The sequence below is a fragment of the Haliotis rufescens genome, unplaced genomic scaffold, assembly GCF_023055435.1.
Source record: "Haliotis rufescens isolate VD_foot unplaced genomic scaffold, xgHalRufe1.0.p SCAF_13, whole genome shotgun sequence".
Taxonomy (NCBI): Eukaryota; Metazoa; Mollusca; class Gastropoda; order Lepetellida; family Haliotidae; genus Haliotis; species Haliotis rufescens.
This window is the reverse complement of record NW_025963813.1, coordinates 19,885,428-20,029,606: the sequence shown is the minus strand read 5'-3', so window position 1 is coordinate 20,029,606 and position 144,179 is coordinate 19,885,428. Positions and strand designations below refer to the sequence as shown.

At 40.1% G+C, this 144,179-nt stretch overlaps 1 protein-coding gene across 4 annotated transcripts; it reads left to right on the top strand.

Moving 5' to 3' along the window:
• Positions 1 to 47,690: 47,690 nt before the first annotated feature.
• LOC124132271 (G-protein coupled receptor dmsr-1-like) lies at positions 47,691 to 111,761 on the top strand. 4 transcript variants are annotated; one of them, XM_048394305.1, is made up of 4 exons: positions 47,691 to 47,878; positions 87,426 to 87,490; positions 91,922 to 92,032; positions 107,344 to 111,761. In XM_048394305.1, exon 4 carries the CDS (start codon positions 107,448 to 107,450, stop codon positions 108,549 to 108,551), a length of 1,104 nt encoding a protein of 367 aa, XP_048250262.1. In that variant the 5' UTR covers positions 47,691 to 47,878; positions 87,426 to 87,490; positions 91,922 to 92,032; positions 107,344 to 107,447; the 3' UTR covers positions 108,552 to 111,761. The 4 variants fall into 4 exon arrangements, with proteins under 4 accessions (XP_048250262.1, XP_046352074.1, XP_048250263.1 ...); XM_046496118.2 differs by lacking the exon at positions 91,922 to 92,032; XM_048394306.1 differs by lacking the exons at positions 87,426 to 87,490; positions 91,922 to 92,032.
• Positions 111,762 to 144,179: the final 32,418 nt, after the last annotated feature.

Sequence of the window (144,179 nt, the reverse complement as noted above, 5' to 3'; positions counted from 1 at the left end):
GAACCCATCGGTGTCTTCGACGTCGGTTTTCCGTTGACAGCGTTATGCCTCGAAGTGGTCTGTAAGCTCTGGTATTGTACAGACACAGTCTTCTGGACACTGAACAGCGACGGACAGAATGGCCAACGTCAGTGGCTGCTGATGACGTCACCGTAAGTAACCGATTCCTCAGATTGAGGATACAGAAGTAGCGGTCTCTTTGGTGGTGTTGACAGGAACTCTGTACCCCCTAGGCCTGATTCCCGTCCACTCAGTCTGTCTGTGACGGGCCATGAGCCCGGTGACTGTCGTTCGGCTGAAGCCTATATTCCTTGCGATGTGATAATGCGTTGCTCCTTGATGTGTGGTAGCGTTAATCGTGGCATGTTTTTGTCACTGTTCTACGGTTTGGGTGTGAATGAACATTCCGTTCTACCCGTATCTTTGTTGGTTGGCATGCTGCACGTGCAGAAGCATTTTCATTTCAAATCCAATTTCCACTGACATGTCTTGAATGTAACATTTCCATTACTTGGCATATTGTTTTGGTTGTGTTTGGTAACGTTTGATTAGTTCATCAGTTTACATCACAAGTAATGATATGTATGACCGTCATCCACAATCTTAGTAAGTGACAAGTACGTTCCTCCAGCAGTTATAAGGACAAACGGTAACCTGTTCTTTTTGTCAAAAAGAAGAAAAGGAATACTGGACTTGCGACACATGGTGTTGTAATGAATTGTCTCTCAGTATATAAACATGATCTAGTAACTTCATATTTTCATTGTTCCGTTGTAAATCATCTACATCCTTACAATTATTATGTGTCAGTGACTAGTGAGAAATTGGAACATTCTTCCCATAGGTTGAATTTGAAACGTGACGTGTTAAGAAAATCTCAGCTCGCTTTTATAAAAAAAACCAACTGGAAACAACTCTGTCTTTATGAAGGAAAGAAAACATGACACTCCCACCCCCTCTCTGTCACACACACACGCACGCGAGCAGGCACGCGCGCACACCTGAAATCAAATGGTCCACCGGAGGTTAAAATATGTACAATGTTCGTGGTCTTGGTAAATCTAAATGAAACTTTGAAACTCCATAGATTTGAAAAAAAACGAGATTTGTTTAGTGTCTCTTCGAATGATGTCTTAAGTGATGCTGGCTGTTTTGTGAGTGCCGCCACCAGTTTTGACAGGTAGCATCATCCCATTGCAGACAGGCCTAGTCTGCATCATGACATTGATTTCTGTCCTGCTCAAGGTGTCAGCACTGTCTCCCCTTCCCGTCCATCTCCGCTCTTACTTTCGTCACCCAACCACGTCCCTTGCATACAGGAAATTCCATTGAGGAAAAGTTTGCAGTTAACGCAAAGCTTAAGATAAGCATGGCAAGGACATACCGATAATGGGCTGCAACACCGAACAAATGCGTCATCAGGGATTTAGGCTGTACCGTCAATGACTTAAGTAGAGCGCCAGACTTCTACCCTAAGATTCACTAATGGTGTGGTGAGAGTTGGTCTCCAAACTGGTTCTGTACCTGTGAAACCATGCTCTTAGCCTTATAACATGACCTCCTTCTCACGGCAAGACGCGCCATGTTGTCGCTTGTGTTATGGTAGGTCTTAAAGAGTATAGATTTTCTGGCGCTTGGAGACTGCGTGCTTCAGTATTTCTAAATACAACTTTTATTCTAATTTCAAATTTAACCTCGTTCACTTTGTACATATTTTAGACAAACAACCGCTCTTAATAACAATACATTTAAGTTGTATTATAGAAGATGTCACTGTCACTGTCACTGTGATTTTCTCATGTTGAATCGGACGATTTTTCGACGCTTTAGGGACACTTTCTAAGCATCGATTTTGCGCCAAATTTCATTTTTTTGACTTACTGATACTTAAAGAAAGAAACGATTGGTATGTATTGTTTGGCTTAATAAAGGTGAATATAACTGAAATATGTAAGGGGAGTCGTATATTCCCTGATTGTAGGCCTTCGGTGTCATCGTGATGTCTTTAGGTCTTTAGGTTACGGATCTGCCGGCCACAGTAAAAACTACAGCTGGGATAATTGATCATTGTCCATTCTCCGTTAAATATTAATTGATCCTGTATAGCATTCGAAATATATATTCAGCTTTTAGAGTACAGTTATCATTCATTACAGCCAGGAAAGGAGTGATGTTACATGTGGATATTTGTCCTTTAATCTAGAATGTCACAAAGTGTTTAATTCCCAGGTCGGACTGTTTTTGAATGGACTTCACTGATACTTGTTTGTGATTATTTTGACTAATATGATGTATGTTAGACTGACAGAAATTGTCCTTTAGCTGTTGTGTGATCTCTCTTTGTTATGGATGGAGACTGTAATGGATCCACGTGTAAAAATATATTATTTTATCATGTTTACCTGTAGACGACGCCCATATTCATAACTACATAATTCAACCAAACCGATTTCTCGATTGAAATTAACATCTCCCCTATATAATGTCATCATAACCGTTTAATTTTCCTAATCATAGGTTTCTCTTTGAAACTGGTGTAATGCAATGCACACAACCTTGTTGTCAGTATTAATCAGTATGAGAGATGCATTGACATAGGTCAGTTGTTGTCGGTTTACCTATGTAAGTATACTCCTCTACCAAATTAATGTTAGTTTCTTAGTTTCTATATAGTAACATTTATATTATTGTTGAATTTATTAAATCCTCAATTACACACGTCGTACTTTGCTTTTGGATGTTATTATCACCACCAAAAGCCAAACTTATATATCGTCGAGCACCATATTTTCGAACAAATAATGATTTGTCACGTTAAAATTTGACAGCGCACACGTCTGATGTGTCAACACTGGCTTCATGTGAAGTATTGTAACCTGTCAGAACATACCGTCGTCATTCAGAATGTGAATGCACGTGTCAGATTGAAAAGGAAGAATTCTGTTGTGGAAGACATCACCTACTGGTATTGTAACCTGTCAGAACATATCGTCGTCATTCAGAATGTTAATGCACGTGTCAGGTTGAAAAGGAAGAATTCTGTTGTGGAAGACATCACCTACTGGTATTGTAACCTGTCAGAACATACCGTCGTCATTAAGAATGTTAATGCACGTGTCAGGTTGAAAAGGAAGAATTCTGTTGTGGAAGACATCACCTACTGGTATTGTAACCTGTCAGAACATACCGTCGTCATTCAGAATGTTAATGCACGTGTAAGGTTGAAAAGGAAGAATTCTGTTGTGGAAGACATCACCTACTGGTATTGTAACCTGTCAGAACATACCGTCGTCATTCAGAATGTTAATGCACGTGTCAGGTTGAAAAGGAAGAATTCTGTTGTGGAAGACATCACCTACTGGTATTGTAACCTGTCAGAACATACCGTCGTCATTCAGAATGTTAATGCACGTGTAAGGTTGAAAAGGAAGAATTCTGTTATGGAAGACATCACCTACTGGTATTGTAACCTGTCAGAACATACCGTCGTCATTCAGAATGTTAATGCACGTGTAAGGTTGAAAAGGAAGAATTCTGTTATGGAAGACATCACCTACTGGTATTGTAACCTGTCAGAACATACCGTCGTCATTCAGAATGTGAATGCACGTGTAAGGTTGAAAAGGAAGAATTCTGTTATGGAAGACATCACCTACTGGTATTGTAACCTGTCAGAACATACCGTCGTCATTCAGAATGTTAATGCACGTGTAAGGTTGAAAAGGAAGAATTCTGTTATGGAAGACATCACCTACTGGTATTGTAACCTGTCAGAACATACCGTCGTCATTCAGAATGTTAATGCACGTGTAAGGTTGAAAAGGAAGAATTCTGTTATGGAAGACATCACCTACTGGTATTGTAACCTGTCAGAACATACCGTCGTCATTCAGAATGTTAATGCACGTGTAAGGTTGAAAAGGAAGAATTCTGTTATGGAAGACATCACCTACTGGTATGAAGCGGAGTCTGAGTTTTGATTCACTCATCCCTCGAAATATCAGCTATGACATCTTAACTGTTCGAAAATAGGGAACGCCAGGGTACAGTTCTATAACGATTACATACCGGCTAGATTCCCTGATCATGATTGTAGTATTTACGGTACCTCTTGAATGTTTTCTTCCTCGGATACACGGAGTCCATAAGAAAGATTCCGATTATATCATGTAAATGTATTTATGAATCACTGTCAAATAACGATGATATCGGGTGTTCGCGACACCTGTCCCACATTGCAAAATGTTAAAACGTAAGATGCAAGATGCTTGTGTTTCTCATTTTTCGAAACAGACCCGTAATGAACCGGCTTACAATAGGTCTTCAGCTGCCCATGTGTACTCATGCTTGTCGTAAAAGGCGACTAACGGGATCGGGTGGTCAGGCTCACTGACTTGATTTGATGCATGTCATCGTATCCCAATGGCGTGGATCGATGGGCATGACATCAATCACTGGGTCGTCTGGTCCAGACAATATAATTTACCGACCGCTAATTAAGATTATATCATATGCGGTGTTGTTGTGAAATAATACGTTTATATTTTTTAGTTTACAGAAAAAACAGTCAATACAACATAAAAAAGAAGAGTCCACGGACTCTCTTCATTTCCTGAAACGGCAGTAATCTAGACTTGCCAAATATTATAGACTTGCATAGGCCGTATTAGTTATATTTGTGGCAGGGTCTGTTTGACAGACTAATGTAACACCAAGCCGGAGATAAGCGGTAACTGGTGTTTTAGTTCGTCAACTTAGAGTTTTCAGACGTCAGAGGGACATTCGCGTATTTTTTAGCGAAAAGAGAACGAATGCTCTCACTGCTCAAACAATCGAAGACTTAATATCACAAGACTTAAAGTCCAGTTGAATACCAAGTGTTATCCAATGTCGTAGAACAATTACAGGGTCTATATGCGTGACATACATGTATATTTTGCGTGGTTCGATTTTACGTTTGATTAAAATCAGTATTAAAGTTGCTGAGGTCAAAGTTATCAAATTGATTTGCCTGAGGTGTGACAACATATGCAACACAATGTGCAACGGACAATGTGTGATCATGATGACTTGACGTGAACAAAGACTAGACTTGCGACCTACACTGCAACAAAGGATATGGCATTATCACGTGAACTTGAATCGTCGATACTTGACGAACAGTCGAACAATCAAAACAAAATCTTTGGTATAAAGTGTCACGTTAAAACCAAGTCAATTCGTATACAATAAACAAACACCTGCTGCTGGATCTACCCAGATTGTAATGGATGTCATTTGCTGATGTATGGTCCCGAAACAATAGATTATGTGTTCCCTTGTCAAACACATTTACCTTACATTTTTCTTCCTATTGAAAGCTGACGTCGCTGGAGCAGTTCCGTCGATTCAAATGTAAATTGATGACCATTAAGAACCAAAAATTGATCAAATCGAAGATTTCCATTTCTTTTAACAATTGGAGACATATTGTTCACATATCACATGTGGTACGTCAACGCACCTGTTGCATGATAGATAGAGGATACTATACATGAATAGAGAACATATTTTTAAATCAATTCATTTCATTTGTTCAAGTAAATATTTTGCAAGCATATTGTCCACGGACACTATGTGTTATTATGACATGTAAAATATACTGAGCCGCAAAAGAAACGTCACCCAAAGTAAAGTTGCATAAAAAGTTGTCATTTAAATATCTTGGTAATTTTTGTCAAAGTTTCTTAAATTTGACATTACCTTGTCCGGAAAAGTAAAATTTGATGGTAAAAAAATAAAGCAGATGACAATAAAACCGATCGCCAAAACGCATCACGGCAACGGCCATGGTAACCCAATGCACGTGAGTTCTGTGCAAATTTAAATGCACATGCGTTCCCCCATGTTTTGCCCTATAAAAATTCACCCAGATCGGATAACATTCATTCGTTATTGAATTGCTACACATGCCAGGATTGACAAGAAATCAGCGACACCAAGCCCTTGGACGATTGCAAGCTGGACAAACCGCCCGGCAAGTAGCCAATGCATTTCAAGTCCACATAAGGACTATGTACCCTCTCCAGCAACGGTACCAGACCACCAACACTACAGATGACCGACCACGTAGTGGAAGACCAAGGGTCACCACCCGACGTCAGGATCGTCAGATTGTGCGACAGCATTTTCAAGATCGTTTTGTTACTGCTGCGGAAACTGCTCGACAGACCATGGGCACACACCAGTGACACACTAGTACGGACACCATGCGTCGACGATTGACGAGCAGACAGATCCACTGTCACATGCCACACCGAGGACCCATTCTGACACCACGTCATCGCCGGGACCTTCTTCAGTGGGCAAAACAGCACCAGCATTGGCCCCATCAGCAGTGGAAAAGAGTCCTCTTATCAGAAGAGAGCCGCAACTGTATCTCAACATCAAATGGCAGAGAGAGAGAGAGAGAGAGAGGTAGAGAAAGAGAGAGAGAGAGAGAGAGCGACTGGCGACGCCGTGGGGAACTTGTGTTGTTGAGAGAAACTCGTGGGGTGGTCAGAGCATCATGGTGTGGGGTGAAATTGGTCTTGCACAGAGGGTCGGTCCAGGGAGAAGAAGTAATGGTGTCAAAGCAGCTCGGTACATTGATCAAGTCTTGAGACTACACTCCATACCTCCTTTGGCACGTCGCCGCAACCACGAGTTTAAGCATGATAACGCCCGTGTCTACACTGCGAGAGCAACAAGAGACTTCCTCCAGCATAATGGAATCAGAAAAATTGCAATGGCCTGTCCTCAGTCCTGATTTAAATTCCATTGAGCACCTGTGGGACGAGATTCGAAGACGGCTGAATGACGTACGACCAAGGCCGACAACTGCAGCTCAAGTGCCTATGGCTTTAATCAACCGCCTCATCAATTCCATGTATCGACGTCTCTGTTAATGAAATTGATAAAGATCTCATGTTAAATAGATAGATTAGGTTTTCAATAAAAAGGTCCCACTGTGTCAGCCTAAAAGTGTGTATTACATTACGGATTCGATGATGAGTATAAATATAATTGAACACAGATTTTCAAGTCTTATTAAACCCTGGAAGCATCGGACATTTGTTACGCTAAGTATTGACAAACATTATGTCCGAATTTCAATTTCTTAGTAGAGGTGGTATTTTATACTTTTTGTGCACCCCTTTTTTCTTCTCATCACAAACCAGAAAATAGAATGTAATCGCCGCAGTACAGAATAGTAAGCTATATTATAGAATACTATGTCTATTGTACCACATTTCCAAGGTTTGACTGAGCACGATGTAAAGTGACTGTCGTTTTCCGTTTTTCATGTATCATGTAACTAACAATCCTATTATACATGTACAGGAATTTCTAGTTGACATAAATACAAGTCCATAGTTACATGAAAGTATCTGAGTGCACACAGAAGGCAAATTGTGTGAGACTTCAGGGGAACTCACAATCACTCACGCAATTAAGGTATGCACACGCTTAAATGTACCTCCGAGACAGTATCTCAAACAACAAATATGGCGAATTGTGGGTTCGATAGAGAGGGACGTCAATATCCCAAGTTGCCTGAATGTTTGGCAAATAAAAAAAGTACCGTCAAACTGTAAAAACAATGTAGCATCGATGGCGCACAGCCCGTCCCTTGTATTGCAACGATGGCAAGGGCTCTGTGCTCTGTGCTATTGACGTAACACCCTGTTTACATACGAATCAAGGTTTTGCTTCCGATTCACAAATGGCAGAAAATGTTGTTGGCGACGTAGCGGCAAGAAGTATGTCAGGGCAACAATTCTTGACAATGATCGATTCGGGGGCGGTAGTGTCATGGTGTCCATCAGTTAAGAGGACCCTTTTTCAGCGACGTCCTGTCCACCACAAGTGTTGTTTGCACCACTGGACACGTCGACGTTGGTGTCCTGCTCTCAGGATAGGCTGTCTGGCTGGGCGTCTTGCACAGATGCTGTATATACGTAGACGTCGTCAGACTGTAGTGTCAGATACGCCTATGTTGCCAGGGATGGTGTCGTCTATGAGAGCTGCTGTCTGGACCATGAGTCGAAAATTCGTGGCGAAGAGTTGTCACGAGTGGGTGGCGAGTACAGGGATGGTGGACGTTGAATTGAGTGCATCGTTACGTTGCGAGTCAAATGGCTCGCCATCTGTTGATTTTACTATAACGTGACCTTTTATAGAGAATATTTGAAGCAATTTCTCCAGAATATTTCTCCATTATTTCTCACAAAAATACCCTTGCGTTCTTTCACGCCTTTTCATGTACAGTTTTCCTGGCTCAAATCCAAAAAATTATAGGTATGTTTCACAGTTAAAAAAATATAAGAAAAACGGCAACAATAACTTTTGCCTTTGAGCACATTTGAAAACAAACAATCATTGGGAAACACAAAGCGTAATCTGATTACATAAGCATGGTCGAAACACATGTACAAGCTGACACATGTACAATATTGCCACATGCAAGTTCACCAGTACTACCACAACCAGAACAATGTGTGATGTAATCTGTATTGCTATCGTACACGATGGTATGTCAGTGTCGCCTTTCAAATGTTTAGCATCAGGTTTTGCCATACTTAGGGTGAGGCAACGTATCAGATATACACATATACTGTTTCACATTCAATTCTCTAGGGTAACACTGTGAGTTTATTGATGTGCACACAGTTGGTGTTGACTTTATTCCAAATAGATACGGAGTGAAACCTCGTTAATCGGAAGTGTAGCGTTTAAACTACAATTGTCCAGATTAACACAATTTCAAATTAACGAATCCAAGTTACAGATTGACGGAGATTGTATATATGTACGCGTTGTCTGTAGTTATATATCCTCGATTATCCAGTGTATTGTATCACTGCTCGTTTGGGATGTGGCGTCCCCGTCTCTCTTAGTACAAACGTAGTACATTATTTTTCTCACTCCTTAAAATAAACAACCAATCAAAAAACCTCTTCTGAACGCGAGTTCAGCATAAATATCCAAATTCGGCATTGTGTCCTCAACCGAGCGGGCCCTCGGTGTATTTAGGGTTTTGTTTGCTTGCTTCGTTTGTTTGTTGTTTAACGCCGTACCCAGCAATATTCGAACTACATGACGGCGGTGTGTAAATAATCGAGTCGGGACCAGACAAACCAGTGATTGACATCATGAGCATCGATCTACGCACTTTGGAAACGATGACAAATGACAACCCGATCCCGTTAGTCGCCTCTTACGACAAGCGTGGGTTGTTGAACATAAATTAAAATAAGTTTTTGAGCGTGAAAAAATGTTTCCCTGAGTACTAAGACGGATGAGGGGAGTTCTTAAGCGACACGATTCTCCGGTTATATTTATTACAGCATGCTAAAGCCGAGAGAGTACTGGTGATATCGCTGCTTGTTTAAATCATGAAATAACGGCGAAATGTTACTCGATGTCTATTTTTAGCGTCGTGCCATTCAAACCAGCTCACACACGCAGCTAAGTTGACGAATTCTCCAGGGGTATATATCATTGGACTTATGACATGATACATAGGCTAATCAAAGATGACACTGATACGGAAATAAGCTTAACGCCAAGTCAGCAATATTCCAGCTACATCACAGTGGCCTGTAAATAATCGTGCCAACAATTAAAAGAGAAATCCACTGACTCTTGTACTGTACAAGATTTATTAAAGAACTCTTTAACGTTGTCAGGAATAGGTTCCTGCAATACGCAATTTGTAATGTAAGCGCGTTTTTGAACAGCAATGGTTAAGTATCAGTATGTATGAGCCGCAGTCACAATATCAATAGGTCTTCAGCAGCCCATGTTTACCGTAAGCAGCGACTAAGCTTGTCGTAAGAGGCGACCAACGGGATCGGGCGGTTAGGCTCAGTGACATGGTTGATGCATGTCATCGTATCCCAACTGCGTGGATCGATGCTTATGACGTCAATCACTTGCCTGGTCCAGATTCGATTAATTACAGACCGGCGTCATATAGCTGGAATATTGCTGAGTGCGGCGTTAAACAACACAGGAATAATTTGGCATGACATCGATCTTCATATTAATAAATGTATGAATAACGTCACACCCAAGCTTTTCAAAGAGTTGGTTCCTTAAATATATGGTTCCTCCATGTGACTCTCCCATGTAACACAACTGTAAATAATATTGTAAGTAAATGTGAGATAAATTCTTACATCACACAGACAATATTGCAGCCATATCGCGCTGAAACAAATTAATCATTACTAGATTCAACAAAGGATGAAAAAAACGGCAAGGTCAAACGGCAAGGTAAAAACAGTATCAAACAAACCAGAGCCATTTTAAAACATCATTATTCTATAGGATTAATGGTATCAATTAAAACAGGCTAAAAACCACCAGCAACCAAAGCTATAGCACTGGGATCATGTAAATATTTTTTTTTAAAATTTGATGAGGAATGTAAATGATAAAAAATAAATTAGGATATTGTATATCAGGATCGACGGCTCACAAAATTGTGCGTTTGGTGTGTTTGTATCATCACATGACTATATGTAAAAGAAACTAATTTCATGAATTCTGGAAATGGTCCTTACTTCAAAACGTCACTATTATGTTTTCATATTTGCTGACACACTTACACGCTTTACATCTTTCTTCAGCGTACGTGAGAATTGATTAAAATAATGACAAAATGCCCGTTTGAAAGAACTTAATAATTCAGAATGCATCAAATTATATGTCACTTTAACTAACTTCATACTGTTCTTAGACTAAGTCAATCGTAATACTCGAACAACAAATATGGTTAAAAGATTTCATACTGAGTTTGATGGAAGGTTATCGAGAACTGGTTGGCACTTGCCAATCTCCGAAAGTAGCCCAAGTGAAGACATGCCAAAATTGATCAGCTTGCAAGAACGAAATGATATTAGGTTCATCAGGTATCAGGGGGACCGCGGATCCAATATTTTATGGAAATTGTTTTAAGTGAATGTTCCAAGAAAGCCATTCCAGTGTGTGAAGGTCCTCCTATGTCCTGTGTGCACCGCTAAGGGCCAACTCATGACTTAGTTTATCTCGATGTCAAAGCAGGTGGACAGAATGTGACTTTTTATGTTTTTGAAACTGTTGATGACGCAAAGTGACATATGTGAAATTGCATTTGCAATTGCTTTCTGCTACACCTCTTTGGATGGAGAGAAAGACTGTTCAATAGTAATAATGCGTTTCATTTGTGGAAACAATTTCAGGCTACTGCATCACTTTGTTTCAACCATGAACGTATCCTTTCTTGTCGACTCCAGAAGATGAAGTGCCTTGTTCTCTATGATGTTCAAGTTTAATCCGCATGTGCCGTACTCCAGCATATAGCTTAAATCACCTTTACTGAAGACCAAACACTATACATCCTGTTCGACGTGGTGTTCTGTATACCGCTGCCGGTTGATGGAGAAAAGTCAAGCATGGAACCATCTGTTACTCCCGTCACCCAGACAAATTTACAGTTGTGGCACCAAGTTAACTATATCATCATTCTTGCCTTACATCTCTAGTTCTCTTCTTGATTGACCCAGACAACATAAACGTTTCATTGGTTTATATCGTAAGCTGAGGTGCCAAGACACTGAGACGCCAGCTGTGGTTTAGTCCGAGTTCTGATGAACTGACTGTATATCAACACTGTCACGGCTAGGTATCCTAGAAACTGCTGTGTGACGTGTTCATATTTCATATATATATATATGCTATGCTTGCACTTTTTGCGAACATCTGGTGTCATCACTGATCAGTCATCAGAGATCAATTCATATAAGTTTCACCGCTGTTTTGCTTTTTGCGCCCGATGGGATCTATTTTGGTGGTTGGTCGAGACTTTTTTCCATATGCCGTTGACATTCTGTATTGTCTGCAAATGGTGCTCTTGGCGATGTTGGGTAAGACTAAGTGAATCCTTCTTATCCACGGGGGCACGAGTGGCCCCGTCGTCCAAGGAGCCGCGATTCGCTGTGCAGAGTTGCGTCCCTTGAACACGCCAGAAACCTATGATTGTGGGTTCGAATCCCGGTTCGCCACGATTATGTTTCTAGGTTTGTCAGCACCGTAACCGTGCTCGTGGGTTTCATTGAAGTGGTAAACGTCTGAGACCTTCATCACTTCGGGCTTTCCTCCCACATTAAGCTGACACGCCGTGATATACCTGGAATATCGTTAAAAACGGCGTTAAACCCAACTCACTCACTCACTCACCCTTATCCACATAACTTTTACAACTTGTTAAATAAAACTTGTTTCCAACTCACGTGACAAATCGATTGTTCTTCGTGTGCACTTTGTTACCCCAAAAGGTTAACATCTGGACAAACTTCACGCTTCTACAGTCAGTGTCACTGATTGCTTCAAAGTCATATATATTGAACACTGCCGCAGTAAAGGAAAGCGAGGAAAATAAATTAAGCTTCATGTGATACAATGTATTCATGTGGTTTCTTATCCGACCTCCATTGCATCATTCGAGGACCAACAAAGGGCTCGAATCTACTGAATGGATGCATGGCTTGGGAGTGTCATTGTAACCTGACAGCATGGGTCATAACCCACACAATCGAACAATGGTTTGTCTTAATCAGGTTCGAGTGAGTGAGTGAGTTGGGGATTCACGCCGCTTCAAACAGTATTCATGTTATATCATGGCGTGTCAGCTTAATGTGTGAGGAAAGCCCAGAGCTGCGGGTCTCAGACGTTTACCACTTTGGTCAAACAACGGGGATGGTTCTGACAAACAAATAAGGTTCAACGAGGTTTTGGAGTGCCGTGATTTCCACGAAGTACGCATAAACTAGTTATACCTCCTCATATTTCATAATTTTAGAGACGTATTGATAACGCATGTTTCCAAATGATTGAAAACAGGGAAAGGTGAGTGTTGATGTGAAGGCATCGCCAGACACATTGGATACGTCCACTCTCACCTTTCATTCTTGTCCATTATCAATAAACTGATTGGCAAACTCAATAACGTCTGGGAATTCCATCCAGTCTAGACGTAATTTCCATCACAGAGAGAATACTTGGACCATTTATCATCGTTGTCAAATAACGTTGATCGTGTCTGAACGGAAGCCTGAATTTGGTAAACATTTTGCTTCGTTTGACGATTCTGATGGTCACACGAGTTATCGATACTTTGTTTGCCGATAACATAATATCAGTCATATATTCTCCACACAATGATGGTTCACCAAAATGCAGTGTATTAGACCGAGAATCAATTCATAAATCGGATATTGTCGATGAATCGGCAGATATGAGTAATGTAAAATAATTGATCGTCAGTGGAATTGGGAAGCTTGGTGACCGTACCAGTGATGCATCTGATTTCAAGAGGAAATGAGCACGTTAGCTGTGCATGATGGGGGCTTTGCCATGCAACAGTGCAATAAAAAGGTCAGACGTTTCTATCAGGAATACATATCAACCTCGACCTACACGCAAGGGTATTGGGCTTGACATTCATATTACAACTCTGGATCTCTGTTCACCCTTCAGCGCCACAAAGAATTAGAGTCATACACATATGTTGTTTTGTTAGAATGTTAGGAGTCCGCACTGGAAGCTGTCTTTTGTTAATGAATTTGTTCAATAAAAACAATGAATCTTATCGACCGCATGTTAACACTGCAACAGTAGAAATTGTTTTCTGATTCAGATTTGTATTGATCCAGGCAATCCAAACAAGGAATACCGTATGTTTCATTTGCTTATTGCTGTAAGAATGTCAATCATGTAAGTGTCAGATCTGTAAGGGTGTCCTTATTTCAATATGTACAGGAAGGACCATTTGTGGGGTGAATTTAATCAGCTTCAGCAATTATTCTCGAATGATTATTAGAACCGTTGTCTACATCTATGGATTGATCGTGGCATTACAGAATGTTATAGCTCCTAGCTGCAGCGTGTCGATATGAGATGTCCTGCCCGAAGGTATCGGCGCATCAACATCAATATATCAAAGTGGTCAAATGGCGGACACTGCTCTTACAATGTTCACAATCACCAAAACACTCGGAGAGCAAGAAGTTTACAGAACACTGCTGATCGATGTTGTTTTTTTTCATTTTAGGGCCGTTTGTAGATCTTACCGTAATGATTGAGTGCTGCATATAGTGTTGTTAAGTGTTGTGGTGACTAAGATGGCAAATCTTGGACACATACAGGCATGTACCCTTTGAAACACTCGGATAGGAGTGATGAATGTATAATGAACAATAATTGCTCCATAAGCTAAGACAGATTAACTGTACTTGCTTACATCAGAATACATTCGTCTGGTCCTTTGCCCTTGCTTCGGGAAGGAACCCCGTGCTAGATGGATAAGATGCTTGGTTCAAACCTGAAGACCGCCTCCGTGGTCTAGTTGAAAGAGTGTCTGCCCGGAGAGCGGAGGGTATTGCAATTAATCAGACAGAAGGCAATGGTTCGATGCCCGGCCGCGTCATGCCAAAAGACGTTCAAATATGAATCTTGTTGTTACCCTGCCTGTCGCCCGCCATGAAACGGAAACAACGTGGATTGGTCGGCTCAGTATACTGTGCCTGAGTGGCATGGTATCTCAGTTGGCTAGCGCTATTAAAACGGTATTAGTCCGGACTAGTACAAGCAGCCACACACACGCGCGTGCACGTCGCGGTATGAGTACAGTAATCTTGATGATAACACCCCATTACACCTCACCTATTCTACTTGTCCGTATTCATAAGAAATCTCTGCCAAAATCAGAGTCAACTGTACAATGTGTTTATGAATGACTATGAAATAGTGATGATACCAGGTGTTTCCGAAAACGCTACGTGAAAAAAGTATAAATATAAAGTATAAATACTGTTAGTTTCAATTTGTTTGCGCTGTTTATTTCATTAATGCAAAGGATCACAATGTATTTGCATCGTACTTTAACCGTGAAGATCCGGATTGTCTTCAGCAACCCATGCTTGCCGTAAGAGGCGACCATGCTTGTCGTAAGAGGCAACTAACGGAAGTGGGTGGTCAGGCTCGCTGACCTGGTTTATGCAGGTCATCGTTTCCCAGTTGAGTAGATCGATGCTCATGATGTCAATCACTGGACTGTCTTGTCCAGACTCGATTATTTACACACTGCCATCAAATAGCTGGAGTATATTGTGGCGTTAAGCAACAAATAAACAAACATGAACACGGACGACTAGTTATTTGATATACATGTATACCGATTGCGATATACACAGAGGCGACAAGTAAACCCATAATGATTGTATAAGTCTGACTGTATCATAAGCATGACATTGTGTTTATGAATCACTTTCAAATACTGATGATTCCACCCTTCGCGAAAAGGTGGGCGTAACCTGCCCCACCGGTGGCACCCGTCACATGCACAGGAAAGTCAATTATCAAAATAGTCAAACAGTCAAATAGAGAATCGCATCGGTCGACATGTTTGACACTGATGCATTAAATGTGTCAATTTCCTTCACATTTCTTTCATGAAAGTATTTTAACACTTCACTACGGCCTTGAATGTTGTAACCCTGATCCAGCAACAAGCTGAGCAAGAGGCTGTAACTGCTGGAAGAAAAGTGGTCGTAACAAGGAGAATGTTGACTTGGAAAGTTGAAGTCTGTTTGTTGTCAATCTGAATATTTATGTATAGATCTGAATATGAAACAGATAAGGCGGTGGGTGTCAATGGTGTCTTATGTTCATCATCCGGCAGGATCAATCAGTGGAAGGGAATTCATAGGATACTTTCCAGCCAAATTCCCTCGTTTTGATTTGGACAATTCCAGCAGAAATTCCGATCCATATAAATAAAGAAACTTCAGAAGCGAGGGAGAACACTTGGTGCCCGGGAAGATGAAGTAGCCGGAATGGTTGTTAAATTCCTACTGCAATAAAGACACAGACGACAATTTATTTGTTTTATAACGACTGCTGTTGTTTCATAAACTATCACATTCGCTCGTATTTCAGGTTGGAATGTGCTATATGTCCAACATGTTTTACGTTTATCAAATAGGGAACATATATTATTGATCAGTCTATCTTTTCACGCGACTGACGATGACAAATACGATTTTGTAATTGGCAAATGATGTCATCTTAAAGTACACGAGAACAATCAATTACGTATCCGTCTTACGAAATCAGCATGTTGACATTTGCATCTTTCATTACCTTTGCTGAGGCGGAGTTTGCTGATGTCTATACAGTGCTAAATAAACACATTTGTGCACCAGTGGTTTTTTCTCCATTGTTACCTTCATCCTGGAAATACAATGATATAGTCCTGCTCGATCTGGTGGACAAATGCCTACATTAATATCATTATACTAGAACGGTTAAGGGTGATGATTGATATTTATCCATGTAACATTTTCAGGGATGCAAGGCGTACAATAACAGTCTCTGTCATTGATAAAACTAGTCCATCATGAATACATGTCCGACTGAAATCAGGATCTCGGAAGGAATCTCCAATCCTGCTCGGAACTTGTCTTTTGTTTTGACAGCCTCTGATCATTCTCACTGCAAGTCCTTTTTTGGATGGAGGCACGTGCTCCAAGAATTATCTGGGTCAGCTTGTTTCTCTCGGTCTTCCTAAACCTCTACAGTACATAGACAAGAGCGACTATGTTAAGATATGCCCGCTAGATGGCTATTTGCCCGAGGACGAGGGTTTCACGATGCTTTCAGATATCAAGGCGGAACCATGTATGGTCATCGACCTAGGTGTTGGTCATGTAGTCTTGGAACCCTTGTGTCTGTCCACTGGCTTTAACACCTTACATGATGGATATCCAAACATTTTGAACCATGTTGACTTGGAGGAATAGAAGCGTTGAACTCATCTGTCGATATCACGGACTTGAGTAGACTTCACCGAATCCCAATCATCAATTTATTTACACTAGAGTTCACGGAATAACAAGGGGAGACGGAGTCGGCATAGTGGAATAGACACTTTCTGCCAGTCAGTAAGTTTCTCTTTATTATTTTCTTGGCAAATGGATACTTTTTTCTTGGTCGCAGTTTGCCACAAGTTAGTTGAATTTATTGTCATTTGTGTATTTCTTTCTCTATCAAATCTCCAAACCTCAACATGTGTGGATGATGTGGATACAACTTGGAAAGTTTAGAGAGACAACCCTCTATTTGGTTGATAGTGCGGGGTCCTACTGTGTCGAAGTCCCCGAATTTTGGATGTTGTCTCTCTTGAACGTCCACTTACGCATTTCGCCACGCACTGTCAATATCAGACATTCTGACGAGTGGTATTTCAGACGCAAGTTGTTCTGAATATGTTGCGCTTCATTTGCATAGCAAATTGTATGCGAATTATTTTCGTTTTCTTCCAAAAAAGAACCGAAATTCGGATATTTTTGGCCATAAAAGCACAACTAGCGGACTAAGAGGTGCAAAATGAAGAGCTTTAATGTGTTATAGTGTAAGTGACAAATTTCCCGGATCAAAAAGATCACAACAAGGACATGCAAACCATAAGTCGAGAAACATGTACGATTCGGGAAAACGCACCGAGTGTATTAACAAAAGGGCCATGGAGCTGCATGCACTGCACGTGCAGCACCACTATAATCGGTAGTAAAGTGCAGGGTTTTTGATTGCTTGGAATCTGCGTCAATCGAACAGTGACAGGTCAACAACATGTCAAGATTAACAGAAGTGCAAAAAACAACGTCTAAGGCCGCTTTCTGACAGGGGAATCCCGATCAGCAGTTGCCAGGGCTTTCAATGTAGCGCCCAGCACCATCACAAGGCTATGGGATCGGTTTCAACAACATGGGTCAACACGTGATCCGTCAAGGTCGGGACGACCAAGAGTAACCATCCCCGCCCAAGATCGCTACATCCGACTGCGCCACCTACGTGAAAGGACGACCACAGCCACCTCAACCGCATCCCAAATACCCGGACTGCGCAGAATCTCCGACCAGACCGTATAAAACCGTTTAAGAGCATACTCGCATACTCGTCTCTTTCATGGCCAGTAGATGTCAGACCTCTATCGATACCAACCGGGACATACGCGTTATTGATGGTAGCTGACCTTCAGCTTGGACCTTTCCAGTGGACTGACAACTGAGATGACTACAATCACCAAGTGTTTTCTCCACAACATTTGGCTCAATACCTTGAACGGTTCCTCGTATAAATGGATTGTACTACCTCACACAAATCTGGCTTTGCGTTCCTTTTTTTGAAGAGTATACATATCTTGGTATTTGAGACGTATTTGACTCTCGCTCAGGACTTAAACAGGGAGTTTCTTTCCGAAAAAAATTCTGCTGCCTGCGTATATCAGTAATTATATGTAATGAAGTTAGACTATAAAGAGGAACAGGCGGATAGTTCCATTCATTTGTAATGCTTCCTGGTAATGAAAGACAAGATTCTATGGTTGGTGATATCAATTACGTTACGTCCAATCAAGAAGGAATCCGACCAAATCTAAATGAAGGGTGTTTGTGTCATATAGCCTTCTTAAGAAGAATCCCACAATGTTCACTAGATTACAGAAAAAGCTTGGAACTTTTTTCTACGTTCAATGAAAAATCCATAATCTTTGTTGTTTTCGAGTACACAAGAACCCAAAAGTGGTACAATTTTTTGTACATTAACCAAAATTTAATTGGATCTGGATTAGAAACTTTTGAAATGTTATTATTCTTTTGTTTACACATTTGTACCCTGTGAAACCTCAGATGACCTTTTGTGATCAGTAACCAAGCAGGACAAGCATCATGTTGATAAACTACATCATGTAAACATACATTAGAGTATATTTATGTTATTTCGATTAATTATTTTACCACTGTTTTTGTTTCAATAATATTTTAATCACTTTTTTCAAATATAAGGAAATTAGTGAATCTTCATATTATCATCAAAGCAAGATGGGGATAAAGATCACAAAGTACGTTGATATATCTTGATATCTAAAATTTTCTTACTGTGTGATTGATCATACTAATTGCATTTATGCAGGAATGAAGGACACCAATAAGCTGAATGATCGGTATGATCTTCTGTGATTTACAAGCAAAACAGAAATCTGCAGGTCCCAGTACTCATTAGTTTGTCATTTGACTAAAAATCGAGGCACACTACAAACAGATTGAGCTAATCATGCACTTGAAACTGTAACAGATGTTGTCGTGGGGTTTTTCTTTGAGCTAATTCCAATGTTTCCGTGTTAGCCAAAGGATAAAACGCATTTCGTTCATTCTCAAAATCTTGATTTCCCGAGAAAAGCATTGCATGTGAATTGATCGTTTGTGGTATTTTTTATAAGTACTTCATGTCGGAAACGTTAAATTGACATTTTTACGAACTCTAGTGTTAATGACTGACGCAAACGCAACCGACCATTTCATAAAAAGAGAAAGTAGACAGAAACCTGCGTACTTAAAATTGAAACAATACTTCTTAACATGCTAAACAAAATATCAAACAGACAATGGAGTACCTCTACTGGATAATTGCAAAATGTTTCACATAATAAGACAGCGCAAAATGTATGGAGTCTCGGTGAAGCCTTCTAATTGGCCTCTTGTGGTATCACATATTTCCGGCCACTGGGCAATCCGAGTTAGTTTCCGTTTGATGTAAACCCCAAGTCTGTCACTACTGTGACAGTCAATTAGTATGTCTCAAGTGACATAAACCTGCAGGACCACCTTATGTATCATTCAAATGAAAACATGTACATGTATTTGTTCAGTCAGATGTCCAGGTGTTAACACCCGTGCTGTATGTCAACTCGGCTGTATATTAGATTATTCCATGGCTATCGATCAACTGGGGAAGACATTTTGTTCCCCTTGGTCGTGACATTTGATTCTGCATGAGCACATATATGTAATTAACGCGTCCAGACTAATATCGTCTCTGTTCTGACATTAGACCGAAGTCGGAACCTATGTTGTTCTGACGTTGAACATACATTGACTTCTTCCAGGAACTGTGCGTGTCACGAGTAATGTACTTTGTTGTTGATGAGTGGGTCTAAACATTGTCAATACATGTACATGTACATTGTTGACACCATAACATTAAAAATACACACGTCATGTATAACCGTGAGAACTGCGAGATTTGATTGACTGATTTTTACGCCGCTTTGAAGGGGACACCAGACATGACAGTCAAACATTGTTCCCACATGAGAACGCGAACCTGCTTCAACTGCGAAGCTGCTCCAACGTCCCACTTCTACATGTTGATTAGGGAACAATCACGATATTTTCGCGACGGCCATTTTGGTGTTTTCTTCTTGGAGAGGATGTTTTACGTCTGACCTAGTGAAGTCATTTCATGTTTTATTGAATGAAAGAAGGACCTTCAAAATAGAGTGCATGTCAGAGCTTTTGTCGTACTTCTAGTTTTTCTCACCTGAGAAGGCTCATATGCTGATCTTATAATGAATTGATCTTCATGGACGATAACGCACGACCTCATCGGGCCATGGTCATTGTTGCCTACTAAGAGCAGGAGACCATTGTCCGCATAGAGTGGCCAGCTCGGTCACCAGACCTCAGCCCATCGAACACATATGGAACGAGCTGTATATCGCCCTCTGACGACGCCCTGTCCTCCCGGCTACTCTACAGTTACTCAGCAATGGTCTTACTGAAGAGTGGAACAATCTTTTCTCAGCAACCATCTAGACACTTTTTGGGAGCATACATGTATGAGACGACGTTGCCAGTATGTGGTCGCATCACGCGGATCACATACCAACGACTTTCTTTCGACGAGATTTTCTTTTGACAATGAATTTGTTTTCGTGATTTGTTGACATTTCAGGTTTGGTTAGATACTTTCATTGTTTGTTGGCATTGTGTGGCACATGACACCGAACTTTTAAAACTTGTTCATTAAACATGCCTACACGCATATGTTGCCTTTGCATATTACAACAGATGTACACAATTGGACGAATTACTTTATGAAGATCCTCAGCAAACCTTGAGTAGTATATGAAACAAAATCAAGCAAAAGAAACGCAAGTCGAGTATGCAGTATTCATGTTATTTATTTTCAAAAGTAAAGACAAGAAATACTAATAGGGCAAGACAAACATTTGACTGAAGACAGTTTAATGGATAAAAAGGCAGATGACATAATTGGTTTTTTTCCAATGTTAAGGGGTTACACAGTTTCGGGTCTTAGCCAAAATGTCAGCCAACAGCTGGTGTGACCACCATTAGCTTTGATCACTGCCACACATCTCCTGTACATTGGGTGGATCAGACGATTTGTGAAGGCCCTAGGGATCCTCCTGCACGCATCCAGAGCAGCTGTGCGTAGTTCATCGGCAGTTGTAGGGACTGAGCGCACATTGTGCAGACGCCTTTGAACCTCATCCCACAAGTGTTCGATGGGGTTCAGATCAGGGCTGAGGGCTGGCCACGGTAGAACACGGATGATGTGTTGCTGCAGAAAGGCCATGGTAGCTCTGGCAACATGGGGACGAGCGTTGTCCTGCTGGAAAATGTGTTGTTGATGTTGTGTAAAAAATGGATCAACGTGGGGTCTGATCACTTGGTCGATATACCGCTGAGCAGTGACGCCGTGTCCCCGACCTTGACCAACATTCAGAAAGCACATGGGTCCAAGTCTTGCATTAACTGCAATCCCTGCCCATATCATGACGCTGGGTCCACCCCATGAATCCCTTTCCACAACGTTTCTGTCAGCGAAACGATCACCTCGACGCCGCCAAATTCTGACTCTTCCGTCTGTATTGGAGACCCAAAGGCGATCTTATCAGAGAAGATGACACGCCTCCACTCACGATGACGCCAATTGTGATGACCCTATGCCCACTGAAGTCGTGCATGTCGATGCCGTGGTTGGAGAACAGGACGACGTGCTGGTCGGCGACATCTGAGGTTGTTGGAACGGAGACGTCGGATCACAGTGTCCCGGCTAATGTGTCGATTATGTGTTCCTATGGTCTGTCGAGCACTTTCACTTGCAGTTAGGAACGGATGTCGCTGGTGTTGACGGGTAATCTGCCGATCTTGTCGAGGTGTGTTGACCCTAGGACGACCGCTCCGAGGAAGGTCATCTGTGGTCAGTGTAGCATTGTATCGATGCAGGATACGGTAAATTGTGGTTATGTTAACGTTGAAATGACGGACAACATCTTGGGCAGACTCTCCAGCTTCCAAACGTCCGACTGCCTGGTTCCTCTGAATATGAGTTAGGCGTGGCATTGTTGACCAAGGAGTGGTAGGTCCAAGAATCGGCCACAGTTTTATACCCACTACAGTTCGTGACAGTTCGTGTATTTTCGATTTTGCGAGAAATGGGTGCATGATACCCACATATTCATTGAAATGGTGCGTTTTGGCGATTCGTTTTTTCATGTGGCGTTTTTACTCGGGGCTTCCAAAATGCAAGCAAACATATTAATAACACCATCAGGCTTCACTATATGTTAAAACTCGTATCAGTTTATGGTTCCGTGTTTGTTACCTATTTGTTTAAAACCACTTGCGTTTCTTTTGCGTGTGAGTATATTTCATAGAGCTACTACGTATTGGTCTTGATAGTTATTTGATTGCACAAACTTTCTTCTTTGTGGCCGTTGCAGAAGACTACTTTCGTCACTACATGCGCAGATGCTGTATGGCAATACGCTATCGTGGAGCAAAATAACTTGGTTCAACAAGCGACCTTAAATTACAACATAAATGTCACGTTTCATTACTAACAATGCTTCGTATGATTTATAAGAAACGTACGCACATACAACACTATATGCACTTTGTTATTTGTCATTTTCTGGCAAACTGACTTGCTTAATGTTGTAAAAGTCCCTGTCTATCACACGTCGGATTACCTGTGAAAAACTGAATCTGAGTCAATATTGATTCCCAAGCAATGTAATATCAGAAGCTGACTCAAGATTTCGAATGAGGCTAATAGCATTCATTCAGTGGCTGACCACGGATTTCTCACGAATTATTCGCCCTTGCAGATTCCTATCAAAATTATTTTTAAGCTGGGTCAATTTCCTGCAGATCTAAGCCTAGATTAATATATATCATCCCGTCAATCACATGGTAGCTAGGTTATATTTAATGGGAAGTCCAGAGCCTATTGTAGCCGAAGGCGATAACCTACGATTTTCTGCTTGTATAAGATGAAACACAAATACATTTAAATGACGTTCAGCAGCCGGCGAGATCAATGTAACATTAACACCCGATTTGACGTAACGCTGGAAGATTATTTCTACAAACGCTGACTGACATATAATGAAGAAAGAGGACAATATTTCACTGCCGTTTGATAACTGATTTGCTGTGTGCAAATATTTTTATCAATGCATTTACATTAATTTTTCTTTCTCTATGGGTTGAACCTAAAATACTTTTATAAGAGAGTATGCCGCGGTCAAGGTCGAATCAGATCGGCCATAAGCAGCTCAGATGAGTGTTTGCTTGTGAAGTGAGTGTAACGGAAGTTTGAAAAGCTGTCATTGCGTCTGCAGCCGTGGTGTATGGATCTGCACGAACTGACGCAAGAAGATAAGATGCTTTATTTTAGAGTTTGAGTGCTTAAAATGAGAACTTTCAATGTATTCAGTCGCCTGAAAACTCTCATGTAATGAAGAGCAAAGCCTGAATTGATCGTTTGTAGATGGATATCTTCCAGAACTGAAACCTCCACACATACATGTATAGCAGGACACGATGTTTACACAAGATAACACAAGAAACAAGAATATTTCCCCACCACTGAGAATAATTTCGAACTCGTTCACAAAAACATGTATGACCTGTTCTTTCACAGTACAGTCGTCACACGTAACCATTCCAGTGAAGAAAAACGAAGGAAATAGGTCCACCACAGCTGTCTATTGCGGACATGTGGTAGAAAATTGGTAATAGGAATGCTTGGTTGTCATTCAGACAAACTGCCAATCAGACTGGCCATCATCCGTCCACAATCAATCAGTTTATAAGAAAACATCACCACATGATGTGAAGGAAAGGCAACGGTCAGGCAGACCCCTCTGAAACTGGTATGCCGTTATATATTTGCCACAAGTATTGTCTTGAAGGAGGAGTGGCTGACATTCGTCGACTCTCTTTCAGAAAACTAAGAAATTGAGTGAAAACAGCAGGATATCGTGCAAGAACACCCGGCAGAGGGCCTCTGCTAAGGCTGCTCGTTTAGTCTGGATTAGGACACACCGCAACTGGAACCTAGAGTCCTGGTGAAAGGTCAAAAGGTCTGAGGTTCCTGCTGGTAATGAAAGTTAGGAGACCTCGCGTCTGGCGGCGTAGCACTGCGGAACATCCTGCAGTACGTTCCACGTGGCGGCGGGTCTGTTGTGGTGTGGGGTTGTGCCTTACAATTGTAAATTTCAACTGGTCACTGTGAAGGGCAAACTCAATGGTCAACAGCATCAGCGGGACACCTAAGATAGGATTGTTGTTCCTCATTTTGATGACCATGCTCTTCTTACAAAAACAAATTTCAAGGATGATGGCGCTTGGCCCAATCGAGCCCGTGTGACCATGAATTACCTTCATCAGGAAGCAATCACAACAGTGCTCTGGCACGCAAAGAGTCCAGTTCTCAAGGCATCTGAGCACGTTTGCGACATTTTAAGGCGTAAGAGGATTCCATCAGTGCAGAACCTGAACCAGGCTCTCCAAGGGGATTGGAACATACTCCCACAGAGACAGATACCATGCCAGAACCACACAATGAGAAGACTTCTCCAATGAGTTTTGATCACTTTAATATTTTTCTAGAATTTCTTTGGTATAACAGTGTGTACACTTTTCTTGTATCCCCATTGTGATAGGGTATACTTTTTGCCTGATTTTATTACCTTTTTTACACTCGCCATAAATTTAATAAAATGTCACGAAAATCTTGTTATATTCTTTTTCAACACATGCTCATCACAATGTATTCAGATATACAATTCCCATGAAATATATCAACATAAAACTATTTTTCCAGGTGTATATATCAAACAATGTTTTCCGGTTGTTGATACAAGTACGTGCATGTGTTGTGATGAATGCACTCACATCTATGGGTGGTGATGAATGCACTCACATTCACAGGTGGTTATGAAGGAACTCACATAAGTGAATGACCAAGTCCAACAACAATGGCATTTGAAATCGGGGTGAATCGATTCATGATATAATGGTTGTTCAATGCCGTGAGATGGTCAAATGTGTTATATACTGTGGTTAAAATCGTTTAAACGTTTTCTTTAAAAATGTCCTGATATAACAATCAAACTGGTTGCATTATTTGGTTTTAAAGAACGCTGCCTGACAAAAGAAAGTATACCACCATGTTTGCCGCTGGCAACAAATTAAAGAAATAAGGTAATTCGATGGTGATGTATTTGCTACAGCTATGTTTTGGCCCTTGTGTCTACAAAGCGTCTGTGACTGTTTTCAGCCTAGTAACGCGTTCGTAACGTTTGTAATGTTTGGGTAAAATCCAGGTTTCAAGTGTGTACGTCTTTTGCCAGACAGTGTACACCGATGTGTCTGCATAGGAAATGGGCAGGATGCAATAACAAAATATGCACCGAATACTTGTGTGTCTGAAATAATCAGCATGACCACTAGTTTCCCACTATTATTATTGGTTACACAAATAGTGGTAGACTAACATTTAGTCTCTGAAATCTTATATTACACAATATCCTTCTTGACACTAAAAAAAATAAAAAATGTCCCTATGTTGTGGAATAGAGCTAGCTTGGGCTGGCTAGACATTTCTAGATAAAAAAAATTCATAAAATAAATATGCTCCACGGTCATGGTGCAGGACTTAAATAGTGGGAAAGGCAACACTTTGAGTGTATGATAGCACCAGTATGTTCAATGCATTGAACAGAACTGAATCCTTTGATTTCCTGCTGACAGTCATTAACCTGGATGTCTAGCACTATATGGATTAATGAGTGTCCACCGTAGTAGCTACCAAATGGGAATTACGGACTAGAATAGGGCTGTAGATGCGTGACTCAGATTCACTGTCATCCTGAAATTGGAGGTCCGTTATATTAAGGACTATTGTTTTTTCTGAAACAGATGAACTTATTTACAGGCCACAGCTATATTGATGGAATATTACTAATTGCAGCATAAAACAACATTCACTAACAACCTACTGTAGCTAGACGCGCTTGATAAGGTTTTCCGCTATTTAACTGTAAAATCAATGCAAAATGCTAAAACATGCGCTTCTTGTGCATAATCATTTCAGAGTTTGAATTATTTAATGTCATTAATCATGATTAATATATACACGAATCCTTTTGTTTGACGAATCTGGATTTATGATAAATTATCGCTTAGCATAAATGATGTCTGGTGTAGACGAGAGATTAATAACAAACCACATATTTGCTCAAACTGCGGCTACAGTCAGATCATGTCGAAACACAATGAATTCATGATTTTGCCGTTTACTATGGAATCGTAGAAGGGACAGTGTCGCGTTGTCGCCCTTACAATAACAAGCAAAGAGTGTCCAAATTAACCAAAGCGCGACAATACAACAACGCATCATTTTCGCCATTTGTCGCATTTTCGCCTTTTCGCATTGTCGCCCCTTAGTAAAATTAGAAATATTATTCACAGCGGTACAATGCGACAAGTGTAAACTATGGTACCCTAAAAGGGACACTGGTTAATTATGACATCTTTGCTTGTTTTAGTGAGGGCGACAACGCAACAATGTCCCTTCGAGGATTCCATAGTTTACACTTTGCCCCTTGATTGTAGCAACACGTTCTTGAACTTCACGCCAGTGGTAACCAAAGTGGTGGCATAGATCCTGCTGGGGCGATATTCAGGAAGCATAGTTACTTAACGTCCCCATGATCCCCAGCAAGGTGGTCTAGCTTTGTTTGCTGGTGGACTAAAGCCTTGTTTTTACCGATAACACATGATCAGGTTACTGTTTTACTGCCCTCTGGCGACAGATATTATAAAATGAATACCTTGTTGTCATCGATATATGGCGGTAATATTACCAATGCGATGGAACTTTTTAACTCACTCACTCTTGAACTGCACGACTGACGGTATTTGGGAACATCAGAAGAGGGTTCACATGGGTAATGGATACTGTTTGCATGATGAAGAGGCCAATCAGTAACCCAACAGCACATTGCTGCCTCGGCCGCCCATAATTGAGATGAGGTTTGAAAACTGTATGAATAGTTAATATCGTCATACTCTCTATCTCAATACGTGGTGTGGTAAATACACGTTTAACAGCATTCTTTTCTCTAATAAACTGGAAGACTTCTCCATGAGGTTATTTGTGCCACGCGAGGTGAATAACTAATCATTCAACCTTAAAAATTATGGCAAATTGCTTATGTAATTTATAAGTACTTTCAGTTCGGCAATTTTTTTAGCAATCAACCCTCTAAACCTCGAGACCTGTTTTAATAGCAGGTGCCGAAGAATAGGCATTTACTGTGTTTTGAGATAATGCCGAATGTTTCTCGCAGTAACGACCGCTACATCGTTAATCTATGCCATTGATTAATACTACACGCCTGATTGGGATCCATGTATGATTGATAGGGTCTGATAGAATTGAAGACAATGAACCAGGTTTCATTAGAAAAGTCTGTGCATCGTTTGTTAAATAGCCCTGTAAACGCATGGGTCAGGTTTGTTGGTCCCAAGACCACCTTCGGGGAGTCTGTGAAGTATGGTCTGGCAACTATTCAAACCGTATTTCTCGATAACCACATATCTATACATTACCTCAAATAATTGCTGTGTGATAACGCCATTCAAATCAGACAGACGTCGATATATCAGAAAGAACAATGAATTATCTACTTAATATTATAAAAAAACTAAATATAATTAAAAGCCAAATAACACAAGAAGTCCTATTAGACTCAAACACTCATGTGTGTACTCAAACTAAAACTATATACATCAATTTGGTAATGTGGTTTCAGAAGACACAAGGTATTGATTTTATAAACATACTAATAAACGAAAGTTACATAATTTGAAGTGTAAGGTTTTTTTCCCAGCCAAAGGCTATAACGCCCAAGACTAATGCAAGTATGATGTTCCCTGTGCGGCAGGCGAAGTTAACGTAGAGATTATTGGAGACTGGAATACACAAACATCATCCAATAAACCCGCTTGCTGAACTGCACATTCTGACGATTACTGCCTCTCGCTTTCAGAGGATAGTATTACTGTCTCTCCTTCCGACAGACTTGGCCCTCTTTGTGTGTTTTTATTCACTGTAATCAATACCATAATGGCTGTATGGCCTCTGAATGTGTGACTCTAGTGCTATATTTATGGAGCATGTAGCTACATGAACACATCCATCTATAAACCCGCCAGCTCCTGCTTTACTTTACTTCTTCCGTCAGTAATAGTTTTGCACTGAACATATTTTTTTCCTTTATTATTATATAATTTTAATTCCGTTTGTAGAATTATGGCCCAAATGGTACAAAAATCGAATTAATGGACGCGATTAAATGGCTAAGGTTTCCAGCCAAGTGAATAGCTGCGAACACTGGTTATTCTGAATTTGCACTTATCTAGAATGAGTAGATGAAGCTTATCCACTTCCATTCCATCATAGGTATTTCAGGAGGATGTCCCCTGTCGTCTATACTTCACAGCAGATCAAATGAGGATCGGTTGGTCACAGCGTGTGACATGACTGATTGCGTTCTCAGCCTTCTGTGCTGCAGTTGATCGTTTCTCCTGTCAGAATCAATAACTTGTTTGTTTGATCCTTTTTAGATTGATCGGCCTCCAGGATATAATTGCAATATTTATGGATGCAGCATAAATCAGCATTCACATTCTCACTCATTCCTTTCTGCCCGGATTGATCGAATTAACAAGGTAATGGAAATGCTAACAAGATAGAAGTTTCAACTCAGAAGATGACGTTTCTGAAAAAAAATATTCTGATGAACGAGGTCGTCATTATCGAATTAGGTCCCCGTTTACTTCCGGTTGTGAGGTGTTTGGTTGTATTTCAATCTAATCGGTCGCCGATTCATCATTTAACAACTACTGTTTGGACTTTTTCGAACGTCATCATACGATCGAAACTGTCCTGTTGTAATAATATACAATATAGCGGCTATGTTGAATGTCGACTGCAGTTATCTACAGTACAGTACATCGGTAAAAAGTAAGTCAAGAATACATTATGTGCAAAACTGAAAACACGTTAAAAGCTTATGGTTAAGTTAAATGACGCTTTAAACAACGTGTGTTTTGCTTTCATCACTTTATTTCCACGTGCATGAACATTATAAACACATGTTTTCGGCATGGCTGTCATCTCATCAAGAAGGTGATGTTCAGGTGTATCGGGTGAAAACTGTATTATCGATTGAAAGAACAAGACAAAAATGTTCAATGATAATGCTCATTACACAAACGATCCTAATTACATTTGTCATAAAGTTAGATTTTATACATTAATGGGCAAAGAAATACTAACAAGCTGAAAGTCAATATCATCACGTATGTAATTGCATGCAATGTGTATTCTGCGGCTCTTAGTTGGCATTTAGAGGGTTGTTACATCTAACAGCGCACGTGACCACACTCGATACTTCTTTGATCAAAGCGATCTTGACTGCACAGGTAAACACATTCGATGTACACCTCAACATTACTTATGACCTTCGTCTTCCGTCCAAGCAATGTGTCAGTGAGGTCGATTGAATTGTTTGATTATCAAACATTGAAATATTGCTCATTATCACCAATATGTGGACGTTTGTGAAAGAACTGTGTCAATGTGATCGCACAGGAATGAATTTGAGGATACTAGTGAGACCCAGACAAGTGGATTTTGAAAAATAACAGAACAGCTTATGCTATTTTGGTTAAAAATTGTACTGGACCACTGCATCTTAAGTCAAAACAGACCCACATAAAAACAGGACAGTGGGCAATTATTATCCATATTTACAATATAAGCTATATATGTTTTCCAGAAGTTTGCCAAAATGAACAGCAGTAATGCAATATACAGGATGTGACACAGTTTCAAAATAATTTGTGAAACTATCCCTCAATTCCAGCACTTACTCAACAGAAACCCTCTCTGAAGTCATAAGAAAGTGCAGCGATATATACTAGCCACATAAAAGAAACTGTGCACGGAGAAAATATATTCTGGATTGAAATACAACACAGCAAGAACAAAATGATGCAGACGCTAGCGCTGTAGCAGCTGAATGATCGGACCATAAGAAAATGTCAACGGGACCTGAACAACATCTGTTACGATGACGTCAGAAGATCAAAACGGAGTAGGGGGTCATACGACAAAGTCACAAAGTCAATAACGGGTATGACCACCCTGTGCGTGAATCACAGCAGTGCATCGGCGACGCATGGAGTCCACCAAATGGGCATGGAAGGCCTGGGGAATGACCTGCCATATCCTCCTCAAATCCTGTGCCAAGTCACGGACGTTATCTGGAGGATGTGGAAGACGACGCAGACGGCGCTCCATTTCATCCCACACATGCTCTTTTGCGGAGAGATCTGGAGAAACTGCAGGCCATGGCAGTAACATGACATTTTTATGGTGAAGGAAATCCATTGCGACCCTAGCCGTGTGAGGACGAGCGTTGTCCTGTTGAAATGTCAATCCCGGGCCATGACGTTGCAGGAAAGGAATGACCACAGGCCTCAGAATCTGATCTCTGCAGCACACACCGGTGAGATTGCCCTGAACAACCACCAAAGGGGTTCGGTGCCGTGCTGTTATCCCACCCCAAATCATCACAGAGCCACCTCCAAAACGATTCTTCTCCACAATACAGTTGCGTGCATAACGTTCTCCCAAACGCCGGTAGACACGTTGGCGCCCGTCACTGTGGGAAATGTTGAACCTCGATTCATCTGTAAAGACAACATTTCTCCACCATATTCGAGGTTGGCGAACATGATTTCGACACCATCTTAGACGGTTGACTCGATGACGGTGTGTCAGGATGGGACGCATGGCAGGGCGTCGTGGTCCAATCCCGTACTGACGTAAACGATTCCTGACAGTGTTGGGATGGATACGGCGCAGTCCAGGAATTGTCTGGGACGTCGTTACTGCCGTTTGGAACCTGTGTCGGAAATGTGTAACTCGAATCCATCTGTCCTGTCTTGGCGTCGTTACTCGGGGACGTCCTGAACGTGGGTGGTCGGCAACGTCATTTGTCTTCTGATAACGCCTCACCAATGCCGATATCGTGTTACGATGGCATTGTTGCCACCTGTTGTTGCCTCATTCGTCCTGACGTCCAATGTCTACGCAGACCAGAGCAACTTCACAATGGAACATTCATGCACATATATCTAGCCCATCTATGGGGCTGAGGCACACACCTGAACACTCTCACAGCATGCTGTAAATGTCCTCATCACACGCTCTTAAACAGTTTCAGCATACTGTGATACTTATACCTGAAGGTGGTGTTGAAAGAGTTATGTTTGAGAAAGAATTGGGTTGTGTTTTGCAAAAGCAACAAAAAATGTTGCCAAGTAAACTCATTGAATGGTGTTGCTTGACAAAATCTTGACATAAGGTTACTTGTCAAACTCTTGAAATAAGGTATTACTTAAAAAACTCGTGGAATAATGTTGCCTGACAAACTAAGGTATAACGTGTTGCTTGACAAACTCCTCAACACCATGACACACACAAGGGATAGAATCGTACGTTGTATGAGAACATGTGTACACACACAACACACACAATATATATGTACACATACAATCATCTGCACACACGTGATGCTGATGTGTATGGGAGGGATACTATTTCTGATGACCTCACTGATACCGTGTAACTGATGCGTGGGTTCGGTCGTGATATCCTTTGGGATGACCTCAACGATCCTATGTATCTAATGCAAGTGCCTGTTTGGTAGAAATGACCTGTGGGATAACCTCAATGAGATTATGCATCTAATACAAGGGCCCGTTTGGTAGGGATATCCTTTGGGGTGACCTCAACGATACTGTGTATCTTATAATATATAAGTGAACGTTTTTTTTCTCATTGAGATTATATAATGTTTTATTTTCCAAAACATTCACACTACAAAGATCAAAGAGGCACGGAGCGTTTAAGGACATTTGTGACTATGAACGTACAGTCAATGGAACTGTTACTTAAAGCAATTTCAGCTCAATGGATCGAATGTCACAGTAGGACACAGGTGTGGCGATATAAGGTCAAAAGTTACCCCTTTACGACAAGATTTACGACAAGAGCGGTCTGATTTCGTCCAGACATATCATTTAACCACATCTTGAAATTGATGTCGATCCAGTTATATCGCTGAGGGTTTCACGAGGGTCGTCTGTGAACGGAATGTCAGCGTAAAAGGACAACACAACATGTCCATCTCCATTTAAAGCTGGATAAGGACGGCAACGACTTGGCGGGTACAAGGATAGTGGTTTTTTTCAGATTCCTTTACCTTGTCATGTTGAGTGACAGCTTTTCGCGGGATTCGTGTTTCCATTTACTCTATATGCCGACTTTCTGGTTGATGCTCAATTGTATTTATGTGATAAACACAGGTCCACTGTCGTACCAATTGGATTATGAACAGGAATTATCGCAAAGTAATATGATTTATCATAAAGAATACATTTAAGCAGGTTTCGGGAAACACTCAAATGGTCGAGGAGGCCGAGGCGTCCCCAGGGAGGAAGATACGTACCTTAGCTGGGATTTGCTGGTTGTGAGCAAGGTGAAGTTGGCGAGGAAGAAGTTCATACACACAACTGGTAGCGTAGTTGTATTCACATGTGACAGGAAGATAACTCTTTGGATCTCCATGTCACCTTGAAATGGCCAATTCTTCCAATGTTTACTAGGCATCTTTACGAAATTGTACGTGGGAAAATACCAAGACATGCAGAGTGCCTTTGACAGCACAGTACCGACTTGTCTTGTCACATATAAACAGAAATAATACCACCCGACATCATCTTAAAGCGTTGAATTCTGGGTAAAGTGCCCTAAGAGTACATGTCCAATTGAATTTACTGAACCGAAGTTGGAACACCGCAGACACGTGAGGTAACGTAGAGGTAATTGAAGGACACTTGGCACTTTGTTTACGAAAGAGCAAACATGCATGAACATCAAAATGACCAGTAAGTATAAAGGAATACTCCACTACAAAAAAATGAATATGAAGTACCTGTAATACATTTGAAATGTTCAGTCGATGGCTTTGATACGTGGTTAGATATATGCTAAAGGAAACAACACAGCAGGTTTCAAAGTGAAGTTATCGGTGCTCAGATGTTTAGGACGGTTTTGGCCAATTTTTACACTTCCCCACAAACTTCAGTGTGTTAGTCAACATTATGATGATGTCATCAGCAGTGGAGGACGATTCTTTTCTCAGATAAGAGTACATACTGCATATCCCCACCATATGCCCTGTTAGTTTGAAGATAACAATCCATAAGTTGGGCCAAGCATTAACGTGTCTAAACCAGCGTGTAAAGCCAATTGGCTTCCTGTAAAATAACGTCCACCATCACACTAAGAGACGTCAAGCAGCAGCATTACCCCCTTTATTGATCAGCAGCTAATCCAGATTTAAACCAATTAACACAAGTGGGGAATCGTTTTAAACGACGCACGAAACAAGTGGGCCCTCAACAGGTGCACATCTTGGTCATATTCACATGGCCTTCTTCAACCTTTGTGTTCACGCAAACACTAAAGCAAAGTTCAATGTTCAGCTAAAATAATGTTTTCGCTTTTTAACGGTATTGAGTATTGATAATCTGATTAATACAGAAACTCAAGACCCCGAATATAGTAAATACTATCATTTGCAGCATTCGCACTGAGCATTCTTCAGCAACATTATGGTTAATCAGAAGGAAAGTAATTTATATTTTTTCGTGTGGACATATTTGGCCACGTGATTACGATTATGTTACACACAGTTTTCCAAAATATCCAGGGTATTTGGTCGTTCTTTCAAATGTCGAATGGTTGACAGTTTGCATGTGAAACCGTGACGTAACAGCGACATAACTGAGCTCTTTCGAATATAGACTTTTGAAAACTTTGATCGCAAAAATTAATATCGTTAAAGTTACTTAGATCTTTAGCGAACTCTATCACAATTCCGAATGGTTGTGCATCAAGGTAATGTCTTCACATTGATAGTTTGGATTCGTTTAACCTAGGGCTAAAGTAACACATGCATCATCATTGATCTTAACATTGATACGGAGAAGTATGTTGTCACACAACATTCCTCCTGCTTCGGAATGCACCATATCTGTAATGAAAACGCCTGAAACGACGATCATAATTGAGAACGGTGAAGTCAGGGATTCTATGAAGCCGCGGCAGGAGAAAGGACTCATCAAGACTAATCCATGTGATCATTCACCAATGGCAAAATGAGTAAACATTTAGACAGCAACCATGAACGTTTCATGTAGCTTGGTCGCGTTTTCATTTTTCTTAAAGTCATTTGCGATGCGTTTCCACTCAAGACGACTTGTTGACCTTTAGATCACGAGGGCCATTATCTCAATCTGGAAATTATTTAAAGCGTCTTTGACTTTTTACGGCTATTGACACACATAGTGCTTTGACTATTGCGCCATAACAATCAATTCCATCACTTTCATAAACAAATACTTTTGGTTGATTATTAACCGGAAGTTGAAAACGTACGAAGAAACTTAAATAAATATGAACAATTCTTTCATGACAGACAATTTGTGTAACATGGAAATCCAAATCAATCTTTGTTTTTCACAGGTTTATTAATGAGCTGCAACATCTATATGAAGATATGCTCTGAAAAAATACGGATATTTTTGGCCATAAAAGCAAAATTAGCGGAAAAGATGTGCAAAATGAAGAGATTTAATGTGTTATAACATCAGTGACAAATTTCCCGGATCAAATAGATCACAACAAGGACATCAGTCGGGAAACACGTACGATTCGGAAAAACGCACCGAGTGCATTAACAGAAGGGCCATGCAGCTGCATGCACTGCAAGTGCAGCAGCACTATGAATGGTAGTAAAGTGCAGCGTTTTTGATTGCTTGGCATCTGCGTCAATCGAACAGTGACAGGTCAACAACATGCCAAGATTAACAGAAGTGCAAAGAAACATCGTCATAGGCCGCTTTCTGGCAGGGGAATCACAATCAGCTGTAGCCAGGGTTTTCACTGTCGCGCCCAGCACCATCGTAAAGCATTGGGATCGGTTTCAACAGAATTGGTTAACACGTGATCCGTCAAGGTCGGGACGACCAAGAGAAACCAACCCCACCCAAGATCGCTACATCCAACTGCGCCACCTACGTGAAAGGACGACCACAGCCACCTCAACCGCATCCCAAATCCCCGGTCTGCGTAGAATGTCCGACCAGACCGAGCAAGACGGGGTTTTTTTATAACTTTTTATTTCTGTTGCATTTTTACACATGGGGTATACAATGTAATACATAGGCAGTAAACAAAAGTTGAGAACAGAATTATTGTGTGGGAAACAAAAGATGATAAGATGACCAAAATTTGTAGAATTTATGGATACTATTACTTATGAGAGCTGTGTATTTTGTTAGCATGTAATATTTGTAAATCTCTTTTTCTTAAACTGGAAGTTCGGTACCTTTTTTGAATATCTATATTTAAAAAATACGAATTTGCAAAGGAAGATAATTACATTTATAGGATCGTTGTGTCGCTGATCAAATCCAAGCAGAATGTTTTTTTCTTATTAATGGGAGCTTAACTTGAATTTCGTCTGATAGCCACTCTTCCAGTTTTTGCCATATGGGTTTCACTTTGCTACAGTCTGCCAGTGCATGGGAAACAAATTCTATGCTATTTGAACAAAAACTACATGTCTCCGATTCAACTAGTCGCCTTATAAAAAGTCTTCTGTTTGTTGGTAGTATATGATGTAATACTTTAAACCGGAACCATTGTAGTTCAGTATCTTTTGTGCATCGGAATGGTATATGGTTAGAAGTATGCCACACGCTTAAATCGAGATCGTTTTTTAAAATATGGTTCCATTTTGCACAATGTTGGTTATTGACATTAAATTTTGTAATCAAGGTTCTGTAGTATGACTGGCTATTGCCATTCAGTAGTTCAGAGAGATATGTAGGTATAAATGGCTTTTGAAAGGTCTTTATGTCCTTAAAGTCGACAAAGTGTATTGAGCAATACTGTTTTAGTGCGCTTATTATTCCTCTATATCTTAAAGAGTTGGTGTTCACATTGCATTTGTCTTTAAACTGTTCATATTATAGAAAGTTTCCGTTTTTGCACAAAAGGTCATTGACAGTGTACACCACTATCGCTCCAATTTGGATAGTGAACTACTTTAATTCTCAATAAGAATATTTTTATTGTTCCAAATTATTTCTGAGGCTATGGTATTAGTAACTAACTTAGATGTGTTGACAATGGATGTAAAATCCCACCAGGCTGAGGGAAGATCGCTGTAAAACGTATTACGAATCAACGGACTGAGAGTATCTTTAAGATTCGAACAATTATATTCAAATATTTCTGCAGAACCTAGTTTCGGTAAATTGGCTTTGAATAATTTGCCCCATTTAGATGTCTGTTTATAATATCGTTTAATTACTGTGATTTTTTGAGACTGTATAATTTCTTTAAGTTTAGGAGCATTTAATCCTCCATCTTTCATACCGCAGGTGAGTTCAGCCCTTTTTATTTTATCTGGTTTATTTTCCCATATAAATCTAAAGCATGTTTTTTTTCAAATTTTTCAATTACACTTTCTAGGGGGTTAGGTACAGATGCAAAAAGATGGTTTAGTTTTGGCATGATTAGAGATTTTAATACAGTGATCCTTCCAAGAGGTTATAGGTTTCCGACAGACCAGATATGCATGAGTGTCTCAAAGTGTCTCAACTTCATTTTTCCCAATTTCTCAATTTTATCCCAAGGAGTTCAAAGTTACCTTGATCCCAATTTAGCTTCCAATTGTGGCATATTTCATTCTACTGCGTTTTTTGGAACCAAACCAAATAATTCTTGTTTTATCGACATTGGCTTTAAGTCCGGAGAATCTTGCAAAAAATGTTAGTACTTGTAGCACTGATTGTAGACTGCGTTCTGAACCATCTAAGACGCATGATGTGTCATTAGCAAACTGATTTAATAGGTATTCAAAATTATCTACCTTAATTCCTTTTATATTTGCATTGTTTCTTATCATAATTGCTAATATTTCCGCACAAAGGATAAACAGATAAGGGGATAAAGGGTCCCCCTGACGACAACCCCTAGAAATGTTAAAGGTAGCTGAGCCAAAACCATTTACGAGAACACTAGATTTAATATCGCTATAAAATACCTTTACCCATTTTTGTATAGATTGTCCAAAGTTAAAAAACGTTAAAACCTTGTGTAGGAAGGGCAATTCAACCGTATCGAAAGCTTTCTCAAAGTCGTCTCACAAAAGAAGGCCAGGAATTTGGTAGGTATCAGAATATTCTATTAAGTCATATATTTGTCTTGTAATATCTCCAATGTATCCACCCGACATAAATCCTTTCTGGTCTTCATTTATTAATGGGTCAAGAACTGATTTAATACGACGTGATATTGCTAAAGAAGCTATTTTCTAAAATACAGATAGTTACGAAATTTGGCGCCAATTCTTTAAATACGGTTTTGGCTTATTTCCCTTAGGAATACAGGTTATAAGTCCTAATTTTTGAGAAATGGAAAGTTTGCCTTTTTCAAAACCACAGTTAAGTGATCCTACAAGAAATTTTCAAATGTCTTTCCAAAAGAATCGTCGAGCAAGACGTCCTATTCGAAGCGTCATATTGATTCGACAATATCATCAACAGCGACTGCATTGGTATCAACTCAACTGCAATGGAGAGATGTCTGGTTTCAGCGAAGAATCAAGATTTTTCCTCCTTCAGGGGGATGGAAGAGCATGGGTTTACAGACGTCGGGGAAAACCTTACACCAGGTAGAACCTGCGTACAGGAAGTGGACAGATTTGGCAGGGGTAGCGTTATGATGTCTACGGCGATCGAGGCAGGACCTGTTTGGTCTATATCCAAGGCTAATCTTCTGGCTCAGAGATACATCAACGAAATTCTCCTACCACACGTCCTCCCAAATGCAGCCAATGGCAACAGTGTATTCCAGCAGGACAACGCTCGACCCCTTTCAGCACGGATCACAAGAGCCCGTCTACACAACAACAATGTTGATGTTCTCCCCTGGCCCTCCAGATCCCCGGATCACAAGAGCCTGTCTACACAACAACAACGTTGATGTTCTCCCCTGGCCCCCCAGATCCCCGGATCACAAGAGCCTGTCTACACAACAACGTTGATATTCTCCCCTGGCCCTCCAGCTCCCCGGATCACAAGAGCCTGTCTACACAACAACAACGTTGATGTTCTCCCCTGGCCCTCAAGATCCCCGGATCACAAGAGCCTGTTTACACAATAACAACGTTGATGTTCTCCACGGGCCTCCAGATCCCCGGATCACAAGAACCTGTCTACACAATAACAACGTTGATGTTCTCCCCTGGCCCTCCAGATCCCCGGATCACAAGAGCCTGTCTACACAATAACAACGTTGATGTTCTCCCCTGGCCCTCCAGATCCCCGGATCACAAGAGCCTGTCTACACAATAACAACGTTGATGTTCTCCCCTGGCCCTCCAGATCCCCGGATCACAAGAGCCTGTCTACACAAGAACAACGTTGATGTTCTCCCCTGGCCCTCCAGATCCCCGGATCACAAGAGCCTGTCTAAACAAAACAACAAAGTTGATGTTTCTCCCCTGGCCCTCAAGATCCCCGGATCACAAGAGCCTGTCTGCACAACAACAACGTTGATGTTCTCCCCTGGCCCTCCAGATCCCCGGATCACAAGAGCCTGTCTACACAACAACAACGTTGATGTTCTCCCCTGGCCCTCCAGATCCCCGGATCACAAGAGCCTGTCTACACAACAACAACGTTGATGTTCTCCCCTGGCCCTCCAGATCCCCGGATCACAAGAGCTTGTCTACACAACAACAACGTTGATGTTCTCCCCTGGCCCTCCAGATCCTCGGATCACAAGAGCCTGTCAACACAACAACAACGTTGATGTTCTCCCCTGGCCCTCCAGATCCCCGGATCACAAGAGCCTGTCTACACAACAACAACGTTGATGTTCTCCCCTGGCCCTCCAGATCCTCGGATCACAAGAGCCTGTCTACACAACAACAACGATGATTTTCTCCCCTGGCCCTCCAGATCCCCGGATCACAAGAGCCTGTTTACACAATAACAACGTTGATGTTCTCCCCTGGCCCTTCAGATCCCCGGATTTGAACCCGACAGAGCACCTGTGGGATGAATTGGATAGTCGGCTTCGCCAACGTCAACCGCAACCCAAAAGTTGCAGCAGTCGGCTTGTGCGTTGCAGACCGAATGTGCTACCATTCCCCAGGATGTGATTCGCATACTCGTCTCTTCCAGGAGACGTCAGGCCGCTATCGATTCACACTGGGGACATAGCGTTATTGATGGTAGCTGACCTTCACCTTGGACTTTTCCTATGTGCCGATAACTGAGATAACTACAATCACCAAGTGTTCTCTCCACAACATTCCGGCTCAATACCATGTACGGTTCCTTGTATAAATGTATTTTCCTACCTCACACAAATCTGGCTTTGCGTTTCTTTTTACATTTTGACAGGTGCATGTTGAATGTAATGCGAGTTTTATGACAGTGTAGCGGCAGTATGTTGACAAATCAATCGTTTTTGAAAGGTTTACTAATGAGCTTTAACATAGATACAAAGTAATTTTGACAGGTGCATGTAAAAAGTAATAAGTTCCGTCATCATTGTCTTGCTACAGTACGTGCCAGTTGTTACAGAAGATGCTTTGACTATTAATAACTTTATGGGTTATGTTAGCCCAGTGAAACATGGTTTAGAATTGATCTACAGCAAGTCAGGCTTGTCGTAAGAGGCGGTAAACGTGATCGGGTGAGCTGACTTGCTGACTATTTTGATGCATGGCATCATATCACGATGCTCATGATGTCCACCACTGGTTTGCCTGGTCCAAACTCGTATATTTTCAGACCGCCGTTATATAGCTGAGTATTCCAATGGTGATCTATACTTGGACACATGGACCATATATTCAATGTGTTCATTTAAAAAAGCCTCAGTAGAGGGGTGAGGTAGAGTTGCCTTTACATCGGGTTGAAGATTATTGCGTTCGTTCGGTCGTGCGTGCGTGCGTGTGTGCGTGTGCGTGCGTGCGTGCGTGCGTGTGCGCGCATGTGTGAGTCTGTGCCATGGAGCTGTGCTCCAGTGATCAGGGTTGTCATTAAATAAGAATAAATTAATAATAAAAACGTGGTAATAGGTTCACAGGTTTATTAATAACAGCTAATTGTGCAACTAGGTGACAATAAAAGATCAGTTTATGTCCAATCTGCGCTGAAAAAGATCACTGATTAATTAATGCAGCACAAATAGTTGCTTAGCTAAGCCACTGTATTACAGTAATAAAATGGGAGTAGCTCGTATTAACCCCTGTGTCAATTAACTTAACACTCTAATGAGTGAATAACCTCGGCTGTGTTAAATAACGGGAAATAAACACAGATAGAGTATTACAAACCCTAGCTACTAAGTTAAGTTCAGTACAACCAGACTGAGTCAGAAACTAGATCCAACAGTATCCCGAAACTACCTACTTAGGAAGCCTGGGTTTCAAGCGAAACCAACCCGTAGCAAACCGACCCAAACAGCCTAGCCGATCTTGGGGGGTAAAGACACAAGATCTTACAAAGTAAATATATATACAGCGCGCGGACCTCAGAAGGGACAATCTCTCCTGGACCAGAGCGCTTAGCCAACGTGTGTTTCTACACACGGGAAAAACACGAATAGCAAACTAACTCCTATATCCATATTTAAGATGTAAGTATCCAAATAACGCGCTGAACATAAGCTATCCAACGGTATCAAGATGTACAACAAGGTATGTACAAGTATTGATGAGGCAAAAATGATCATAAATACATGAGAAATACCTGAGTGTACATATAAATTCCCCTAAGTTTGAAAATCACCGCTACAAAAACATTTTCAATACAAAAATAAGGTAGCAAACAGAGATAACATACAACAAGTCATACATGGTTTGAGAGTGCCATAAGATCACAAGAGAATGAAATAGTTTGGCCACTAATACTCTAATACAGATTGTACTGACACTGTACCACGACGACCGCCGGACTTTGCCGAGAGGTACTGGGAATACAGCCTGGGTCTAGAGCGGTCACTAGACCGTGACATGGGTATATTCGAACTACGGTGACAGTGTGTTCTCTTTGTGTCGCTGTTTTTACTAGTCCGAACTGTTTTGGATTCAAAATATACTAGTGGTCACAAGGAAACACATACTCCCATATTAAGATGGATTTGCTTAAAACTATGTTTAATTCTTGTCAATTTTGCAGGTCAGTCAAAAGATTTTAATGGTACCTGGTAATGGTACCTTTCAATAGATAGCGATCATTGGATGGTAACCATGGTCATGGTACATAGTATTACACTTTCTGAACACTATAAAAAATATTTTCTTCACAAAATACAACCAAGAAAAAAATCATTCTTGAATCGATATTGATTTGTTAGTCAATACCGCACATACTAATATTCATGCTATATGACTGGACCAGACAAAACAGTGATTGGTATTATCATCAATGTCACACAATCAACCAAATCACTGTGCCTGATCGTCCATGTTATCACCTTTCACAATCAGTATAGGTAGCTGAGGACCATCTCTATTCTGGAATCCATACAGAGTCGTATGATGTCGTGACGGAGTGACTAAGCCCGTTTCTAAATACTCCGTACAATATCGTTTTGGTGGGGGTAATATAAGGGTTACCCAAGATTAACAGAGGGATGGCACGTTATGTGTGTTGTTGGAATTCTGAAAGATCTCGTGGTGTACAGTGAGCATGCAACGGTTCGTCCTACGATTGAAATAATGAACGAGAGGCGATGGGTTGTACTGCGCTGCACACGGCAATAACGCGTATACTCCAAGTGTAGTCAGGAAAACGTCGATATAAAGACAGGGGATACAGAGGTTAACTCTAACAGAGGACTTGATTTCCTGCAATGAATGCCTTCGTGAATAGCGTCAGACATGGTCTTGTGGCCCTATAACTAGCGCTGAGGTAACAGGTCATGTTCTACCATGACAATTTAGAATTCTAATTGCACCGCCACTGTTATCAAGTCAGACATTGTTAGACAGTGAGTTGCTGATAAACCCATCAGCACGAAAGCCAATATTAAAAGGCACTTCTTTCATTAACCCGACAGGTAGCCAATTTCAAATACTGAATTTACTTGATGAGCGTAAAATGTCGTGTTGTGGTCCCTAACATATTTAAAGCAAGTGTGGCAAAACATAGCAGACAGAAAACGACAGCCACTTAAAAATTGTAGTTGCGAAAATGAGTTACATCAACAGAGCTTGACATTTGGCTCTAAAGTACTGTTAAGTGATGTGTACCACGTCAAGATGCTATGACATCCTTGTGTTTGAGCACTTAGATGTGACAATAGTCTAAATACTTAAGGTAGCATGGGTCGCCTCCTTTTCTGTGGAGAACATTGAACTTCTCCTTCGTGTGCCGACATTTACCAGTACACGTTGTATTATGGCAGTGTAATTTATCCTTAAACAATGTTTTACATTGTTTCTGTTGAGATTGAATAGAAGTTCATAGCCTTGTGTTCATACCAATGGTTAGTTGTCAGGAATGTTGTGCTATCTAATGATGTGAAAGTTATTATATTTAGATGCCTTGGGATTCAAGTGTAATATGGAATCTTCTAGAACAACTAGACTAATCTCATTTCACATTACATCAAGACCAGCGGTTGTGTGAAGATTACGTTTTCCAGCTTAGACCTTTATGTTGGAAGCTTGACCACTGTTGCTGCAGGGTGAATAGTATTATCATTGACACATTGCTGTCACCACTGTATTTTATACTGCCATTGAATTACGTACTGCTTTTGTGTTGTGTACTGACATTGTAATAACTTCGCAGTAATTTTGTATTGATTTGTAAACCTAGTTATTGTATAATACAATCGTTAATTGTATACCATTTCTTTGTTGTTTGTTGGTATCACACTGATTTCTTTTCCGTATAGACTTCTGCCTCAACTTATTTTTCAATTTGGAAGTCAACAACGTATGTCCTCTAATTTTGTTTGGTTTGTTTGTTGTTTTACGCCGCACTCAGCAATATTCCAGCTATATGACGGCTGTCTGTAAATAATCGAGTCTGGACCAGACAATCCAGTGATTTACACCATAAGCATCGATGTACACAATTGGGATACAAACGACATGTATCGAAAAAGTCAGCGAGCCTGACCACCCGATCCCGTTAGTCGCCTCTTACAACAAGCATGGTCGCCTCTTACAACAAGCATGGGTTGCTGAAGACCATTTCTAACCCAGATCTTCACGAGTTTGGTCACTATGAGAGGGACTTTCTCGTCACATGCTCACACCATGAAAGAAGCTTTGTTAAATAGCATGTGGATAAAGCAGCCAAACAGCTGAAAATATAGAAGTAAAATTACGCCCTATCTACATGTCAGCTAAATTTGTTCCAGTGATAGTAGTAGACAATGGCGGACGCCATTGTTACTTATCCCAAGTGTACACTGTTACGTTAATCGTTAGATATACTTCTAGTGAGACCAGATAGAATATGATATTCCTGGTATACAAGATATGTGATAAACTTTCATACATATCAGATGGCAGGAATTCGTTTGTACGTGAGTCTCTAATGTTTGTATTCTGGATTGATACAACCAATTCCAACCCGGATCTTCATAGGTCTCTCTAACTACATACCCTACTTTCTAAAACTTAAAATTCACATATCTCATTTTAAACTTTCACAAAGCACTGTGTTAGGGGAAGTATTTGAAAAATATACAATAACTCCTTGTAGTCTGTATTTATAGTGTGCGAGTTGCTCGTGTGTGATGCAGGTCACATGAGTTCCGTGCTGCTGGGGCCCGTCGCGTGTTGCTGTTGACAGAGCATTCTTCACATTTCTTTATGATTTTGTGAGGCCCTTAACGAGTACTTATCACTAAATGTGTGCGCGTGTTGACAACAGGGTGACTGGAATAATAGCAATTATAGAGCCCTGAACAGGAATACATATGTTTCTCCTGTTTTAGTTAGTTTTTTTCTCATCAAAATGTTATCTATTAGCAGTTTATTCACTTTGGAATGATCCCATCCTGTACCCCCTCACCCTCACATCTGATGCAGCACAAAGCCCACGAGTGTAGTGTATATGTTAATGAGATCGATGTCGCTATTACTGCTGAATAAAATGAATTCTGCCTCACAAAAACGTATATGTATGTAGGGACTATCAAAGCCGTCATTTGATTATGTTCAGATGGGCAGTATAATTTTTACCACAAGAGAATACAAAATGTTTCGGTTGGTATTTCATTTGGTACATTAAATTATCACAAGAGAGCTGTAATTATTCGCCAACATTACAGAACACGGAAGCACCTGATATAGCATTTGAACCGTTGCAATGACTGGCGGTCCTTTACTGTCGGACACTCTGTTGCGGGCGGTCACTTCGACCAAGACACATCATGACTGGTCCAATAAACACGTTGTAACGTATGTATCAGAGATGGTCTAAACGATGGGGAGGCAAAGTTATATACCAGGAATGTCAGAGACACGCATAGTATTTCAAAGATGTGTTGTGCTTCTCCGTGAACCAGCATGCTGGTATGGAGGACAGGTGTTCTCCTGCACTACATTTACCATTCCATCGTAATGTGAGCGCATTTGGCTGAATGTCCCACTGACCAACGAGCGTATTTTGGGGCACAGCGGATGATGCGATACGCAGGCTACACTGTTTTACTCAAGCCAAGGTCATCTCTCGGCAGGCAGTCGTCGTGTGTAGATAGAAGTACACAACATCGATTGATTCACAGTATCAGCATTACTAGACGCAAGCTGGGAAGCCTGGAGCAAGGGAAATTTGAGATTTATTAACTTTTAAGTGCCCTTATCCCTAAACGATTAATTTGTGTAAAAGAGTCATGTTATTTCAAGATGCACTGTAGGTGCAGTGTGTTATTACCTTGAGTGTACATGTACATTCGTGGCGAAGAAACTATACATAATTGACACACCTGTCATGGAGAATGTTGCCTTCGGGCTTACTCATTTCAAGGACCATGGCGTTTTGTTCAAGACAAAACTTGACGTAATGCGAATAAGACTACTTGGGCAGTCGGTTTCAAAATACATTTGTTTCTTCGGGCGACATGTTGACATTGTGAAATGCGCGTCCATGTAACTGTTCTTTAGCGCTGTTGGATAAGCAGATGAAACCTTTCAAGTTATCGACATTTATCGACGGGTGGCCATTTCCCTTAACTGTTGTAAACACCTTTTTGTTCACGTCAATATTTTCCACGGATTTTATAATTTCACAGACGTTATTAAACTTTTTTGGCACTTAAACATATCTCAGAGGAGTTGTCTCTTTTTTATCTGTGAAAGTTGCGATTGCTGTATATCGACATTTGAAGTAAATAGTTTAGGTAGTATTTGCTTACTCTTTTAACACTTTATTCTTTCTGTTGTTTTGACTTTGCACGTTTAGTCAATACTCTTCCTTCTGTCAACTTAACACTCACCACCAAGACAGGAATTAAACAAAATGGGGAAATGTCTGCACTACCAAATGAGGGGAACTGGAGAGTTCCTTGTGATCCTTTGTATCTATCGGGAATTCAGACATAAGAGACTTACGTACAAAGGAATCCCTGCCATCTGATATATATGACAGTGTATCATCTATCATGTTTAACAGGATAATCATATTCTCTTTGGTCTCACTAGAAGTATATCTAACGTTTAACGTAACAGTGTACACTCGATATAAGTAACTATGGCGGAAGCCATTGTCTACTACTATCACTGGTACAAATTGGCTCACATGAAAATAGGCGTAATTTTTCTTCTATATTTTACAGCTGGCTGACTGCTTTATCCACATGCTATTTCACATAGCTTCTTTCATGGTGTGAGCATGTGACGAGAAAGTCCCTCTCACAGTGACCAAACTCGTGAAGATCTGGGTTAGAACTGGTCTTCAGCAACCCATGCTTGTTGTACGAGGCTACAATGCTTGTCGGGTGGTCAGGCTCGCTGAATGTTTTGATACATGTCATTGTATCCCAATTGTGTACATCGATGCTCCTGGTGTCAATCAGTGGATTATCTGGTCCAGACTCGATTATTTACAGACAGCCGTCAAAAAGCTGGAATGTTGCAGAGTGCAACGAAAACAACAAACATAGTGACTTTAAGTTAACTTCTTGTTAGCCGTGGACACTACTTGTCATTTGGGTTCCAAGAATAAACGTAAGGTCGGAGACATACGACATACTTTGCAGATGACCGTATGCTCCAATTAGTTTAGGGAAATATGTTTCTTAGATCTGTACTGTATCATATGTTTGATATTATTCGCTGTGTAATGTTCTTACCCTCCACACACTAAACGTGATTCTGGCAGCTCATCTGGGGTATTATGCTTATCCGATATACAAACAACTGGTCGCGTGCCTTAATTTTACAATTGCTCGATAATGTAGCCATTTGTGTTCGTTTTCAGTTTGTGTGGAATCGTTATCTTCCCGTGACACGAGATACGAGAAGGATAAATTCTAAGGCGCTGACGTTTTAATGTGTTGCGTTCAAGACTTGTTGACCTAAACACCGTGCAAGCGCTATATTAGTTTAATTTACCTTATGAAAGAGTATCGAGCAACTGCGCTTGAACATTTGTACTTATTGCTGAAAAATATTGTCATTGCCGTTGTCATAGTGTTTACTGAAACACTGACTTGGTGGTCTTACTAGTCAATAAAGAAATCAAATAAACCCGTTTAATCATTTCCTGATGAACTGATTCGATTACTATTTAAACAGTAAGGTACTTTATCGATTGATTAATCGTTCTACTTTAGAGCCCGATGAATAATGCAATTATTTGACTGCACGTAATGACACCTATAACTATTCTACGCTTCACCTGTACTCATTGCTTATGGAATCGTATCATTTTCTACACAAACAGCATATATGATTAACTTCATTTATTGTAAAAAACACAATTTAAAATCGTGTCAATAACGCTTTGAAGAACGCAGTTCAAAGCCATTTGCAAATCACCATTTGTCAGACTCATTTGGTCGTTGACGTGATAGGGTTTTGGTAATATATACGGATGTAGGAATTGTGACGGTTAACATGCTACAACTGCCGCTTAGCATTGATTTAATCTGTGCATCCTTTCGTTTCCTACCCAATGGGACTCTCGTTTATTCACCAGTGCAGTAGGTAGTGCCACGTGGTATCATTACAGATCGATCGCGCGTTTGTCAATTTACGAACGCTGAGGTAGCGTGGTAGCGTTACCCGCGAGTTGGCGGGGAACTGCCTCACACTCGCGCGTAAGGCGTTAGAATCTTCAGTGGATTGCACGCCTGAGTCGTGGCAGCATTCGGAGTTCTAGTTTCTCTACTTCACAACCAATACAGAGAGACAGCATTTGAGGACTTACCTTAGGCATTCGCTCTGCAAATGGTCTTACAGGTAAGGATGCTGATATATATTGCTTTCACATAAACGCTAATAAATAGTTATTGATAGTTCTTAGAATATTTGAGCATCAGTTGACGCAGCAACTGATGGATGTATCATTAATTGGTTCGAGCAATACAACTTTAGCCACCATCTATTATTCAATGTACCCAAACGATTCGCATGAAATGCCCCAGCAGGAGATAGCTTCTGCCAAGTCCCTGTGACGGCGTGTTGACATGACATTCGTTCGCAGAACAACCTTAGAAAAGTTAAATCATTCATAAGAAGAAAACTTAGTAAAATGTTTTTACGTGTCAGTAACATTTTACGTTCTATTAATTCGTGCATGTACGAGCCACATATGTTCATACATATAAAGAATATATATCGTCTCGTGGAATTGTTTCAACAACACTTGATATGGCTCTTTTTAACATATACCTAGCTTACAAGAACTGACCGTATGCTTTAACTACATGTTTAAAAGAAATGTCCATATCAGCAGCTGTGATTGTATGCATTCCATGCAGGCATGTAAGCTGTCGATATATGTCATTTACCTACAACAAAATTCAGCGTCTATGAACCACCTGCTGAGCTACAATTTTACGACCTGAAATGAACGAAACGGTTATTTTTCAACTCTTCAAAAAGAAAATTATACAAAACAAACCATCTGACTAGAAGGAGATACAACCTGATATATTTGAGTTGAATATTTTTTGTTTCTAATAGCGCCACAAACTGTTCCTCCTGTTGGGTGATGTAGCATATACATCGTAACTGTCTCACTAATATTACAACCATCACCAGGGAGCTTTAGAATAGCTTACAATTCCATCAGAAAGCAAGGCACGTTACCAAATGCTGTAATGCAACAGTAACAGTGTTTATCTCTTAATTGTTAGTGAGACGACCTTCGCTCATAAACTGCTCATTTAGCGTCTCCATGCTTTAGAACGACCCCCAGCAGCAAGCAGCATTCCCAGACATCTTTTTGCTCTTTATATATTAACACGCATGTCTGAAACAACCACAAAGATATATATGTGTATTTGGAATGGTTTTCTACTCGGAGGACGGCGTCATGCTGCAGAGTGTTCTGTAATATCGAAATACAAACACAATATTAGATTGGATTATTTTTTTGATAGTGTTTGCACCACGTATTTTCTGGCATTTGTTTCATTTGGTTTGGGCATCAAAATATAGGTACGTTAGCGTTCTTATAAATATGAAATAACAGCATTTCTGCACGCCACTGTAGCAGCAACGTGTACTGGTTCATGACGGGTCTGGTAATCCAAGTGTTACGTGTGACAGGAGTACATGGTACGAGAATGAGTGAGTGAGTATGGTTTTACGCCGCTTTTAGCAATATTCCAGCAATATCACGGCGGGGGACACCAGAAATGGGCTTCACACATTGTACCCATGTCGGGAATCGAACCCGGGTCTTCGGCGTGACGAGCGAACGCTTTAACCACTAGCCTACCCGACCGCCCCGGTACGAGAATGAGCACACACGGGGGATGTTCAGTTTTGATCAGGCTTGACTCGAGTGCTGAATATTTCATAAATTTCTAAACCCTAACTGTAATGATGTGCAGGCTAGCTGGTAACACTTTTGATAATTCAGTCTCTGACAACCAGACAACCCCCACCCCCACCCCCACCCCCACCCCGTCACTTAACGACTCACTCAACCACCTGCCCAAGATCTCATTCACTCACTCACATACTCACTTACGACCTCATCCAACCACCTCAACTGACGTACGTCAAGATAAATACCTTCCCGGTACATTTCCTCTTTTAATTAATCATGGGTTAGTTCCACAAAGCGATCTCAGCGATCTCAGCGCTATTATTGTCGAAAGTCTATTTTAAACTGTAGGAGTTACGATCGTCATACCGCTGAGACCGCTTTGTGCAACGGGATCCAGAACAGCATTCGACGCACACTTCAATCGCAGTAGCAGTGAATCAGATGGGAAGTCAACAACAGTTGTCATAGAGATCAATCATGTTTTACTCAACAATCACAGCAACCCTCTGTACATGTTTGATCAGCCTCTCGGTCTGTGCATTGCCTTGGTGCTAAGTGTGGCTGTAGGTAAAACGACTACCGTTAGCACCACGTTGCTGTGCTAATCAAAGCCCGATCTCCACCAACTTCCAGGTGCAAAATATACACACATCATGGAGAATTAATGTTTGGGACAATCGTTCGGTATTAAATACAGATGAATCCTCTCACACACCTCATTATATCGGTGCGTCCATGTTTGCTTCGAAAACCACTCAGGACTAGTCGATATTTGAAAGATGATATCACAAGAGTATACACCTTGATGTTCACACGATCGTTTTAACCCTCGGGGCAGTAAACATGAACCAATGTAACTTTATTACAGTCTTATTAATAATGCTGGACACTATTTTCACTGTGAGGTTATTTTTCATTGACGAAAATATGTACATATATACCATAATGCTTTTGTATTCTCATTTCGAACTCCGTTGTTTTTCTAAACAATATATGTGATATATTGAATGTATACCTGTAATCGAATCGCACTTCATGAAGATGAGACCGCCTCCGTGGTTCAAAGGTAGAGCGTCCGCCCGGGCAGCAGAACTTCGGGGTTCGATTCCCAGCCGTGTCATACCAAAAGACGTCATTTTGGAAGTATATATACCCCGGATATTTTAAATGAATGTGACTGACATTTTCTTCGAAAGGGATAGTTTTCCTCACGAATTGATGAGAATACATCGTACGTGGAAAACAGGTGATGTCTATACGTCAAGTATGGATGTATTTTGTTGCAGAAGATGGTATTGATGTGGTCAAAGACTCATTTACAGTAAGTGTGAGTCATGATGGATCTTGCGATCACTTGTTACGTTCAAAGTAAGCATAAATCACTGAGAGTTGCCCGGTATCTTGATAGGACGCGTACCTTCGTAAAGGAGCTTCTGCATTTGTTCACATGCCACATCCACCTGTCCCTTTACGGAACGAGACGGAATGATTAATTAGTCCAATGACAGAGAAGAATGCCCCAGACGCTCCAAGGACATTACTGCCAATTTTGCGGGAAAATGAATACTTATTGTGGTGGCTCACACAAACTTCATTTAATCAGACGAGTGAATCAAGGAACTCAGGATGATCCAGGTGCATGTAAAATCAGTACGCACCCTTGTGGAGGTAAACAAATAGTCGTCCTTTATTAGTGAGGTGAGGTGAGGCGAAATGAGCTTTAATGCCTCGTTCGCGATTATTGCACTTATTTTGCGATTTGCATGCACGTGTGTTTGTGGCTGCTTGTACCAGTCCGGACTGATGCCGATTTTAAAATGCTAGCCAACTGAGATACCATTCCGCAGTTTAACATAAATACCCCACTCAGAAACAGATTACTGACTCCGAGCCGACCAGTCATTGTAGCCCCATTATGACCGCGGTCATATCGCTTAAAGACTGCGGCGTTAAACAACAACCATTCCCTCATTACAGTCAAGAGTTACAAACATGTTCATATAATGTTATTGCTTCCGTTGTAAATAGATATAATATTTTATATTCGTTCATTGGAGGTGCACATGTTCAACAAAATGCTGTAAAGCCAGTTTACCCTCCCAAGTTTCTGTATCATTATTTTATGGTAACCTTGATATGTATATATTTCATTACCTGCCTTAACTCACGCGGGGGCAGTTTCTCTTGTCATGTTCAATTATGCCTTGAGCTATTTCTTCATTCTGAAATATTACTTTACGCTGCAGAAAGGTCGGTACTTTTATATTTACTTTCCCTTTGACTTTGGGTAAACTATGAAAGTATGAGATGCAACATTTCAACATACTGGGGTTTGGGTGCGTTACAACGTGAGTTTCAAGTGGTTCACGTGTTATGAGCTCACGTGCTAGGTCTCCTGTGGTGCGTCGTCTGAGAAACAGAATTAGTTGATACACTCTTCTAGACATTCCTGTCTCCACCATGTAGAGCTTAACAGTTAGACTACCACTCCTTATATAACGCATAGATCATAACTTGCTTTCTCAACAGTATAAAGTTACATAGTTATGGATGGCATTTATCGGCCAAACATAAGACTTCTTAATATTGTATTAGTGGTATGTCAATACTCAATATGAAACTAAGTACTTAAATATAGTTTTCTGATAGCCAAAATAATCTATATTTTGTGTATTATTCATCATTAATAATCGGCCTTTACGTGTTGGCCACGTCTGCAAGGTAACGTTAATACAGCGGGAATCGCAATTCGGAATTGCAGTCAGAGAATAAATCAGCCGCGAGACTCTCTATTGACCGGCTATTGTTTATATCATCTTCACGAATGCATATATACATATATTTTCCAGCATCATGTCTGCTGATTTTACATCATGGACTCTATATATGTCTCTGTCTCTCTGTATGTATGTTTTTCTCTGTATATGTTCCTCTCTCTGTTTCCGTCTGTGTCTTTCTCTCTGTCTCTCTATGTCTCTTTCTCTATCCGCGTCTCTCTCTGTCTCTCTGTGTGTCTCATTCTCTGTGTGTGTGTCTCCCTCTCTCTCTCTCTCTCTCTCTCTCTCTCTCTCTCTCTCTGTTTATATACTTAGTTGTGTCATGACATGATCTATCACTGAGGAAAATCTGAAGAGTTGTTCTGCGTGAATTGTGACGTGTTTAAACAATAGGTCATGTGTTACGTGACACAGTGAGAAACAAAAGCGTGGATGGGGAGAATGAATAGACAATAACCTGATATCCTTTATCTCATAGAATGGTGCTAAGATTGGCAATAACCATATAATACATGATTATATCTCCTGGTAAACCTTGAATTTAACGTGAAGCACCAATGCCATAAATGTGATGCTTTAAATGGGGTAACGGATACGTTCATTCAATTAGTACTGAGAGGCGTGGCCTGTTTATATAACCCACTTGACTGTACCGGTGTTGCAATTCACATGTTCAACTTGAAGTTAATTTTTTTTTTTTGGCTCATGTAAAATAAATATTTTCTTATCAACGAATCGAAAATAATAGAAATATTTTTCATTATTATGCCAAGAAAATGGGAATACAGCTCTGCTGATTAATCTATGTTAGGAACATGAGATCGGACAACATATTCAGCAAAATGTTATTAAATGCTCAATAACATTATCTTTTAAGACGGGAAACAATAATTATAATAATAAAAGCGACAAAACCCATTGCCACAATACATATCTGTTATAAGTCAGCTATGGCATGAGCATGTATTTATGAATCACTATCAAGTAGTGATGAAACCGGGTGTTCGCGAAAAGGTGAGCGTATCATGACCCACAGATGGCACCGTCACAAACACATGCACAGGCCTTTCAATTGTACACCTGATAGAAAACACGGGGAACATATGTTACAAGTCAAAATAGGGAATTACATCGAACATCACTTTTTAGTCACTGTTGAGTCAAATTTAGAAATGTCCTTCACGTGTCTTCAAATTTTTTTGACAGCTTTACCGAGGCCTTGAATGTTGTTACCTTGATCAAACAACTTTTGAGCAAGTATCGCATGACGTTCTTTGAAATCGTCGTAGACAGACCCTGCTCGATTGCTACTCACAAGTTGTGAAATATTGCTCGAAATAAAGGGAAGATTGACTTCGGTAAAGTTGAAGTCATCCCTCTTGCCATGCAGTCTTGTGAAGGGTTTTTGTCACTGTGAGCCTTTCATGCATAGATCGAAATAAGAAAACCATGGAAGAAGCTTCAAACTTTATCAACAACAAGGAACAACTTCAACTTGATATCGCCTCTGCTGTAAGGTAGTAATTACCTTGTCACTGAAATATCACTTTCAGCCAGCGATTAACCAATCACTTCCAAGGACTTGATGAAAATGGTCTCATCTCACCGACATGACGCCTACATAATGCTATTATTTTATCAATGATCAACAATGATCTCTTTGGGGCACGTTGTAAGAAGTTTTATGTTTCTATAACTTCAAGCACCCCGAACACATACTATAAGAACCTACGAACCTAACAATAAACAGATCTAGAGCAGGGCGATTGTTTTAAGTCTACGTTACAATATCGGAGTTACGATCACCTTAGCGCTAAGATCGCTTTGTAGTCCAGGGCCCTGACCACGGTTGTCACTTCTGGAACGTCCTCCAGGAAGAGACATTTGAGGATGCTGACAGTGATGTACATTTGTACATCCTTCTGTAAACTGGCGAACTGGTGTGCATCCTGTGCTTATTTCCGTCAAGTGCTAACATACACCAGCAGTCACACCTTCATTATGTTGTGATTTGCCAGATATTCACTGCGATACCTATCAAAGTTGGTGCCAATGCATATGGCCCATCAGGCCACACACTGCGCGTAATCCATTAGTGGTCAGTAGTACTCGATGGCCGATGGCACTGTCTAATGATGGCTTGCTAAATGACCACAGCTGGATCCATGCATGGGCTTAGTATCACACTGCGGGCAATACGAATATATTAAGCTGTTTTTGACCTGATATAATACAGTAAGTTTAGATCAAACCTTCGGTTTCGACTGGACCGACAAAATACATAAATATATATGATTCCGTTGCTGTCGAGGTATTGTATTTGGAGGGCCCTACACAGCTGAGTAGGTGTCACGTGACACAGAACTGATGCTTGCAACTCCTTACAACAATGCAGGAAATGGATACCATAATATTCAGCTGCTTTCGTTTGCACCTTGTTATTTAGTACATAATATAAATGATCGGATATTTCATAAATAGGAACATAAATCATTTTCTTATTTTTGTCTAATGCTCAACTGGAACAGTAACCTTGTTCATGTTTGTGTACCGTTATCGGAAGATTGTTTCCACACTTTTTCATACATACATTAAACCCCGATACAAAGGGAAAATGTAAAATATTACGATCATTTTTCAGAAATTTGTTTTCGCGCTGTATTTCCGTAATTTAGATACAGTTATTACACAATCAATGTAGCTAACTGTTTCACATCTCTTGCAATCTTCTTTTCAAGCCGAGATGTCAGTTTGGACAGAGCACTAAACTGAAGGGCGCCCATTTGTTTGGCAGCTTGACAACCGGCGTGTTCCTTTGATCTGCTGGGGCGCCATAACTTCTTCGCTCTTGTGTTTATTCTTAGATACCAGGCTCTCTATGAATTGAGTCAAAAGAGAAGAGTTATCCACCCCTTGATCGGAAACTGTAGTTTGTATATATAAGTAGATTATTCTTTTACAAACCCAGTTCCTCGCCTTTGCAAAGGAAAGTCTTCACGACGAGAAAGACAATGGCAGAAACGCGACGTTATCTCGCATTTATGTCACAAGTGATAAAAACGTTGTTACCCAATTGGTTGACATAATGAATGTCGATAGGATGACTTGAGAAAACAATGTAACATCAAATTCCCATTTATTAAATGCAGTTACTGTATGAAAAAAGACGGTTGTGCTTTCTTCCCGGCGCTTTGAGTCTTTTTCACACACCATTTGATTCATACGAGTATCAATTTTTCAGATCACAACTCTTGTCCCTTCGTCCGTACCAAGTGGCACGCCATTATCAGTATCTTGTATTCGTCCTCAAGGGTACCATGTTATAAACGTGTTTTCTCCGTGTTAATCCGTGATTGTATATATATTGTGATAAAGTCTTTCATATGTTCCGAGTTTAAGAAACTTCAGGTTGATTGTTTCCTATATTATCCACAACCCACGGCGTACGTTTCATTAAGTGATTGAGATCCCATTAACTTCATTCTGAGAAGTGTAAATTACCCGAGATTAATAGCACAGTTCCTGTAACGGTTTTACCATCTCGATAAAGACATGATAAAGGACACTGAACGACGTACGTGCCAGTAATCATTGCTTTTATGCACTGAATAATTTAAAAAACTTAGACATGACCGCGTGGTGTAAATAAAGGCAGTATGTCAGTAAGACATGAGAACGATGATTAGTGTGCGGAAGGGCAGTCATCCGACGCGTCCACTCATTACACCAGACAGCAGTCGGCCTCGGCTGGTGGTGTCAGCACATGCACATACATATGCTACACAATTTATGTGACCGGATGTATTATTGGTTTGGAAAGCAACGTCTGTGTTTCATGATCATATGACTGAGGCACAATAGAGCGGTTGTTTGTAAATTGCAACAGTCAAAGCTCATAGGGTTTCAAATACAATTCAAACAGTTTAATGCAACGTATCATGTTTACAATTACATGAACTTAATTTCGTACACCAGAAGTTAAAAGCAACATAATTCTGTTGATATCTTTATGAAATGCTTAATATACTTCCCCTTATCTCACTTATGATATTCATTCTATGTCATTTAAAAAGGTTTTTGTTGTGTTTTAAAGCTATGTGATGTCACAAGTCCACGTTAAAGCTACACTGCGCTTAGGATTCACCGAGTTCTGTTTTGTTGTGGTATTTCAACTCATGCTGTGTTGCTGAATTTGACACTCTGGATATTTCTGTAAATTCGGGGGTGCGTTTGTCGAGCAGTACATCACTGCATCTTCATGTCGTGTGATTAACAAACTCAACAAACAATTGTTAGTCATTTAATGGAAAAGTGATTTCTGATTAGAATTTCTGGAGGATATAAATCCTTCTTCCTAAAATGAAATGAGATAGTTCTTGAATCAATATCATATTACGATGGACAATTACACCAGTTGAATGAGGTTAATGCCTAACAAGATTAAAGTTGATCATGCAAGAAAGCGATAGGGCGCACGAATCGTTGTAACACCATCATACTACATTCATGCCAGATCAGTGTATGCACAACTCCCCATACCCATATTGTCCTGACGCGCACCCTGTGTTCAGTGTTCCAAATAATATAAGGGATCCAGGGGTTGCTCACATTTTCAGACAGACTTTGCATGGGGGCTATGAGGTTGAACATCGCTGTAATAATGACGTCAAGAATGTATGTCTTCTAAACTGTCGATCAAAAGAAAATAATCATTGTTGGATCGTGAATAGGTTCAACTATCTTGGCCAAAGGGAACTGAATTCAGATTGAAAACGATGACCCAAACAAATCCAGCATCACTAGAAGTCAGTTTGAGAAAAATAAATTGTTCATGACTTTTGTATAAAAACCGCTTTTTGTATCGATAGCATGGGATGAAATTGTTTACAGGGTATAAAAAGCAAGCAGTTGGATCCCAAAACATCATAAATGCCAAGGTTATCAGCAGAACAAAGAGAGGGGGATCTTGGAACGGCGCCATATTGCAAGAACGTTGTAGCCGATTGACCAGTGCCAGACTACTTTAGTGATCTATCCTGGGCACGTTTGACCACCCCACAGGAGGACCACCTTCTGCACAACCCCCATCTGAGGGTGACGGGAGAGAAATTCGGCCCCACCGTGGAATGGTCTTGACCAATCAAACATTGGCGAAATAGACTTCAGCCATTTCTAACTGTGGTACGTTGATAGTGGCATGATTGGTCAAGGGTACTGTTCGGCGACGAGAGCAGGTTCAACTTGCTCCACCCTGATGGTTGGATGCGGGTGTGTCGATGGAGAGGTGAACGATTTGCATGAAAGAGGTTCACCCTTTGGAGGCAGTGGCGTCATGTTGGGTACCGAAGAAATTTCCTGTCATCTAGGAAATGTGAATGCCCAAAGTCACAAGGATGTTATTTTGCATCCAATTGTCCTTCCTTTTCCCAGAAAACAGCCACCAGGGACACTGCTACAGCAGGTAAATGCCTGGCCTCACACTGCTCGAATATTCAACATCTATACCGTACCCGTCTTGCCCTGGCATTCTTGCCCTTTCAACCATAGTAATTTCCTTGGATCACCTTGGACGACAGATAGGACAACCTCCAAACAACGTACAGCACCTGGAACGTACGTTATTGGACGATCGGGACCGCATACAGAATGATGTCTTCAGGAGGCTTACCGTGTCAAGCCGGCCTGGACACCCGACATAGCACTTAAGATACTGATGCCATTAACGTGTTGCTATGGAGGCGTTCAGGAGCTTTGTCATGAGACTTTCATCATCTGTTTCCATTAAAAGTGACAGCTAGGACCTCAGACGTGTTTGACTGGTTCATTCAGCCCAAGTGCCATGCAAATGTCCTTTTGCTTGTTGTACCAAAGAGGGTTGAAGATCAAAATGCATGATGCATACTTTCTTATGAGCAGTAGTCTAGTTTCAATGTACATACATACAAATTTACAATTTACATTTAGAAACGTCACCCCATGTAACATTGCATGAAAAGTTGTCATTTAAATATCTGGGTAATTATTGTCAAAGCTTCTCAATTTTAACATTACCTTGTCCGGAAAAATGAAATTTGATGATGAAAAACCAAAGCAGATGACAATAAAACCCATCACCCAAACGCATCACGGCAACGGCCATGGTAACCCGATGCGCGTGATTTCCGTGCAAATTGAAATGCACATGCTTTCCCCCATTTCTCACCACCAGACGACAGGATCGTCAGATTGTGCGACAGCAACTTCAAGATCGCTTTGTTACTGCTGCGGAAACTGCTCGAGAGACCATGGGCACACACCAGCGACACACTAGTGCGGACACCGTGAGTCGACGATTATTGAGCAGACATCTCCACTGCCACAGGCCACACCGAGGACCCATTCTGACACCACGTCATCGCCGGGAACACAATGGACAGCATTGGCGCCACCAGCAGTGGAGAAGAGTCCTCTTCTCAGACGAGAGCCTTCACTGTATCTCAACAGCAGATGGCAGAGAGAGAGAGAGAGAGAGAGAGAGAGAGAGAGAGAGAGAGAGAGAGAGAGACGCCGTGGGGAACGTTATTCGGCCCTCTGGTCTTCCAAAACATCGGCCCAGGGAGACAGCAGCTCGGTACATTGATCAAGTCTTGAGACTGCGCGCCATACCTCATGTGGCACGTCTCCGCAACCACGAGTTTCAGCATGATAACGCCCGTGCCCATACTGCGAGAGCAACAAGAGGTTTCATCCAGCAGAGTGGCATCAGAACCATGCAGTGACCTGCCCTCAGTCCCGTTTTAAATCCCATTGAGCACCTGTGGGACGAGATTCAAAGACGGTTGAATGACGTACGATCAAGGCCGTCAACAGAATGTGGGCTCAAGTGCCTATGGTTTTCATCAACCGTCTCATCCATTCCATGTATCGGCGTTGCACGGCAGTCATAAATGCACATGGCGCACACACGAGATACTGACCTGTGATGCCATTTGCTCAGAGACTAGTGTTGTGTTTCACTTTCAGAACATTTGACCCTTTGATTTCAACTTTGATGATCAGTTTTGCCAACTTTTAACATTTTAATATGTCTCAAAGTCCGTTTACAGTGTTTGGACAAATAAGGTTTCTCATATATCTATCCACGGTGACATTTCTTTTGCAGTTCAGTATAGGTGATATGGTGTAGCATTGAAATTAATGTCCTCCACATATAACCATTGTTGGGCGAATCGTTTGTACTAATTGCTACACCTCTGTTAAACATTAATTGGTTCGTGCATGTGGTCTATAGCAAGTGGCTATAACTTGTCAGAACAGAATTTGAAATAATTCCTTGCGGTTAATCTGAAGTCTGTTTCTGTGAGGCTGGTCGTTTCTGTCGTAGAATAGTTAAGACTAATTCCACTGACAGCTCTGCACGTGTTAACGTGTTTTCGTACCAATAAAAGAATTATGAGCGTGCATTATCATCCTTATTATCTCTATCGTTAAAGATGGATGGGCAAATAAGACAAAGCCCTTAACTAGCTGGCATAAAGCAGTAACGAGTGGGCCTATCAATGTAGTTCAAGTAATAATGTGAGAAAGAGTAATGTGATACCTCTCATACTTCACCATCTATAGCTGACCACATGCATTCCCTGTGACCATCAGCAATTACATGGACTTAACCAAAATCAGACTGACCGGACGACCTTTGGCCATGACATGTTTATGGCTTCCAGGGCAAGGGTCGGCGATCTTCATGACATAGACTGTCTCTAGATGAAGAAATTCAATGATAGACATGATCCCCTGGGCGCCGTGAAACAAGGTTCTCAAGAGGTATAGGTTATTAGTTTTGTTTGGAGTTTGGTTCTCAATTGAAACGTAATGTAGTTCCTAATGGGCAATTTGATGGTGTCAGGCCCTGCGTTTCCTACGGTTCGCTTGACTCCTTTATCAACATTATAGAGAATAATATCTACTGGTCGGTGTTACTCACTTGATCGATGTGCCATCGTGCCTTGAGTTATGAGAAATCTTTACATTCTCATCTCGCTCACACGCAAGTGTGTTTGACTGCCACATATAGAGGCTGCCGATGAAACATATACGTAAAACACGCAATACATCACTGATATAAACGATACATGTATTCAGTAGTTATCCAATTATACACGCAATTATTTCACATGTACAGTTATAATATTGCCTATGTTTGTCAAATGGGTTTTGATAGTGTATTCCGTGTTTGTTTTTCAACACTACTGCTTAGAGAGTTATAACAACAACTCTAATCCTAATTATTTTTATATGAATGTTGGTTGTAGTTGGACTGTATGGCGTAGATCTTGGACGTGCGTTGCAGTTTTTGTTTGCTTTGAGAAGCATATATTCTCATTAGCAAAACCCCAGAAACGGCGTGCAGAGAACGTTACTTTCGTATACCCTTGTAAGCAGGAACATTTCTCGTACTAGTGCATAATTTACTTTGTAAAAATGTATGGTAGATATAATCTTTTTTTGTTGGTAACTTTGTTTTTTTATTAACATCGCACTCTATTCTAGCTGTATTACAACGGTCTGTAAGTAATCAAATCTGGACCAGGCAACCCAGCGATTGACCTCAGAGTGTATCAATCTCCGCAATTATGATACGATGATATGCCGAACCACGTCAGAGAGTCTGACCAGCCGATCCCGTTTGTCGTCTCTTACGAAAAGCGGGGGCACGGGTGGCCCAGTCGACTAAGGCGCCGCGATTCGCTGTGCAGAGTTGCGTCCCTTGGGCATGCCAGAAAACTATGATTGTGGGTTCGATTCCCGGTTCGCCCCGATTATGTTTCTAGGTTTGTCAGCAGCATACCCGTGCTCGTGGGTTTCACCGAAGTGGTAAACGTCTGAGACCTGCATCACTTCATGCTTTCCTCCCACATTAAGCTGACACGCCGTGATATAACTTGAATACTGTTAAAAGCGGTTTTAAACACAACTCACTCACTCACTCACTCTTACGACAAGCATGAATTGCTGAAGACCAATTCTAGCCCGGAATCTTCACGGGACCTTGTTATTAAGATATCCTAAACTATACCTGATCTAATGAATGGTTACGCTATTCTCATCAATACAAACGTAACACTTTACTCGAACTGATTGTTATGGAGCTCACTCTTCTGAGTGACTGTGATAACGTTTATTGTTACATCGGCCATTTTGCAGCCGTATAGTGACGAAAACAAATTATACGTTAATAAGATATACATTTAGACTGTATACATATATGTCGACAATGGACAGTAAAACAACTAGAGTCACAAACTCCTATTTATAACTAATACGTACATGGCCATAAAATATGATTATTCATGACAATACATTATACAAAACGGATTATAGATCATCAGCAACCAAAATAAGGCCACCATTCTAGAGACCCTTACCCTTCTGCTACATAAATGTATGGAAGACATTGTGCTTTGATAACACTTTTGGGGAAGTTAAATATGGAATTCAAACAGGTGGTGTTATGAGAAAACAAACTGTGTGCACCTTTGTGTGGAGCCCCATTGTCTGCTCGCAAGAAGTTAAGAAATATTACCGCGGACTATGCACAAAAGCATCATGTTCATTCCGTAGGAACCAGTCACGTACTCGTCCTGCGCTAAATGACACAAAGATCCTTCCTATGGGCTTGGCCAGTCAGTCAACAAAAGTAACCTTGAGTTGACCCCTTGGAGAACAACAAAGGTTTTGGAGGTAGCGTTGTGGAATAATTGCTTGATAAAGGGCTTACATCAAATTGCAAATGAGTTCTTGAAAGTGTTTATTTGGCAACCGGCAAACACCAATGTGATGGGATCAGTTCAAGAAATCACAATCATAAAATGCTTAATCTGATAAATGCATGGACAAGGAGAAGACTGGTTCTGTGACGATTGTTCGGTGCATTCTCTGAACACTAATGAGCTGGCTACATGGGAGAGTTCGCCATACATTAAAATCAGTATTTTGCCATTGCAAAGGGGTGTTCTTGAGTCTCGTTTTATATCATTAAACGCAAACGGGACAGATCACATGTCACTGACAAACCAACAGAACAGCACTTTATTTCTCTCAGGCCGAGTGCATCGACACAACAAGTACAGCCCGTATTCTACATTGCAGTGGACAGAGGTTAACCGGATGTTTTAACAGTTTTCATTATAATGTTTACAAATTTACATAGTTTCTTTTGGACAAAGATGTTATGGCAGTTAAATAATTGCTTGAATCTTTTCGAATAGTGTTTTGCTCATTGAAATATTTACATTTGAAGCTCTAGTGGAATTCATCTCCAGTGTCAAAACTATCACACAACTTGCATAAATGTTTATTCAACGTAGTTTTGTTCCATCTTCAGATTTCTATTGGTAGGCGTTGACAAGATGTCCTAAAGAATAGCTATTTAAAGGATAATTGGTGAGGGATGTTTTGAAATATGTTTCAAGTTTATTGGTGATTTTAAAAATTCGATATGAGGAGCATTTAGTAGAATTTGAAATATCTGCCTTCCAAGATTGCCAATATGTATCAGAGAGAGTTTTACAGACATGATTTCGAGCAGAAGGATGATATAAAACCCTGTGATATCCAGACAAAGAACATACCTGATTTCATCCAAAATAGTTTTGATAAAAGACAACCATTAATAAGTCCGTTGATTTACGATTGAGTCTCTATACAAGACAGAATACAATAGAAACAATAGATTGCTTTATTTTCCTGACATAAGCTTCTACCAGACATTTAACATTCTTAACTTCTAGACAAAGTAGGGTTCTACCAAGTTCTCCATACAGCATTGTTGAAGGTGACTACTCTTCTTTACCGGTAATAATTTTCTGAGAAACTGTACACGAACCTTTTCAATTAGTTTACAGTGATCATAACCCCATATTCCACAACCATACAGTTGTATTGGTTTTACCACAGCGTCAAAGAAATAGAGTTGGCATTTTGAAGAGAGATTGTGTAAACGTGCCTTACGTAAGACGAAATACATTACTTTCGTTGCTTGCTCACACAGAGTTTTAAAAGATTTAGAAAATCTTTTATTGCTTTGGAATTAAATTACATTTGTGACGTCACTCTATTGTTTAAGCACTCCATTATTTTTAAGGAATGGAGAGTTGCTGAGGCTATCAGTATCTCGATTCTACTACTCTTGGGAGTATTAGAATGGGATTCGAATACAAAATCTTTCAAACGACAAAGAAGCTGAACAAACGATTAGGAAAATAACAACCTTTAATGACCAAAATGTTTATTTTTTAAATTAGGCACATATACTCCTGATTACATTTTAATGCACATTCACATTTATGGTAATGTTCGGCTGGTAGCCGTCTCAGTCGAACCCTGAATGACACTGCTCACAGCCTTCTTCTGAGATTCTGTTGTACGCTTGTAGTTACGCACCAGTCTGTGGATCTATGACCAGTCACTTCACATATTAATTGTTCGTCTACTCCCGCCTCATAAAGTCGGCTTGCTGCGGAGGCGCGCAGTGAGTGATTCGTACGGTATCCAGTAAGACCTGCTGTTTTGCATAGTCTTGAAACAACACACGCAAGCTTATGTCTCCCCAAAGGTTGATCACAATACCACGGATCCTCTCTAAATGGCTTATCCAATGGTCGTAAGTAAAAGCTATAAGTTTTCGATGAAGATGGACACAGTGAGCAATACTTTGCAAACAAATTGACAATGCATCCATCAGGCCTGTCCACATTCGCGTACGCAACAACACGTTTGTTGTTCAGTCTGCGATGTTTCAGTCCACCACTGTTTGTTTTTGAAGTTTGTTCGGTGTACATAAGAAAACGTCCATGTTGACTTTCACAGATCTCAAATTGTGAAAATGGTCCTCTGCGCAAGTTTTTGTGTTCCTGTCCACCACGTAGTGCAAAGTTGATACCAATCAGATATACCATTGTGTCTAGCAACTGGGAAGGTTTGTCACTTCCCAAACAGCCACAAAACGTCTTCTTCTTCCGGTGTAATATTCTGTGCTTGTTTCTTCTGTTTGCAGGTTTTGCTATTGATTTTCATCACATTATCCACAGTATTCCGAATTTGGGAAAACGAGTCATCAGTTAGTAGTTTGTAGCACTTGTCAAGCGTATCCAAGTACAACTGAATGCAGATGACAAAACTGTTCAGTGTATCTGGAGGATAGTCCGAGCTGTCTAACTTCTTTACCTCACAAATAAAAACTTACGGGAGACCGAGTAATTTAGTTCATTTCTGTGAAGATATGACTTATGTTTCTGTCATCTGCTAATCTGTTCCTGTGCGTCTGCCAGTCCTTAAAACTTGTAACTGCCCATCTAATTTTCGTCATGGTACTGTTAGCAAAATCTAAAATACAAAAGAAATAATGATGCTTAAATAATTCTGCACACAAGTGTATGTCAGGACAGTGAGGGAACTGACAAGGTTTTGGGGTTGTAATGTGCAACATACAATATGTGAGTGTAGGTGGTGTGAGGCGAGGAGAAATTCTCATGCTGCACCCACTTATTGCGGGATAAAGAAAGCAGCGTTAGGTGGTGTGAGGCGAGGAGAAATTCTCATGCTGCACCCACTTATTGCGGGTTAAAGAAAGCAGCGTTAGGTGGTGTGAGGCGAGGAGAAATTCTCATGCTGCACCCACTTATTGCGGGTTAAAGAAAGCAGCGTTAGGTGGTGTGAGGCGAGGAGAAATTCTCATGCTGCACCCACGTATTGCGGGATAAAGAAAGCAGCGTTAGGTGGTGTGAGGCGAGGAGAAATTCTCATGCTGCACCCACGTATTCGGGATAAAGAAAGCTGCGTTAGGTGGTGTGAGGCGAGGAGAAAATCTCATGCTGCACCCACGTATTGCGGGATAAAGAAAGCAGCGTTAGATGGTGTGAGGCGAGGAGAAAATATCATGCTGCACCCACGTATTGCGGGATAAAGAAAGCAGCGTTAGGTGGTGTGAGGCGAGGAGAATTTTTTATGCTGCACCCACGTATTGCGGGATAAAGAAAGCTGCGTTAGGTGGTGTGAGGCGAGGAGAAAATCTCATGTTGCCCCCACGTATTGCGGGATAAGGAAAGCAGCGTTAGGTTGTGCGAGGCGAGGAGAAATTCTTATGCTGCACCCACGTATTGCGGGATAAAGAAAGCAGCGTTAGGTGGCGAGGCGAGGAGAAATTCTCATGCTGCACCCACGTATTGCGGGATAAAGAAAGCAGCGTTAGGTGGTGTGAGGCGAGGAGAAATTCTCATGCTGCACCCACGTATTGCGGGATAAAGAAAGCAGCGTTAGGTTGTGTGAGGCGAGGAGAAATTCTCATGCTGCACCCACTTATTGCGGGTTAAAGAAAGCAGCGTTAGCATTTGTCTCCTTCGTCACAATACATATCAACTACGATTGGATATGATTGGATGTTGGTGATGTTGTAGTTCAGTAACACAGCAGTCATTCAGCAGCTATGACTTTGACTCGAAATACCATACCGCTTCAGTTTCAAATGGGAACAAGTGGAATATATATGTTCATCATTCTAACAAATTAACCTAATTTCTTTAACATGCCATATAAATGATAAAAATGAACGAAATGCACCACGTGTTTGCTGACGATTAAACGTTCCACATTTGCTATTTGCGCACAATTCTATAAACATAACGTTCATATTAATGGAGTATTGTAATCATTCTATTACGACGACGTCATCGCCTAATACTTACAATATACCGGTGCTACGGTACTGACAAACGTACCTTTTATGTCCAAGGACATGATTTCTTCATCCGATTTAGGCACCCCAAACCTGGACCACGTAGCAGAAGGTACACTATCCGTAGTCGTCGCAGCAGCTTCGCACGTGGCTGTCAGCTTGTCCTCACTTATGTCAGAGAACTCGGGAGTTGGTTGTTCACAAATTCGTTCAGCCTTTTCGCAAGTTGAAACGAGTTCAGTGTCACTTATGTCCGAAAACAATTCACAGTACGGCCTCTCCAAACTAGTACTTCCACAAGCAGACAAAACTCCACAGTTGTCTGAACAACTGCTGTCATTTTTGGGGACAGAGGTCCGACTCTGTGTAATAAAGAGATCCTCTTCGTCTGACATTTCAACATTAACTAGCAGACCTGAAAAGGCAGAATTCAGCGCGAAAAGCAAATGTATATCCACGGGTATGGGCGATACGATTACAGCCAGAGGACAGTAAAGAGCACATCAACATCTTCAAACCTATATTTCTTAAAATTAAACATTCTCCCAATATATTCAGCAATAATAAACAAAACACTTTGTCACACTAATATTATTAGTCAACAAGTCTTCATGTTATCATTGTAATAATCTGTCCACTACTCACCTGATTGTTTCACCTTATGATCATAGTTTATCCCAAGTAATGGAGAGTTGTTGTTTAAGTGCACGTGTTACATGTTGTGTACATGTTAAGCGGGTACGGCCTACAGCGTGACGCTGGTTGTTGTGAGTCACTTAACGAGGGACCGCTTTTAACCGATTGTTATTTTCAAATGTATACCTTTTCGCAATAATTTTTAAGTAATGGCATCACATTCCTGCATTAGGGTGTAGGAAATGTATCAAGACGCGTTATACCAAGTCACATAAAATATAATTAAAGTAGGGGAATATCCTCGTAACTCTCCATTCCTTAAAAATAATGTACCTCGGCCCCTGCGGGGCCTCTGCTCCATTATTTTTAAGGAATGGAGAGTTACTCGGACATTCCCCTCTACATAAATACCAAGATAATTATATTCATCCACACCATCCACATAATTTTCATTGAAAATAAATTTTCTTCTTTTGTCAATTTTAGCACCGGCGAAAATAAGGACCTTCGTTTTGTCTGTGTTTACAGTTAGTTTACAATAAGTTTCAAAACAAGTTAATGATTTCTGTCTTTAAGTGTCAGGGCCAAAAAAGCTGTGTCGTCGGCATACAAAAGTACAAATAAAAGTAGAGCAATATCTACAAAGCAGTCGAGTGCAGCTGAATCGATCTGCAACCCTTTACAATCATGATGCGTAAAATAGGATTCAATATCATTAAAATAAAAGGAAAAAGGAATTTGCCATAAATTTTCCCCTTGTCTAACTCCAACATTACAACATTGATACCATCCTACATTGATTAATAATACAAAAGCATTTTAAATTTATCCCCTGGGTTAAGAATTTACACCAAAGGCCAATTCTCCATACACTATCAAAAGTCTTTTTAAAATCTATAAAACAGCAGAACACTTTCTTTTTTCGTACTTTGATTAAAGTATGGAGTGTGAATATGTGATCAATGGTAGAATATTTATGTGTAAATCTTGTTTGTGCTTCTGAAAGAAACTTTTCATTTTCTAAGTAAGTAGACCCTAGAATACCTGTGAATAATTTACCGAGACAGCTGGTGAGACCAATAGGACGATAATTTTCCGGTTTGTTTGGCTCTAATTTCCCTTTATAAATTTGTCTTATAATACCTGTATATAGAATTGTATTCAAAAGTTTAACGTACACAGGCATCATGACCTTAGAGCTATTAAGAATATATTCATTTACAACTGCATCAGGTCCACATGCTTTGCAATTTTTTAGTCTAATAATGGCTTCTTGAATCTTCTTTGTCTAAAACATAACACTGGTCAATGTTAAAAGACTGATGATCTGTCAGGGTAGAGTTATCTCAGCTTGGCTTTTTCTTGTGTACATAAATGACCTCTGAACTGAGCTGCGGCAGTTAGATACAGGAATATGTTTATATAATGTTAGTTTACCATGCGTGTTACTTGCTGATGATACTACTCTTATCAGTTACAGCTCTAAAGGTCTACAAACAGCCTTAGATACAGTTGTTAATTACGCGTCCAAATGGCGATTAACTTATAATGCATCGAAAATTAAAATTGTTGTGTTTCATAAAAAGAAGCAATTATTGTGTACGCATGTTTATCACTTTGGGGATTGTGACATACCTGTGTTTGATAGTGTAAAATATGCGGGTGTTGTTCTACAAAGTCATCTTTCTTTCAAATTATATATTGAAGAGAGATGCTCCAAAGGAAGGCGTACTATTAATTTTCTCCTCTCTGTTGGTCTAAATTGTAGTGACTTACATCAGTATGCAAGTATAAAGATATGGAAAAGAATGATCTTAACAACAAGTTTTTATGGATGTGAATTAGTACCTCCTCTGCATGGTAAAGATCTTGAATAAGCTGAAAGCACCCAACGTTACTTTGCAAGGATTGTACAAGGTTTTGACAAACGTTCCCCTACTGATGCCACTATTGCTAATCTAGGACTTTGGAGCATGGATGGCTATATAGATAAATGTAGACTACAGCTGCTGGGGCGTCTCTGCAACAACTCATGTGTCTCAATTTGTAAAACTCTTTTCTGCTCATCAACTTCACTCTATTTCTTTCATAACAATAATTTACACAGTTTATGTGGAGTTTTGCTTTCAAAAGCCAAGAAATATAAGCTACTTCATCATGTTTTTCACTACGTTCGTACAAGGGAATTCCCCGCGAAGACTAAGTGGAGAAAGATTGTGTTAAAGGAAATAACTACCCACGAGGAAGAAGTATGGAAATATAAACTATCATGTAGAGCTGACCTATCTCGATATTCTAAAATTCACACAACACTTACTCCTCATGTGTTATACAGCATTGTGATGTTATATCCAGAATTGAGAGAAGAAATACAGTATGTAATAAGGACTGGATCCAGAAGCAAACTATCTAAGGAATGTACAAATTGTAATACTTTTGCTCATGATTGTTATCACCATGTCATCTTAAACTGTGAATGTCTACTTTCAGGGAGAGATGTATTCTTTTCCACTCTAATTGATCTAATCTTGATGTTGAAATGTATGTTAAAATAGAGATAATGGAAGACCACGATATGTTAGCATTCTTTCTTGGTGCAGATAACAATGACATTGATGAAACAACGTGGCATTTCACTATTATTGAATTTCTCAAAGTACTTATATCAAATTAAACATATCATAAACAACGTGTGATAACCTTACCAATATTTTCTCACTGTTTATAACCGGTAAATATGCGGGACATCACAATAAGACAGGCGTAAGACGATAGGGCAGGCGTACTACACATACAGAAATAAGTATTGTAGTGGCAGTAAAATGTACAATACATTGTAATTGTATAAAATAATTCAATTATTTCAGGCCATTTAATTTTGGTTTGAAGGTATTATTAAAATAACTTTCTTTTATATTTCTCAATGCATCATTGTCACATTTGTAAAACGGGAATATCACAAAATTTGGTGTTTTATTCCCGGCACACTGATCAATGTGTTGACTGAGTGGGATACACCGGCAAGAGGGGTCCCTTATTTGCTGTCGGTGGACCCTCACTCTCACTCTTAGGGTGTCCCCTGTCTGTCCAATGTATTCGGCCTTGCATCCAGCACATTGTATTACAAAAATCAATTTTTTTGAAGCACAATTCATATTATAATTCAATATATATATAATGTGTGTGTGTGTGTTTGATTATTGTGTTATTTAATTATTTTGCTTATTTTTCCATATTGATCAACTGATAAACGTGATCACGTTATTGAAAAATCAAATAAACTTTCACAGACGTCTCAGTTGTACTGTTGCCAAGAAGGACTACCACTACCGTCTGACAATTTTAAAGAGTACCATCACGGCGACAACGTACATCGTTACGAAGGGACAACAGGAAAGAACAGCGCGCGGGAGGGCTTAAAATGTTATTCTTGTTCATTTATTAGACACGTTAAATAAACTCCTCTTAAAATAGTCTTGATTTGGTGTAGTAACTATGTTTTTGAAACATCACAGGCTACGCTCTGCTCACATTGATGAAGAGCAGTTGGACTCGTGATTGCAGTGGCTCATGTCAAGGCGGTATCATTAATCATATATGACATAACACCATCATCCATTACTTCATGTATTGCAGAGGTGCCCAGCTCAGGTCAGGTGACGTAATGCGTGCTAATCAATACTGATTGAACTTCAGTACATTCGTTGATCTATCTACACAGTAATATTGCAATGCTTTCTGCTTCGTTACTTACGTTAAGATAAGACAAGATGGAGTTTATCTGACGATCAATACACATCCGATGTCTGTCCACACTTCCCTCACTGCTGATATTCACGCCCGCCTCCATGTTGTAGTGGATGGAGTGTCTTCCCCGAGAGCAGAAAATTGGTGGTTCGATTCCTTTGCCGCGTCATACCAAAAGAATAAAAAGGTTTTGCTCTTCCTGGCTTTCGGCATTAAGGGGGTAAAAGGACGGAGCAAGTATAACTTACTTTGTAAGTGGAATATGCGATGTTAAACCCCATGCTACCTCACCTCGCCAACTAGTATCCCTCTCGTCGTCCCACAATATGCAAGTCTTGGTTTCCTGTTGTGGTAATGACTATTGAATTACCTCAGTTGCCAACACCATATGACTGATCTGAACATAAACACAATTATGCACATAACATGGCGCCTGCTGGATATATCTACCCCTGCTACTGTTGTTGTAGGCTGTGCCCGTATCACACATACTACTACATGCTAACACTACTACAAAGGTTCTATTTACAGGACTGATAATGCTGCTTGGAATACAATTATGGTGCCTTGTAGTATGCGTAGTACTATACATAAACGCATCACATAAACGTATGTTGTGTGAGTGCCGGCTGCTGCATGTAGAGAAGGACATGTTTTCCCTTTTCGCGAACACACCAGGTGACATCACTGGTGATCCATGCATATAAGTTCATCACTATTTTGTCTATTACGCCCAATGAAATATGTTTGGGCAGCCAGTCGAGACTTATTATTCTCTGGCGTTGACGTTATGAGTTTACGTTCGATTAATATACAAGTATAACCATGATCCACTGTCTGAGACTTATTTGCAACGGCATAATGGGATTTCTCATCCGACATTCTACGGACGGCTACATAACCACCTTCTATATTAAAGAATAAAACTCGGATGCCCCAAGTAATAAACACTAACATAGTTTAGTTCGCTTAGAAGAATACCTTCCAGTAAGACTCACCAAGACTCACAGTACTGCACTTCATCAAAATAGCAAGTGCGGTCAATTTAACGAGGTAGTAAAATTGAATATCTGAAGGTATCGTATTTCGTTACCGTTACTTAATTGAACGACCATTTCAATATGAGTATACAGTAGTGTCATGATTGAAATCCTTATCTCTTCATACAATGAGTCTGTGTTCTTACACGCGAGAAAAAAACCATGAATGCCGCCAGTGTTAAGGCTATATCTGGAATACTGCTCTGTGTAAAACGTATATTACGCTTTAGAACGTTATCTATTTTCGCATTCGTATATGATATGTACATGTTGGCGTTCCCCCTTGGTTGCCTATTGTGTACCCTTTTCTGTCCGGCAGGTCAGTTTGATGTTAGGGGGATGGTGAGGATATGTCTACACGATCTCTGTGTCAAACCATGCCTTGATAGGGAGGGAATATGTCATAGCTCAAACAATTCCCCACAGAACGCAGTTCTACCGTTATATATGTACATGTTGATATTGTCAAGTCTACGTGAATGCAGTCTCAAGACATTGTTGGAGACACGAAATGTCTCTCAGACAGTCAATCAATTCTTGTTTTCTCTCAAATAAAAACACATTGCAGACTCGATTGTGTTCACACGATTCAAAGCCTCTCACCGAACAACTAAAACATGATACCATTACAAACAAAGAGCACAAAAGATGACTGCCGGGCTCCTTCTGGTTTAAGTTCAGGTTTGTAAAGAAGTGGTGTGTACTGCCTATAACGCCTAACATCGACCATGCGTTTCTGTGTTAGAACCAGATCGGCTTCTTTGACGTATTGTGCCTTCTTGCATGTTCAATAGACGCTGCAGGGGAGATTGGGAACATGGTACGGCATGCCAATGAGAATGATTTTAAACGTAACATTTATAGGCAATCATGTTGATATTCAGCGTAAAGGATAAAGTGGTTGCCAAACATTACATTGTTTTCCTTCGACAACAGTTGCTGTGATAAGACAGATCTCAGTGGTGGTATATTCCAAAAATATAATAAATACATATTGATGGAGACTGAGAGTAGCGGCATTGTTTTGTAAGACGACTGTTTACACAATCATAAGTACACCACTTTGATATACGGTTGATCCTATGTTCGTATGCATGGTGAATAATGTACCTTGACGAATGAACATATATGTTGAAATAATGAACGGCATATGAGACTACTGGTAGTGCCGGCGCGTAAACTCTCATTGTAGTTCTGGCAGCATATACAATGAATATGTCAATAATCTAATCATTGTGAAGAGCTCGTCTTCTCTCGAATAAAAGGTGTCAATGGACACATACGGTGACGAAGGGAGGAGTGCCGTTGTACAAAGCGATCTTAGCTCTAAGGTGATCGTAACTCCAATACCCTATCATAGACTTATGGCAGTCGTAGCGCTAAGGTTGTTTTGTACAACGGCACCCAGTTATTTTCCCTGGTAATTCAAGGGGAGGAAGTCACGGATAAGGGACACAATTTTATTGTGTTGCCGTATACATTGTGTAACTGGACTACTCATGGTCAACTTCAGTTGTGAAGAGCCGTTTATCAGTAAAAGTAAACGAACCGCACGGAAAACTCCGCACAACCACACACGCTCTTGCAGTGACAACATGTATTGTTATAAGCCCAGCCTTTAAGTGATATTATTTAACACTATTGATCGCGATTGCTTATTCCAATATTTACATGAAACAATGAAACATGATTTTTGGAGGTTTCACTGAATCCACTATGTGACATTGTCACCATAATCTAGTTTCCAAATGATGAATCTATTATCAAAGGAAATAGCTGCTACGTTTACGAGATTTGTTCATGTCGAATGCAAGGCCGTAAAGACCTTCTGTTACTGGCTACACATAGATATCGACTTTATATTACGTGATATATTGTATAGAGGAGTTAGAGACAGCTTAATAAGATGTAATTCCGTCCAACATGGTTTAATGGTGCACAGAGCACAACGTAAGGACCACATGTCTGTAAAATATTGAAGTGTGTGTATTGAACATGCCCTTCGTCTGCACTCACTGTACGTTGTACACTGTAATTCAGCTCCGCGATACAAACGTAATATTAACTCTTTGAATGGCATTTACAGGTGATACACATAAGAGAGAAGTTATGAATGTCAGCTTCTTTACCATGAGGCACACCATGTCTCGGTGTATATATATGCTAACTCCTTCACCACGTAAATATTGTTTTAAGGTGCAATACAAAGATATCGACGTTAATGTTTTCACAAATTAGTTCTATCAGTTCCCCCTCCAAAGTACATATATCGTTGGTAAATAAAATAAATATTCATGGCTGTATTAAGTTGCATATATGAGGTTTGATGTGACAAAAGTGTGTCAAAAGATTAACGTGTTTTATCTATCATGCATTTGTAATAAAGTAGCATGTGACCGCTGCAGGGATGTGGGGCACCCGGTTGTCTAATTTAATTCGCTCTGCAGAGATGCGATCCTAGGGTGTTCCAAAAACCTAAAATCGTGAGTTTGAATCTCATATTGGCCCCGATAAGATTTCCGGGTTCGTTAACACCATACTCGTGTTGTTCCCCAATGTGGTAAACGTCTGGGACCTGCATCACTCCAGGTTTTCCTCCCACATCCAGCCGACACACCGTGACGTGATTGGAATACTTTGCAATTAAGTTCCATGCAGCGTTTACACGTCACTCAACGTCATTCAACGTCACTCTGCCAGCGATGTACACACATTATGATGACGGCCATCGGTTTGTCAGTTCTTCAGCACAGGTAGCAAACACGCACCAAGTTTTAGTTTCTAATTAAAGAAGAAATTGCAAACATTTGAAACAATACAATTCTGATGATCTACACGTACCTGTACATAACACCCAATTTCTGCTTACGATTTACTAGAGCCATGTTAATAAATGGAAGGCTCGCATGTCATCTCTGTGAAACATTGCTTCAATTATCTCAACTGTCCATTCTGATGGTCGAATACATCAAATTAGAGTCAAATGAAAATGCTCTCAGACGCGCAAACAGCCCAAAGTCATTCGTATTTACATTCAGGACCAACATTTGATGCTTAAATTCTGTAATAGAATGGAAGAAAATGATCTCAGAGTGGGACAAGCTGAAAACTCAATATCAAATTCATGAATATTCGATCAGGCAAGCTTTCACAGATGGGGCACATTTGCAGGAACTGTCGTAGCATCATCTGAAGGAAAACACCCTTTTATAAAAATGTTTCAAAAAGTAATCAGTCTCCCTCTCTCTCGATGTGTTTAATTGAAATATCCACATGTTACGGCTCTGCAAATGTTCCCATAACTATAAAGTGCTGCTCTCTCATTGATAGTCCTCATAGGTAACCACAAAACGACATTGTGCCAACGCTCATCGCCAGCCCGCCACCACATGTTGAATAGTGGCTTGTAAACACTGGCTGTTGTAATGTTGCAGCCTGTTATAAGCAGATGGCCTACACTTCGTGAATAAATGATGATGACAAATAGTTATTATATTAATAATTAAGCTTGTGCATGGTATGTGTGCAAATGATGCATGTTTATAAAAAAAGCAAATAAAAACCCTTTCCATCATTATGAGCAGAGTCAATTGTACGATTCCGAGATTATCATGAGCATAACATCACGATGGAGTTGCCAGTGTCACAGGGGATGTATAGCAGAACGCGATATCATGACATTTGGACATATGTTATTTATGATTTTTAGTCTGAGTTTATTTGAGGTGGTGGGGTGAAATGGGGTTTAACGTCGCGTTCATGATTATTGCACAGCACTAATGTAGCGAAGTACATGCACGATCACACACACGCGTGCGTATTGCTGAAAGTGGCGGTAAACCAAACTCACCAACTCCCTCATTCGTAATCTCATAAAAACCGTTGTTGTTTTCAAATATGAAAAGGAACATGATGACAGGACTCATCAAACATCGATACGTTATCACAAACTACTTAAATTTGTTAACCTGCGGTAATCGATTATGGGTGACAGTGCGATAGTAATTGAAGCAGCAATTGCCTTTGCCTCTAATCAACATGATTTGGTCTCCATATTTAGGTGTTATGTCGATTCAACGCATTTCCATTGACATTTACATTAGTGCCACCATTGTGATCGAGTGACCCGTAATGGCCCTTGCCTCAGGTCATTCTGACCCGGTTCCATCGGCATCAATACATTGGCGTTGCCACTATTTCCATGGCATTTACCAGATTTGCTCGTGCAGTGATTAATGCTGTTCGCTACATTATACAGATTGACCATGGAGTCCATGATTCAGGGACAATTGAACTTTCAGGGGCGTTCCGAGAAACGATACGTTCATTTTTGTTACGTTGCCAGGAGAGACATTTAAGAGACAAATTGAAGCACATATTGATTGAACAAATAGGCGGAAAAGGGTTAAGGTTATATCCCGGGTAAATGAACGCGTCAACCGTGCATAGAACTGAAATATTGTGATGGGCTTTAATAATGTTCCACCATGGTCCTCTTGCAGTTCAACAGACGTTCCACTTCCTCTACTGGTCAGTTATCCCTGTTTTGTAGAAGGTCAAATCCTGGAATGTCAATACCAGCAACTAATTTGGTCCTCATTAATCTCAGACCCACGCAAGTGTTCTTTTTTCACAATTGTTAAAAAACAGTCGTTTGGAGCCAGATCTGTTAAATAAGGGGATGGAGAAGCTCGTATCCACAGTCGAGTCCAGCAGCCGTTGCAACATGAGCATTGTCCTGATGGAGGAGAACACCACGTCGACGTTTGGCGCGACGCCTCTGATACATGTGTAGCTAATTTATTTAATAAGTTCATAATATAAGTTCATTTTATTCACCATTCATATCTGGTAAATAAGCGATGTGTGTGTATTATGTCCTTTCTCTCCTAAAAGAAGGGGCCGTACGTTTCTTAATGGATATTGTTGCTCTAAACTGCTTGGTTTTAGGAGTCTCATCAACTGTCACTGGCATCTTCTTGATGGAGATTGTATCTTGTTTACAGGGAAGCAGAGGTGGTGACCTGCGAAGCCTTCATTTCATCTGATAGCATTCTAGGAAGCCGTCGGGCACACACCTCTGACTTGTGTAGATTTTCCTGATTGTTTCTATTGACCAATAAAGGGAGCCTGTGGTCTTCCCTAACTCATAGCAGAAGGGTAATGTGCCTATTGTTCAGAATTGTGGGTGGCACCAATTTTCTTCTTTTTTGGTGCTGGTGGTGGGTCGTCCAGAGCGTGGATCATCTATTCCTCCCACGAAACAATTCCTTCATCAAACGTTTACATATGACTGGGATCCCGCTACATAAATAGCATGCAATCGTTCTTCAACATTCGTCGTTGATTTACCCTCTACGGTAAAATAAATGATGACTGCTCTATACTCCATGTCAATGCTAAAGAGTAGGGGGGGTGAAAGTCGAAGTCAGTTATCAGCTAGTCGGTCGACCGAAGCGCGCCAAAATATGGGTCAATATGTGTCACACGTAAGCTTGGTAACAATATGTAAAAACTATTAATTTTGTCTGAAGTATTGTCTGCAGATATCATCATGATTTGCCTGATCCTCGACACAAATGCCCTGAGAATAAAGTTGGTACAAATCACCTTTCACTCAAAACTCCAGTAGCAAATTGGCTCAAAATAACTTACATAAGCAAATTCACATCGATAAAACAAAAACTTTTAAAATAGCATTGACAATGTTGTCAAAGGAAGCGATGTGGATAGGATTTGAGGTGTATCATGCATTCTAAGAAACGGATGTATATTAAATGTGAACAATACAATGCGAACGAACTCTATTGGGGCTAGACATCTTATCTTTGTCTTGCCGTTAATATCCAGTAATAAGAGATCTTAAAGTTCATATCAAACTGTTTACGAACAACTTAGATTCAGCAGTCATCACGTAGAACATATACATTGTAACATGCTGGAACTCTTTGACATGTTAAGACAGTCAGCTATCTGTTGATGTAAGTGTTACGTTTACAGGGCACGTCATGAACCTTACGTATGTCATATCTTTAGGGAGGTATCAGCTGTGAAGTCAGCACTGCATATGTAGGTAAGGCGTATTTATACATATAACCTTTGGTTTCCCCCTTCGTGACAGCCTGCGTGGTCTAGTGCACGTGGATAGGGCATCTGCCAAGAGAGCGGAAGGTTAGTGACTGGATCCCCGGCCGAGACATACATGTACCAAAATACCTTGGTATTTGTTGTTACCCTGCCTTGCTCTCGGCATCAAGGGGATAAAGCTAGGACTGGTCGACTCGGAGATGGTATGATGTTTGTCTGAGTGGGGCTTCCATGTTAAAGCGAGGGATGGTATCTCAGTAGGCGAGCACTAACAGAGGCATTATTTCGGGCTAGTACATGTAGATGAAATAAAATAAAAACTTCTTTCTTTTTGAGGTATCTGCCTGGTACCAAATATATCAAAAAGCGCGAACTGACCTACATGTTAGTAATGAATTTGACATAAATGAGACACTCTATGAGGGGGTCTCCTGACATGTTTCTGCAAGTATTCCGGAGACGGAATGTTGATGGTCAGAATATAATTACATCTTTTCATAACATTTTCCAGAACGTGTACATGTAGATGGTGCCATGTTAGCAAGCCTGTGTATTCCTATGGTATCGTCATCATGTAGTCTGCATGTATATGATCAAAGCCTGAAGCCAAAAATAAAATGGAAACTCGACTATCAAAAATATCTGGTAAATCGGCCTTCTCGGTAGGGACGAGAGGTAGCAGAGATTTCTTACGCGGTGTTCAACAGCCTGTGAATATCAAGATGATACAGAACCCCCAGACAGTCAGCCAGGACAGCTGCAGATGTATTTACACCGTTAATTTGCTTAACAGTTGGCACACATGAGAACACGTTCATTCGCGTCATTAAGCAGAGGGTAAAATGTTAACGGTAAAGGGAGACAAGTTCGCAACGAGTGACTGCATCTGTAGACGTTTTTTGTATTGGACGATGGACATCACAGAAACTTTCAGATTAGAGTCACATGTCGTAATAATTAAATTAGAGGCGGGGGAGTATTTATTTATCATATAAAAAGACCTTCAGCATCTCTACTTGCAATCAGCTTATATGTGTACATGTGAAGGGGAAGTTTAAAGATGTCATAACTTCATGTTGTACTGATAGCCACGCCGATATAGAGACCTCGGGTCCAGGTACTATAAATTAAGAAAGAGCATAGCCAGATCAAACTTACATTTACAACATTATGTATATGTCACTTGTTCGTGTTGTGGTCGATGTAATGGTAATCGGAACACGAGGCAGAGAGTACAACACTGAAATGGCAAGTATAGTATTTGTTACGAGCTAAATGTTAAACACATCATCTTGATGTATTCCAGTGAGTGTTGTTGCTGAACAATACTTATCTAGTTTATTCTTTATACATCGTCAAACCAACTTTAGGCTTCTTAAAAAATGAATACAAAATGCTATCACACATAACCGGGACTGTCTATAGATGGCCAATGCAACGTAATACCTGCAAAATGTTGTACAGTACACCGACACATACTGGTGCAAATATTGTTTCCACCATGAAACTGTAAAATACTTGGTTCTAACTCGTCAAACTATGATTAAAACCAGGTATATAATTACATTCGGTATCCCCAAACTAACATGCCGTTTCAACAACCATCCGCATGAACACATCGCTCCACTGATAACCTACACATGTACATATTGATGCATATACAACGGCTGCCGACAATCCAGGAACACTGCAAACGTTCCACATCAGAACATTATCAGTGCGACTGTCTGGAAAACTGCTCTCACAATTTGTCACAACAGCTTTTCAAACATTTGTTTCAGGACACGTACCAGTAACTAAAATATACACTGACCACTTGTATAACAATCATAATCAATCTCTCATACGGCACAATACTGTCCCGTCTTTAGCTAAAAACGCCGGTATTCAGTCATACTTTAGGGTGATTCAGCAGACTCATTTCCACCAGCAAATCTACTGGTTAATGTTCAACAAAATTACAGAAATTTCCTCCTTACATGGTCACGCAAATTGTAGTGAAGTGAAGAATAGGTCAAGTTCAAACATGTCGAAGTGCAGAGATTGTCACCAACAGTAAATATACAATAGGATTAACACTTAGGATTAACTTCATATAATTTAAGTCAGTTGAGTGATTCTTAAGTCAGTTGAGTGATCAGCCTTTGGAATAATATACAAATTCAGACAAAGGGTTCAAAATAAGTCGCTATGACGCTATTTCAAAAACCTATCAAGCCCACAATAGACGATGTCATGGGTAATTTCAAAAACCGACCTAAATCTATCACTATATCTAAATCTATATCTATTATTTGATCACTTCATTTTGACAAATATGTACTTTGAAGCAGTAAAGTATATAAGTCATTGATCTTGAACTTGCGTAATACTTGTTACCTATTTCACAACCCGTGACCACTTTTCGGATCGTTTCATTTACCAATGAGGAGCATTTCTAAATCGTTCTTGTCGTAACGCGCAGTAATGATACTGGGGCTGTTTTAATGTAATACCCGCTTCGACTTGACCACAGGACTTCAAGTTTACTTGAAACACAAACTATTTGTACAAAGTCCAGATATCGGTGCTTGGTAACACTCTATATACATACACACACACTGGAAGTCTTTGTACATTTGCACGATGGTTGCATCTGGCATCAGACCTCAGTGTTTGGTTGGCTTCAGTCAACAATTCATCATAAAGTTATTGATCAAACAGTAATCCATACCTACGACTCCCAAGCGTATCTACGAATCACAAGAGGATGTGTATAACATCAAATTGATTGAGCATGAAGGCTCGTAGTCAGGAAAACTGTACCGTAAGTAGGTAAATGTAGATATTTGTCAGACAGGTAGTATCAGGAGCGAGTAAATCAGGATGAACAAATGTCAAGGGGCAAGCAGAAGGGGTAACACCATGTACAAGGGAATACAGTGAATGATGTTACCTGATTACATTGAAAGAAATGCTCCGGAATAAGGTCTCTGAGGGGAAAAACATCTCCGATTGTATTTCTACTAAGCTCCTCTGCGCCAAAGTTTTCAACCGAAGGATGTCTCGAGTTCGTGTCATACCTAAGGTTTTAACTTTTTTTAAAAAAATAAGAGTATAGCAAACTGTGATTTCTGAACCACACGATAAATGTTTGCAAGATGAAGAAAAAGTCAATTAGTCAACAAAAGGGCATTGCTGCATACAATATCCACGTGGGGCCATAATATGCAATTGGAGTTCGTATAAGCATAGGCGATCCAGGATGCCATCCACACATCGGTGATGCTGCATGATTTACACAGAACAAATCAACTGTCATTAAAGACTTAATGCATTCAGTATGCCATGCAGTACCTGTTTCTCACTTAAAGAATCCCATCGTTTCTGCTTGAGAACTTTGTTCCGACGTTGACAAAATATAAGTATACTAGGGCTGTTGTAATTGATGTTGATGGCTCCGGTTAACGCGATAGTTGGGTCTATAGTGCTTGTTTAGAACTATATATTAATTGACTGAGAAATGTGGAGTGGTGAAAGAGCAGAGACGCTCAGGCATTAAAGGATAATTTCACTTTAAGCGGAACAACCTCATACATGTGCTACTTTTTAAAACACAACCCAATCGAGCTTCATTCGGCAACATACATATCCCTTCTTGATTACATATATTTAGCACAGACTCTGACATCTTTCAAAGTTAAAGTTCTAACTTATATAAAAGGCTAAAGAGTATAAGCAATCTAACTGAAATTTAGTTTTATTCGTAATGTCCCATTCTGAATACGTACATTTCTGATCACAGATGATATATGCTCCTAATGGCGTCCTTTATATCCATGATTATGCTATAATAGGACAGATAAGATGTGCGTGTGTGTTCAAAGGTTGCGTCCCGTCCCACGAGTGTTCTTATATCTAACTTCCGGCGCCTTAGTAAACGAAAATAGGTCACAGACACTTACAACATCGCGTGTCTGTGGAGACACTCACATTACTCGGAACAAGGTCTTGTCTCAACGTTCATTATCGTAATTGCGTAAATGATTGCGTCTCTTACCACATGGACCGCCTCTGTGGCCTAGTGGTAGAGCGTCTGCCCAGACAACGGAAGGTCGGGGGTTCGTCTAACAAAAGACGTAAAAAAATGGCACTTGCTGTTACCCTGCCTGGTGCTCGGCATTAAGGGGCTCAAACAAGGACTGGTCGGATCCGAGTCAGTATAGTGTGTCTGAGTGGGGTATACATGTTAAACTGCGGAATGGTATATCAGTTAACATAAGACATACATGTTTGGTAAACTCGTTCCATTTCAAACGTAAACGTGTTTATATGATTGCAAATGTTATATTTAATCGTGTTTAATAGAATGAGTGGAACATTTAATTTTGTTAATGAGAGTTTGCAATGTGGTTCAAATTTGAAATACTGTTTCCGGGGGATACTGATATGCGATATGCTTTGGAGAAAACAAACATATCACTCTTCCGGTTCCGTGATCAGTTCAAACAGGACAAGTTGTTATTCATCAGACTATTTCATTAAATTATGAATGAGGCATGCTGGAATAATTTTATTGTTAAAGATTGCTCGTTGTATCCCATGCGATATACTTGCTATGATTGCTGAAATGCAGCATTGTTGACTCGAGATTCCTAACATACAGAGATAATTGATTCTTCCATGACGTCAGTGTTCATGTTCCGGAACATATGGTTAAAACGAACAAAGACAATATACAAACTTGTCTAGATTGTATCTCAAATATCATGATCGATATCAGTACAAGTACAGGTTCATGAAATGGAAACGTGCAAAGCACATTGCAGGCCATGCGTGTATTGTTGGACATGCTAGATAAGCTATGTGGGAGTGTTATCATAATCTCTCACATATAGTTGTAGTACATGTATGTCCAAGACGAAGTAGCTACTGTATTTGTTAATAATGAGGGAGTGCGTTTGAATTAAGATTGCTTTGAGCAGGGCATCAGTTATACTAACGTGTGTGGTTATATCACGGTGTGTTAATATGATGACTGACGTGTACCCATGGAGCTGCCAGCATCCACTGGTCGTGGGTCGGAATACAGTATTTATACCTCAACTCTCAAAACCTAGAATTAGGAAATAAACGAGGTGGAGTTGTTTATCTACAATAAAACACTGCTGGGAGAATATTCTAAATATTCCATTTTCCTGCAGTGTTGTAATGTTCGATAAACACCGACCACGAGAGTTTTTTTTGTAATATCAGAAATCGACGTTATTTACAACCTCTTTAATGATGTAAATAAAATTTACAAAGTTAAAAAAAATACCCGAATTTAAATAATTCAAATGATAACTCCCTAAATACAATGCGAGCTCGGCAATGTCGGAAAAGTCCTGTTTATGAACAGGTAGGTTACACGTATCAGTATAATAGAGACGATGTGCCAAGTCGATAATTGGGGGACACGATCTGTACCTTTTCTCCCATTACACATTGCCATATCTCGACCACTTTCGAACGCCAACATTCTGCCATTGAGTTTTTCGGCGTTGTCCACCTATATCTATGGGGACAATCCACTACACTCTCAAAAATAGCATCGTCCGATTTACCACGTCAGTTGCTAGCAGATGTTCGAATCTCCAGATATGACGCCATGATAGAAAATGTTTTGTCGTGACAAAAACCACGTCTCGTTCTTCGTTATTCTTTGCCTTTTATCGTGTAGCTATCTTCTATGTCCATGTAAACCAATCACGGCGGTGGAAGAACACGTGCAGTGACATTCACATACATCAAATATATGCATGTATGTTTCAAGGTGACAGATAGATATTACTTCTTCAATGTGTTGAATAAGATCGCGATATATTTTGACAGTGGTTTTCATTCTTTCACTTTTGATGTATACAGATGATCACGTTTTACATATAAAGGCATTTAAAGTTGTGAGTTGCTTCACATATGAACATTCCTCGGGAATTACTGACGAACAGGTTCTTTAGTTTCTATACAAGTCAATCCGGCCCGTGAAGATCCGGGGTAGAATAGGTCTTCAGCAACCCTTGCTTACCGTCCAAAGCGACTGTGCTTGTCGTAGGAGGCTACTTGCAGGATCGGGTGGTTCGGCTCGCTGATCGGTTGATGAATGTCATCGTATCCCAATCGCGTGGATCGATGATCACGATGTCAATCACCAGATTGTCTGGTCCAAATTCGAATATGTACAGACCGCCGTCATATAACTGGAATATTGCCAAGTGCGGTGTTAAACAACAGACAAAAATGTTATTCCAACGACCTGTCTTTACCGGAAAGGTATGATTTACCGTCCTAAACTTTAATACTGGATGTAAGATATTTTTCGGCAAGATAAAACGTAGATCGTTTAAATGTACTATTTGTTTTTGAAGTGTTGATACAACACGTACACATTTTATTAGAGCTTACCCCTTCAAGTTTTGTATAAGTTGTTTCTTTTACAATTTATTCAATGATTCCGACAAACCATTGTCTATTGCATGGTTGTGTTGCGTTTAAAACCAGTGAAGCTCCTGGTGTGATGGCACCACGTCTGTGCTTGCGTAATTTATCCCTTTAGAAGCCTGCGTATTTCACGTTGGCGTTTACAACTAAATAATGTGACATCAAAGGCAGTGCTGAGGCCCAAATCACTCACCACTTTCTAAAGCTGTAACATGTCCATTCGCGGTGTTTCAATCTTAAACCAAGTTTTATTCCATATTCCCGGTGATACAAGTTCAACAGTTCCTTTATCATTAATGACAGAAGGAGTGGTTTTCATCTGTAAGCCGAACAGATATCTTCTTGTATTAGCTGCCTTAATTCTCGGGTCATCGAAAGCGATCAAACATGCAAGTAAAACACATAAAACGAAATTGATGACATTTCAAACAACAAATCCGCACTTAACTATTCCCAAATTGCGGAAAGTAAATACATTAACTGAGGCTATAAATTTATTTTCTGGCATACAAATCCATTCAATAACTTATGTATTTCGTTTTGACAACAAGGATTATTTGCAGTATTAATCAGGGCTGGCCTGTAATGAAACATAAATGAGTTACCGGAGATATAAACATGCTCTCTAACTCACATTGGCATGCATTTCAGCATTAATCGATTTCGCAGAAACGGTTGGTATCAAACTACAACAACTGCCTCTTCCGAGGCAGATGTTATTGTTAATCCCATCATGATTAATTGATCGATTCATTGTATTTCTGTTATCAACATCACGGACTCGACAATGTTCAAAACACGTGGACATAGTCGTCTAATCTATAACATTGAATGTTCTAGCGCCATAATGCCGTCCAACAGCAGAAGTCTCTATGTTATGTTAGTGTATCAGCAGCGTAGAAAAGCAATTATTTCAAACCCTTATGTAAACAAATACATTCGGGAACCTTTGATATCGTTCTGTTATCAATACTATAAAGTGGAATTGGTTACAATACTCGACTCCATAAGGTGAACGAATGTGAAACAGATTATCATAGAAAACATCTTCTTTGCTCTTTTATAACATTATCTGGCATTTCTGTTGGCTGCAATTTAATAACCCAGGTAATGTATCCTTTCATTTACAAAGTTATAATGGGACCGTTTGTAGTTGCATGAGTAGCAATGAGGTTGTGGAGTGAAATTTTCATTTATCATAAAGGTACGAGGGGTTTCTAATCCTATCATAAAAGTACGAAGGGTTTCTAATCCTAACTATGATGGACAGCTTTGTTGAAGTTGGTTACTAAATATTTTTCAATATTTTCACTGCGAAGTCAACACCCTACTGCCACTGGTACTGGATTCACTGGATCCCAATGTGTGGAAGGCTTCTTCGTGGTGGTATAATAAGTCATTTGCATGTTGGTCACACAGTTCTTTATTCAAGTTTAGGATAGGGTGGAAATCTGACGGTGCCAATTCTGGTGAATATAGAGGGTGTTCAATGAGTTCAAAGCCAGTCATGTATTGTATCCATGGTGACAACAGACATATATACAGGTGCATTGTCCTGGTGGAATAACACACCTTTAGTGACTTTCCACGGCGTTTAGGCTTGATATTCTCACGATGTTGCGGGAGCTCACGTAGATTAGTATTGAGCATTATTGCATTAATTATATATGACCGTTAGGTAGGAACTTTATCAGTCGGATTCCTTTGGAATCCCAGAAAACCGAAGCCATAACCTTGCCAGGTGATGGAACACATTTGACCTTCTTCGGAAGAGACGTTAGATCTGCTTCTAAACATCTAAATTGCCACGAGAGATGATAAACCTAACCAGGTTTGTCAGACAACCCACTGTATTGGGTATGTGACGTGTTGGCGAGTCGGTGGTCATCCATTCTCATATGTAATTAATCCACATTTTACATTAGAGGTGGCAGGTGGAGGTCTTCCTGATCTTGGATTCTCTCCCGAGCTCTCTCTCCCCTCACTTTAAAAATCCGTTTCCAACCACTTATCAGTGGTAATGGAAGGAGCATCCCCTAAAGTTAAAGCCATGTTAAAGTGGATGGGTGTTGGAATATCCCTTTCAGTTGGAGATACTTGATTACATCGCGGCAGCCATTTTGTCCATTTTCATCAACAGAGAATGCCTAGTCATTTTGGTGCCTGCAGAAATTTGCCGCCTGATTGTGTTTTTGGATCCAATGCAGCCTGCAAGCATGGAACGTCCCTGCAGACCGTTACGGGTGTTCTACACGTCAGTAGTTCGGCTCAGAACCTTTCAGTCGCTGAATGTGATAGTACCCTCCCAGAACACTTCCATGGACCGACTCGTCATACATGACGATCTCCCTGAAGCAACATCCACACGTGTACATATGTTCCAGGGATTACTGTTTGGATTAGTCGACCGGGCGAAGAAGGGAATGTATTCATACAGAGATCAAACTGTCTATTCCGCTGGCAACGTAGCTTCGAATACGTGCGACCCACTGTTTCTATTTAGAGATTTTAATGATCAGAATGACCAATGTCAACATATGCGAATTATTCGAGTTTAGATAATGACTAATACTTCAAAATTATATGGTTGTGCTATAATTACCACTTTTGAATGCTTGCCGTAAAAGGCGACTATGCTTGTCGTAAAAGGCGACTAACGGGATCGGGTGGTCAGGCTCGCTGACATGGTTGATGCATGTCATCGTATCTCAATTGTGTGGATCGATGCACATGATGTAAAGCACTGGATTGTCTGGTCCAGACTCGATTATTTACAGACCGCCGTCATATAGCTGTAATATTGCAGAGTGTGGCGTTAAACAACAAACAAACCAACCAAAACTTTTGAATGGTGAAGTACACTATTGTAAACACTATTAGAAGTATAATACGGCGGACTGCTAACATTTGACTTAGGTTGCTAAGTTTTGTTGTGAGCAATGCAACCTTATAGGATTCGAACCCACATCCTCAGAGTGAAGCACCTTATAGGATTCGAACCCACACTCTCAGAGAGAAGGTTCGAATCCCGGATGGGACACAACCCCCAAAAGTAATCGAGGTTGTACTATATACTAAGCAAGTTTTATCTCAAATATAACATTTGTCTGGAATCTATGGCTCTCATCTTCACTAGCACCTACTAACTTAAGATGATTATTGGAGAATCTACAAGGACTAAATATCTGCTACATTGTTGAATCAAATTCAGTGTTGTGTTATATCTTGTGCACTTTGCATCACATGACTGAAAGAAATAAAAAGGTCTGTCATTTCAATAACATCATGAACAATGTTTTAAAAACATGCCTCAACCCTTGAAAATTGGCAACTCTCTTGTCTTTTGTGATTACATGATCAAACCATCCATGTGGGTATAAGAATTATGGGTCAGTGATTAGACACAATGAGATCGTCCAAATCAAATGCTGATTCATTTCACTCCATTTGTGTTAATGTAATGCCATTGAGTGCTAGTTGTAAGTGCTTAAAATACCATGTTCAGACAATGAGTTAATGTGTGGTTCTAAAATAATGCCATTGTTCGCAGAGTACGCTGGCTGCAAGGATGACCCAGAGTCACGGAGAGAATTTCAGTTTGAAGATTGATTTCAGGTAAATGCCTAATATCTAAGTATCATACTCAGTAAAGTTTGATTCCATTTATCACATAACACTTCAAGATCTTAGAGGAAACGCTCGGAACAAAAAGATGTTTCACTGCCACGTATAAAATATTAATTGCACATTTATATCAATTAACTCAGATCTGATATCCTTCATAACTAAACATGCATCAACAAACTCCCTTTGTGCATATGTTTCTCATCTGTCCACATGTGGAACAATGTACTTCCTCGCAGATTAGGCCGATCCTTCTGCAATCCAATTTTGAAAGACTAATATGCGAAAAAGGTAATTACCACTATGCCATAAAGGAACTAATCGCGTATTACACGTGTAAGAACGACAGCTGGTATAATTAGACTTGACTGTGCGGCTTCGGATAAAGATATCAGTCAACGTGAAACAGTTATCGCCAGGTTCCTCCTTAACAGGAGATATTTACTGCGTTAGTGCTTCTTGTCTGACCCAGAGAGCATAGATCTTACTAAACTGTAAAGACTGCTGTATAGATTTTCATATCGGGACTATTTTAGGCACTCTTAAAATGTTCAACAGATATCCCTGTACATGCAGGTCCCCGCACCCCTCGCATGTACCAGGCACTCGGTGCTTCTATATGGGAAGCATACTTGGCGTACGTGTACGGCGCAGGCCAACTTTGGGAATCCAACGTTTGAATATCAATGAAACTATGCCCTTTTCATTTCGACGCTTTTACGGGGGATTCGTTTCAATATTAGAAAATATAATTACTGTTATCCTTTAAGCTTGTTACATTTGTAATTGTTCCAATAACCCATGTTACACCAATGCAATCTTGACACCGTTTAAGTTTTAACGAACATTAATGCAAATGTAAAAAAGACTTATGGTATGACTTATTTAAGTTATATATATATATATATATAACATTCAATTTTGATGAAAGGGGTTAGCTTATGCTACTCAAACCAACACGTGTCTGTAACTACAAAAATGATGATGATGATACCAACAACAACATCATCACAACAGCCACAAACCAACATTTGCGTGAGTGAATGCGTTGAGTTTCACGCCGCCTTTAACAGTATTACAGTTACATCGCGGCGTGTCAGCTTAATGTTGGAGGAAAGCCCGACGTGATGCAGGTCTAAGACGTTTACTACTTAGGTGCAACCCACGAGCACGGGCATGGTGCTGACAAACCTAGAAACATAATTGGGGCTAACAGGGATTCGAACGCACAATCATAGGTTTCTGGTGTGCCCAAGGGACTAAACTCTGCACAGCGAATCGCGGCGCCTGGACCACCCGTGCCCCAACCCCTAAAAACAACAATACTACTACTACTACTACTACTACTACTACTAATACTAATACTACTTCTAATACTATTATTATTATTATTATTATTACAGGATTTTATCATTTTACTGGAACACGTTTTATTTTAAATGTCAGTTGCAGACTGGAATCTGATGGTCCATTACCAAAGTTTCAGATAAATACACAGAACACACTTTCCCGCCGACAGGACTCGACAAAACTCCATCTGATTAATTGTACTCGCCTCATGTCTGGCCACTAGAACAACAGCTGGGGTTTATCTGGCGCGGTTGATGATAAATGCAACCGCAAAACATACTAGAACATCTTTCACGCCTTACAGTCATAAACGTTATATGTTTGTTTTTCTGGATAAAGTGCGAATTCGAGAATACAGTGTCCATATGATACGATTGATCTCGAAAAATGCTCTGAAGTAATCTCGTATTACGCCACCTATATACCTCCACACTGTCTCCTTACACTGAACACTGGCTGTATATCTCAATACAGAGTCATTGTTTGTAAGTCGCTAAAACTATGGTTGCTTCGTGTTACAAAGCAGAAATATAAACAAAAGAAGTATTGTTTCTGTTAAATACAGTCTATCTGATATATTGAAATAAGTGTTTTCGGACACACTCAATAGATTCTTGCGTTTTATAGACTCATGTAAGTCCACATCAGAGACATAGAACTAATCCCTATTTTCCTGAACCTATTTCGATGCATATGGCCTGGACGTATATCTCAGTTGCAATTCGATCATTAATAATACTAACAACCCGGTGAAGTGTCATATCAAATCAGCCCAGTTTTTAAACGAGAGGTTATCTGAACGACCACTGCATCGAGTTTATGTGCAGTGCGATGATAAGGTCAGCAACCCTGCAGAGTCCGTAGCTTGGATGAGGTCGGCTGGCCTGAAAAGTGAAACAGAAGGCTTTCTGTTAGCTGCTCAGGACCAGTCACTTTCCACTCGAAACCGGCAATGTGTGATTTTGCATCAAAATGTAAATATGAAATGTAGATTATGTAATGAATTTAATGAGACTGTCCAACACATTGTCAGTGGATGCCCAGCTTTGGCACAAACACAGCATCTATTATGCGACATGATTGTGTGGCTCGATCATTTTATTACTGTCTTCGCTATGCTTTTGGTTTTGACACAGACGCCCATCCATGGTACGACCCAGAATATGTAGAGGGCGTCATGGAAAATGATAAATACAAAATTCTTTGGAATAGGCCCGTTTACAGCCTTTTCTGTTCCTTTTGACACTAACGTGATTGACAAGATTCAGGAAAAACATGGCAAATATGCGGACCTCGCTTTCGAAATGTCATGCTTGCATCCCAAGTACCAAGTTGTCCGACACCCCATCGTCTCGGTGCCTTAGGTTTGGTACCTCCCATATGTTGACTGACATTGGGAGAGTAGCCGGGTTTGCTACCAGGAATAAAGCCCTTCTGACAATCTGGGTAATGGAGGTTGCAGTGTTGGGGATTCTTCACATTCTCCGAAAAGTTCTGGGTGGGTTTGACTAGGCAGCGCTTCCTGGGAGAAGTCCCATTCGCTTTCTGAGCTGCGTGTAGAGGGGGCAAGGGCCCTGAGCTGATGATGAGCCTAACCAGCCTAACTGTGCCAGGATTACCCAAACCCTAATTGCTGCCTTTTTTATTTTTATCTGTAAATCAATATCATCATAATAATGTCAACTCATATTGTGCTAGACTTTCAAAGCGCAAACATTATTACCCAGGGTCTATAGATCAGTGTTCACTCGATTTTTCATTCTCAGCTCCCTGTCAGACTAGAATATTAACAGTCACAATTTCATCGGATTCTGCCGGGTACCCAATTTTACTGCTAGGTTAACAGAGGCATACTTCGAACAAGGTCACTTGCTTAAGGAGACATACTTCGAGTGTTGGTAGGGAGAATCAAAGCCCTGGAAACTCTGGGAAGTCAAGTCAAGTCAAGTTTGTTCTCAAAAATCACATGTGATACAGAGAGGATATATATGTATATATATACCGAGACAGATACGTTCAGTGAGAATGCGTAGATAGTAATAATAATAGTATGTGAGATTTACACAGCATTAGTGAGCACATACAGATATTCAAATATATGAAGTATATTCGCAAGAGTATTTTTGAATATATCGATTTCTTTGGACATTCAAGTTTATATGATGTACTAACAGATTCTGTTTCCTCGATGTACACACTACCATCGACCAGTTTCTTTTGGGAGATGATGCTTACCTAATCCCTATCGAGATAACCATAATCTTATTTTTATAGGTGGTGATAGTAGGTATGGTTTAATGACATGTTACTGCTTCAACATAGCACAATGAAATCCTTTCGAAGAGGAGGCCATCTCTCGTCTCTAATCTTGATACTATTGATATAACGTTGTTATAACGTCACACTTCAACCGGAAATGCTCGTAAACGACTGAGGTAGCCAAGCATACTTTACCCCCCTGCTCTCCAGTGAAGTTTTAACACCAGTTAAAAGTTGTAATTACTGTTACATTGATGCATCTTGTATATAAATGCTTATACTGCATGCACCAGCTTATTTAGTGATAGTAAATTTTTACTCCAATGTAAACGCTGGCAATATATCAAATGAATTCTTTTTATCGTAACTGACGTTTCAAAGCCCCACACTTCAGAGGCATATAATAACATTGGTTGAAAAACTATCCAACTGTTGTCAGCGACCAACGCTACTTAACTTACTGTCGCCTGAACTATACTGGGCAACACCCCCGGTCTATAACATATATTTATCAAGTCAATATATACGCAATCTGAAAGACGTTTTAATCTTTCAAGTGCTTGTGAATCTCTTTTCGGTAACAAGTTGTTATCCTTTATTATATGTCAATGTCATGATTTAAAGAAGGTGTATTACCTGTAAGATTAGGTAGCCTAGAAGTAGGTAAAACTTGGTTCTATTCACATGGCAGGCGTTTTTAATTAGAGGACGAGGAAATGAATATCTCCCTTCGTTGATAAATAAGGCTGAATAGGAAAATGATAACATTCTCCTCCGATTCTACCAAACTGAATGTCCACCTGTTCTTGACAGCGCACACCAGTCTCACATAGCGCCACGTTACCTGTAGGCCAGACACATCCCCGGAAGGGCTCTGTTATGATATCCTGCCAGAATGTTTGGGAAAAGAAAACCGGGAATGCGGTACGTATATTCACCACGGCATACGGTTCACAACTTTAGCGCTATTGCTTATAAAAGCTCTGGTCTATATATTTTGCTATCGGCTTGTGTCGAGATATTTGTGCTAAAGGTTAAGCGTATCTATCCCAGCAAAGGAGACCCTTGAACATTATCTTTCTTACAAGCGAAAGGCAAAGACCGTAAGTTAATCTTGACTTTTCTCATTTGTTATAATAATTTATTGTCACGGGATTTATTCAAACTATGGCATGTAAATGTCATTTCACTGACCAGACAATCGTGTACATGTCTAACTATCAGGCGAAGAACTGAAGTTATCACATGGATTTATATCAGAGCTGCAGATACAAATACTGATCTTTTTCTATTCATTGAACCTTGGAAATATATGGTACATTTGCATGTATTAAGACTGGTCTTTATGTGATATGGATGTGTGTGTCAATTGGTGAGTGAGTAAGCGAGTGGGTACGGCTCGAAGCCGCTTCTAGCAATAACAAGCCATACATGTATATCGGCGACGTACATCAGAAATAGGCTTCACTATTTGTATTAATGTTGGGGCTCGAAACCAGGTCTGAAGGGAGAAGGCTACCAAACCGCTTTTTTATCAAATGATGTACATGGTAAGTGATATGAATGTATGTGTCAAGTAGGGCTCCTTTACATTCATATTTTGCAACATGCTGTATTCAGCTTGAATAATGATATTAATTTTGGCCTGTTTGACTAATGAAGCTTTTGACTGACAGTTTACAAATACAACGGACTGCGCCCGTTACATGCTACTCTTTTGTTATAGAGGCTAATATATGACATGCATTGTATTGTAAAAACACTAATATTGATATTTCTTTATTCATTTCGCACTGTAGGCCATCGGCCCATTGTACATTTAGATAGTCAAGAACACAATAGACATAAACGAGCTTCTGATATTCATGGCATGGAATAATATATAATGAGAGGTTTTTCATGGTTTCAACATGGCATGATGACAACAATATGTTACGTTTAAGTAATGTAGGATGGACATAATATTTTTCCGGCATATAGAGAATCTCACCCGAGTGTCTTTTGATATCAAATATATCAACACAAGTTGATAAAAGTGGGAAAACTCCGAGTCTTGCCGAGGTTTTTGATATATTTGATATCAAAAGACACAAAGGTGAGATTATATTTATCATCCAACATCATTCTTCCAACTTCTTCAGTTTGTAGAAAGTAATAAGCAGTGTCTTAAGTGTAAAAAGTAGCTGCAGCAGCAGAGCCATTAGTGATGTCATTTGATTGTGACGTCATGGTAACCAATGATGTCACAATGGTCTGCAAAGCATTTTGATGCAATTTCATTGCAGCGATATCTACAGTGTAGATATCGCTTGATCTCACCCAAGCGATATCTCCTGTGGGAGCCAGTTTTGGATGATAAATATTTGTTTCTAAGATTGTTATATGTTTCACAAATTAGCAGAAAATGGTATTCGTTTTCGATAAGACCAAAGGTACAGAGGTTACAAAGTCTTTGGTTTCTTGGGACATTATGATATCTACCCATTTCAATATGGAGTGTATGAGAACTACAACGATATCGGGAAAGCGCAGTACGACATTTATCAATATTGATATTTAGAAGATACGGTTCAACACAAATAATTATTAAAAGAATAGATATGCATTTTCGGACTACTAGCAATATCTGAATGCCGTTCTTGTTCATGTATATATTTTAATCGTGACACATATTCAATTACAAATGGTTTTGGATAAGAAACTGGTTGGTTTTCCCAAACATAGCCGAAACCAAATTTATATAAGGTATTTTTAACCTTGGATACTCAATTAATCTTGCCATTTACAGCTTCTGTATACAACATATTATAGCTCTTTCTTGGGTACTAATATAATATATTCTCCTGTATGTATTGTTCAATGATATTTCTTGAATGTGTACATATTACGACATCATTCATGACTATATATTACAATGCCTGTGGTAAATCATGGCTCACGCTTTCTGATAGCTACGGTAACTTCACATATGATGAAGACCAACAGTCGTGGTCCAGCAGAAAAATGTGACAGCATGAGGCGACGTCACGCATGTCTTCTCGTCATCTAGTCAGCTGGATCAGTCAGTATAAACATGGCCAAGGTCCACTGCAATGACTGACCTGGTCTTCCCAACGATAATATCAACACATTTGGACTGATATCAGTCACTATTACATCGTAACAGAATATGGTCGTCGCAATGAAGAGGGTCAAGTGTCATATTACCAAGGCATATTGTTGTAAGTAAATGAAAACAAAATTTAATGCATATGTAATTGTCTGGCAAAACATGGCTTTATAATTTGTATGTGGACGACAAACGTCCGCACATGGATGAATCATTCGGGTCAAATTGAATCCTAACAAGATTCATAGAATGATCATGTTCGATAGGCATCAACACTGTGCCATTATAAGACGTGTTCAATGGATTGAGGCGAAATTGTCTTTGAAAATATGGCAACTGTAATTATTAAGAGAGTGAACCGTGATTACGGTTATGCCACCTAAGAACGAACCGAAAAGGACTTCAGGTATCCATTTCAAAGCTGATGTGTTTCCTTGTGTGCTTGTATGTGTTATGCCAGATGCTTTTCTAGTATTCCGGCGTTCTGTTATTTGTATTTGTGAACCGGAAAGTGGTATATCTCAACGTTGGAGACACACTATTAAAAAGATGTCTTTATTCAGATTCGAGTAATTCTGGATAAATACTGATTCATGTATGTCAGAGTTGTGTTGTGTACTGCGAACATTTGCATCGACAAAAGTGAAATGTCTGAAATTAATAAAAACACTACATGTTTGTGGAAAATGTGCTGTATTACGTTGGAAATATCTGCCACGAGCATCCCCTGACACACAAACACACCCACACCCTCCCATGACACAGCTACACACCCAAACCCTCCCCTGACATCCCTACACACCCGAACCCTCCTCTCACATTCCTACACACCCACATCCTCCCCTGACACCCCTACACACCCACACACCCCCTAACACCCTTACACACCCACACACTCCTCTGACACTCATACACGGCCACATCCTCCCCTGACACCCCTACACACCCACACACCTCCTGACACCTCTACACACCAACACCCTCCCCTGGCACCCCTACAAATCCCCCCCCCTGACAGCCCTACACATCCACAACCTCCTCTGACACTCCTACATACCAACATCCACCTCTGACATCCCTACACACCCACACCCTCCCCTGACACCCCTACACACCCACAAACCCCCTGACACCCCTACACACCTACACCTTCCCCTGACACCTCTACACACCAGCACCCTCCCCTGACACCCCTACACACCAAAATCCTCCCATGACACTCCTACACACCCACACCCTCCCCTGACACCCCTACACACCAACACCCTCCTCTGACACCCCTACACACCAACACCCTCCTCTGACATCCCTACACACCAACACCTACCTCTGACACCCCTACACACCCACAAATCCCCTGACACCCCTACACACCCACATCCTCCTCTGACACCCCTACACACCAACACCCTCCCCTGACACCCCTACACACCAACACCTACCTCTGACACCCCTACACACCCACAAACCCCCTGACACCCCTACACACCAACACCCTCCTCTGACACCCCTACACACCTACACACCCACAAACCCCCTGATACCCCTACACACCCAAATTCTCCTATGACACTCCTACACACCCACACACTCCCCTGAGACCCCTACACACCCAAAAACAACCTGACACCCCTACACACCCACATCCTCCTCTGACACTCCTACACACCTACACCCTCCCCTGATACCCCTACACACCCACATCCTCCTCTGACACTCCTACACACCAACACCCTCCCCTGTCACCCCTACACACCAAAAAAAACCTGACACTCCTACACACCTACACCCTCCCCTGATACCCCTACACACCCACATCCTCCTCTGACACTCCTATACACCTACACCCTCCCCTGACACCTCTACACATCCACACTCTCCCCTGACACCTCTACACACCCACACCCTCCCCTGACACCCCTACACACCCACAAACCCCCTGACTACCCTCCACACCCAAATCCTCCTCAGACACTCCCTCACGCTCCCCTGACACCCCTACACAACCACACCCTCCCCTGACACCTCTACACACCCACATCCTCCCCTGACACCCCTACACACCAACAAACCCCTTGACACCCCTACACACCCAAATCCTCCCATGACACTACTACACACCAACACCCTCCCCTGACACCCCTACACACCTTTAAAAAAACCCTGACACCCCTACACACCCACATCCTCCTCTGACACTCCTACACACCTACACCCTCCCCTGACACCCCTACACGCCCCAAAAAAGCCTGACATCTCTACACACCCACATCCTCCTCTGACACTCCTACACACCAACACCCTCCCCTGACACCCCTACACACCAAAAAAAACCCTGACACCCCTACACACCCACATCCTCCTCTGACACTCCTACACACCTACACCCTCCCCTGACACCTCTACACATCCACACTCTCCCCTGAGACCTCTACACACCCACACCCTCCCCTGACACCTCCTACACACCCACACCCTCCCCTGACACCCCTACACACCCACAAACCCCCTGACTACCCTACACACCCAAATCCTCCTCAGACACTCCCTCACGCTCCCCTGACACCCCTACACACCCACATCCTCCTCTGACACTCCTAAACACCTACACCCTCCCCTGACACCCCTACACACCCACATCCTCCTCTGACGCTCCTACACACCAACACCCTCCCCTGACACCCCTACACACCAAAAAAAACCTGACACCCCTACACACCCACATCCTCCTCTGACACTCCTACACACCTACACCCTGCCCTGACACCTCTACACATCCACACTCTCCCCTGACACCTCTACACACCCACACCCTCCCCTGACACCCCTTCACACCCACAAACCCCCTGACTACCCTACACACCCAAATCCTCCTCAGACACTCCCTCACGCTCCCCTGACACCCCTACACATCCACACCCTCCCCTGACACCTCTACACACCCACATCCTCCCCTGACACCCCTTCACACCAACAAACCCCTTGACACCCCTACACACCCAAATACTCCCATGACACTTCTACACACCAACACCCTCCCCTGACACCCCTACACACCTTTAAAAAAAACCTGACACCCCTACACACCCACATCCTCCTCTGACACTCCTACACACCTACACCCTCCCCTGACACCCCTACACACCCAAAAAAAACCTGACATCCCTACACACCCACATCCTCCTCTGACACTCCTACACACCTACACCCTCCCCTGACACCCCTACACACCCACATCCTCCCCTGACACCCCTACACACTCACAAACCCCCTGACACCCAAATCCTCCTCTGACACCCCTACACACCTACACCCTCCCCTGACACCCCTACACACCAAAACAAACCCTGACACCCCTACACACCCACATCCTCCCTGACTCTCCTACACACCCACACCCGCCCATGACACCCCTACACACCCACACCCTTCCCTGAGACCCCTGCACACCCACAAACCCTCTGACAACCCTACACACCCAAATCCTCCTCTGACACTCCTACACACCTACACCCTCCCCTGACACCCATACACAACCACATCCTCCTCTGACACTCCTACACACCAACACCCTCCCCTGACACCCCTACACACCCACACCCTCCTCTGACACCCCTACACACCCACACCCTCCCCTGACACCCCTACACACCCACACCCTCCCCTGACACCCCTACACACCAACACCCTCCCCTGACACCCCTACACACCCACACCCTCCCCTGACACCCCTACACACCCACACCCTCCCCTGACACCCACACCCTCCCCTGACACCCCTACACACCCAAATCCTCATCTGACACCCCTACACACCCACACCCTCCCCTGACACCTCTACACAGCCACACCCTCCCCTGACACCCCTACACACCAACAAAAACTCTGACAACCCTACACACCCACAAACCCCCTGATACCCCTACACACCCAAATCCTCCTCTGACACCCCTACACACATACATCCTCCTCTGACACTCCTACACACCCACACCCTCCCCTGACACCCCTACACACCCACACCCTCCCCTGACACCCCTACACACCCACACCCTCCCCTGACACCCCTACACACCCAAATCCTCATCTGACACCCCTACACACCCACACCCTCCCCTGACACCTCTACACAGCCACACCCTCCCCTGACACCCCTACACACCAACAAAAACCCTGACAACCCTACACACCCACAAACCCCCTGATACCCCTACACACCCAAATCCTCCTCTGACACCCCTACACACATACATCCTCCTCTGACACTCCTACACACCCACACCCTCCCCTGACACCCCTACACACCCACACCCTCCCCTCCCACCCCTACACACCCAAATCCTCCTCTGACACCCCTACACACATACATCCTCCTCTGACACTCCTACACACCCACACCCTCCCCTCACACCCCTACACACCCACACCCTCCCCTCCCACCCCTACACACCCAAATCCTCCTCTGACACCCCTTCACACCCTCCCCTGACACCTCTACACAGCCACACCCTCCCCTGACACCCCTACACACCCAAATCCTCCTCTGACACCCCTACACACCCAAATCCTCCTCTGACACTCCTACACACCCACACCCTCCCATGACACCCCTACACACCCACACCCTCCAATGACACCCCTACACACCTACACTTAAATGTTCATCGTATGAGCATGGTGTTTTCTGGCAATTAATATTAAACATTCGTACAACACATGTTGTTTTCAATTATGAATTAACAGTGACAATTTTGTGACGTACATGTATGCTCTACTTATAAATATGAGGTCAATGACGTACACACCTGCAGGTATCCTACCTACGCCTGTGTTAGATGTGCTGCGTGTACTGCTGGACTTTCAGAGGAAATATGTGTATGCTGGAATCACAAGCTGGCAGTTCTGAGACAGATGAGCAATCAGTTGCGTGAGAAAGTGTTTAGTTTGTGGCATGCAAAGTCATTTTGTGTAGGTTATCCAGGACACAAATAGGTTTATAAGGTAAATGCACCTGACACATACATGTGTAGTTCGTGTCTCCAGGTGCAGTCAGGTGTACACAGGTAAATGCACCAGACAAAATCATCCATGTGCTTCATCGTCTCTCTGGGATGCCAGGATGCATCACTCCATACACATATCTGCAACTAACACTGAGATTTCAGACTCGCAGGTACAGTTCGGTTTACCCAGATACATGCTGCTATGACACCATTCCCTCTCCCTGGACCGATGTTCTGAGAAACCACAGGGCCCACCCTCTGTGCAAGATCAATTCCACCCCACACCATGATGCTCGGACCACCCCACTCAGCAACAAAAGTATCTGAATAACGTTCCCCACGGCTTCGAAAGACTATCTCCCTTCCATCTGCTGTACAGTAATGAGATACAGTAGGACTCTTCTCCACTGCTAGTGGCGCCAATGCTGGTGGTGGTACTGTGTTGCCCACTGAATACGGTCCCAGCGACGACGTGGTGTCAGAATGGGTCCTTGGTGTGGTCTGGGACAGTGGAGGTGTCTGCTAGTCAATCGTCGACGCATGGTGTCCGCACTAAAGTGTCGCTGGTGTGTCCCCATGGTCTGTCGAGCAGTTTCCGCAGCAGAAACAAAGCGATCTTAATGTAATCTGACGATCCCGTCGTCGGGTGGTGACCCTTGGTCTTCCACTAAGTGGTCGGTCATCTGTAGTTTTGGTGGTCTGGTACCGTTGCTGGAGCCTGTATATGGTCCTTACGTGGACTTGAAATGCATTCAATTTGGCTTCTTGCCTGGCGGTTTTTCCACCTTGCAATCGTCCAAGGGCTTGGTGTCGCTGACCTCTTGTCAATCATGGCATGTGCTCGCAATTCAATAACGAATGAATGTTGTCCGATCTGGATGGCTTTTTATAGGGCAAGAAATGAATGGGGGAACGCACGTTCATTTCAATTTGCTCGGAACTCACGTGCATCGGGTTACCATGGCCGTTGCCGTGATGCGTTTGGGCGATCGGTTTTGTTGTTATCTGTTTTGTTTTTTATCATCAAATTTCATTTTTCCGGACAAGGTAATGTGAAATGTCAGAAACCTTGACAAAAATTACCCAGATATGTAAATGACAACTTTTCATGCAATGTTACTCGGGGTGGCGTTTCCTTTGCGATTCAGTATATATATATATATATATATATATATATATATATATATATATATATATATATATATATATGACCCTCTCTATGTCTCTATATGTGTCTGTCTATGTCGTTGTCTATTTATGTTATCTCTGTCTACCTCTCTGTCTCTCTTTTGTTCTCTTAATTTGTAAACAGTATTTTTACATATTCTGTATGAAAGCTAGATAACGACAAGACGATGCAGTACACAATCCGTTGGAGTATATTTGTTTGATGCATTGCCAAATTGATTTTTAGTCATAGAATATAATTGTGAACAAGTCAAGTGATCGCACGTTTGATACATTTATGTTTCTGCCTGCATGTCCACTCCATGTGGCAATGGTTGAGAAAAGCAATCTAGGAATCGATCCAGTTCTCAGGTTTGGTGCATTCAATCTCCACTAGAATCATCGTAAGATCCAAGTCTTTCCATTATAATGTCAGAGCACCCAGGTTAGGTCAACACTCCTCGACCCAGTTATATTTTTATTGTTTGGCAAAGCTCTAGCCTAAATTGTGACCAGCAATGTGATCGGTCTTTAGCAACTTACCTTGGACAGGGACGGAACTCCCTTCAATAAATGTCTAGAATTACTGGCTGTGGTATTTTGGACTTCGTGGTAGATAGCCGGACGCCACACATTCTAGGTGGAGAAGGTCAGTAATCGTTGTCCATTGTGATAACAGATAGTCAGGCACCTATATGTCTGCTTTTTAGCTCCCCAACACGTTCTCCAACACGTCCTGAAATGCTAAATGCAGTTAAATGATAATATTTTTCATATTTTTGTCTCCCCTCATGCTTGTACACGTTGTTTATCACTGGTTTATCGTTCGATATTAACTTGATTATGGTAATGATTGTCATGACTTTGGTTGGGATTTTTAGTTTCATGCTATATTTAATAGATAAAAACATGTCATCTAGAGTCTTCGTGCATGGTTAATTGTGGTGAATTTTCTATTGAAACCCACTCTATTCGAAACAATGGATTAAGTCGTACATGTAAATTTTGACGTCATACTCGTATCTTAAATAACAGATATCTTTATGTGACAGTGTTCCGAATTATGAAAGTTCACGTTTATACAACTAAGTAACAGTTGAAGCCCGTTCTCCTGACTCAACAAAAGTATGTTTCAACAAACCTCATATTTATTATGACATAGCCAATTGAAGAATTTCATACAGACAGACGGTGTATTCGTATATGTGGCCAAAAGACAAATGCTACATCATGTTTAAATTAAGGCGTAAATGTTGCAATGAGCGCACCTCAATATGTACTGTACAATACAAATTACAAAAGACATTTCCTCACAAACGGGCTGTTCTTTTCCGAAATATATGATACAATAATAGAGATAGCTTAAATAAGTGACAATAGGCCATCAGTCGCCTTCTGTGATAACACAACAGTCAGCAAATATAGCAGCATCGTCGGCTAACAACAGTGTTGATAAGTCATAGATGGCATCGTCAAAAAATACTCCCCTACTATCGTAAGAGATTGTCCCTTTAACTAATTCTTCAACATACACTAAGAACAGAACAAGTGACAATATGCAGCCTTGTCTAACGCCTATTTCTGATGTAAGCATATCAGTCATTGCATACCTCTTAACTTGTACAGATGCATTGATATTTTTTAACATTTTGTAATAATCGATTAAGTTTCCCGTAAATACCAGATTTAAGCAATAAATACAATAACTTCAGTTTATCGACAGAGTCAAAGGCTTTTCTACAAATATACAGTAACATTTACCACCTTTTCCCCTAGATTGTGAATTAATTTAATGAATAAAGAGTAAAGGCCTGGTCAGAATTAACATAATTTTCTCTGAATCCTGCTTGACATTCTGACAACAAATTTTGTGTGGATATCGACGTTTTAACACGATCATCTATTATCGTGTTGAATATTTTTTTAAAGTGTTCAATAATGATATTCCTCTGTCATTATTTGTTTCATTCTTATCACCTAATGTGTGCACGGGAACGATTAATCCAACGTTCCAATGTTCAGGAAAATGTCCAGAGTCAAGAATACGATTAAATAGATTTCTTTACCAGAGGTAGCAATAAGACACGCGGTTTATTTTTGAATGCACCAACGGGTATTTCGTCTACGCCAGACGATTGACCTTTTTAAATACAATACAATTTCTTCAGCTAAAATCTCACTTCCAAGACATTCATCAGCATCTTTGCATTCATGACAATCGGTAGAGTTATGTTTTTACATGGATCTCGAAAGGGTTATAATCTTTATCAACTGTAGGGTTTAAGAGAGATTTAAAATGGTTAATCTAATTGAAGAGTTGTAGGTTTTCTAATGCATCCTACGTTACTGATGATCTTCGATCTGGACATGTCCATACGTTGTTACGAAAAGGGTACGTTTCATTAGGCCTGCCCACGGTTTTGTCTGTCGTGAAGTGACGAAAAAATCGTTTCATCTATCTCATCACAAGCCATTTTGAAATTAGTTGTGTCATATTTATTAAGTATCTGACATATTTAGCAAGGTTAGTTTTGTGAACTGACGATCTACGGTATACTTCAGTATGATATACTCACTGGAACATGTTAAGATGACTTGTGATGTCTGACAAAGATGCCATTTTACAGATCTACGATTGCTTTTCAGCGGTCTTGACGTTTATAAACGTGATGTAAATACACATAACTGTGTGCGCATAGACATTGTATATTCCCAGCCACACAGCTCCGTTCCCCGCTCACCGATAAGATTATAATGTTACAAAACGAGTAGAGACATAATATATAAATACATAATTTCCACTATCCTTTTCATTCTGGAACATGAATTAAAATTATTTAACATCACAATGTTCACTGTGGCAGTACTAACGACCGTGACCTTTAATTGTTTTAAACAGTGTAGTCCCCGTTCAATTAGGATGACCACTGATACACCTTTAAACATTTTTTTTATCCATAAACAAATTAATGCATCCACGTGAAACACTTTACTTCTAAAACCTATGACAGAGTAGACTGCCAAAAATCATCTGTATACACTGTCAAGAAGTAATTTCAATTCTTTATTCATGTACATGTGTAGGCCAGCGGCCCATGGTACAATATTTGGTCCATCATTAACATTTATAGGCTAAGTGTTTGGAGTCTAACATTCATAGCATGGTATATAAAAGTTGCAAAATTTCTAATAACAGTTTCATTGTTTACAGCCATAAGCATATTGAATTTAGCAAGAGTAGGATGTACAAAATACTTCTGTGGTAAATACTGAAGACGGAGTTCATCATAAGCGTTACAAATTAATAAAAAATGATATTCATTCTCGACATATCTTTGGTTGCAATTATACAATATCTGCTCTCGTGGAGTATTAACGTATCTACCAGTCTCAATATGGAGAGTGTGGGAGCTACAACGAAACTGGGCTAGTGCAACACGAAATTTGTTGATAGTGATAGCAGACAAATACAACTCTAGACTAAATGAATTTTTGAAAAGTATATAATGGAACATTTTAGAACTATTTGCTAAAGACCAATGCCAGTCCTGTTCGTAAGCAAATTTTAACCGATCTTCACATTCGGAAATAAATGATTCGGGGCAAATAACATATTGGTTCTCCCATATATATCCAAATCCAAGGCTGTATAAAAGAGTTTTGACTTTTGTAGCCCAATTAGTTTTACCATGTGTGGCTAGCTGAAATAACATATCATAACTTTTCCTAGGATATCGTGAATTTGGGAGGGACATAAGTTTACACCAATATTTTATACAGCGTTTATACGCAGAAATGTACAGTGGGTATCTTCCACACTCCCCTCGCACAACATGATTGGGAGTAGACGTTTTAACACCTAGCAGACGTTTACAATTCAAGTATATGGCTACTTTCTATTTCTTTGCAGTTTTCAAAACTCCACATTTCAGCCCCATATAACATAATTGGAGCAATTTTAGTATCGAATATTTTAAAAAATAGTTTCAGTGGAATAGGTTTAAGTGATGAAAGGGATTTTAGAACCGAGAACAATACCCGTTTAGCCTGTAATGAAGCATTGTAAGTATGTTTCGACCATGATAAATTCTTTGAAAATACAACTCAAGTATGTTTTTGTTTCCTGAACGATGAGAGCATGTTTTGTGTCCAGATATTAATTTGTGTTAACAAATCAAAATACAACGTGAACACTTTTCCCAATGTTAATGTGTACGTATTCTCATCACAATTCCCTGATACTAAGATTACGTCAAATTAGTGATTTCTTACATCTTCTACGAAGTTTCGGACACCGTTATAAATCCCTTGCTGAAGGGTTGTTTGATCAAGGTTACAACAAACAGTTTTATGGTAGACATGTGAGGTCATTTCGAGAAATTTGATGCATCGGTGAAAAGATATGATGTCTGATGCAATTTCCTACTTTGACTTGTTCGATATGTCCCCGTGTTTTTTCAGGTGAACAAGTGACTTGCAGTTGCATGTGTTTGTAACGAGTGCAACCGATTGGTCAAGAACACCCGGTGTCATCGCTATTTGACAGTGATTCATGAACATGTTCATGATACATATTGAATCCTACAATCGCTTTGCTTTTAGCAGAGATTTCATATAATTATGGAAGTGATTTTTGTCGCTTTTATCTACATATCCCCAAGTGGTTTTCGGGCGTCGTTTTTAACATTGCTTTACTGCGTTCAACGGATAGAAAAATCCAGCTTAAACAACTCCGACATCTGCTGGTACGTTGATAACCAATTAAAACATCACGTGGGGTAGACACATTATTGGCAGGTAAGTTACAGTGCAATCAAAAGTTTTTTCTCTGTTTCTAAGTGCTACTATCTCTGTCTATCTTTCTCTCTGTCTATCTTAAATAAGATATCTCATCTGAACCCAGACTCGATTGTATGATTCCGACAATATCGTTGGCATGTGTTTATAAATAAGTATCACGAACTCTGCACAGAAAGTTGCGGCGCCTCAGACGACTGGACTATCCGTATGGGTGATAAAAGATCACCACTGTGTATCATTTTCATACAGGTGCACTTTACACCCGTATCTGATTTGCTTGTTCCAGACATGTTATATGAAAGATGCGAAATTAATGATTATACGTTTTGAAAGACACACTACTTGAGAACTTTTGCGTGACTATGACTGATATCAAGGAGAAAAGGTATGACAACAGTTACTAACGGTAGATCATCAAACATTAAAGTGAAATGAACAACGACACGAGGTCTGACCAGAAATTAGTTAAGACGTATAACCAGGTTGATGTGGGTGTCTTCGCAGTGGACATGTGCACGCGAATTCAATATTTACGTATTAATCCACTCACTAACTCCTAATTTGGGACAATGCCATGGTCACCATGATTCTCTCTCAGAAATTCCGAGAGCCATGTATGTGGCGAATACATAGATGTATAATCCCATACGTGACTTTGGCTGAAAAAAGGTTCTGTTCATCCAGAAGTGAATGGGTATCCGTTAGGATGAGATAGTATTGTGATTGTTAACATTCTTATTTCACAGGGAACCTGGGTTGTATGCTCCTAAAGTATCTGAAAATGAATATCCAGTGCACACTGACCGGGATAATAATATACAGCGCTATATTATTATTATGATTTGTTATTATTATTATTATTATTATTATTATTATTATTATTATTATTATTATTATTCGAGTTTGTTGGCCTGGATACGCCTGAGGCTGTATACGGGCCCATTCCAAAGAATTTTGTATTTATCATTTTCCATGATACCCTCTACATATTCTGGGTCGTACCATAGATGGACCTCTGTGTCATATTTCGCTTAAGATACTGTTTTGTGCCAAAGCTGGGCATCTACTGACAATGTGTTGGACAGTCTCATTAAATTAATTACATAATCTACATTTCATATTAACATTTTGATGCAAAATCACACATTGACGCTTCCGAGTGGGAAGGGACTGGTCCTGAACAGCAAACAGAAAGCCTTGAAGTTCTGTTTCACTTTTCAGGCCAGCAGACCTGATCCAAGCGAAGGATTCTGCAGTGTTGCTGATCTTCTCAACACACTGCGGATAACCTCGATGCAGTGGTCGTTCAGATACCCTCTCCTTGAAAAACTTAGCATTTGATATGACACTTCGCTTGGTTGACACTCATTTCTGTACCGTCCAGCAGTACAGAACCATCAACAAAATCAACACTGACATTGCGATTATGTCCCACGTCCTTGGCTCCTTAAAAAACCTGTGGAATGCCTTGTTTTCATCATGAGTCTTGAAATACTTCACAAGAGGATCATATTATACCAGTGTCTGCCTGAGTAACATGTAGATGGTTCAAGTTAAAAAAGCGTCAAACATTTACGGTCATGTGCACGCTATCTGCCTCTCTTGTTAACTTGCGATACCGTCAACAAAGAATATTTATACCATCAATCAGAAAATGTTATTTCTTACCTGAAACTGTCACCGACATCTGAAAGATTTACTAACATTATTGTAATGTTGGTGGCTGCAGTCGGATCCGAGTTAGTTTACTGGTATTTGTTCGCAATTAGGTCGATCATAATTTCACCTGAAGTGAAAGCTAGCAGCATGACAGGAATGGCCATCCAGTGAGTAAAGCCGCATAAATGCCGTGAACTAAATGAGGTGTTCTATTATTAACGTTCACACAACGATAAATATCTAATGTCAGGTACATTGTACAAAACTTGTCTTGAATACAGAAAACGAAATAACAAAATTCAATATTTTATGTTTCTCCCTATCTGGCATGGTTTGTCCATGGGAATTGTTCCCTAAGTACAACAAATAATATCCAGATAATAACACGTAATCCTGACACATGACACATAAGCTCCTATAATTCATTAATTGCAGGATTCTTCTATTACAATCAGTCAAATATAATAAATCAGAGAACTCTTTTGATTTTGTTACAGATGGTCGCAATAGCTGTGACGATTCCAGGACTGTGCCGACCTTCATCTTGACATGATCTGTCATCGACCACACTGGAAGACTCCAAAAGACTCCATACAGCAATATGGCCGCCAACGCGTCAGACGTCGCCATGCAACCGGCGCAACCAGCCCTGTTTCAGTTTTACAATTGGTTTGTCGGTGTCCATGGTTACGCCAGCGTTGTTGTGTGCATATTTGGTGTTTTCACGAACATCTTCAACATCACCATTCTGACGCGACGTGACATGCGCACACCAACAAACATTTTGCTCACATGGTTGGCAGTGTCCGATATCCTTACCATGGCGCCCTACATTCCGTTTGCTATACATTTCTACTGTCCACCTGCTAACGCCCAAGGTAATCCAGACAAGTTTACGTATAACTGGATCATGTACATGCTATTCCTTATTAATATAACAGCCACAACACATACAATTTCAAACTGGTTAGGTGTGTCATTAGCGGTGTTTCGATTTGTTCAAATGAGATCAACAAGTCGCGGTCCGCTAGCGAAAGAACGGAGGATCCGCCAAGTCAAAGGCATAACACTGGCTGTGAATGTACTGTCATCAGTTGTGCTCATACCTAACTACCTTACGAATGAGATCCAATGGCAAGCACTGGATAACAATACTATAGTGTATGGGATCAAAGATTTAAACCTTGCCACCAACCAGACGAAAACCATTGTTTTGTTCAATGTGATAAACTACGCCGTGACGGCAAAACTCGTTCCGTGTCTATTAATGATAGTTTTCAGTGGTTCTTTGGTTTATACTCTCAGTGTTAAAAATCGAGAAAGGCGACGGAGATTATCAGCAAGCGGTAAAAAGTCTAAAAAAGATTCCCGACAAGCCACTACCACTAGGATGTTACTCGTTGTTATCATTCTTTTTCTCATCACAGAGTTTCCACAGGGCATTTTGATTCTTCTCAGCGCAACAATGCCTGGGTTTTATGCCAATGTGTATACACTTTTAGGAGATCTCATGGACTTCATAGCATTGTTGAATAATGCCATTAATTTCGTATTGTATTGCATTATGAGTCAACAGTTCCGAGCCAGGTTTTTAGAAATGTATCTTCGGCGATCTGTCCTCCATAAACCTTTAGAGGAGAGTGGGACGACCTCGGAGCGGTTGTGTTTGAAGGAACCGCCAACAAAGACTACCTTGGCAGACTAGAGACATGTACGTCAGTGGGCCACCATTATACTGTTTGGACTGGCGATCCGAACTACAAACTTGTCTGCATTTGTTATTAATTTAAGATCAAATTGAAAGAGAAAACGAAACAGGGAGAAATATATTTGCACGCAAATGTGGGAATTAAGTGCTATGAACTCACCAAAACACAGATGGTGTCTATAACGTTTACACTACACATGACCAACATGTACACAGGTGATCTTATGGTGGTGCTCGATGTTTAAAAACTAATAAATACCAACGTCAGACAGGGAACATTTTACAGAAAAATAGGCATGTCAAGATTATTCAAATATACGTTAGTTTCTGAGCAGCGAAACATTTAAAGAAAGGTTGCCCCACTAAAAAGTCCATAACAATAAATCCCAAGCATTTTGGTTCAAACATTTAGTTGTTGTGAAAGACACGTAGCTAACTAAGTGTTCAATTGTATATTCGTTTCAGTCGATACAATGACCATGCCGTTCATGGTAGGATTATGGAATGACTACCCAAAATAATATATCATATTCTATAACTGCATTGGTTTCTAGTCAGTGTTTTATAAACTGTACATAGAGGTCGTCATATTGAGTAATTAATGAGAACTACGTGTATAATGTTACTCCTCAGTATGTATTCTACAAACAGTGCCATACAAACATCAGCTACTTTCCTTTTCGGAATCAACTGTTTTAATAAAAAATTATTATATCCAGCCATTTCTTGAAACATTGTTTTTATTCACATATCAATAAGACATTAAATTACGTAGCAGTGGTCGAGTTGAGTGTATTAGTTTACGCATTCTGTAACAAAACCTTGAAAAGACGCTATTAGATCTTTCTACTCACTTTTGATCTTCATAACGACTGTACCTTCTATGAACATGTACATGTTTAAGACAAAAAAAGGTTTCAATTTCTTGTAACGTTTTATTTCGATCAATTTCATTTTATTTAGATCAATTTCAGAATGTGGTTTGGTCTTTCAACTGTAGCTGTCAAAAGTTTCGTTCTCTCATTAACCCGTATGCTCCAAAAAGATCGAACTAAAACACACTTCATAGCAAGTGTTTTTCACAATAATGGTCTAAACATTACTTACGTCAAACAAGTAGTATTGAACGCAACACAAATGGGATATGTAAGAATCCTTCCCAAGTTTTAGGTCTTGTAAGATGTTTTCTGTAATGTATTGACTTGTTTTAATGGGACGCCAACAGGAAGTATAAAATTATGTTATTAATCGTAAAAACAAAAACATTAATTTCATATTACGCTTTGTCCTGATGTTGGAGCAATCACATTTTGAGACTTAATGATCATGTTTAATGCTCAAGGTTTCACCCTCGAAATGTAATTAATATCAATGTATACAATACTAAAGGGCTTGTCAAAATAGTATTCCGTCTACAGTCAATGACTAACCATAACCCCATTTGAAATCAAACACAAAGACGCACCATGCTCTCTTACATTTGTTTGCGTGTTGGGGGACTACAGTGTGTCAGTATAACGAGGATTCAAGCCATGTAGATGATGAAACATCAGAGTGACACAGAACTCATGGTACACATGGCAACAAATGATAATTTTTATGTCAGACAGAGATGTGAGGACACTTACGATCTGGATGATGGAGACACATGGTTTGTAATAAAGCTCTGTTCATCTGAATCTTCCAAAGTAATGAAGTATATGTTGTGCGAGCATCTCATGCAATATCCTGTGTCATTGCCACGTGTTTCTTAAAGACTGTCCATGGCAATACACCAAGACATATATCGTTTTCTCTTATTTGAAATGTTCTTCAGTGGATCACTGGTTTAGAGATTATCTGATGTTTGGGCTGAAATGACCCCTTGCCAAAACATCAGGTAACTCGCATATGTCACATAACCAAAGAATATTTCAGACATTTTCATACCCCTCGTGTAAATAAAGTTGTTTGAGATGTTGTACATATACCCAGTGGTATTTGTGTGGTAAGTGCAATTGATATCACATTGTTATGGAGCACATTTTGAATCATAATTCATCGTACAAGTTTCAAAATCACAATTATTCTTGAAGAGCGAAGTGTCCTCCATAGATATATATTTTCGAGAGATTTATATTTTGATAAAATTTGTTCATTCGAACACATAGGATGTAATACTTCTTACATAGATTCAGAGATTGTTTAAACATTTAGACAATGTTTACATCTGTATATATCATTGTGCTGTGTCTGTATATATCACAGATCTTTTAACTCGTATTGTTTGTACGACGATATGTGGATTGTAGAGAAACTGCCAGTCAACGGTTAGAAAACAACACGTATTCAATGGAAATGAATAACACAAGGAAGCGAAGAGAGTACCGCCGGATGTAGTTTATAGTGACATTGAATCTTCACTGCTACAAAACTTACCACCCTGAATGTTTGCTGGAAAACTACCTGACACGTGCGATATTTTCTGGTATAAAAGTGTTGTCATAGGGCCCATGTACATTACTGTATACATCTCCCGAAATATCAGTTCTCGTTAGAAAGCGTGTGGTGGCTCGTCGTACTCATCTTTTCCCAAGATTAGTTACCCGCACGTGTGAACTGTGTAATGTAGTATACTTATTCCTGATGAGATATGTCTGCACATTTGCTGAATAGGCTTCATCTGGCTGATTCAACATGTAAACGGTCGTACTATATTTATAGTTACATTGTTCTTGAATCTAAAGCCATTGCATTCTTTTTTTCTTTTGCATATATTGCAATATTGTACCTGTCTTCCATGAAAGAAAAATTGAAATCTATCTCTTGATTATATTTGTTGATTTAATGAAGTTTAATGGTGAAGATGCACATGCAACGGCAATTTTCTCCTGAAGACACCGTGCCTGTCACACTGTGTCTGAGTCTTCGCCTGTAGACTGCTAATGCCAGTGTCAGTCACCGTGTTTAACGTTCATACCTTGTACACAGATAGTTCATATTGCGTCACCCATTCTCTGTTATTGACAGCTTAAATCTTGTTCATAACATTGTAATACATGTGCCTTGTTCATACGTGTGCAGTCAAGTAGATCAGTTTTTGGACATGCTTCAGTTAAATTTTGTCAGCCTCTGTATACTTGTGACTTTGCACATATGATGAAAATGGTTGGGATGTATGTACTTGAAATTGTAATAAAACCCATTGCCACTTCGTATTCAAAACCATATGTTCGTTTGTTGTGACTCGTGGAATTTGGATCTATTATACACAGTGTGCGTGGTCCGCGCAGTCATCGCCATAATGATGAATATCGAATATCACATGTTCTGTCTGACTATAAGACTGATCATACAAAGGATAGTGGCCGCACAATGGATATCATACAATGACCATACAAGCGATATCATACAATGGATGGTGCCCATACAGTGGATAGTCGTCATACAAAAGTGACTGAGTGAGTGAGTTGGACTTTGCGTCGCTTTTAGCAATATTCCAGCAATATCACGGCGGGGGACACCAGAAATGGGCTTCACACATTGTACCCAATTGGGGAATAGAACCCGGGCCTTCAGCGTGACGAGCGAACGCATTAACAACTAAGCTACCCCACCGCATACAATAGATATCATACAGTGGATAGTGACCATACAACAAATATCATAACGTGGATAGTGACAGTGCAATAGATATCATACAATGGATATTGATCATACAATGGATAGTCACTATACAATTGGCATCGTAATAGTCAGCCTCGGTCGTAAACGATCGAGTCGTTCGGATTTCGCCAACGTTCAAGAAATCGTATTATAGTTTTTATACCTGTTCAAGAATATTGAATATTACGTACACGTCATGTGTTTACAATCAATGTATATTGTAGTAATAAGATCAATTAAACGTATCCTCGTATATTTAACAGTGAGCTCCAGTGATTTGCCCAAATAGTCCCGCGATCTACTAGCGATTTCGCAATCAAAAGTTGTGTTGTTCATTCCGAGATTGTTTTATGCGATAAATTCATTTTTTAAAAAAATATTTATTCCAGATACTTACATAAACATCTTCCTGGATATGTCATTTGGTAGATTACATCCATCTAAATGAGTGTCACATCTTATATTTGGTGTTTAGTCGCATTCTTCTCGCTTGAACTTCTGGCTTCTTCTGTTATAATTATGTATTTCCGTAAGTGACGTCACTTTGTAATACGGCCTGTAAGTAGGTCCCGGGGCTACTCCCGGTGACAAACAACGTTTTACCGCAATGGTAATATCAGTGCCACGTAGGACCGAACCCGGCTAATCATACTCGGTACGCGCTGGTGTAACATCTTACATGCATTATACACTCGAGCTAGGTAGCATGAATAGCAAGTTTATGCTTGTCTGAGCAGTTGTCAAGACGTCCTGTGATCGATGTCAAACTGGCCGCTACCCATTCATAAATCGAGGTAAGTTTTCACTTTTAGCCCACTTCGCTGACAGGCTGGTATAATTGTCAACGTAGATAAGCCAATACTGATCATTTAATCACCACACGTACAATGATGATGACGTTGAAATGTGAGCAGAAACAGTCGAAAATCTGTAGTTATTTGTTGTCAAAAAAGGAGTTTTCAATTGCTAATGAACTTATGCTCACCGTGTGTGGACGACACAATGTTATGGCACACATTTATGAGCCTTTCCCAATACATTGTAATGTTCAGCTCTGATAAGGAACGTCACAGAATAATATGTTTGTGTCCAGGGGAAATAGGCCTATTGTAGCAATGTAAATTGTTCGCAATTTTTGACTATACTTGTAATCTGACTGGGTAATCATTTTGGGCAATGACATTTATAGAAGTTTCTGTGTTAATAAAAAAGATATGTGCCATTATTATAATGATAATGCTATCATGGTTATGTGCCCTGAAAAATAATGTAAATAATGATGATTAAATCCTTGGAAAATTTGTTTTAAGCTCTGAAAAGTGACCTCACTTAAATATAATCTGAATTTTGTATGATATGAATAAACTTGATCGTTAAAACTCAACTTAGCAGTTGTAGATGCATATCAAATTTATCAAGTATATCTAAATGTAAGCATGGTAATTGTAAGGAATTGTTGGCATTTTAGAAGTATATCTTATGAGTTCTCATAAGTGTTATTTATCTTTTGCAGTTGGACCAGATTATCCGGTTTGATGGGAGAAAGATTTCCTAATCTTTAGATGTTTATGTATCATCAGAATAATAAAAGCACACAGAATGTATGATTTTCAGGGAATGGGTCAACATTTTCAACGAAAATACAACAGATGTTTACCAATGAAAATAAAACTTAACTAATGGCATATCAGTTATTTCTTTATGAAATTGGGAGCACGGGTGGCCCAGTCGCTTAAGGCGCCGCAATTTGCTGTGCAGAGTTACGTCCCTTGGGCACGCCAGAAACCTATGATTGTGGGTTCGAATCCCGGTTCGCCCCGATTATGTTTCTAGGTTTGTCAGCACCATACCTATGCTTGTGGGTTCACCGAAGTGGTAAACGTCTGAGACCTGCATCACTTCGGTCCTTCCTCCCACATCAAGCTAACACGCCGTGATATAACTGGAATACTGTTAAAAACGGCATTACACCCAACTCACTCACTTACTCTTTATGAAATTAATTCTTTGTTGAAATAGCAACATGTCTTGTGCTTGCTACAAGATTTCAGCATGCAAATACACTGATTCGTAGTACAATAGACAATAAATATTATTACAGATATATTCAGTTAGTATGCCCTACTTGCCCGTCCAATGAAAATGAAGTGCCGGGCAAGTGGGAAGATATGATGTAGTTGCCCTCGGGCACGTATGAAAATCTGCGGTATTAACTTTCAACTTGCATCATGCATCCATGGATTGTCAACTGCAGATGAAGTACCTCCCTGGTCATTTTGCTATGCTGCACAACTTCCGTTAGCTGTTGCTTCTGTTATAAAGTTGTATTGTTAAAATTAGAGTGTTCTTCTTTTCTCTGATAGGGCAAGTTGAAAATCAGGTAGAAGTTTTAAGTTTACTTGCCCTTGGACAAGACTTTCGTATTTGAACACCCTACATTATTCTGGACCAGTAATCTTAACACATATTCGTCTAACTCTAAAATGTTAGTTACCTCATTTGTTTAATTTGGCTTTATTAACAGAGTACGCAACTTTTGTAAACTAGGTGCATTTTTTCTATCTCTGACTCAAGTGAATATCCTTGTACGAAATCGTGTTCATCAAAGATCACTGAATGATTGATAAGTTAACCATATTGGTGTTATGGACTGATATTTAAAGGAATAATAAAAGAATAAATAAAGCACAAAATATAAGTAAATTTGGCGGATGAGTGTGACTCAGATTGTCTGAACAATAATATATTTTATAATGTAAGACTTAAACGCTTACGTAAACTTTAAACAGATAAAACAACAAATGAAGCGCAAAAGGAAAGTAGCTCATGGTTAAAATTGTCTATATCCCTTCACACGGTTTGAAGGTCATTACATTTGATTTGCTCAAGCGCTAAGTTTATGTTCAACCTTCAAAGCTCCACACAGCGATAGTCCGTTCGCGGAGCTCTCTATACTATCGCTGCCACCCGTCAAAACTCCCCACTGTTATAGGTGGCCCCAACCATGCTTGGAGTTGAACTCGCAACCGAATGACCGTTATGTTTACAAACAAGTGACGATTATCGTGACGCCGAATACACTTACCGCTGATAAATTACCTTCTTTGTTTGTCAATTTGAATTTCTATTTCATTAAAAGTATCATCTTTAATTGATATAGTAAGAATGTAAGGGAGAAGTTGGTTGATTTTCCGTTAGTTTGCAATCTCGAACCAATCTGATTATTAAAACAACAAAGTAAATTCATCTGGAAAACATGGTCAGTCGTAAACTTTTTCAAAATAAAATATGATGGCATTCCCAAAGACATAAACAAAAGTATAAACGTTACTACACATTGGGTTAGAAGGTAAATTTCCGCACTGTGGGCAGCGATGTTACCGAGAGTGTAATGAGGGTGTCACGCGCTAGCTAGGAAGTAGCTTGTCAACCTTCATGAGAAGGGAGATAACTGCTGATGAGTATGATATCAATCATAATGTCTGTGTAGCTTGCATGATGTAGAAGTCTTGGAGGGTCTCAAATAATGGTCAGGCAACTTTATCCACTTATTTGACGGATCATGTGTTTAAGAATGTATCTTCTTGATTCTTACCGTACATAATAACTTAAGTCATCATGGCCGATTGAGACTTGGCATATGGCAATATGACCCAGAATTCAATTTTTCTTCATAAGTAATCGTTTGTCTTTGCTTAAAGTTATTATGAAAGGAATATAAAATTTAAGAGCTTTATGTTTATTTAGTGCAGTGAAAATATTTTGGGGACACTTTATTGGAATATTTTGGCACATTTGTGTGTTTCCATGTTTGTGCTGTAATTTGCATTATTGTCAAATGCACGTGCCTTTGTAAAGTAAACAAGCCCAATCTAGTATATTATGAAGTAAATGCGTTAACTCAGGGAAATATATTTAATTGAGTTCATTCTGTCTCTTACAGTCAATCTAATATTTATACTTAAGTGAAATAAAACAAACTAGAATAGGAAATAGGAACGAACAATCGAGAAAGTTTAAAATTCATGTTGTTTGTTCGTTTGTTTATTGTTTATCACTGAACTCAGCAATTGTCCGGTTATATGACGGCAGCTTGTCAATATTCTAGTCTGGACCAGACAATCCAGTGATTGATATCATGGTCATCGATCCACTTCGTCGGGGTATGATGACATCCGTTGAAAAAGATTGCAAGTCCATTGTTTCCTCCTACGACAAACATGGACTTCTGGGGACAAATGCTACCCCGGAATCCCTACAGGGAGATATGAATATAAAAGTAATAAGACATCGGATGTCAATTACATTTCTTCTTCACATTGCAGCAAAACATTGATAATACCTCAACTTCCTATCATTTCCAGCTTACACATTTTAATGGTAAGTGTCTTTCCACGCGATACTGTAAGGATGACTGTTATGACTTTATCAAAAGGACAAGTCGTCAAACTATATTATTCATCGGAAATGAAGCCGTACTTAGCGTTTTCAAGCGGCAACAAATTGGTCAGTTTCATTATTTAACAGTCTGTTGCGAAAGAGTAATTTCTCCAAGAGGATTTCCTTGCTGAGAGACTCCATCTATGTCTCCGGGAACAGAATGTGCTTAGACACGGGACAAACTGCTGTACTTATCCTGAACGCTACGAAATTACGCTTTTCTGTAAACACCCCATTTACAGTGACAGATCTTAGCGTGTTGGCAGAGAATGAATCATATGAGCACGGGAGATGCGATTTTCATGGTGTGGAGCTCACCGATGTCGGGTTCCAGCAATAAAACACACCGATTTGTTGGTGTGACAGCGTCACAGAACATAAAAGGTATATGTACATATTAGAAGTTTTGTTGTGTGATCCATCCTTTGAACTTTTCATAGTAAAATAAACGCGCAATGCCATGGTTGAAAACTGTCAGTAGGCGTGACAACTCACTCGCTCTCTTTTGTGATAGCTCGTATACGTAAAGTTGTGTGAATTATCTGGAAACGATGTTCAGTCATCGAATGAAAGCATGCACCTATAGGTGTCATACAAGAGAGAATGTCAAGTCTGGGATCCACTCGTAGCTCCCATTCTAGGGTCCACTCTAAACCCCTATTCTAGGGTCCACTCCAAACCCCTATTCTAGGGTCTACTCCAAAATTACATTCTGCAGTCCACTCAAGTTGGCCCATTCATTTCCCTTGCAACGTTTATGCTCTCTCCGTATGTACGTTAAACTTGTGCTACAGAACACTTTCTGCAATCCTTTCATCATAACTTGTCTCCATATATTGGGTTGCCTCTAAAGAACATTCTTAAATAACAAGCAACGGTGTTAACATTTATAGAGAAATATGTCTGACGCAACTATCCTGTACATTTCTCAATTCAAACATATTTATGTGTGTTAGAGCATATTAAACCATCCCCAGACCCAAACACAGCTCACTCCATTGCTGTTAGGCAACTCTGAACGGGTTAGCGTTGTCATATAGTTAGAGAAGTTTAGGGTCCTAATAAGAATATTTTTTCAGTGATCTCTCGTGTGTAAATGACAGAATGATTGAATGTTGTTTTCGTCACGTTCGTCATCGTCTCTTACGACAAGCATGGGTAACTCAGTGTTTTGACGCAAAAGCCCCCGTACACTATGTAGATATGAGTGTGTCACAAAGCTGTAGGTAAGGTGTTATTTATATTGTTCTTCTCCATAGGGATATATGTTTTTTGTAGGGAAAGGTTTGTTTCAATGAATATGATGTTTTAATCATTATGTGCACTGAAGTGTATATATATATATATATATATATATATATATATATATATATATATATATATATATCGACTGAAGTGAGACTATTGTTCAGATGACGTAAGCAATTTGTGATCTCATGAACAATTTGACAAATTGTTCTTATTAATGAAACAATATGACGTCATATCGCTTCCACTAGCCAGTCAGCATGAGAAACACCGGTGCAAATATCGCCGTTATCACACTCGACCTTTCTACACTCATGGGTAACATATCAAAATATATCATGAAAAAATGACATGAAAGTGTCATGAAATATAGTTTTGGACATAATCAGTACATACTGGGGCCATTTGCCTATGTGTAGCTTGAAACAAATATAACATTAAATCATTGCGAGTTGGTGTTTCTGCAATGAGAATGTAGACTGACTGCCTTGGGTGAAATGTTAATGTACATAGACCGAAAAGGCAGCAGGAGTGATCAAGAGAACAAACATAATATTACTAGTCTTTGTTTAAAGGTCCAATGCAAAAGGTAGAGTGAAAGAGTGACTTGTGTTTAACGCCGCTCTTAACAGTATTTCAGTTATATCGCGGCGTGTCAGCTTTATGTAGGAGGAAAGCCCGAAGTGATGCAGGTCTCAGACGTTTACGGTGAAACCCACGAGCAAGGGTATGGTGCTGGCAAACTTAGAAACATAATCGGGTTCGAACCCACAATCATAGGTTTCTGGCGTGCCCAAGTGACGCAACTCTGCACAGCGAATCGCGGCGCTTTAGACGACTGGGCCACCCGTGCCCCCTGAAAAAGTCGAACTTCAACAGTCGCCTGATCGCCTTGATCATAAAATATACAAATGAGACTATAGCCATACCGATTTTCATGTATCATCGCAAGACATGGATGTTCTCAGCATCGGAGGCAATATTCTTACATCAACCGCACTACCGCACCTTTAAAGGAATCTTTATGGCCCAAAGGCGAAGTGATTTCATTCTTCCCTTGTTATATCTCAAAATAAACAACCATTAAACGCTGGGAGTAAGATAAGTTACTTGGGCAGCCACAATTTGCTTGGCGCATAATTAAAAAAAACCTGTTCTGTGTTATGTGCAATACTTGTGACTGAAATAGTCATCTTTTCGTTAGTTCTGTTTGATTAGAACAATTTAAATTATGTCTGGAATGTGATTGGTTACATTTCTATTATCGGATCCTTCTGTGCTTCCACATGACACATTTGTCTGAAAAATTCAAGTACTTCAATATCAAATTTAACCTTTAAAGCAAAGAAATAAATCCATTCTAACTGAAAGGACATATATTCTACCCCGTCCCTCTTTCACATACTCCATTGGTTACCAAACGAATCAATTTCCTCAATTCAAGAAAGGACATTCTCTATCAAGAGGACAAACTCTATCAATGAAGTAATTATTAGGCTTATTATTAGACGAAATTGACTACTGCAGGTTCGTAAACGTAAATATAAGAGACAAAACACTTTCATATTCATGAGAAATATAAGCCAAATGCGGAGTGGATTGTATGATTCCAACTGTTTCAGGAGAATGTGATTATGAATCAGTTTTCCATGTATCCATGTGTGCAACCGATGCATGTATACACCTATATATTGCCCCAAAGCACTTTTCACGAAGCAATGGTAACGCTACGAGTAAGTCTATCTTAAAGTATTGGGGAAAAGATCACTTGGTGCAACGGGGCCCTACAGGTATTATTGCTGTGTTAGTGACATTCCTCGGGAGAGTGCTGCCCATAGACTGCATTTCAACATTCTCTAATGTACATTTGGGAGACACTTTAATGTTCTGATTGCGTCCGTGTCACTAACTAGTGATGAAGGACTCATTGTCTTTGACATTGAAGCATGACACTTTCGTTGCAAGTGACTTCACTGAGTTTGATGTGAGTGGCTTACAATAACATGCAGCTGAACGAGGGAATGTAAAATGAGTTTTACCTTAGAGTCTGCACCATTTCATGAATATTAAAATGTAGTTTATCTACTTGTCTGTAGTTTATCTACTTGTCTCAGAACCTGGCACATCGACGTTGAAATCGACCTCCGGATGGTTTTCCATGCAATCTACAAGTGAGAATGTATATCTGGGTTTTCCTCAGCGTCTGCCCTGTTTCATGACTATCAGAACCGACTATATTGTATCTACTTGACATACATAGAACCTGGCATCTCGACGAAGCACCAATCTCCGGGTGGTTTCCCATGAAATCCGCAAGAAAACAACACACTCTAAAGCACAACCCATCCTGTTTACATTGACTTTGACAATTAAGCCCATCAATCTTCGTAATGGCAAGAATTCCAGACACACGCTTGGTTGATAAGCTGGTCAACTTTGAGTAGTATACGGTATTACTCTGTTCTCTGTCCCCCTAAACTGTATCTGTTGTTGTAAACTGAAAACAATAATGATCAACGTATTTCGATCGGGTAAAAGTACAATTTACACATGAAAAATAAGCCGTTATCAGCATAAGATTCTTTTAATCCGTGTTTCTGTCTCCAAATGACACGCCAACCAAGGACCCTGGCTAACAACGTACATGGTCTCCATACTCATGATGGATAGGTAAATGGGCACGGAAGACAATGCGTCTACGTGGGTGCGCTCCAGGGAATCACCTTCACAGATGCGAGAGATCCTGGATACACTCAGTGGCATAAGGAAGCGTTTGGATGTCATTGTGCAGTCATCAGAAAGGATCAATCTTAATGAAACTGCAACACGAATCAGAGATACAAACGGCTTTTTTTAAACCTCCCTTCGGGGTGAAAAACTACAATTCACTCAATCAGACACAGTACGGAGAAATGCTTCAGTTCGAATAATTACATTTAATGTATTTTCGGATTAAAGTGAAACCAAACACATATATTGCCTTTAGATGTTGTGGAAATGAAAGACATCGTTGTCAAGGCTTATGTCTCCCTTATTGCCTTGCAAAGATATTTTACTTTCATTATATTGGCTAAGTTTGTTTTCCTTAGTTAGAAGAAGGTAATTGAAACAAAATAAACGGCGCCTTCGCGATATAAAGTCAAGCAAAATGTATATTTACGCACAACTTGAAACGTCCAACTTCTCAAGAGTCGAAAATATTCTTCACTGTGTAAGGATGACGTTTGCAGAATATAAAAATGTCTACCAGAACAGCACCAATGAAATACTGTACTTACGTTAAATGGTCTTTAATTTGTCCTTTCTTTACAATTATGACACGTAATCATCAGCGTTCTCACTGATCTAGCTAGAAAAGTAAATCCTATATCCGTGACACAATCACGTGACTATGTCCGATTGGTGGTTATGTATAACAACGGTAAGAATAACCGTGCTTCATATAAACTTCAATCAACATCTGTGTATATATTGAATGAAATAATGCATCTTTCAATACATATTCATGAACACAAAACCTTGACTTTTATGGTCGTGATGCACAAGTGCAAGTTAATGTACGGCACACAAGATGGATGTTGGCTTGTTTGTCGGGATCATGATACTCACACACTTGTGAACAGCACACAGTGTTTGTTTAGCTATCAGGTGCTCATAACTACACTTTTGTTTAACATTAATTAACGCTTAGGCAATGCTTCGGCTTGCTGAAAAGCAACATCTACGCACCGTGGGTATGATGCAAACAGGAATGGCGCGAAACGAAGACATTTTAATGTTCATCGAAACTTCGAAACATCTGTGACTTGCCACGGCTCGGCCGTCCACATGTGACGTCACGTCAACACGATAACAATATTCGGTTGGTGTATCTGAGGACCTGATACCAAAGTGCCACCTCAACAACATGGACAATTCCTGTGTTGAGATCAATGAGTGCCATAACTTTATGGAATAGATTTCAACATTAGAAAGTGAGTGAGTGCGGCGTGAATATGGTTTTTCGCTGCTTTTAACAATATTCCAGTAATATTACGTCAGGGGGCACTAGATATGGGCTTCACAAATTTTTCCCCATGTGGGTCCGATTGTACCCATCGCCCCGATACAAACATGCACACAAACTATAACGCACAATTTATTATAGAGTAATTGTTAATAATTGTATGGTTTAATCAGTTTGAATCCATTGTTGGACAGGTTCTCCAGGCCATTTCCAAGAGCCACATCAGTTTCTTGTACCGTATCATTGGCAAATGTGTCCTTGCATCACGTTTGTTAGATTTTCTGAAAGTCATTTGTCATTATCAAGTTTTAATTCATTCCTTTTTAAAGCATATATATCCTCATAAGTATCATCTAAAGCTAATCAGGTACAGGTAGGTTATTAACAGCTGTTACAGTCAGACGGCCGATGGCGGTGTGATGCCCTAAGACTGAATGACGAGTGTATGCGTAGTCTTCCTTATCAGCTGTGTTGGTTGTTGTATTTGTGCATACGCCAACTGTAAGTACATTTAACTCAGTCGTATTTGTGATGTACATTTACATACATATCTACATGCACATGTTTGACAGTAGCTCCTAAACTGAGTAAGTTTACTGTTTCACTTTGATTATGTTCAGGAACCAGACACCCGTTAGATCCAAACATCAGAAATTAAAAAAAGGCTACAGCACCCTGTCTGTATTCATAAGAAAGAGTAGATTGTACTATTTCGATAATATCATTTGACTTGTTTCTTTCTCGCTCTATCGCCTTATCGCTTTCTCGCTTTATCGCCCTATCGCTTTCTCGCTTTATCGCCCTATCGCTTTCTCGCTCTATCGCCTTATCGCTTTCTCGCTTTATCGCCCTATCGCGGTTAAGCAATGTCCGCTCTTGACCTCTATAGGGGCCGCATGTGATATCTGCTGCAAATGGGAGGGAATGTTGAACTTTTCTCACTATTTACTTAAACATAATTTAACTGTACAGACGTAGGTGATTTTTAAACAATCCACAGACTTTTGCGTAAAATGTAATTGATTGATTTATGGCCCTATTCATTTGTATGAATGTGGCAGATCAAGGCAATACGCTCTAAATAAATCAGGTTAAAATCTAAACATATACTTTTCAAAAGAAGTTAAGAAGACTATGGTTAATTAGTCATGGCTATTTGTTTTGCAAAAATACAATCTTATAATTGTGGGTGTTCTATAACTTGTTTTCGGTAGTATATGATGTTACAGTGTGTCAAACTGTTGTCCGAAAACATTCTTTTTGACATTTGATGTATGTTTAACTTGAATTGTGTTTCTTGTCTTGTGCAAATCTACAAATATATACTTTGCATATAGTAATTTGATAAACACCCCTGTGAGTGAGTGAGTGAGAATGGTTTCACGTCGCTTTTAACATAGTCCAGTAATATCACGGGGAACACCAGAAATGGGCTTCACACATTGTACCCATGTGGGGAATCGAAATGGGTCTTCGGCTTGACGAGCGAACGCTTTAACCACAAGGCTACCCCACTGCCCCCATCGCTGTGGCGTTACCACAGTTGATATGTGTACTTTTTGCAAACTACACATATGGAGAGACATAATAATTAGTGTGGCCACATAATTAAGGTTGATAACAATATGAAATGCATTACTATGATTATCTATTACATATATTAAATCAGCTATCATTGATATATTTTATGTATGTCTTAAGTATAGTTTTGTCAAAATTATGTATGTATGTGTGTGTGTTTGTGTGTGTGTGTCCGACTCATTGTCTGTGTAAAAATGTAGTAGATAACTACAGAACTCACATCAGAACGCACAGTTGTTAACCATACAGTTTAAATGGATAGAGAATTGTTACATAAATATGTATATTCCTACCTGAGCCTATACTATAATCGGATAGCTAGTCTCTCCTGGCGGGAAAGTTAAACTTTATTTTACAAGCACTTTAGCATTAAATCTAATTCCCGAAGACAGTTTGATCGAAAGTATTATGAACAAAATGAAAATATGAACATTGACTATCTATATTCTGTGAATCTTGCGTATTTACTACACTACAAGAAAATATACAAGCTTAACGAGAAAAAATTGTGTGTGCATTTATAACATATTTATCTACTACAGTTTAAAAAATCTAATCATAAGAGGCAAAATAGTGGTGAGGATTACAGGAATGGATCACTAAATATCAGCAAAAACCGTTTTAATGTACGGCATTATGGGAAATATCGCTTACTCGCTTTCTCGTTCTATCGCTTTCTCGCTCTATCACTTTCTCGCTTTCTCGCTCTATCGCTTTCTCGCTTTATCGCTCTATCGCTCTATCGCTTTCTCACTCTATCGCTTTTTCTAATGACTAACCATAGTCATATGAAAGAATCGGGTGTTCTTTGAATTCTTTTGAATAGTATGTACTCTAAATCTTGAATATTAACGTTAGAGTTAATTATAAATGCAAAAAATGAGAGTAGACTTAATTAATTATACTTCTGTCTCAGAAATGACTGTTGATAAGACGGCCTCACTGCACACTTTGAATAGCGGAAATCCCAACTTGAATACAAAACCATTAACTACAGTAGAACACGGATATAGCGAACAAACGGATACAACGAACTGATAAAAAATCCCCGATTTATCTCCTATATAATATCATATAAAATTTACGTATATAACCAACTCTCTACAGCGAACTAACGGATACAGCGAACTGATATCTGATCACCGACAAGCCCATCTATCACTAGATATTTCCACATTACGGTTTCTGAGAACAATATGTCATCCAAAAACTAGAAATTACATATGGACTTCCGGTAGTATTACCATTGCTTGGGTGAGGACTTCCACTATGATGTCATCTACTCCGCAAACAGAATAAACATTGATATTAGCGTGGTTTTTAGGAAAAACTATTGTTTTTTAGGAAGTACGTACTACCCAGCGCTAATGCGCGGTGCTATTTGCTATTTGTTTTGATAACTTGGCCTGGGGGCGGGGATCCAATAAAGCTCCTAGGGCCATAAATCAATCAAATTTTTTTTTACGTAGAAATACGTGGATTGTTATAAAAGCACCCATGTCTGTACTGTTAAATTATGTTTAAGTAGATAGTGAGAAAATTTCAACATTCTGTCCATATGTATAATTTATAATGTGACTGGAAAAATCTCAGCTATCTTTTATGATTAAAACCCCTCCCCCGACTGAGGTCAGGTTTAACAGTTCATTAATGTTGTTTTACGTATATTCTTTTTATCGTAAAGACACCCATATAGTGGCCAAGAGGGAATATTGCTATACCGCGGGAAAGCGACAGAGCGAGAAAGCGAGAAAGCGATAGAGCGAGAAAGCGAGAAAGCGAGAAAGCGATGTCCCCTCTCGGCCACCACATTTACACTCATGTGCACGTCATATGCCTCGATTGTCAACTTCCGATATCGTCAACAATTGCCCAGAGTATATTTACAATCGTAAAATGTAACTCCAGCCTGAAACGTCATTCACGTCTGAAAGATTTACTAACATTATTGGACCTGTTGTATGATGGTGGCTGCAGTCGGAACAGTTATCTGGAAGCACATGTACATGTTCGTGTCAGTTATAAGTATCTGTTCTGGCCTTCGGTAGATCATTATTTCACTTGTACGAGACAAATTGCCACTCAATGAGCAAAACCCCCTTAATGAGGTGTTTCGTCATTAATCATCACACAACGAAATCGAATACCTTTATTGCTCTCTTTAGCTCCGATTGTAAAGTTGTGTTCCTGCATATTTTGTATATATGCATTGTTCCCTCAGTGGAACATGGTCTAGATAATAACACATACTCCTGTGTCAAAATATACATTCAATCTGTCTGATATTATAAATCAGAAAAAAATGACAAATGCGGTTGTCACAACTCTTTGATTTTTTTTCAGATGGTCGCAATAGCTGTGACGGTTCCAGTTTTGTGTCGACCTTTATCTTGACATGATCGATATCTGTCATGGACCACACTGGAACATGCTAAAAGAAATATGGCCACCAACGCACCAGATGTCGCCATGCAGCCGGACCAAACGGCCCTGTTTCAGTTTTACAATAGGTTTCTCGGTATCCATGTTTACTGATGTTGTTGTGTGCATATTTGGTGTTTTCACGAACATCTTCAACATCACCATTCTGACGTGATGTGACATGCGCACACCAACAAACATTTTGCTCACATTGTTGACAGTGTCCGATATCCTCACAGTGGTGTCCGTTCCGTTTGCTATACATTTCTACTGTCTACCTGCTGACGCCCAAGGTCATGCAGACAAGTTTGCCTATTCCTTATAAATATCACGACCACAAAACATACAATTTCAAATTGGGTAGGTGTGTCATTAGCGGTGTTTGCGAAAGAACGGAAGATCCACCAAGTCAAAGGCATGACATTGGCTGTGAATGTACTCAGTTATGCTCATACCTAACTACCGTACGAATAAGATACAATGGCATGCACTGGATAACAACACAATAGTGTATGGGATCAAAGATTTAAACCTTTCCACCAAACCATTGTTTTGTTCAATTATAAACTACAAACTACCCGACGGCCAAAGTTTTTCCGTGTGTCTTAATGATAGTTTCTTTGTTTTTTGGTTTATACTCTATGTGTTAAAAATCGAAATGGCAACGAGAATTATCGGCAAGTGGTAAAAAGTCTGAAAAAGATTCCCGACAAGCCACTACCACTAGGATGTTACTGGTTATCATGCCTTTTCTCATCACAGAGTTTCCACAGGGCATTTTGATTCTTCTCAGGGCAACAATGCCTGGATTTTATGCCAATGTGTACACACGTTTTGGAGATTTCATAGACTTTGTAGCGTTGTTGAATAATGCCAATAATGTCGTATTGCATTGTATTGCGAATCAATAGTTCCGAGCCAGATTTATAGAAATGTATCTTCGGCGAACTGTTCTCTATAAACCGATAGGGGAGAGTGGGTCGTGTTTGAAGGAACCGCCAACAAAGACCACCTTGGCAGACCACGGACATTTTCATGTTGACCATCAGTACACTGCTTGGACAGACGATCCGAAACTGCGGAGTTGTTACATTTGTTAGTCATTTACAACTAACTTGAAAGAGATATTGAAACAGGGAGTATTATATTTAAGAGATAAACCTACTGTGTTTTGTTATTTGCTGTAGTCCCACTGTAGAGTAGATACCTTTTATTTTAAGTTGGAACCGAGCGCTTTGAAAACGGTGCTCTCTTGCAACGCGTAACAACACAGGTACACATGTCCGCAATCCTAGAACATTCCCAAAAGTGGTCACAGGTAGTTATATTTGTAAGATTAAAAACACCATAGTCTTGAGTATGTCAAAATAAGTGTTCAAAACACATAGTTTTTCAAAAAGAAGTTCACAGATAACGCTTCAAACTTAGTCCAAAGACAGATGTTTTAATTTCTACCAACCTGCTGTGCACTGTTAGGACTGACCCCAAGTCAATTCTTGGAAATCACCGAGAGAGGTCATTTCTTGGAAATCGCACGTGCCATTTCCATTGTAGGGGTGAAAGATTGTAGAAATAGTTTTGAAAAAGATAAACGAAAATATTTCTTCAACAAACTCTATGGATTCACATTCTACTGTTTATTTTGAATGCGAAAGTCTTAATAGTTAGTTAGCAATTAACCCCGGTCAATAATATAACATTAAAATAAACGCCTCTTCATCCCGAACTTGGATGTGGCAGAATTTGACCTACAACACAGTTACTCACACTTCAAAGCCGTCAGTATGGCTGCCAATGTTTACATTTTCCGTGCCTCGGCAGACAGGTTACGAAGCAAGATGACAACACTGATCTATGATGTGGTTCAACATTAACCTGTAGATTCACTGGGAATGAGCCTGCAGGTATAATTTGATTACCAATTGAACTGGAGTATGACTGAACATCCGCTGTTTAGGCTGCAGACAAGGCGGCTATTTTGACACCAGGAATCTGCATGATTTTTTCCTGTCAATTTGAAGTTTTTACGGATTCACGCAAGCGTATGAAAGAAAATTGTTGTGACTATTGTGGCCCAGAAACAGTGGTTCGTGTATGATTTCTTAATTGTGCGTGTTCTGAAATGAATCTCATCAAGTTTGATAAGTTGCGATGATCAAGTGTGCTTTGACTTCAGTGATGTCGGGACATTGTTGTCGACTTTCGAAGGGAGCTCGAGTATCTTGAGTGTTTTCTGATGGACTTTTAAATCCTCTCTTGCCAAATCCTTACGGAGGTGATAGACGGAGATGGCAAATAATATCACAAAAACGTTTGTAAACAACATGTTGTCATGAATAAAGTTTCTTCAAACATGTTTTATAATATTTTATTTTACTGTTAATGTCAGTTGTTTCAGTGAAGAAATAGCCTGTTCCAATTCTGGTCGCCATAGAATGTCCCAAATAGTTTCATAAACATTTCATTTGTATTGAAAGGTATGCCTTCGTAAAATCGTGTAATGTCATCAACGTAGCAGTCAGGGTTGCGACCTAGAACGCCAAAAAATATTCGATATCACACAGCCGTATTTCCTCTATTAGACTCTTGGCTGTATATTAATTTCGCGAGAGCCCTTGACTCGGCGTGTATTGGAGACCTGGCTAGTACATGAGACCCAGTGTGTAATAGAGGAAACATAGATACGTTTTACAGTTCATATGGGGGTGATCGATCGGCAGCCATTTTTTTATGAATCGATATGTAGGCTATCGATGTATTCATACGCTCGTTTTTTTTTGTGTGTGAAAAGGCTTATTATATTTTAAAGGGGTTTCCGTAGCAAAAAAGGAAACCTATTCTAACCCATCAGAATCAAGTATTCATTAATATCATGGTATTATTGCATGCAAATACGGGAATAAATTGATATGGATCCCCCCAAACCCAGATGGCTTCTATGCGGTTGCACATCTCCAATGTGCTGGTTACTTTGACCAGGTTGTAATGTGATATATACACAGGTGATCTTTTGGATATGTTGCATGTTTGAATACGAACGTCAGGCATGCAATATTTTACATAAATAAAGACATAGTGTATATTGTCTGGACACCGACTTACCTAACAAGGTCAAGGTTAAACCGACATACCTAAGATCTTAGGCAGCAAAATTTTCAAAGCACTCAAACTTGTCCCATTACATATTTACTTTTATGAATATATCGGTTTCAGATCTAGATCAGACATAGGCGACGTAATATTGATTGATTGATAACATCCTACAAGTTTTCTGGGATAAATACGGGTATAAACTGCTAAGTATGTCTCTATATACAGTGCCATACCACCAACATCAGCTACTTTCCATTCCTAAGTTGTCTGTTAATCACAAAGTATCCAACCACTTCTTGAGACTATTTATTTACATATGAATCGTAATTGAAATTCTGTAGCAAGGTGCCTGTAAAGACGCTAGTAGCTATTTCTACGTACATTTGATCCTAAACCTAAACCTAGGTTGCTTGTGTGACTGGATTAAATTTCGTTTTATAGATATCACGAATGTGCCATCTATGTACATGTTTAAGATCAAAAATATATTTTGATGTAGGATGGTGCACTCTAAAAATGAAGCGGATAAATATAGTTTGATCTTTAAAATTGCAGCTGTCAAGTTTCATTCTGGCATTACATCCGTATGCTCCGAAAAGGTCAAACTAAAATACACTTCATAGCGGGTGTTTTTTCACGATAAAGGCCTAAACATTACTTACGTACAAAACAGATAGTACTGAACACAACAAAAATACGATATGTGAGAACTACTCTTCGGACGTTTTTTTTCTCTAATGCATTGACTTGTGTAAATAGCAACGAAACAGGAAGTATAATAATATTATAATGATGTAATTTATTAAAATAACAAACACATAAATTTACAATTATGTCTTGTCCTAATGTGCGAGCAAGCATATATTGGGACTTAATGATCATGTTTATTGTACAAGGAGCAGTCTCGAAATGTAATCAATATCAATGTGTACATTTCCAAAGGGCATGTCAAAACATGATTCCGTCTGCAGTCAATGACTTACAATAACCCCATTTGACAGCAAATACAAAGACCCACCATGCTCTCCGACATTTGTTTGGGTGTTGGGGCAACAACCAGTGTGTCAGCAAAACGAGGATTCAAGCCATATAGATGATTAATCATCGGTTACGTTACGTTTAAATCATTTATAACATGTGGCACAGAAATCATATGTAACAAAAGACCTCATTTATGTTCAACAGAGATTGGAGAACACTAAAGATCTGGTTTGGCACATAGCTTTGTTCACCTGAATCTTCCGAACTAATTAGGTATATGCAGTGCAAGCATCTCGTGCAATACCATGTGTCATTGCCACGTTTTTCTTGAAGACTGCCCACAGCAAAACACCGTGAAGATATTGTTTTCTTTTATTTGAATTGTTCTTCAGTTGATTACATATTTTAGAGATTATCTGATGTTTTGGCTGAAATGAAATATCATATGTCACGTTTTGCCTACAAGACTTATTCTGCCTATCATACAATGGATAGTGGCCACACAGTAGATATTAAACAATGGATAGTGACCATACAATGGATACCATGCAAAGAACAGTGACCACACAATATATATCATATAATGGATAGTGACCATACAATGTATAGTAACCACACAATATGTGTCATCGCTGGATAATGACTATATAATGGATACCATGCAATGTATAGTGAATATACAATGGATAACATACAATGGATAGTGACCACAGAAATGGATACCATACAATGCGTAGTGACCATACAATGGATAGTGACCACACAATGGATACCATATGATGGATAGTGACCACACAATAGTTGTCATACACGAGATAGCGACCATAAAACGGATAGTGATTGTACAATGGATACCACACAATGGATGCAACGATCTGACAAAGGTGCAAATAGTCTTCCAGCAGAAACTAATTCAATTAGCTCAAAACATCGGTGCGATGTCAAGATCGTTTCGACAGGGGTTTCTGAAGTGTGTTCTTGAAACAAACACGACTGTAAAACAAATGAAGAGGTATTATTGTATAATACTCTTGTTGCTGGAGTTACTCCAAAGAGTGAACATACGTCTTAAAAGTGATTTCAAAAAATGACATTATATGACAAAGAAACATTCACTCTGGTGTGTGTTTCCGCACTGTACGTATCATATAACATTATTATGAATAACAGATATGGATTACCCTCGACAAATCTCGAGTAATACAATTTTCATACCTAAGAGATAGTATTTATGATACAAAAACAAACAAAGGTGATACTATGTATTTTCTGCATAAATTATTAAACGCTTAACGCACAAAGTAAACTTTGCATGATGCACATCACTTTCGTGGGACATACGCAATTAACGAAGACACAATAATGATAGTAAGAAATTTAATGTCTTGAAATCGCATCTCCCTATGATTCTAGAGTAACAGCAAATATTCAGAATGTTCAGCACACAAAAACTCCAAGATGGTGAAAGACGACAGAATGTGTAACGAACCTGATGGAACACCTGGGAAACACAATGCGTCACCCCCTCTCACATATTCATACATGTAGATTCCAGTGAAAAGTGGAGCCAGCGTTTTCCACATACATCTTTTTCAATCAAGTAATCATGACTTGTTCGTACATTTCCTTGGTACACAATGTAAGAGGGGTAAAAACAACAACATTGAAAATGCAAAGATACGATGATTGTTCGTGGAGCAGCATAATCTGAGGCCGTTTATTCAGAGGCTTCATCATAACACAGCCCCAACACGTAAACATGCAGTTGTGTTTCCGCATATACAAAACAATAAAACGCTGACAGGCATATATAGGGACCTATCACTTACGGGTGTCAGGTTTGTTTGACAAGGCCGTAAATCAACAATGCATCACATAAACTATAAGTAAAGAGAGGAAACGTCGCTGTGCAACCTTCTGTGCACGTATAGTTAGATTCGGGAAAATATTTTAGAGAATGTATGAGTATATCGACTGTTTAAAAGGCGTGATGAGCAATATGACAGCTAGGTCCCGTCGACCTGCACATGATCGGTCATAGAGTCTTGACCAGCCTTCGCCATTAATCGATAGTGTGATAGAGCCCTGACCAGTGGTCGATAGTGTGAAAGAGCCTTCACCATTGATAGAGAGTGTGATAGAACCTTCACCAGTGGTCGATAGTGTGATAGAGCCTTCACAAGTGGTCGACAGTGTGATAGAGCCTTCACCAGTGGTCGATAGTGTGATAGAACCTTGACCAGTGGTCGATAGTGTGATATAGCCTTCACCATTGATAGGTAGTGTGATAAAATCTTCACCAGTGGTCGATAGTGTGATAGAGCCTTCAGCAGTGGTCGATGGTGTGATAGAACCTTCACCAGTGGTCGATAGTGTGAAAGAGCCTTCATCACTGATAGATAGTGTGATAGAGCCTTTACCATTGATAGATAGTGTGATAGAACCTTGACCAGTGGTCGATAGTGTGATAGGCTCTTTACCAGTGGTCGTTAGTGTGGTAGAGCCTTGACCTGTAGTCGATAGTTTGGGCAACACCCAGGAACCAAGCTTACCAAACTCGATCAAACATTCAAATTAAATTAGGGGGCCCTGGTGGCCACGCCAAAAACCTATGATTGTGGGTTCGAATCCCGGTTCGCCCCGATTATGGTTCAAGGTTTGTCAGCACCATACCCGTGCTCATGGGTTTCACCGAAGTGGTGAACGTCTTAGACCTGCATCACTTCGGGATTTTCTCCCACGTTAAGCTGACACGCCGTGATATAACTGGAATGCTGTTAAAGCGACGTTAAACCAAACTCAATCACTCACTTAAATCAAATCGCCACCTAAATTGATCCAATGCCCAAACAAATCAAATAAAAATAACGTTTAATTTTACATTTTATAGTATTTTTCGAAAGTCAACGGTGTTACCAGTCACAATCAACAAAAAACATATTTCGACTTTTACTGTGGACATGTCTCACTTGCAATTGTGGGATCCCATTACATTAGAACGTTGCATGTCCATGTCAAAAGTCCATGAACGAAATACCTTATACTGATGTCTTAAGTGCAGGTTTCTAATCCCCTAAACATACATGTAAATTCATTTGACCTATGGTGAACTAGTTATAACCAGACATAGCGCAAAAAGGCTTAGACGTTCATTACTTATCTCAGACAGACAGTTGCTGTTTTTCAGATGTATTGCAGTGCACCTTGCTGGAAAGAGAGGGACTTCCAATCTTGGTATTTCCTATCAAACAGACGTATACTGTCTACAGTGGACACTCACCCCTCCATACATCTACATTGTTCTAACGTCGACGTTGTGAAGTGGTCATCGACACACAACCGTCGTGTGGTGCACATGAAAACTCATTGATAGCCATTGATAGCAGCCATTGTCTATACGTTAACAGAATGCATGGGGCACAGTGGAGTTTCTTATAAATCATTATTCAAGACTGTTTGACTTTTAATAAGAACAGACAGGAAAAACAAGAACTTATTCATCTTACATTTTACATTTGTTTGATTTGCGAAGTGACGCTAGGATTAGATTATTTCATTTGTTACTTTAGCATCTCTATGACGCTATGACGTTTCCTTTGTATTTCACTTAGACTGTCGGCGGGAACTCATCGGGAGCTTTTATAAAGAAACCGCTAAGTGTTGCATAAGGTTATGGCTCGTGAGACGGCATCTAAAACACTTGGTCTACATTTCAGCAGGGTTAATTAAGCTGGTTATCTCTTTCCCAATGCTGTAAAAACGAATCGTCTAGTCCTGCACTGGTGATTAGTATAAGAGAAATATTGTACAATAACTGAGGCTCCAGATATGATTGAAAGTAGAATTAACTACATTATAATCTCGTCCATTTGAAGTAGAATGAACACATAAGAACATGTGTGTCTGTTTGTTGTTCAACAGTGACTTCACTCAGCAATATTTCAGCTATATGACGACAGTCTGTAAATAATCGAGTCTTCTTCAGAGAATCTAGTGATTGACATCATGATTACCGATCCACGTCGTTGGGGTACGATGTCATGCTTTATCCAATTGCAAGTCCATTGTGTTGCCTCCTGCGACAAGCTTGGGAATCGAGGAAACCCCACAGGGAGATATGAACGTAAGCGGAATTAGACATCGGATATGAATACTATTTTTCGTTCATATTGAAAGAAAATAGTGTTATTTGCTACACTCACAAACAACTATTCTAGAGCCTTAACCAGTTTGATCATCGCTTACAACGGTTACCATACTTCTTAGCAGATCGATGACTTGATAATCTGCATCTTCTATGACATTATGATCCAGCCCAGCATAAACAAAAATAAAAAGTGCGCTTAACGTTTTGGAAAGTTAGACATTACCGATGGAAGATGTATTTGTGTATTGTTAATGCAAAAATAATGTTATGTTAATGACTGTGATGTTTTGATTGGTTAATTGTTTTTGTTTTGTTTTCTGAAAGAAAGACGCTTGCACTATAGCCCTTCACCACTGTTCCTCACAATGTGAACGTTCATGAGAAGTTATCATTGGCATTTCCTAATATTACTTAACACTAAGCAGAGTGGTGTTTTGCCTATTTCCACCAATTAAACTTACGGGCAAAAGAAAGAATACCGTTTTAGCTCAAGGTATACTTCTAAACGCTTTTAATTTTTTAATAACATGACAATATGAATGAATACTTTTATCAAACCATAAGTCGCCAAACTTTATCATTCATCGGCCGTATTCAGCATTTTCAACCGGCGACAAATTGGTCATTATTATTATTTAAGAGTCTGTTGCGAAAGAGTCATTTCTCCAAAAGGACATCGTTGCCGGGTGACTCCGTCTGTGGCTCCAAGAACAGAATGTGCTTAGACACGGGCCAAATTGCTGAACTTATCCTGAACGCTGCGAAATTACACTTTTCTGTAAACAACCCATTGACAGTGACAGGTCCATAACCGGCTTTAGTCCACAAGCCCAGGTACGGACAGCTGCCAAATCTGTTTCTCGATGGTGATCAGCAGCGATGCATGACTTAGTGAATTTAAAAGAAAATATCATTTTCGGCTTCTCTTTCCGGCAATAGATTAATCATAATGTGCATCAAGTGGCGGTGGTCAGCATGTTACACTCTGCACCGTTGATGGGTGAGGCTTCCCCGTCTTGGAATCGTTCTATACAGTGTTGGCCCCTCATGTAGACAACGCGGGGTATCGGAGTGTTGGCAGAGAGGGAATCACGGGCCAAACTGCTGTACTTATCCTAAACGCTGCGAAATTACACTTTTCTGTAAACACCCCATTGACAGTGACAGGTCCATAATCGGCTTTAGTCCACGCGCCAAAGGTACGGACTTGTTACGGACTAGTGAATGTTATAAGAAAATATAATTTTCGGCTTCTCTTTCCCTTTGAGCCAAAGATTAATCATAATGTGCATCAGTTGGTGGTGGTCGTCATGTTACATTATGCACCGTGATGGGTGAGGCTTCCGGGTGTTGGAATCGTTCTATACTATGTTGGCCCTTCATCTGGACAACGCAGAGTATCAGAGAATGAATCGCGTGAACATGGGAGATACGATGTTCATGGTGTGGAGTTGACCGATGGTGTGGTGCTGACCGATGTAGGATTCCAGCAAAAATGCACACCGACGTGTAGCTGTGTCACGCGGATATGTCCCATACAGGGTATATTTATATGTCTGTAGTTCATTTTCGTGACTCCATACATTGAACTTTTCATAGTAAAATAATCGGCTCAATAACATGGCTGAAAACAATGAAGTGACATTTAATTAACTTACTAACTAGCTTGAGTGATATCACCTATACATAAAATGGGTATACCTTTGTATCACGAGAAGTACTTAGTGACGATGTTTAGATATCGAATGAAAGCATGCACCTGCAGTAACAAACGAGTGAAGGGTCCACTGGCAACTCCAATTCTAGGGTCAACACGCAGCTCCCATACTTCAGCATAGATTATTCGGATCGCTTGTGTAAGATGGTTCATTTATTTGCCTAGTCAAATGTATGTCCTCTTTCTGAGCACGTTAAACTAGCGCTACAGAACACTGCAATCACCTCAATGTAACTTGTCCCCGTATCTTGGGTTCCCTGTGACGCACTTTCTTAATACAAGAAGACTTATTGAATCGGTTTGAGTTTTATGGCCAGCGATAATGACGATTTCTGAAGAAATATGTCTATCGTCGCCCGTATCTGTCCATTTCTAAACACACACGTATTTATCTGTTTAGGAGCACATTAAATCATACCCAGGCCCAGTCACAGCTCACTTCAGAGGTATGGTATGCAACTCTGAATGTGTTAGCGCTGTCAATTTCCAAGTAGTTAGAGAGGGTCCTAATAAGGATGTTCTTGTCAACGCTCTCTCATGTGTAAGTGACAAAAAAATGATTGAATGTTGTTTTTCGTAACAGTCGGCAATATTCGAGGATATTTCATGGTGTCTCTGTGCCAGACGAACCAGTGGTTGGATGCATGTTACCACAATCACGCAGCCCATGTGACCACCCGATCGTCAATTTAGTCAACTCTTACGAATAGCATGGGGTACTCAGACTTTTGCTGCACAGGCTACCGTGTTTGGGAAAATAGTCGATAAGAGGTATTATTTTTGTTGTTCTTCTCCAGAGCGATGTTTGTTTGCTTGTTTATTTGTCTGTTTATTGTTTAACGCCGCATTACGCCAGTTATATGACGGCGGTCTGTAAATATTTGAGTATGTACCAGACAATTAGGTGTTTGAAAAAATGAGCATTGAACCACACAACTGGGATACAATGACATGCGTCAGTCCGCGAGTCTGATCCCAATACCGTTAGTCGCCTCTAACGAGAAGCTTAGTCGCCTTGTACGTCAAGCAAAGGTTGCTGAAGACCTATTCTACACCGGATCTTCACGAGTCCCAGAGCGATATACGTGTTCTGTGATGAATGTGGTTTTTTTCAATTAATATGTTGTTTCAGTCATATGTATGCGCTGATCGAGTGGCCACGGATACAATATCAGAGTATTTAAGAAATAAACGAGGAGTGTGAGTTGTTTATAGTACGATAAAACACTGTAGGGAGAATACACAATGAAAGGTCAATAAACAACGACCACGAGTAGTTTATTTCTTATAGGAGATATCAACATTTTGCACAGCCTTTTTAAGAGGTAAGGTGAAATGGGGTTTGTGTGTAGCTGTTTGCACTACCGTATTTTCGGACGGACTAATGCCGATTATAGTGCTACCCCACTGAGATTCCATGCCGCAGTTTAACATGATGTTTGGTATTTTCACAATTTCCACGTCGATTATCTGCACCTTTTCTCACAATGCCGATTTTCATATCTCTCCCACTTTTATGTGCGATCGTTCAGCCATTGCGTTCATTTGCGCTGTCCAGCTACATCTATGGAAAACAACCTATAAGACACTTCCCTCTCAAAAATATAGTCGCCGATTTGAAGACGTCATCAAGTTTGTTCGAATCTCCAAAAATGACGTCAGGATAGAACATTTTTTTATGGTGAAATAAACCACGCTTCATTCTTCATAGTTCTTTGCGATTTATAGGGTACATATCACATATTAGATAATAAATTACAAACGACGAGGAAGTATGGACTTTCAGCCACGATCGAATGAATGGTCTCAGACTCAGTTCTATGGCAAGGGACATACAACATTCACGAGGTACAGACCATCAGTAATTCCTAGTTCAGAGTAAAATATTTTCTCTATTCCTCCACGTCATGTTACTCAAATGTCAACCGAAGTCAGACTATTGTTCAGATGACGTAGTAGAAGCACCGGTCGAAATATCGCAGTGTTATCACACTCGACTTTTCTACCTTTAACATGGGTAACATATTAGAATATATCATGAAAACAAGTATAGAAAAGTTACATATAGTAACTTTAGTTTCAGACATAATCGGTACGTATTTGGGTCACCCGCACATGTATAGTTGGAAACAAATACAACATCAAATATATCTAATGATTGAACAGTTCGTATTTCTGCAATGAGCATGTAGATTGACTGTAAAGCGCCTGGGATGAAATTTTAGTACAGACAGACCGAGGAGACAGCAGGAGTGATCAAGGGAACAAACAAAATATTCATAATCTGAGTTTAAAGGTCTAGGTGATACAGATATGACTATTCAGATTTACATGTATCTACGCAAAACATGGAGATTCTCAGCATCCTGAACAGTATTCTTCCATCAAACGCACAACATAGTTTTTACATTAAAATGAATCTTTATGGCCTGGATGTGAAATTATTTAATTCTTTCCGGCTTCACTTCAAATTAATCAGGCATAAAACGCTGTTAGAAAGATGAATAGCATGTATAGCCATATTATTCTAGGAGCGTAATAATACCCCATGTAGTTCTGTGATATGTCACCTTTTTGTCAGCTCTGTTGGATTATAACCTATAACCTAATATCTGGAATGTAATTGGTTTCATTTTTCATATCATATCCTTTTTTGCCTTAGTTACAAGTACTTCAACGTCAAATTTAACCTTTAAAACAAAGAAATAAATCCATTCTAATTGTTGGGACACATTGCCTACCACCTCCCAAATTCCTCTCAAGAGAAAACAGTGTGATTACTAACACCGATCTAACCTAATACTGAGGTGATTAATAGGCTATTACGTTTACAGACGAAATTGACTACTGCAGGTGCGAAAACGAAAGTTATGCATATATGCAACTATATATCGCCCCCAGACCCATTTTACAAAGCAATCGTAGCGCTGCGACTAAGTCTGTCATAAACTATGGGAGATTTGATTGTCAGAGTGATTCGATCACTTTGTGCAACGGGGCTCTGTGGGGTTCCCGAAATCGGGTAATGTCGCTGTGTTTTCTCAAGGGAGCACTGCATTTCAGCTTTCTGATGTACATGTAGGACATATTTTAATGTCCTGATTGCGTCAGTGTTATTCCCTATTGATGGGGGACTCATTGCTTTCAGTTTGCATCCATGACTTACCCCTGAGTTTATTTTTGACATTGAAACATGCAACTTTCGTTGCAACTGCCACTGACTTCACTTGAGTTTGTTTAAGCGGCTTACAATGACCTGCATCCGAACGAGGGAGTGTGTAATGGGTTTTCCTCAGCGTCTGCACTATTTCATGACTATGGAAAGGGACTGTATTGAATCTACTTGACATAGAACCAGGCACATCAAAGTAGAAACTGATCTCCGGATGTCTTCCATGCAATCTACATGTAGGAAATAAAACACCCTCTCGTACAATCTATCATGTTTGCATTGAGAGAAATAAGCCACCAATTTTCGTTATGACAAGTATTCCAGATACTCACTTGGTTGATACCCTGATCAACTTTGAGTAGTATGCAGTATTCCTATGTTCTGTGTTGCCCTAAACTGCATCTGTAGATGTAAACTGAAAACAATAATGATCAACGTATTCCGATCGTTTGGAAATATAATTTACACACACGTTTCTAATATAAAGGAATTAGCCGTTATCAGCATAAGATTCCTTTAATCCCTATTTCCGTCTCGAATTGACACGCCAAACCATGGATCTTGGCTAACCATTTACATAGCCTTGGATGATGGATAGGTAAAAGGGCACGGAAGACAATGCGCCTACGTGGGTGCGCTCCAGGGAATCACCTTCACAGATGCGAGAGATCCTGGATACACTCAGTGGCATAAGGAAGCGTTTGCGTGGCATTGTGCACTCATCAGGAAGGATCACTGTGGATGAAACGGCAACAAGATTCAGAGATATAACTACCATTCGCTAAGTCAGACATTGCACGGAACGATTCGTATAATTTTCAGGATTAAATTAAATAAATCATTGGAATGCTGTGAAACCATACACGGATATGGTGCCCTTAGATGTATTTCAAATGAAAATACATCGTTTGTTAAAATTGGTCTCTGGTCAAGTCGTATGCCTCCCTCATTGTTTTACATTCACTATTTTGGATAAATGAGTTATGCCTGGTAATCTCTCTTCGGGATGAATAACTACCATCCAATCAATCAGACATTGCAAGGAAGAATGAGTCAGTTCGTATAATATTAAGGGTTAAATGTAATCTTTTTTTGAATAATGTGAAACAATACACAGATATGGTGGCTTTAGATGTAATTCAAATGAAAAACACATCTTTGTCAAGGCTTATGTCGCCCTCAGTGTCTTGCAAAGATATTTTACTTGGAAGAAGGCCATTGAAACAAGGTGAACGGTGCCTTGGCGATATAAGATTCTCAAGATTCGTATATATTCTATACTGTCAGGATGACTTTTGCAGAATATAGAAGTGTCCACCAGAAGAGCACCTGCTACCAATGATCATCCCTTTTCTACCTTGCTTATTTTTCTTGTCCCACTTTCTTTTTATTTCTTTTTTAACCTTGCAATCAAGGAATCAAAAGTTTGATTCAGAATTTTCTCTTTTGTTTTCTTCAGTATTTTTCCAAATTGAAAAACGTAATTTCAAGCAAAGTTCTATCCAAGATATAGCTTTCTTTGTTTCAGTAATTTTTATTTGGAACCATATTTTCCTTTCGTGATTTTGTTTATTCCCTATTTTTGCTTCATTGTCTTTGGAAACTGTATGGAGTTCCTCCAGTGTTCGAGCAGCGGCATACACGCAACAGTTAATGTCATGCAAAGAACAGTCCGTATTATTATTGTTCTTCTTCTTATTATTATTATTATTATTGTTGTTATCAATATTATACCGGCATCTGCTTTAATAAGATGTAGATAATCCACGTTCGACAAGTGTTAAGTATTTACAGTCATGCGCACGTTATATGCCTCGCTTGTTAACTTACGATATCGTCAACAATTGCCAGGAGTATATTAACAATCAATCAGAAAATGTAATTCCAGCCTGAAACGTCTCTCACGCCCTGAAAGATTTACTAATATTAGTGTACTTAAGTATATGTTGGATCAGTTACCAGGCCTCGAGGTTAGAAAAAAAATTCGTGCTCAACTCAGTTTCGTGCTCAAATACATGCTCATGCTCAACTTCGTACTCAGTTGAGATTTGTACTCAAGCAGAGGTTATAAAACATCTTGAGTCTGTACTCACCTGAGAACAACTCACGCTCGGCTTGAGCATGCTCAAAGGACTCTTTGTTTATGACATAAGCGGCAATTTGGAACTCTTCCGTCGAGAATGGTAAGAAAACAACCCGGATGTTGTCGTCTGCTTATTTACAATGGCAACGGAGGGCGTGACCGAATCGAGAAGGCGGGGTAAGGGGTGGTCAGAAGCGGAGGAAGTTTGTCTAATCCAGGTAGTTGTTCAACGAGAGCAACTGTTGTTTGGTGAAATGAAGGGAAGTGATGTGAAGTCCATCCATCGACAGCGGACCGATGGATGGCAAAGTATCACGGACATCCTCAACACGTAAGTTGTTCATATGTTATCGTTGTTTAATATCATTTGCAGCATGGTACGCTATATTATCACGGTAGTTAAGTTATAAATACGTCTTGCGCAAAGTGTTCATTCAACTTTTATGACACAGGATTTGTCGATGCTGATTTTATTTACCGTGTTCGGTAAACGATCTAGTTAGGGTCAAGGTCAAGGGACATCCTCCAAACAGTTTTCGTGGATTCTTTTCTAACCAATTTCGAGTGGAGTTTGGGGTAATTAAGTTATAAAGTTCTTAGGCGTAGGCGTGATATATCGCGGCGTGTCCTGTATTCGATCATTCGTTGAAATGTGGTACCCAGATTTGCATAAGTAAACAGTCGAAAATTCGGCCTAACTTTAGAATACAGTACCACAAACTTTTCAAACACGTGATCATACCCTATGACGTAATTTGTAGTATTTTGTTGCCAGTCACACCGGCGAAACAATGCCCAGTGACGTCAGGGGTCATCGAGTACGCATAAGCTCCTCCCAGTGATCTATCATCTCTACACGCAATGTCATTGAATACGCCCTGCGGTGTTGAGAGAGTTTTGAGTATTTGTTTACTAATTATAGCCTGCGGTGGCGCATTTTAGAGCAAGCGCTAATTTACCAAAGCACTTTTATTTTTTATATATTTTTTATTTCGTTTTTCTCGTAATTGAAGTGGATAAAATGGTTATAAATGGGAACTAATATACATATATTATTTTTTCGGTTCATTAATTTTCATTATTATACACAAGAATGCAGTTTATTAGGGGTATTATATTGGCGCTGAACACATCCAAATGTCGCTAGTGTTAGGGTAGGTTACCCCGAACTCTCTATCCTTAGCCCTTGGATCCCCTTTACGATCAATCACCCCCTTTACGATCATTTGGGTTAGGAACCCGTTTAGTGGCTATTAGATTACCCGAAGTCTATCCTTAACCCTTGGATCCCCTTTACGATCATTAGGGTTAGGTACTCGTTTAGTGGCTATTATAGATTATATAGCGGCTCCTAATATCCTTCACACAAAAACGTCGAGTAAAAAGGATGAAATGGTTTTGTGTCGAATATTTTGGCTACTGGAAACTGTCCTGGAACATTCACACAAGCCACTTTCACCGGCTACATTTTTTCAGTACTGATTCAAAAGCGAACTCACCGTTGTGTCGTCACTAGTCATGCTTATTCCTCCGTTGTTCCTTACTATGATCCACATCTCTCTTACAGTGTTCCCTACCACACTTTTCTGTCACTAAAATCACCCGACGAATTATTAAATACCATATCATTCATGCGTACTCGCGAGTTCGACGTCTGACGTCTGACGCCTAGGCTGTTTTTAGTTCGCGGCATATCGGCTCATTCCCCACCACTCGGTATCTTGTAGATTACGGAATGGGACGAGCGTGCCAAATGGCCTCGGGATCATTCGTAAGTGTCCGTAGACTAAAGTCGTGAGACACCATGCTTACCCGTAACCTTCGTAAGTGTCCGTTACCTATTCGACCCTTTTCGTTCAGTTCCGTAACGTCATAGGCATGACTAGGTAAATTTGCACTAAGTTTAACAGTGTGGACGTAGCTCAGTCGGTTAGCTATCAGGCTAACAATGCGAAGGTCACGGGTTCTAGTCCGACGGATTCTCACAATAAACTTGTTGCTTGTCTTGACACATGTGACCTACGGCAGAGATCGTCCTCACGAGAAGTTGTGGTACTGTATTCTAAAGGTGCTCCGAAATTCATGACAAGCACACTCTTGATATGCCAGATTCCTTGACAGTGAAGAAGAAAACATCTTCTGTACATTAATTTTCAAATTATATCTCTTCTTTTATATACTTTCAGAAGACACATCAATGCCAAAAGGGAGACTGGAAGTGAAAAAGAAGTACTTCAATTTGAAACAAAGAGGTACTCTTTTATATTAGAAAAATACTAAGAGGCATATTGTGTCTACATTGTTACTCTATCATAATGTATTAAATGGTTATTATATAATTGATGACACATGTTTATCCCTCAATTACACATGAACACGTGTCAATGAAACCCAAATTTAATATTTCATTATATATGTTATTGTTCCGAAACTAAACTGCAAGTTTGTATTGTAGCCAAAAGCAAGATCGATGGCCTAAAAAGGTCAACGGCCACAACTGGAGGAGGGCCTCCACTCCCAACACTGTCCAACGCGGACGAGGTCCTTTCTCAGTCTTTGGAGGGGAGGCCAGGTATTCATGGCCTAGAACATGGCATTGACACTGATGGTATGGTCAGTTTAATATGTAAAAGATTGATGTAAATTTTAAGGCCAACTATTTCTCATTAATGTTGGTGATGGTGAGACCTATCACCTGGGACAATGTATTTGGATGACAAAAATACATATGAAATATAGTATAAACAAATCAAGTCCTGTCAAAAGACAAAGGAAACAAAAAGAAATTCAGACACCAACTTTATATGCATGTGATCAAAGTAATGAATACATTTGTTGTGAATTGCACTGGTACAAAATCATTCAAATAATGATTAATATTTTTCAGATAATCAAATTAATCACTCATCACAATTTCAGTCACACATGCAATTGTTTTTGTCAAGTATAACCTGAATTTTTTTTAAATAGCTGCATTACTGTATTTTAATATTCTGTTCACTTCAGTCATTCATGATGGCGATGTAGATGCCGCTTCACCAGAAGGTAATACATATCATCATATGTCTGAATATTATTAACATGTATTATT

Excerpts from the sequence above, each read along its gene's own strand:
- LOC124132271 (XM_048394306.1), top strand. The coding sequence starts at position 107,448 with ATGGCCGCCAACGCGTCAGACGTCGCCATGCAACCGGCGCAACCAGCC.